Source organism: Microcebus murinus, chromosome 12 (genome assembly GCF_040939455.1).
Source record: "Microcebus murinus isolate Inina chromosome 12, M.murinus_Inina_mat1.0, whole genome shotgun sequence".
Classification (NCBI taxonomy): domain Eukaryota; kingdom Metazoa; phylum Chordata; class Mammalia; order Primates; family Cheirogaleidae; genus Microcebus; species Microcebus murinus.
This window is the reverse complement of record NC_134115.1, coordinates 47,671,001-47,806,748: the sequence shown is the minus strand read 5'-3', so window position 1 is coordinate 47,806,748 and position 135,748 is coordinate 47,671,001. Positions and strand designations below refer to the sequence as shown.

Sequence of the window (135,748 nt, the reverse complement as noted above, 5' to 3'; positions counted from 1 at the left end):
CACAGGAAGAGTGTCCAGGGTCATGAATATACTGTATATTATAGAGGAATATGAATAGAAAAATTACTATCTTGAGTAAGGGCGCAAATGACTCTTAATAACAGCCTGAGAAGTGTTCTGGCCATATTGAACAACTCAGATATATAAAGAAAAGCTGAGAATAGAATTAAGTTATACTGGAGGAAAACATTGCCTTTATGATGAATTTTGCTGTCAGGCCATAACAATAGACTTAGAACCAGAGGGGGAAAAGTTACAGGAGCTGGCAAAAAAGGTTGAAGGAGACAGTTACCATTCCAGCCTTTTCAAGGGGAGAAAAACCTAAAAGCAGCTAGACATAGCAAAAGTTGAATTTTTGAGATATAAATCTGAGAAGTTTCAAAGGAAGCTGATTATAGAATTAAAATCAAAGCTTTTTGCAGTTTCATTAAGATCAAATCAATATTTTAAGAAAACCTTGTGATTTCTAACCAAAACGTTTCTCCTTTAATTGCAGCCAACTCGACCACATACAAAATTTATTCATAAGGCTGGGCAAGGTGGCTCACACCTGTAATCCTTATACTCTGTGAGGCTGAGGCAGGAGGATTGCTTCAGGTCAGGAGTTCAAGACCAGCCTGAGTAAGAGCAAGACCCCATCTCTACTAAATATAAAAAAATAGCCAGGTATGGTGGTGCATGCTTGGAGACCTGGCTACTTGGAGGCTGAGGCAGGAGGATCACTTGAGCTCAGGAGTTTGAAGTTGCTGTGAGCCAGGCTGATGCTACAGCACTCCAGCCTGAGTGACAGAGTGAGATTCTTTCTAAAAAAAATAAAAAATTTTTTATAAACCTCCCACCCATTAACTCATCACAATGTACACAGACCATCTACAACATACTTGGACTTTCTCTTTTTTTTTTGTCCTAATTTTCTCCTTTCCCAAATAACCAGCCATTCCATGCCAGGATAAAAATTTATCACACAAGATCCTTTCCCACACAAAACCATTTCCTCTCTGATAAATGTTTTTTACCAAAAATACATTTTCATGCTCATAACCTTTCTACATCTCTTTCTCCCACCTTACTAGTTACCTTCCAATTCCATACTTTGAATCAACCTCCAAACAACCTCTGAATTAGACGAAATTATATATATATATATTTTTTCAATAAGAACACATTTTACATGTCTTTCACAATACATCCTGTTCCTTGGTAACTCCATATATAGAATCACATGCATCAATCAAAATTCCTATTTTTAGTAACTTTATATTTTAGTGAAAACCTATCAAGCAGAAAATTTTAAATGATCTGTTATAAGCATCTATTTTATTTATATTTCTCCAATTTATTATTTTAGCGGTTTACTTAGATCTTATTAAGTTATTTTCTGTTAACCAATTTTATAGCCTGTGAATATTAGATACTTACCTTAGTAAGACCCTTAAAGTTAAACACATGGGCACCTTTGCTGACAACCCAGAAGATTCAGCTGTTCTCACCAAACCAACAATACCAAACTGGTCCTGCTTATCAAAAATCACACTAACACAGATCACTTCGATTTTGGCTGGTTCATAGTTCTATAACTCCTGTGTTAAATCCTGACACCTTAAAATACCTAACAAAGGTGAGACATTTTTATTTTATCAGTAACAATATAAACTCACTAGTTTGTCAGAGGTGACTGAAATCCTATGCCAGAGAGCTGATGGAACCCCCCTGGGAGTCAGGTGACTGAGAGAGCTCCAGGGTGGGGTGCAGGCCTCCTGTGGGCAGAGCTAAAAGGAGATTATCTAGGATGTCCAGTGCAGTTTCTTGTGGTGCCTGGGAGTAACATGAGCCAGACACATCCCACAGTTGTTCCTTAAATTTGGCTGTTGATAGAGGGCCATAAAAGACAGAGGACCATAAAGCCTGTACATAGGGATTTCTGCCCATTTTCCTTCCTTTTTACAGAATAAATCCAATTGTAAAATTGTGTTATAACTCAAAGAACCATTTTCAGGCCAAATTTCCTGGTCTCCAACTTGGTATTGGGGCCAGGCAATGTTGCAATAGAAAATAAGCTGCTTTATTTTTAGACCTTTTAACTTAAATTTATCCCAGTTGTTGAGGAGGTGTCCTAGCAAGGAATCCTTTGGGATGCTTGTTGTCATCCCCATTTCTGAACAGGATTTCTGTTAGACACAGGGGCTTACCTAAGCCTGGCAAGGAACTAATTATCTTGCCTCTCAGATTCCCACCTCCCCTTTTCAATTAAGAAAATGAACAAGGCAATATTGACCAAACATTGCAAAGTCAAGGTTGGCTCAGTTGAGAAAGCATGAAGGCTAGAGCATGAAAGATAGATCTGTGCAGAAGAATGGGGGCTGTGTCCTTCAGTATAAGGAACATGGCAAAACAAATGTTGCAACATACAAATTACAGAACTAGGGATAAAAGTAGGGTAGCCACAACAGGCTTCAGTTTGAAAACAAATGTAACATTGAGGTCCAAAAGGACAATTATAATCTGACTTGAAAAATCTGCTTAACATTTGGGTAAAACAAAGAAAGTTGACAGCAGGAGTAGCTGCCTGAATGCCAGCAAGATGAGACTTCAAACAAATAGGATTTTGAGATCTCAAGTGGCCTAGACGAACTATAAATGTGACTCGTTTAAGACACCAAAGATGAAGCTGGAACTTACAAGTCTTAGAAGTATACCATTGACCTATGTAATGATAGCAATATAGTAAAAGTAAATCCTTTTGCTGTCATTCTTCCCAATGGTGTCCTTCAAAATGGCAAAGCAACAGTCAGCCAACTGCTGGGAAAATGATGTGTCTTAGTTTTAGAGCAAGCAAAGACAGGTTATCAGAACTAAGAAGTGTGACAAAGACAGTAGGAAAAAATGGCAGAGGGCACAAGGTGGTTCAGTTTTCAGGAAAAATAAAACAAACTTGGGGCCAGTGGCTAATGCAATTACCTGCCCAGAATCCAGGATTTATGGTCTATTTCAGCCTATCAATGTCCCCAAGGGGCCCACTTCAGCCCTTTAATTTGGGAATATCTGAAACAAAGAGAATGCCTTTCTCAATTGCAAAAAACCCCCAGAGCACCCTGGCCTACTTCAGTTGATGTATGGCAACTTCAGCCTTTTAACCTGGTATCACGGAAACAATGTGGCCCTGGAATCCCAGAGTCACCACATAAGAGATCTCTATTTAACAAAAGAAAAAAAATTGAAATAGACAGGGAAAATGGTCTATTTTACAAAGGATGGAAACAACCACCCAAATAGCTAAAGCAAAATGTAGATATGCAGCTGTGAAATAACGACAGGCATTCGTTTATGCACCAAGACCAAAACAGGTCAGTGAGTGACATCCAAAACACAGAAGAGATTGAAGAAGAAAGGCAAAAGAAGACAATGAATTGTTGGACTCCTTGGTATCCGAACAAGTCCCCACCAACTCCCAAGGCCAGGGTCACCCAATGTCTACCAACTACTTAAATCTACCTGACACAGAGATTAAAACTCCTGTTATCCCACTACTGGGGCAGCCGTAGTTAGATGGATGGAGTGAGTTTATATCCTTTAATTCAGAAAGAAAATCTTGAGAACAGGGTTGGAAAGAGATGGAACAGAAAGAGAAGATGGAAGTTAGAAGACAAGAAAACTGAAAAGAAAGCAAACTAGATAAAGGGAGACTTAGCCATCCTTCAGGTTTTCAATAGTGCCAGGTGGTCTCAATTTGGGGTCCAGGTGGGGGTCTCCCTTTGTCCCATCTGGATTGCCATGAACATGACACAGGAAAGTAATTCCCAACGCTGGGGATCACTTGAAGTCCAAGTGGGTCCTTGGCTTCATGCAAGTGAGAATTCAGTAGCGAGGCAACAGTGTAAAGTGAAAGTGACATTTATTCAGGAAATATAGAAAATCTATTCCACAGACAGAGTGGAGGCTAGCTCTCCCTGCAGAGTAGAACCAGTTTGCATGGTTCCTTGGGCCCTTCTATTTAAGCAACAGCTTAATTATAGGCTAAACGAGGGGAGAAATATTCATATTATTTCTTGGAAATGGGTAGTGTTTTCCTGGAATTAGGGTGACACCCTCCCTTTGACTAAATGTGGTTAATCAGGAAGTGTCATGGCATCAGGTGCATGATGGGAATGGGAGGTTCCCTTAGAAACTTTTATGGTAATAAGGTGTAAAATGAAGCCACAAGGCCAAGAAGTGCTCAATTCCTCCACTTTCTTGGTTCTAATTGTTTGGAAATTGTCTTGTTCCCATCTTGTTTTGATCAGGGTAGTTCAAAACCATGTTTTGAGACTTCCTGACTCAGTTAATGGATTCCTGCACAATTAAGCAATGCTTGAAGCAGTGCCTGCCAGTTCCCTGTCTCAAAAATATGAGATTTTTCTTAAATTTTCACAGCGAGAACTTTGTAGGGCTCTCAGAAGTAAAACTCACAAAAGTGTGGGTCCCCCATGACTAGACCCCCTTGAAAATTTTAATTCTCATGATAGTGTACACTGAGTCCCCAGCAATTCTTCAACTGTAGTTTAAAGTGTTTCTGCTTATGATTGCTTGAGCTGAGGGTTTCTGCTCCTGATTGTGATTGTGATAAGTTGTGATTATCTGTATCTGCCTATTTGTCCCTCCAGCTTTAAAGGAAGAAGTTTTCCCTGTGATCTCAGTCCCTGGTGGATTGAAGAAGCATTTTTGATATTCAGTTTTTTCAGTTTTTTTCTTGTTGTGAGTATGGAACTAATGACTTCCAAGCCTTTTTCATATCAGACTGGAAACTGGAAGCCAATACTTTCTACTGTATACTTTAGATATATTTTGTATATATACAAGTACATTCTAATACGTATTTTTAATTCTTCCTTTTCTCACAAATGTATATATGTACATATATAAAACTATATGCAGCATTCTGAACTTTTTGGTAATTTTGCTAGGAAAACTTTCCATGCCATTCTTTTATATAGTTGCATAGAATTCCATTTTTCAATTTATTATAAAATACCCTGTTGATGAACATTTTGTCTCCAGTCTAATAGAAATGTGAAATGGAAAAAATTATAGATATATCTTTTAGCATGTATGTAATTTATCCATAGGATAAAGTCCTAGAAGTGGAATTATTACATCAACTGTATATATTTTTGTAATTTTCATAGATATTATCAAATTACCCTGCATTATAGTTTTCTAGTATTCTTTATCTTAGCTGTATTTCCCAAAGATTGTACCAACTCTCTTTTTAGACTTGATAATTTAATAGAGCTATTTTAATCTTTTAATCCATGTTTCCAACTCCTTTTCTTACCCAAGGCTAGATTCTTCCATTTACTTTGAAAATGTGTTCCACTAATTGTCTCCCCTCTCTCCTGTATCTTCAACCTCTTTTCTTAAAAATAAAAGCATAGATGTGAGGCACTGAAAGCACATAGATACAAAGTATCTGGCATTTGGAGTACTAAGACATGGGTTTAGTTTCTTATTTTCCCACCTAACCAGCTATGTGAACATCTCTCAATCTGTTTAAGGCTGTTTCTTCCTCTGAAAATTGGGGATAATGGTAGAGTCAACATTATGTTTGTAATGAGATGACAAAATTATTTAATGCTTTTTGTTTCTGGCCTTTAGTAAGAACTGGATGAAAGTTATTTTTAACCAGTGACTTTCCTTGGTTTTTTTTTTTTTTTTAGAGATGGATCCTCACTATATTGCCCAGGCTCAAATGCAGTTCAGCAATGAATGAGAGTTCCTGTTCTTCCACATCTTCATTATCATTTGTGTTGTAATTGTTTTGGATTTTTGCCATTCTATTAGGTGTGTATTGGTATCTCATAGTTTTAATTAGCATCTGATGTTGAGTATCTTTTCATGCGCTTACTTGCCAATCTATATATCTTCTTTGGTGAGATGTCTATTCTGGTCTTTTGTTCATTTTTTAATCAAGTTGTTCATTTCTTATTGTTGAGCTTTAAGTGTTCTTTGACTGCTTTAGAGAATAGTCCTTTATCAGATCTTTTTCCAGTGTTTTCTCCCAGTCTGTGGCTTGTCTTCTTATTCTATTGATAGTGTCTTTCTCAGGGCTTATGTTTTTATTTATTCAAGACCAAGTTGTCAATTATTTCTTTCAATCAATTGTGCCTTTGGTGTTACATCTAAAAATCATTACCTAAGGTCACCTAGGTTTTCTCCTATGTTATTTTCCAGGAGCTTAATAATTTTGTGTTTTACATTTAGGTTTATGATCCATTTTGAATTAATTTTTATGAAGGGTACAAGATCTATGTCTAGATTCAATTTTTTGCACATGAATGTCCAATTGTTCCAGCACCTTTTGTTGAAAAGATTGTCTTTGCTCCATTGTATTATCATTGTTCTTTTGTCAGAGATCAGTTGGTCATGTTTATGTGGGTCTATTTCTGGGCTTTCTATTATATTCCATTGATCTATTTGTTTATTCTTTTGCCAATACCTCATTGTCTTGATTACTGCAGCTTTACAGTAAATCTTAAAGTTGAGTAGTGTCAGTTCTCCAACTTTGTTCTTCTCTTTCAATATTGAGTTGGTTATTCTGTGTCTTTTATCTCTCCACATAAACTTTAGAATCAGTTTGTCAATATCACAAAATAACCCACTAGGATTTTGATTGGGATTACATTGAATCTATAGATCAAGTTGGGAGAAACCAACATCTTGACCATATGGAGACTTCCTATCATGAACATGGAATATCTCTCCATTGAATAGGTTATCCTTTGATATCTTTCATCAGAGTTTTGTAGCTTACCTCATATAGATCTTGTACATATTTTGTTATATTTGTACATAAGTATTTTATTTTTTTTGAGGAGTGCTAATGTAAATGGTAATATATTTTTATTTCAAATTCCACTTGTTAAAAATTGCTGATATATAGGAAAGTAATTACTTTTATATATTAATCTTATATCCTGCAACCTTGCTATATCATTTATTAGTTCCAATAATTATTTTTTGTTCATTCTTTTGGATTTTTTACATAGATGATTATGTTATCTGCAAACAAAAACAGCTTTATTTCTTCCTTTCCAATCTGTATACCTTTTATTTCTTTTTTCTGTCTTATTGCATTAGCTAAGACTTTCAGTTTGATATTGAAAAGGAGTTGTGGGAGTGGACATCTTTGCCATATTCCTGAGACCCCTTCGCTTTTCACTATAAGTTTTCTTCTAAGTATTATCTTCTACTCTTGGCTTCACTTATTATATTAAACAAACAAACAAATATAATGTATTCATTTATCCTACAGGATGATTGCCTAATTTAAATGTAAATATATTTTAATATATGTGTCTGTACATACACACACATATATAACATATAGCTCTAGTTCAGAATAAAATTACAGTGGGTCATTCTGCTCACAATTTACCTAAGACAGCCTTTGGGTCTCTTTCCTAGAATAATTTCAAATAATAACATATCTAGGACAAATATGGTACAAAAATAATCAGGATAATTTTGCTCCTTGTCAATTTTCAGCTAAGAGCTCTTTGGGCACAAATGTAATCTACACTATTATAATATTAATTGTAATAAGAATCATTTTTGGTAATGTTCCAGACTATGACTTAGAATGAAATACATCATTTATTAATTTAGTTTGCTCAAGTTCTAGATACAACTCAGCCATCACCACTATGCTGTATAACTACCACAAATGTAGTAGCTTAAAACAACAACCCATATTTGTTATCTCACAGTGTCTGTTGATCAGGAATCCTGGCTCAGATTTTCTGGGTTTTCTGTTCAGTCTCACAGACTGTAATCAAGGTATTAACTGGGCTGTGACCCAGTGAAATTACTGGTCTGAAGGTTACATGCATTTAAATTTTGATAAGGACTGTTAATTGTCCCCTAAAAATTACTCATTTATTCTCCCATTAAATCACTCTCCAACAGTGGATATCATCAACTTTGTAAATGTGTTGAGCTTGTACATTCAGATAAAGTATTTCCTTTCTTTTGGTACATACTGGTTCTTAGCTTTGGTCATCATGCCTGTACCATGGCAATTTAATTAGACCAAGATTTAAGCTCTCTGGAAGGGAGGCACAATCTCTCATGGAATATCCTAAGGAAGTTCACCCTTCATCTGACCTTTCCTTTGCTGACTTCCTGCTTTTGTGAAATTTGCTGGGACATCTGGGCATAGATTAGGACACTGGGAAAATTTGGCATAATTTTACTAATTCCTTGTAGGGACATGAAAGGGAGACTAGATAATTAATCCTGGAGATAGAGTTAGAGATAGATATGGGGAAAGAGAGAGAGAGAAGGTGGAAGAGGAATACAAATACAATAATGAAAAAATAAAAAAGAAAATTTTCCTGTGGTAATTTGGCTCATAATTGATCACAGAGAGCTGAGGTTGTATTATCATTCTACTTGCTATCTTTCTGGGCAAAGTGAAAGGATCTGTCTCTAACTAGCCATCTTTGGGCAAAATGAAAGCCGTTAAAAGAGGCAGATGTTCACAAGCAGTGCAAACTCAATGACTAATCATATTAAGTATCAACGCAAGTTCCTGGAAGATATTATTTTAGAAAGCACAGTAAACTACATTTAAAATCTCAAATGAGTCACAATTGGGAGTGAAAACATATTTTTCATTTATTTCCCCACTCCCTCTGAACCTACCTGCCAGATTATTTTAATGTAACTCTGAAACATCACCTAATTTCATTCATAAAAATTTAGGCTTCTGTTTTTGAGTATGTTGTGATTTTTTTCCTATAAAAGGAATAAATGAGCAGATGATAATTTAAGGTGAAGTGGGGTTAAGAGGTCTTTGTAAACCACATTTGGGTCTTTGGGTTCAGGTCCACACCTGAATTAGCAAGAGAATTGGATTTAACCAGGGTTTTGGTTTTGCCAAGTATGAAACAGTGTGAGACTCAAGAGTGTATACAAAGGAGTGATTACTATCCTTGGATAGTAATTGTGTGATCATAAACATTTTTGCTGGGTAAGGAGAGGAGTGATGAGGGAGTGATGACATCAGGGTGGTGAAAATGAAAAGGTAGTAGAACCACGGATGAGAGGTCAAGGTTGGGTAAAGAGAGCATGAGCCAATAGAAGAAGTGGTTGTCTGAGAGTATGATGAATGAAATTGAGATCATAGAGGATTTGCAGTTGCATTAAATGGTGATGACAAGATATGGGTATGACCATGGGGCTGAGGTAGGGTGAAGGGCAAGTTAATCAGAAGAGAGAGCCTCAAGGAAGTGAGAAACCAGAAAATGTGCATCCACTTGTATACTGAGGAATGAAACAGGAGTTGATTATAGAGAGTGAGACTGAACTCAAGAGACAAAATCATTGAGAAATGGAGGTGAGTTACAGAATGGAGGTGGCCAGTGGATTTTAGAAAGGACAGAATATATTCTGAACATAGCAATGAGGAGCAAAAAGAAACTAGCCCATGTCCAGATAGAGAGAGTTGTGGGAGTATTAAAAAATGAACAAACAACAACAGAAACAGCTACCCCTTGAGAGGGCTGCAAGAGAAGAAGGGAGAGCTGAAATTCCATTAGAGGAAAGAAAACAGGTATTTTCCTTCACCCCTATGTAATGCTTTTTTACCAACATGTTTTTTTTTCTCTCTGCAATAAACAACTGCAAGACACACTTGTGAGCATGGGAAAATCCAGATTTTGTGGGACCCAAAACTTATTTAGTTTGGGAGACTTTCTTCAAAGAAAGAATACAAAAATCTTGCTTTTCCAAATTTTACCCCAAAAAGTATGATTCTGTGACTCCATTCCCACATTCAGACCTTGGAAGGGGCTGTTGGGAAATAATCCCCTATGGATCTTTTCAGTTTTCTGCATCGTCCAGACTTTCTGAGCAAAGAGCATCAGCAAACTTGATTAAATAATTATTACGTAGTAAACATATCTTAGAAGCCAGAGATTGTATATTACTTCAGGAATATTTAGAGACTCATCTCTCCTGGAATCATCTGTTTATAGTCAGGAGAGTGAAGCTAGAGACCTTCCCATCTCCTCTTCTCCACCCCTGAAGATTTGTTTATATTCCTGAATAAAGATCTAAAAGAAACGAGAGATAGATTTGCCAATAGCTCTATATAAGCTATGAATCTCATGATTTCAAGCTTCCTCCCCTGTGATGCAATTGTCTGCAAACACAAGTGACCATCTGGCTCGCATTGCATTATCTCATGGGGAACCGGGGGAGGAAACTCAACACTATGATGTTATGAGTAATAAACAGCCTGATCCAGAGATCTTGTGTTCCCTATAAATACACACACACACGCGCACACACTGTATGTAACAGAAGCCTGAGCAAATGAAGGGCCTAAGGCTTCAGATTCATAAGCCTTATCATAAATCCACCTATGTTCATTGAACTTGGAGTATTAAATTGTACTGTGCCAATTTTATGACAGGTTCTTTCTTGAGACATAGGGTTTCATTTTTGTTAATCTCTCTGTTTTTACATATGTCATAATTTTAATAAGAATTCTTACTTTTAAAAAGTATCTATAATTGCTGCTTCCAATTCCTCTTCTCCCTTTCAGCTCTAAACCTGCTCTGATCAGGCGTTTGCATTCAACACTCTGCTGAAACTGTTGTTCATCCTAATCACAACGATCTTCACATTACTCAATTCAGTGATCAATTCTTAGTCCTCACCTATTCCTATCAGCAGCATTTGAACAATCACCATTCCTATGTCACAACTTCTGGTCACTCTGTGTTTCCCTTTCTTCAAGTGGATTCTAGGGCAGGCATCGCAGTCTCTTCATCTTCCTTCTAACTTACCAGTGCTTTCTAGTCTTCTTTGCTGATTTGTTCTCTCTGCTTTGATCTCTTAATGTCGGAGTACTCAGGGTAGGCCCTGCTCTCTTCTCTGCATTGCATTCCTTGGTGATCTCCTTCAGTCTCATGACATCTTATGGCTGAAAATGCCTTCTTTATGTGGACCACTCACAAATTTATATCTGTAGACAAGATCTCTCTCCAGAATTCAAGACTTTTATATCCAACTGCCTACTTGACATCTCCACTTGGATATTAAACAGGCATCTAAAACTTAACAAAACTGGACTCCTTGTCTTTCCCCTGAAACCTATCCCACTCAAAGCCTTCCTCATGGCCGGGCGTGGTGGCTCACGCCTGTAAATCCTAGCACTCTGGGAGGCTGAGGTGGGTGGATTGCTTGAGGTCGGGAGTTCTAAACAAGCTTGAGCAAGAGTGAGACCCCGTCTCTACTATAAGTAGAAAGAAATTAATTGGCCAACTAATATATATAGAAAAAAATTTAGCTGGGCACGGTGGCACATGCCTGTAGTCCCAGCTACTTGGGAGGCTGAGGCAGAAGGATCGCTTGAGCCCAGGAGTTTGAAACCAGCCTGAGCAAGAGCGAGACCCCGTCTCTACTATAAATAGAAAAAAATTAATTGGCCAATTAATATATATAGAAAAAAAATTAGCCAGGCATGGTGGCATATGCCTGTAGTTCCAGCTATTCAGTAGGCTGAGGCAGAAGAATCGCTTGAGCACAGGAGTTTGAGGTTGCTGTGAGCTAGGCTGACACCACGACACTCACTTTAGCCTGGGCAACAAAGTGAGACTCTGTCTCAAACAAACAAACAAACAAACAAAAAAAGCCTTCCTCATTCAGTTAATAGTAACATCTTTCCAGTTGTTTAGATTAAAAGTCTTGTTTTCTCTTCCCTGTCCCCTCCAAAATAACCTGCACTTCATCCTTTGGTAAATCCTATTTATTGGTCTACTTCAAAAATATTTCTAGAATCTGATCTTTTCTCATAGCACCTTGACTTCTATCATCCTAGTCTGGGTCAACTCTTTTTCTCACCTAGAAGCCTAAAATACCTTCTGTATTTGTTTCCATGGACTGTGATAACAAAGTACCACAAACCGGGTGACCTAAAACAACAGAATGTTTTTCCTCATTGTTCTGGAGGCTAGAAGTCCAAACTCAAGGTGTTGACAGGGCTATACTCTTTCCGAAGGATCTAGAGGAGATGTAGAATTCTTCTTTTCAAGATTCTGGTGCTTCTAGTGCCAGCAACACTGGGGATTTCTTGGCTTACAGATGTATCTTTCCAAACTCTGTGGCCATCTTCATATGGATTTTTCTCTTTTCTCCTATGTCTGTGTCCAAATTTCACACTTCCTATAATGAAACAAATCCCTGGATTAGGATGCACCCTAATCCAATACGGCCTCATTTTGACTTGATTACACCTGTAAAGAACCTATTTCCAAGTGAGGTCACATTCATGAGGTCCAGGTGGATATGAATTTTGTAAGGAAGCTATTCGACCTAGTATAACCTCCTAACTAGGTTCTCTACTTCTTTTATTATTCTCTTGCAGTATATTCTCAACACATATTCTGAGCAGGTGGGAAAGTCTCTATCTTTAATGCAAATCAGATCATGTCATTCCTCTATATGCCCATTTCAACTCAGAGTAAAGTCCCCAAACAATATGATCTAATAATTCTATTCATAGGTACTCACCCAAGAGTACTGAACAATATATCCACTCAAATATTTGTACATGAATGTTCATAACAGCCTTACTTATAATAGCCAAAGAGTATAAACAACCCAAATGACAAATGAATAAACAAAATGTGGTATAGCCATAAAATAGACTATCATTCAGTCCCTAAAAGTAACAAAGTACTGATACATGCTACACCATGAACGGACCTTGAAAACATTATGTCAAATGGAAGAAACCAGACACAAAAGGCCACATATAATATGATTATCTTTATATAAACGTCCAGAATAGGCAATTTAATAGAGATAGTAAGTAAATTAGTAGTTTCCAGGGCCTGGGGCAGGGGCTGGAATTTAGGAGCAGTTGCTAATAGATATGGAGATGGGGGGGGTGATGAAAATACTCTGGAGTTAGATTGTGATGATGGTAGCATCACTCTATAAATATACTATTAATATAAATGACTGAATTGTACTCTTTATAAGTGTGAACTTCATGGTGTGTAAATTATATTACTGTTAGTAAAAATACAAACAGGGACTCCCTGCCTCTAGTGTCAGCAACACTGGGGATTTCTTGGCTTATAGATGTATTATTCCAATCTTTGTGTCCGTCTTCACATGGAATTTTTTCTCCTATGTCTGTGTCCAAATTTCACACTTCTTAAAAGGAAACCAATCACTAGATTAGGACCCACTCTAATCCAATACGACTCAGTTTGACTTGATTACATCTATAAAGAACCTAGTTCCAAGTGAGGTCACATTCATGGGTTCCAGGTGGATATGAATTTTGTAAGGAAGCTATTCAACCTAGTATAGCTACAAAAAATCCTCAAACCTTTTACAAACTCTCATGGTTATACACGTCTCTTTTACTTTATTTGCTACTACTCTTTTCACTGGTCATTTACTCCAGCTACAATAGCCTCCTTCTCATTCTCCAAACATACCAGGTACTTTCCCAACTTAGGGCTATAGAATTGTTCTCTCTACCTGGGGTCTTTTCCCCAAAGACTAATTCTCTCATCATCATACATCACCTTCTTATGCTGACCACCTATTTAACGTTGCTTGCCACCTTCACACTGCCCTGCTGATCCCCCTTACCTACACTAGTTTTGTTTTTCTGTCTCCACTTTCAAGCATACTATATAATTCACTTATTATTCTTATAGCAATTGTTTATTTTCTGCTTCTTTCATGCTAAAATATAAACTCCTTAATGGCATCATTGTCTGTTTTACCAGTGCCTCACACATACATAGTAGGCATTTCATACATATTTTTGAATAAACAAATGATGGATTTCCTTTCAGATATTTCAAGTATATTTTCTTTCAAATAGTGTCTTCTTATGGAGAGAATACAATGGTGCTTGCTATGTAGCAAATGACTAAATGAAACAAATACTATTTTTGAATACTTAAGAGTTGTCCATTATGTCACTTTTCTGACTCAGGCAAGAAGGTTTAGAGTTCTCTGGTACAATTTAATGCTGCAGAAGCTATCACTATCATGTAGAGGGTAGACAGCTTGGAAAGCATGGGATCTAGAGACAGATTGTATGGGTTTAAATTCTGGTTATGCCACTGTTACCATGTGACACTTGGGCAAGTTACATAACACTCCTGAGCTTTAGTTTCCTCATCTGTAAAATGGGAAAATTAGTACTATCTGCCTAAGAGATGTGTTATAAGAATTAAAATCATTAATCCCTCTTAAATGAATAGCATATTACCTGGCACATGGAAAGTAATAGAAATGTTAGCTATTTTAATACTTATCACAGATTATTTGTGTGGCTTATCATAGATCTTTTCCCCCTCATAAGGGTGATGGTAGGGCTAGTCAATTATTTACAAATATTGAAGAAGCCATTTATATTGCTGATGTTGAGGAATAAGGGAAATGCCCTATGTTGAGACAGTGCAAGAGAATGAATATATTTCATAGTAGAATGAAATCTGTGTAATAATGAGGTACTTTGTAATGGTTTTACTGTTCAGTATAGAACTTGGTCATTCTCAAATTTAATTTCCATGATTTTAGCTATTCAAAACCAATTGTAAAGATGCTTGATATGTAGTAATGTGTTATATTTCCAAAGCATAAATTTATCTTGTAGTGCTATGAATTTGTTGTGTAGGAGGCACACTAAGTGAATGAGCCTAGATGCCCATTTAGGAGACAGTCTATGTGGTCTTGTTGTCTCCATAGTAATCCTCACAAAGTAAAAATAATAATAATTTTCAAAAGCAATTTCTTTCTTTGTTCCTTCTCTACTTCCACTGCTGCATTTGACTACCCTTAATTTTTTTTAAGTAATTCCTATATGAAAAACTGCCAGAGGTGATGGTAAAAGTAGAGAATTAATGAAAGGAAATTATAAGACTTATGAATATAAAATGGTAAAAAATATCCCAGAAGATATAGCTCCAAAATGATAAAATTCTACTCTCCTTAAAAGACAACTTCAGATATTTAGAATATATTTTTAAATCAGAAATGTTAATATTACACCAATTTAGTAGAAAATAATAAACTAAACTAAAAGAAAAGAAAATAGCACTTTTGCTTCCAGGAAGTTGGAGTAGTACTTTTTCTCTATTTCTTTTGCTAAGTGCAACTAAAGACCTTATTCTATATAAAACAAACATAAGAAGACTTTGAAAGGTGAAGAGAAGAAAGAAGACCATCTCTGAACCTCAGGACCCAAGGAAAGACACAGTGTGGGTTCCTTAGGTTTTCTTTTTTCCTCCTATATCCTAGACCTGGAGCTGAAAAAGCCAACAACCAAGAAATACTAATGGACACAGATTTTTTTTAAAGCCCCACCAAAAGCTTGCTTTTATTAGCCATAGGACCAGGTAAAGGACAGCCTAATAAGAGAGAAAACTTCTAGATAATAACTGCTCTCTCTACTCCTACCAAACACCATTGAAAAAATGTCATCCCCACTCCCATCCTCACCAGCAGAGGCTCAGTGGGGAGCCTAGATCTTCACCGTTGCTAGGCTGCAGTGAGGTTGTGTGGGAAGACAGCACAGTTATCCCACCTGCTATTAATAAGCCTCCCTCTGAAATGTGTATGAAGAGGGGCAAGATGGCGGATGAGAAAAACCACCAGCCAGAGTGTTCTCTGCAAGAAAGATAGATATTAGAAGAAAGTGGGGGGGAAAAAAAATAGGCAGACAAACATAGATCAGATGAGGGTCAGAAGGAAGTGTGCCTGAAACTACAGGAGACTCCATGGGAAGAAGTTGCAGAGGAGAACTGGAAGGAGAAAGGCCCCCAAGAGGCTTGGAGACCAGCAACAAGGGTAGGTCAAGCAGTTAAATTACCCCTCCCTTACATCTTGGACTGCTGGTGGACTCCTGAGCAGTTGGAGAGACTTGCTAACACCAGCCAAGAGATGGCTACCACCAGTGAGCAGTGAGCCTCTTGCAGACAGGGCACCAGGCTCCCAGCTCCCTCGGGGCACCTCCCAGCCCACAGACCTGAGCCTATCAGCAGGCACCATATTGCTTCATTCTCCCCTTCCCATTCTCTACCCATGGCTATAAGGAGAGACAGTTTAGCTACCACCCAGAGGCATCTACAGGGAACAGGACCTTTCCTTTTGAGGCTCTATAGTGGACTGAAAGGTACTAAACTGTGAGCTTCCTACCCATCAGCCCTCCCAGGTGCTGCTTTCCTGGTGAATTCAGGAGAGTGGGGAAAATCCTGAGGCAGAGAAACATTGATCCAGCTTGAGCACCCCATGGGTGACTTGAGACCAGCACTCTTCTCTCTGGCAGGGTCAGGGATTGATCTCTGGGGCCCAGGGGACAGGCCTGCAGACCAGATTCCATACACCTAGGTCTCCATCGCATTGCCTGGGGGCACAGAAGGGATATTTGTGAATGAGCCTACTGAAGTGTGTGTGCCTTCAGGGGCAGATCAGCATGCTTGAGGGGCAACTCTCCTCCCATGGGAAGGCTGTGCTTCTAGCTTAGGCTGCAATGCTGGGCAGGAAATCTCCCAGCCCACATCACAGATCATAGCCAAGGGAGATCCACTGGCTTGAGGTCCTGCCTACTGTCAGAGGCCCAGGAGAAACCATGGACTAGGGGAGGGTGGAAAGGAGTGAGACCTGCTCCAGACTGCAGGTCTCAGGCTTCCCCACCCACACACACATACTTTTCAGCTGAATGGGGCCATTTCAGCCCCTCCCTGGCAGCTTTATCCAGAAGCACAGATCTTTGACCCCTGCTAATAGCATTTGTGGTGCTTGAGGGCAGGCTCACCCAAGCAAGCTCCACCCAGCCTCACTCCCCTACCTGCTCCCACTGAAGAGGAGAATAGGACACACCTAGAAGTGCTAGGGCCCCACTCACCACCTGAGGCAGTAGAGTGGCACAGAAGAACAAGAGCTGGTTACAGGACCCCCAAACAACACTGCAGCTTGCTGCTGCCAACATGTGCCACCTACTGACAGGGAGGTCATTCTGCATGCCCTTTTACTGCATCTACTGACTCATCATACAGGGTGTGGTCGAATCTTACCCACAAATACTACCTACTGGCTCAGAGACTAAACAGGATTTCAAAATGAAAATCTAAAGGTAAAAAGCAACAGCTAATCCAGATGGGAAGGAATCAGCAAAGGAACTCTGTAAGAATGAAGAATCAAATGAAAGGAACACCCCCAAAGGGGAACATTAGCTCTCTAGCAATGGACATCAAACAAATACAGAACACTAAAATGATAGAAGAAGAATTTTGGACATGGATTGTAAGAAAACTCAATGATATACAAGAGAAAATGGATACCCAACACCAAGAAACTACACACCAAAAAATCCAGGACTTGGAAGAAAAATTCACTAAAGAAATTGAAATATTAAAGAAAAATCAAACAGAATTTCTGGAAATGAAGAATATATTCAAGCAAATTAAAAAACACAGTGGAAAGCCTCAAGAACATGGTAGATCAAACAGAAGAAAGAATCTCAGGGATTGAAGATAATACCTTTCAATTAAATAAGTCAGTCACAGAGATAGAGGAGAGAAATAAAAGAACAAAGCCTACAAGAAATGTGGGATTATGTGAAGAGACCTAACATGAGAATCATAGGCATCCCTGAGAGTGAAGAAGAAAATACACAAGAGTCAGGTAAGCTATTTGAGGATATAATAGAGGAAAATTTCCCAGGCCTTGCTAAAAATCTAGATATCCGGGTACAAGAAGCTCAAAGGAACATTTATTGCAAACAGGAAGACACCATGATACACAGTTATCAGATTGACCAAAATAACCACCAAAGAGGCCCTCCTACAAGCTGTAAGGTGAAAGAAGCAGGTAACCTACAAAGGAAAAATCCATAACAATAATGGCAGATTTCTCAACTGAGACTTTACAAGCAAGAAGAGACTAGGGTGACATTCTCACTCTTCTCCAACAGAATAATTCCCAGCCCAGAATCTTATACCCTGCAAAACTAAGTTTTGTATATGAAGAAGAAATAAATACCTTCTCAGACAAGCAAAGACTGAGGGAATTCATCAAGATAAGACCTGCCCTCCAGAAGTACTCAAAACAGTGTTACACAAAGATCAGCACGATAAACACTCACCAATGTAAAATCATCCATAAGCTAAAGGTCATCCATAAGCAGAGGAAAATAGAATGAAAAAAAGTAGGGAGCAGAGTTTTGGGAATTTGTGGGAATATAACAAGTGCTCTAAGATTTTTCTGTCATCAGAGTTCCTGGAGAAGGAGAGAAAGAGTGCAGAACTGAAAAAATATTTGAAATAATAATTAAAAACTCACTAAATTTGGCAGGATTTAAGTTTAGAGATTTAAGAAGCTCACCAAATTCCAAACAGAATAAATCCAAAGAAATTCATGTCAAGATACACCATAACTAAACTCCTGAAAACTAAAGACAAAGAAGAAAATCTCAAAAAGAGCTATTAAAAAATGACATCTTACCCATAGGGGAAAAATTACAATAATAGCAGATTTCTCATCAGAAACCATTTCAGGAAAGAAGTGGCAAGAATATTATTTAAATGCTGAATGAAAAGAACTGTCAACCCAGAATTGTATACCCAGCGAAAATATCCTTCAGGAATGAAGGGAAAATTAAGAATTCTCAGTTGAAAGAAAATCTGTCACCAGTAGTTCTATCCCTTTTAGGCTAAAGAAATTTTTCTAAACAGAAAGAAAATAGTAAAAGGAGACTTGCAACCACAGAAAGGAAGAAAGAACAAGTAAGCAAAAATATGGATAAATATAATAACATTTCCTTTTCTTCTTGAGTTTTGTAAATTATGTTTGAGAGATGAAGAAAAACTTATAATACTGATTGATGTGGTCCTAAGTATATGTACAGAAAATAGTTACAATAATAATATCATAAAGGAGAAGGGTAAAGGGATGTAAAGGGAAGTAAGTTTTCTAAACTTCACACAAAATAATGACACTGATAGACGTATAAATTATGTACACATAATGTAATACCATGAAGAACCATGAAAAAGAAAACTATACGAAGAGACATAATCAAAAATGCTATAGCTAAATTAAAGTGGGGGTTAAAAATGTTCAAGTAACCCATAGGAAAGCAAGAAAAAGAAAACAGAGAAACATAAACTAGAAAGAACAAATACAAAACAACAACAAGAAAAATGGCAGAAGTAAGTCCTAACAATAGTTTAAATATACCAATTAAAGGAGATTGGCAAGGGTGGATTTAAAAATATCATCTACCATAAACTATCTTAAAGAAATTTGCTTCAAATATAATACTATAGAGTTGTAGTTTCTTAAAAAAGCTAAACACGCAACTACCATATGACCCAGTAATTTCACTGCTAGACATTTATCCCATAGAAATTAAGACTTACATCACACAAAAACCTGTACTTGAATGTTAATAGCAACTTTACTTGCAGTCATCAGCAAATGGAAACAAACCAACTGTTCTCCAACAAGTGAATAGTTATGTAAACTGTGCTGTAGCCATACTATGCAATATTACTCAGCAATAAAAAGGAACAAAGGTATTGATATAGGCAACAACCTGGGTAAATTTGCAGATAATTATGCTAAATGAAAAAGTCAATCCCAAAAGGTTACATATTGTATGATTCCATTTACATAACATTATTGAAATGGTGAAATTATAGAAATGGGGAACAGATTAGTGGTTTTCAGGGATTAAAGAAGGAATCAGGGCAGTAGGATAGTGAGTATGAGTCTGAAGGAACAACTTGAAGAATCCTTACAGTGAGTAAAATGTTCTGTATCTTCAATGTATCAATGTTAATATCCTGGCTGTGATATCGTACACAATACAAGAGGTTACCATTGGGAGAAACTGTGAAGGGTAGCCAAGATCAGTCTGTATTATTTCTTAGATTTGTATATAAATCTACAATTATCTCAAAATAAAAAGTTCAATTAAAAAAATTAAAATAAATTTGAATATCCTAAAAGGCTGATTAATATTTTCTCTAGGTGGTGAGATTAAAGGAAATTCAATTTTTTTCTTGTTATATGTATAATTCAAATTTTCTGTGACAAACAGGAATTACTTTTATGTTAAAAAAATATAAAAGTATCACTTATGAGAAAGAATAGCCCTGAAATCTAAGCAAACTATGCTAAATACATTGATAGCTCCATTTTATTATGTATAAACGATTAAGCATTAAGAACATTATGTGACAGCCTTTACAGTGCATTAGAACTTGATATAAAGTAAACACTGAAGATCAATCACCATTGTGTCTCTGTTGTCTAAAAAGCCAAACTCCAGATTAATTGACCCAAATACCTGGCATTGTGCTTTCCCATCACATGCTATTAGTATTTCTTCAAGAAGCATATCCAACTCCTCACCTCACCCTTAACCCAACCACATTCCTTCATAGAATCACCTACCCTCAGTTGCTGGAAAATAACCATGATTTCACATTAGTTTAAATTGCTAGGTCCAGTTGCCAGGCTGTTCTGCTAACTCACTGAATTACTGCCAAGTATTCTTTGACAGGAAAAGAGATGATTAAAATTTTTTCTGTTCTCAAAAAGGATTAGTTTTAAAATCAGAGGGCATGGTTTACCATATATTCTGGTCATTCTTTCCATTGATTTATGACTTTATTGCTGATTAGTCATAACTGTTGTTATACTACTGAGTGTTCTTTGATCTTTTCATCATCAGTTGCTCTTAAGAATTGTGCCTTTGGAATTCTGCTGTTTAACTTTTTATATGTCTAAGTGTAGATTTAATTTAATTCCTTCAGCTTGGAACTTATTTTGGTTTCTGAATCTATGTATTTAAGTTTTTCTATAATTTTGGTAAACATTTTGGCCATTATATTTCCTTCAAACATTGTCTATCAATCCTCCATTTTCTCTGTTATTTTTGTCTGGCATTCTTATTAGATTTTATGTCAGCCCTTCAGGGTTCTTAATTTCCCTTGCATATTCTTTCTTCCCTTCCCTACCTTCCCTTCTACTTCCCTCTCCTCTCTCTCAACCAATTATGTCTTCAGTTGTGTTTAACCTGATGTTTAACTCCTCCAATGATTTTTATTTTTAATGACTGTATTTTTTACTTCTACAATTTTACCTTGTTTTCTAAAGTACATTTAAAAACACACATATATTTTCTTTTTAAAATCATGCTTTCATTTTCTTCTTTGACATCTTATTTGGACAATTTGAGCTGCTATCTCTATCTCTGAAACAACTGACATTTGCTTCTGGAAGATTGTTACTTTTTGAGTTTTGGAAGATGAGTTCATTGTAAGTGATGCTTTATCCATAAAACTCCTGTTAATCTGGGTTTTATGTGAATCCCTTCAGAGCATTTTGCTTCTGTTTGTTTCAGGCCTCACAAGAATATTACCAGTTTGTAACCAGTTAATTAATTAAATAGTTAATTTCTTCGCTTGGTGGTACTCACACCATGTAACTAAAATAAATACAAAACCCAATTGAAGCAGACTTTTTCACAATATTTCTTCCACCCAAAGCCACTTACCGTAAGTGTTGTCATCTCCCTTTGCAATATTTTCTGGGACGCCCTAGCCATCAGATTATAGCTCTTCAAACGTTTTGACTCTGTGTAGGGGTTTCAATTCTAATTTCTTGCTTCTTAATCTCCAGATGTCGGCTCCATAGTGAGCAGCTATTATTCATACAACCCAACTCTTGATTACTGTTTACCAGAAGCTCCTTCTTCCTGCCCTCTTACTGCTTTGTTTTTCAGTTCCTCTTTTTGAGGGCTCTTGAAAATGCTTCATTTTATTGAAATCTCACTTACATATTTAACAAGACATTTTGTCACATTTCTAACGTTCTGTAGTGGAAGATTTTCATACTTTCCAGTGTTTTATATTCTTGAAAAAGGCAGTGATTTTGTGCATATGTGTATGTGTTTTTAAAATTTGGAAGGGACATCATGAACTTCAACTTTTTTTCAAGGTATATTGATTTTAATTTATTGACTTATATTTAAAATGCAGCCTAGTCACCAAGGAATAATGGGTAGGTAAAAAAAAAACAACCTTATGATAATAGCTCTAAGCAATTTTATATTTTCCACCATAAAATGACAATCTCTGCACAAATTATGTTGATTTGAATGATGTTCTAAATGAATTGAGACAATTATATGCTAAAAATCTGGTGTTAAAAAAATCCTTATTAATCAGCAGCAACAACAACTGAAATACCCTCATGAATCAGATGACTATCTTTCTGCCCTGAATTTTTTCTATGCCTCATCCTGGCTAATGTATATTTTTCTTTTTAGTGATCCAGGATCATTTGTTCGTGCTGTTTAACAATTACTGAGGCCTGTCTGTATTGATGGTAGAAAGTGACTTACATACAGTGACTGGGTTCATGGAGCAAGACCAGCAGAGAAGGAGTTTTGATGAAAGTATGGAGGGAAGCCGAGAGTACCCCGGGGACAGGCGAACGCAACATGAACATCTGAAAAGGACTTTCTTTTTCCAGTGACTTTGCTCAGTATTTTCCATCTCTCCCCTATCCAGGAGCATTTCTTTCTAATTCCACACATTATATTATCAGCAAAGGACATTTGAGATACTGCTTCCGAGTTAAACCTGAAGACTTTTTTGGTATCTTGGGTCATATGTTTCAGGCTAATTTGTATATAAAAGCCAGGAACGTCATTCTGCAGCAAGCCTGAACATGCCTCGCCTATGCTCACTGGCAGCTGTATGCTAAATATACAGTACACACATGAACCTTTTGAAACAGCTTGCAATTGAAGTCATCTAACAAAGCAGGCTTCACTGAAAGCCACAGAAAGCAGCAGACAAACCTTGAATTCTCCTTCCTCATTGATAACCACTGTACTCAGGAAGAAGACAACAAAGACCCATTTTGAGATAGTTGTGCATCTAGTTGAATTAGTCTTCTCCACAATAGCTTTTTCTCATTTTATTTTATTATTATTATTTTTTTTTACATTTTTTAAAATTTCAGCATATCATGGGGGTACAAATGTTAAGGTTACATATATTGCCTATTTCCCCCCTCTCCCCTCGAGTCAGAGCTTCAAGCATGGACCATCCCCCAAACGTTGCACATCTCACTCATTATGTTTGTATATACCCATTCCCTCCTCCTCCCTCCCACCTGCCCAACGCCAAATAAATGTTATTACTATGTGTCTACTGAGGTGTTGATCCGTTAATACCAATTTGCTGGTGAGTACATGTGGTGCTTGTTTTTCCATTCTTGAGATACTTCACTTAGTAGAATGGGTTCCAGCTCTATCCAGGAAAATACAAGAGGTGCCATATCACCATTGTTTCTTAAAGCTGAATAGTACTCCATGCTATACATATACCACATTTTATTAATCCACTCATGTATGGATGGGCATCTGGTTGTTTCTAGACCTTTGTAATTGCTTTTTATAATGTTTACAATTTACCTTTTTAATTCTTCACATTTTGGTGGGGATTTGTTTTTATTTATATAATAGCTAATTTCATTGGAAAGTAAACAAGTAGAATGTGTTGATATTTCTGTTCTTACCCTAATCATTTGCTTTTTACACTAGTAAATTCAATTTTTATTTAGACTCCTTAGAGGTAATCGAAAGAATTTTCTATTGTATTCACTCCTCCATTTTGGATTCTATTCTTGGATCAAGTGAAATTGATCAACAAACACTACATATATGGCTTTATTACAAGCCCCTACTGAAAACAGTAAATAAATGAAGGGCTATAAATACATTTTTAGATTGAGAATAGTTAGGTCAGAAAGTCAATATGGCACAAATAACAATCTCTTACGCCAAGTCCCTCCCAGGATTGACTTCCTTGATTATACAGCAAACTCAGAAATGGATGATGTATGGTTATTGTCAGGGTATTTTTCCTATGTTTTGGCTGGCCAGAAATATAATCACTTTTTATGTCTGGTGAATTCCTAATCTTACAGATATTTGGTTTGTATGGTAGTGTAGGGGCTGGGCTTAGAAGAAAGGATGGATGGATGGAAAGAACGTGAGCAGGGTGAATGGAAGGGTCAGGTGAAAACACCTGCCCGAAGCTGGTTATTTGCTGTGTGCAAAGGTCAGCTGAAAACAGCTGACCTGTATGGAAGTTGTTAAAGAAATTAGCAAGTGGTCCTGACCTTTTGCACGTGTCCTTGGAAATAAATACGGGGAGGAGCCTAACTGAGGAGGCCATTTTCTCCTTTTGATTTTGGTTTCTCTCCAAACACTGTGTGTTTCGAGTAATCATTCATTCCTTTGCTAGGGAGCTCAAGAGCGAAAAGCAGCTGCAACATGGTAAGCGTGGATGATGCACTGTGGGAGGTAAAGAATGCCAGACAATTCCTTTCCCTTCCTCTTTTGCTGATAGAGCACAGGCATGTGATCTAGGCCCTACCAATCAGAAGCTGCCACATGGAATTTGATGCCTGAACTACAGAAAATAAATGTTTGAGGGGACAGTCACTCTGCCAGTGGAAATGGCAGTATCTGGGACACTAGAGGGAACAGTTTTATCTCCAGGATAATTCTGAAAAATGCTTCAGTGTATGTTCCTTAGGGGCTTAACCTTGAGCCTGTATCTCCATCCCTCCTGGTGGATTTTGTGAGCTACCTCAATATCTGTTTAGTGAATTACTTTTTTGCTTTATCAGCTAAAGATGGCATCTGTTTCTTGTATATAAGAACCCAGGCTGACAGCTTTTTCTTATACATTTCTTTTTAGGGATTTAATGTGAACTTAACATGTTGCTTCATTTCTAGTAATGAGCTCTATAACATTTGTCATATTTGCCTTTTTATATTTTCTAGCAGCTAGATAGCTCAGAAAACAAATTTGGAACTTGATCATAGCATAGAGAGTAACTCTTACAATTAGTAAAATTAGCTTACCTTTGTCCGGCCCCCCCCCCACTATTTTTTATTTACTTTATTGGTATTGTGATGTCATTGGTTGCAAACAGCCTATAGGAAAACTCCACAGGTCTTTTTAGGCCTATGTGGGTTCCCTATAAACTCATTCCTTCCTTGTGGCAAGGATTCGGTCTTTTCCTTTTGCCTTTGTAACTACTATCACCCTTTTTTCTCAACATGCCTGGCAAAGGAGCGTGATGTAGTTTCCTAGCCCCTTATTTCCTTTCTTTGACTCCTAACAAAAGCTTGTTTTAAGGGTTATATTGTTAATAACCATAGGAAAATTGTAGCAAAATACAAGCAGCCAAGATTCTAAGAAGTGACAATTTTGTGTGTCTTATTATTTATGAGATAGTGTTTTTAGGATTTTGTTTTTAAATTTTCAAGCTTCACTTAAAGACTCCCTCCTACTCTATTAAACTTAACATTGTTTTTGTTATGAAATGGTACAAAAGTTTGTGAGTGGTATTGCATTTTTTTATTTTAATTTTTTTTTTTTTACTTCAGGGTATTATGAGGGTACAAATATTTTGGTTACATTTTGTGTCTTTGTCTCACCCAAGTGAGGGTTACAGGCATGCCCTTCCCCCCCACAATGCTTACCTTGTCCTTTAGTTGTGAGTTTACTTCCCCAAACCCCCTAATCCCTGGAGAATATTACTACCATGTGAGCACCATAGTGTTAATCAGTACCAATTTGATGGTGAGTACAAGTGGAGCCTATTCTTCCTATCTTGTGATACCTCACTTCGGACAATGGGCTCACACTCAATCCAGGAAAATATAAGAGGTTATAGATCACTGTCATTTCTTATAATTGAGTAATATTCCATTGTATACATATACCAAATTTTAATAATCCACTCATGAATTGACAAGCACTTGGGTTATTTCCACATCTTTGCAATAGTTAATTGTATTACCACAAACATTTTGTACAAAAGTTTTTTTAAAAGCTAAACTCTTCTAATTTTTTTAATTGGAATTGCTTTTTTTGAGGGGGGGAGGGAGTCAGAGTCTTAACTGTGTCTACCCAGGTAGAGTGTAATGGCATCATCCCAGCTCACTGCAACCTCAAACTCCTGGGCTCAAGTAATCCTCCTACCTCAGCCTCCCAAGTAGCTGGGACTATAGGCGCATGCCACCACACCCGGCTAATTTTTCTATCATTTGTAGAGATGGGGTCTTGCTCTTGCTCAGTCTGGTCTTGAACGTCTGAGCTCAAGCAATCCTCCCTGCCTCAGCCCCTCAGAGTGCTAAGATTACAGGCATGAGCCACTGTGCCCATCCCAGAATTCTTTTGTTTACTGTGAGTTTTTCTGTCCATGAAGACCTGTTATTTAGGTTTTCTTTAGTGTCTTTCAATTAACTTTTATATTTTCTCCATAAGTATATTATACATTTTTTCTTAGGGCCCTTATTTTTGTTGTTGTTAGAAATATGATTTTTAAAGTATATTTCTAAATGTCTTTTGTGTATAGGGATACAATGTATTGTTTAAAATATTAATCTTGTACTCTAATAAACTTGCTGAACTCATAATAGTTCTAATAATTAGTCTTAGATCTTCTTGGACTTTCTATTTATACAGTCATTTCATCTGTTAATAGTTTCGATTCTTCTTTTCAATCCTTACACCATTGATTGATTGATTGTACTTGCTAAGTTCTCTAGACCAATGATGCATAAAAGTTCTGCTAGCAACTACATTGTTTCATTTTCTACTTTTATTTATTTATTTTTTGAGACACAGTCTCACTCTGTTCCCAGGGCTAGAGTGCCATGGCATCAGCCTAGCTCACAGCAACCTCAAACTCCTGGGCTCAAGCGATCCTTCTGCCTCAGCCTCCCGAGTAGCTGGCACTACAGGCATGCGCCACTATGCCCGGCTAATATTTTTTTAATATATTTTTAGTTGGCCAATTAATTTCTATTTTTAGTAGAGATGGGGTCTGGCTCTTGCTCAGGCTGGTTTCCAACTCCTGACCTTGAGCGATCCGCCGGCCTCGGCCTCCCAGAGTGCTAGGATTACAGGCGTGAGCCATCGCACACGGCCCATTTTCTACTTTTAAGTGTCTTAATCTAGTATTTATCATAGGTATAATGTTTGCTATTAATGCAAAATAATTTTTATCAAAATAAGGAATTTTCCTTCTGTTTTACCAATAGTTGTTAAATTTTATCAAATACTTCCCCACATCTATTTAGATGATTATATAACATTTCCTTTTAATCTTTCAACATAATTAATAGATTTCCCAGTGTTTATTCTACCATTTGCCTAATTTGCCTATAAAATTTCTGGGTAGGCCTGGTTGGATTTTTTTCCTTTAAAAAATATATAGCTCACTCTCTTGGTTATGTGCATATAAAGTGAGAAGTCTACAAGCCAAGAAGCAGGTCTTCAGCAGACACTGTATCTGCTGGTGCTTCATCTTGTACTTCATGTTTGCTTTATAAATATTTATGATCCATACTTCACACATAAATTTTCTGTGCTTTTCTTCCAGAACTGAGAGAGATATTTGTTGTTTAAGCCATTATTCAATCTATAGGTTTTCATTATAGTTGCCTGAACTAAAACATGCACTATGTAGTATTATTGTGTCTTGCTTTTTTTTCACTTAACATTATATTGTAAGGTTTAGCCATATTATTGCATATAGCTCTAGTTTAATTTTGATTGCTGCTTATTAATATTATTTCATTATATAAATTACCACAATCAACCATTCTGAGTGTTGTTTTGCATCCATTTGGGGGCAATTATGAACAAGGCTTCTATGAACATTATGATACAAGTATTCTGGCATACCTAACACAAATTCATACATTTCAAATTGCAGTCTTAGGGTAATTATGTCAATTATGAATTGATTGCCTCTCAACTCTGCCCATCAGTATAGGGTCTACAATTAACAAAGGAATTTCTTCAAGTGCTATTTATTGATTGGTTGACAGAGTCTTGCTCTGTTACCCAGCCTAGAGTGCCGTGGCATCAGCTTAGCTCACAACAACCTCAAACTCCTGGGCTCAAGGTAGCCTCCTGAGTAGCTAGGACTAAAGGCATGCACCAGAATGCCCCGCTAATTTTTCTATTTTTAGTAGAGACGGGGTCACACTCTTGCTCAGGCTGGTTTCCAACTCCTGAGCTGAAGTGATCCTCCCACCTTGGCTTCACAGAGTGCTAGGATTACAGGTGTGAGCCACCGCACCTGGCCAAGTGCTTCTCTTTTAAAGTCAGCACTGTATGTTAACTTTTTTCAATAGAGGGTGTTGAAGGGACATTGCAGGATGAAGAAACTTCCTGTGATTTCTTCAGAGGCATGAGTGTGAGAGCATTTACTAGGATCCACTAGAGAGCCTGCCCCAGCTGAGATCACTCTGCAGTACTGCAGCCTCAGCTTGGTGATAACCTTTCCACAGCCCTCTGGATGTAAAAACCGCAGGTCTCACATGACCTACATACACACAGTCACCTGTGGCATGGAGGCTCAAACACTGAGCTGCCACTTCCTCTGTAAGCCCCTGTGTGTGGTTACATTCTGGTCTTCTGCCCTTGCCCCCAGACTTCTCCTGCATGGCCCCACCACTTGTTGCAGATTGCCTCTTTCCATTGCCTATTGGCTGCCCAGCAACTCCACGCCAGCTCTGGTTTGGCTAAGTCAGCAGATTTCTCTGCTCTCTAGTGTCCAAAACACACCACCTTCAATGTCTGAAACCCTTTCAGGTTTGTCTTTCCTTGGTTACTCTTTCCTTATGTCTTATAGTTACTATTTTATCCTAGGTACTAAATCTTATATTAAATTTCCCTGTTTAACCTACTCTGGGGTTTCTATCTCCTGACTGGATCCAGACAGCTACAGTAAGATTATTTTCAGTTTTGTTGGATAATCCCACATTATTTTCCTGAAGTGTTGTATCAATTTACACTCTTACTATCACTAAATAAGAACTTTTCATCTTTGCCAAAACTGGAGTTGTCAGAACTTTAAAAAAGAAAAACAAAATTTAATTAATGAAGTAGAAAACAAGGAGGATGAGTTAAAAAATAAGCTACAGAGCAGAAGAAGATACATGTAACAGAATAATATACTGGCTAATATTGGCATCATAGCATGAGGTGATACCATGAGCATGTTCCCTCCCTTTCTGTTTTTTGGAAGAATTTAACAAAAGTGTTAATTCTTTTCTGAATGTTCCATATTTTTGGTAGAACTCAGTGGTAAAGTCATCCAAACTTGGGGTTTTTTTTGTGGGTAGTATTTTGATTACTAATTTAATCGCTTCGCTTGTCATAGATCTACTGAGATTGTCTCTTCTTGAGTCAGTTTGGTAGTTTGTGTTTCTACAAATCTATACATTTCATCTAGGCTACCTAATTTGTTGGCATACAATTGTTTGTAGTATTCTTTACAATCTTTTTTATTTCTGTAATATCAGTAGTAGTGTCCTCTCTTTCATTTCTAATATTTTGAGTTTCTTTTCTTTTGGCTAATCTAGCTAAAGTTTTGTCAATTTTGTTCATCTTTTGTAAAAAAAAATCTTTTGGTTTCATTGATTTTTCTCTTTGGTCTTTATATTCTCTATTTCATTAATTTCTGCTCTAATCTATTTACTTTCTTTTGCTTGCTTTGGGTTTATTTTGCTCTTTTTTTCCCCCCCAGTATATTAAAGTGAAAGTTTAGGTCATTGGCTTGAACTCTTTCTTCTTTATTAACAGGTATAAATTTGTAGATTTTATATGTGTGTGTGTGTGTGTGTGTGTGTGTATATATATATATATATATATATATATATATATATATATATATAATTTGCACATGTAAATGTTTCTCTGAACACTGTTTTTGCTGCATCCCGTAAGTTTTGGTATGTGTCTTTATTTTCATACCTTGCAAGGTATTTTCTAATTTCCTTTTCTATTTCTTCCTTGACCTTTCAGTTATTTAGGAATGTGTTGCTTAATTTATACATATTTGTGCATTTTCCAATTTTCCCTGTTACTGATTTCTAGTTTTTTCCACATAATTGCAAAACATATTTCATATTATTTCTATCCTTTTAATCTTTTATTTCTATCCTCCATACTTTAAATTTATTGAAGTTTATTTTATGGTCTCTGGTCTATCCTGGAGAATGTTCCATGTATATTTGATGAGAGTATATATTCTTTTATTCCATGAAATGGTCTATAAATATGTTAGGTCTAGTTGGTTTATAGTGTTATTCAGGTCTTCTATTTCCTTGTTGATATTTTGGCTAGTTGTTCTATCCTATCCATTATTGAAAGTGGGTTATTGAAATCTCTATTATTGTTGACATATATATTTCTCCCTTCATTTTTCTCAGTTTTGCTTCATGTATTTTCATGGCTTCTTATTAGGTGCATATATTTATAATTGTTATATCTTCTTCATGGACTGATTTATTATTATTATAATATGCCCTTCTTTGTATATAGCAACATTTTTAAAATGTTTTCCCCCCAGTATTAGTATAGCCACTCTAACTTTCTTGTGGTTGCTGTTTGCATAATATATTTTTTATATCCATTTAAATTTGTATATTGAATCTAAAGTATGTCTCCTGTAGACAGAATATAGTTGGAACTTGTAGTTTTCTTTTATCCGGTCTGATTGTCTATGTCTTCTGATTGAATTGTTTAATCTGGTCATATTTAATGTTACTACTGATGTAGTTGGCTTTATGTCTGTCATTTTATGTTTTCTATGTGTCTCATGTCATTTTGATTCCTTTATTCCTCCTTTATTCCTTGTTTTGCAGTAAATGTTATCTAAGTAGCATTCTGATTTATTTAATAATTTTTTACTATGTCTTTTTAGTAACTTCTTTAGTGTTTGCTTTATTACTATATACATCATAACTTATCAGAATCAGCTTCAGGTTTATATTATTTAATAACTTAATTCTTGTGAGATTTAGAAACATTCTTACATAGCTCTATTTTGTTTGTCTTGTTTTGTATATTATACTTATACATAATAATCTATAAATGTTACAAATACAAAAATACATTAGTAGTTTATATAATTTTATATCTTAAACTAGCTGAGAGAACAAGTATATATTTATAGCTTTTGTTATATTAACCTTATTTTTCATTTCTGTTTCTCTTTAGTTATTCTTATAGATACCAGTTATAGTCTGAAGTATTTTTCTTAGCTCAATACAACTTTATTCCCACCCACCTCCTTTGTGCTGTTATCATCAAATAGATCACATTTCTATGTTATAGGCCCCCAAATATATCACATACATCTTGCTTTATACAGTTGCTTCTTAAATTGGTGAAGAGATAGAGAAAAAATACATTTAAACTGTCTTTTATAATTACATAGTGACCATTATCAGTGTTCTTTGTTTTTTTTAATTGAATTATCATCTAGGTCACTTACTTTCAACTTGAACTTTTAGAATTTCTTGTAAGGAGGGACTGTTAGTAACAAATTCTCTATTTATCTGTTTATTTCTGTTTATCTAAGAATATCTTTAATTTTCTTTCATTTTTGAAAGATATATTTGCTGAATACAGGATTCTTGGTTAGCAGTTTCTTCCTCTGAGCACTTGGAGCAAATTATCTCACTGCTTTCTGACCTTCCTTGTTTCTGCAGGGAAGTCAGCTTTTAACAGTGGTTTTGGCAGAGCTCTCTTTGGCTATTTTTTTCCCTGGCCATACCCAGCTGTTAAGCTCCTCTAATTGCTGGATGGCTATTTTAACACTTTCAACAATAAAATACTGTCTTTGGGAGTAGTTTTAGACTTGAACATCTCCACACTGTGTTGCAAATGAAGTCAGTTCCAATGGGAAAAGATTAAGGGCTCTCTGGTTTATGGCCTTTATCTCCTGCCAGGCAAAATCTCTGAGCTATGGCTATGGAGCTGGGAATGGGGGCAATAGCATGCTTCACTCTGAGTGACAGTCCCAGTTTAGGAGCTAAGTGCTCAGTGGGGAGAAGAGAGAAAGGAAATGTTTTGTTTTTTGTTTTTTGTTTTTTTTTTTATTTTAGCGTATTATGGGGGTACAAGTGTTAAGGTTATATATATTGCCCATATCCCCCTCCACCCTCGAGTAAGAGCTTCAAGCGTGTCCATCCCCCAAACGTTGCACATCTTACTCGTTGTGGTTGTATATACCCATTCCTTCCTCCCCCCTCCCAACACCTGATAAATGTTACTCCTATATGTCCACTTTGGTGTTGATCCGTTAATACCAATTTGCTGGTGAGTACACGTGGTGCTGGTTTTTCCATTCTTGAGATGCTTCACCTAGTAGAATGGGTTCCAGCTCTATCCAGGAATATATAAGAGGTGCTATATCACCATTGTTTCTTAAAGCTGAGTAGTATTCCATGGTATACATATATCACATTTTATTAATCCACTCATGAATTGATGGGACTTGGGTTGTTTCCACAGCTTTGCAATTGTGAATTGTGCTGCTATCAACATTTGAGTGCAGGTGTCTTTTTCATAAAGTGACTTTTGATCTTTTGGGTAGATGCCCAGTAGTGGAATTGCTGGATCAAATGGTAGATCTACTTGTATCGCTTTGAGGTATCTCCATATTGCTTTCCACAGAGGTTGAACTTGTTTGCAGTCCCACCAGCAAACTAGTTCCCACCAGTCCCAACCAGGAGTGTTCCTCTCTCTCCGCATCCATGCCAGCATTAGTTGTTTTGGGGACTTTTTGATAAAGGCCATTCTCACTAAAGTTAAGTGATATCTCATTGTGGTTTTGATTTGCATTTCCCTGATGATTAGAGATGTTGAACATTTTTTCATATATTTCTTGGCCATTATTCTGTCTTCTTTTGAGAAGTTTCTATTCATGTCCTTAGCCCATTTTTTAATAGGGTTGTTTGATTTTTTTTTTTTTTTTTTGCTGATTTTCCTGAGTTCTAAATAGATTCTAATTATCAGCCCTTTATCAGATGTGTAGCTTGCAAAAATGTTCTCCCATTCTGTGGGTTGTCTGTTTGCTCTCTTGACAGTTTTTTGGCTGTCCAGAAGCTTTTTAATTTGATCAGGTCCCATTTGTTTATTTTTGTTGCTGTTGTGATTCCCTTTGGGGCCTCCTTCATAAATTCTTTGCCTAGGCCAATGTCTAGAAGAATATTTCCAACATTTTCCTCTAGAATTCTAATAGTTTCACACCTAAGGTTCAAGTCTATTACCCAGCGTGAGTTGATTTTTGTGAGAGGTGAAAGGTGTGGGTCTTGTTACAGTCTTCTACATGTGGCTACCCAGTTTTCCCAGCACCATTTATTGAATAAGGATTTTTTTCCCCAGTGTATGTTTTTATCTGCTTTGTCAAAGATTAGTTGGCTATTTGAGGATGGTTTTATATCTGGGTTCTCTGTTCTGTTCCACTGGTCAATGTCCCTGTTCTTGTGCCAGTAAAAATCTGTTTTAATGACTATAGCCTTGTAGTATAGTTTGAAGTCTGATAAATTGACACCTCCTATTTTGTTTTTATTGCCTAGGATTGATTTTGCTATATAGGGTCTTCTCTGGTTCCATACCTGTGAAAAATGATGATGGTATTTTGATAGGGATTGCATTGACTCTAGGTCACTTTGGGTAGTATAGACATTTTAACAATGTTGATCATGCTGACCCACAAGCATAGTATATTCTTCCATCTGTTTACGCCCTCTCCTATTTCCTTCTTCAGTGTTTAATAGTTCTCCTTGTAGAGGTCTTTTACCTCCTTAGTTAAATATATTCCAAGGTACTTTATTTTCTTTGTTGCTATTTTTAAGGGAATTGAGTCTTTGATTTGGTTCTCACTTTACTGTTGTTGGTGTATATGAAAGCCTCTGATTTCTGTGTATTGATTTTGTATTTTGAGGCTTTACCAAATTCATTTATCAGATCAAGGAGTCTCTTGGTCAAATCCTTGGGGTTTTCTAGGTATAATATCATGTCATCAGCAAAGAGTGAGAGTTTGATCTCTTCTGCTCCCATTTGGATGCCCTTAATTCCACTCTCTTGTCTGACTGCTGTAGCGAGGACTTCAGCACTATGTTGAACAGAAGTGGAGATAGTGGGCAACCTTGTCTTGTTCCAGTTCTAAGTGGGAATGCTTTCAATTTTTCCCCATTCAGTATGATATTGGCTGTGGGTTTGTCATATATGGCTTCATCATTTTTAAGTAAGCCCCATCTATGCCTATTTTGTTGAGCATTCTTATCATAAAAGGGTGTTGAATTTTGTCAAATGCTTTCTCTGCATCTATTGAGAGGATCATATGGTCTTTGTTTTTACTTCTGTTTATATGGTGAATTACATTTATAGATTTGCATATGTTGAACCATCCCTGGGATGAAGCCTACTTGGTTGTGATGAATTATTTTCTTGACAAGCACCTGAATTCGATTGGCTAGGATTTTGTTGAGAATTTTTGCATCTATATTCATAAAGGATATTGGTCTGTAGTTTTCTTTTTTTGTTGCATCCTTTCCTGGTTTTGGTATCAGGGTTATGTTTGCTTCATAAAATGTGTTGGGGAGGATTCCATCCTTCTCAATGTTGTCGAATAATTTCTGCAGGATAGGCACTAGTTCTTTGTAGGTGTGGTAAAATTCGGGTGTGAAACCATCTGGTCCAGGACTTTTCTTTTTAGGAAGGTTTTTTATTGCTGTTTCAATTTCAGTACTTGATATTGGTCTGTTCAGGGAAAGGAAATGTTTAGTTTGTTTAGCTTTTATGTTTGTATGTTTAGTTCCTCTTCACTGCCTTATAAGCTCGGACAAATGCATCTGGGGCTCCAATATTCTCAGTGGCATTACATCCAAAGTAGAGCCTCCTTCCTACAAAAATGGGAGCTGGGCAGAAGAAAAGAGCCCCTTGGTCTCACTTGGACTTGCCTGTAACTTAGCTTCAGTGACATACAGTTGGAGGCAGGATGAGAAATACTGACATCCTCTCCCTCCTGGGATGATGATCCTCCCAACTGGGAGCTAGGGCAGATGGAGCCTGGTTCTTGGCTGCACTAGTCTGGTGTGAAGCTTCCATCTTGCTGAGTTAGGGGGAAGAAGGAGGAAGCAGATCTCAGTTCAAACACCACAAATTCTCACTGTTCTTACAAAATTTTAGTAAATGTGTTTGAATGATTCTTAACTTGCTGTATGTCACTGGGCTATTTCCAGAGATTTTACATGGCTTCTTTTAAATAATTTTCACTAGTTTTGCTGGGAAGCAAATCCACAGAGTTCCTCACACTGTCATGCTGGAAGTCAGGATCAAATCCATTTTCTTTTTTTCCCCTCTTTTTGGGACATGTATTCCCTTTAATAAAATTTAAGTTGGAACTTCTGCTATATTTTGTTTTGAGTGCCTTATATTTTCCATCTTTTTATTTCTCTGTTCTTCCCAGGTTATTTCTTTAGTCCATTATTCAACTCACCAATTTTTTCTTCAACTCTAATGTTCAGATCAATTTTCTTTTGAGTTTCTCATTTTCATTGTATGTTAAATTTCCTTCAGTACTATTTAGTTCTTTTTAAAAATCTGTCTGGTATTTAGGATAGTCTTGCTATGTTTTCTCTTCCTATGACTTTCTTCTTAATCACTTATCACATATGTATTTCATAGTGTGTATATGTCAAATATATTCTTAAATTCTAAGGAATTTTGATTCCTCATTTACTTAGCTTGTTTGCCATGGATGTCTGTTAAATTTTATAACATGCTCTTTCTGAGTATATTTAGATGTTTTTAATCTCAATTAAAATATGGAAACTTTCATTTTATTTTTCATGTGTTTAAGTGGAGGTAACTTTGAAGTAGAATATCATTTCGAGAGCTCATATTAAAATAGATAGAGGCATTGAAAGTTCATGGCAACTAACATCAAAAAAAGGAGACATTATGTGCTTTTTTATGGAGTAACACATCACCTCTGAAGTAGCCTTAAAAAAAAATAACAATTTGTCTAGATGCAATTTATAAACAGAGGAAATACAGAAGAATATTTTAAGCCACACTTTGGGATGCAGTTAGAAAAACCTAGACTCTTTGAAACTCTCTAGGATAAACAACTGTTCCTTCAAAAAATGAATTTTGAGAAGAGAGTGAAAAACAAGATTGCAATCCTCTAGAATGAAACACAAAATACATACTAACCAATTGCAATGTGTGGACTTGAATTGGATCCTGATTCAAATAAACATGTAAAGATGACATTTATTAGGCATTTGAACTTTTGAATATTCACCAAATATTTGATGACATTAAGGAATTTCTATTCTTTTTTAAACATGTGCTAATGGTACTGTGGCTATTTTAAAAATATCGTTTAGAAGTAGCATTGAAATAATCATGGATGAAATTATATATGAGAAATGCTTCAAAATAATGTGGGAAGAAGACAATAGGTGGGATTGTAGACAAAACAGGTTGTCTATGAAATAATTCTTGAAGCTGGGTGGCGGATAGTTCATTATACTATTTGTATTTTTGTATATATTTGAAATTGACTTTCCTATTATTGCTTTGGCCTTGTAATCTTACAGGGAAGGAATTTGTAAACTAAAGTGAGGTCAAAAAGAGAGCAGCTAATGAACACATCATCACATTCCAATGTGAAGACTTTTTAAGATTGAATCATGTTTAAAAGTGAGGACATAGTTTGAAAACACTAACCATTTCCTGTTAATCGTCCTTAAATGAAATCATCAAATGTTTTTATTTTTATTCTGAAAAAAATCTGCTCTGCAACAAAATACTTGTGAAACCAGGCACATGACCCTTCTTCAGTTATATGCTGAATTCTGAAACACTTATGTATATTGATATTTGTACTTTTCCAAAAATTCTTTCCTTAGGATCTTATATGATTGGTGTTCCATTTCCAGGGTGTTGTTCATTTTAAATTACTAATTGAGGTAAAATAACTTTTTAATTGGTTGCTATCTTAGTCCATTTGGGCTGCTATAACAAAATACCTGAGACTAGGTAACTTGTAAGCAATGTGATAAGCCCTTGGGAGTGGCATCTAAATCAGTCCACAATTTATAGATGCCTACGGTCTCAAGAAAACAAATTACATGGCAAAATGAAAAACTGAAAGATATAAATAGCTGCCAAAACAGAAAAAATATATATACACATACACACACATATGTATATTTTCTAACACAGAATATTCAGAATCCCTAATTCTGTCCATTCTAGGTACTTTTTCAATCCTATTACATCCTGATTAAGCCCCACCTCTGCTGAAGTAACATGGGGGCATGAGTTGAAAAAATAGGAAAAAATGGGAAGAGGGCTCTGGTAACATTAAGGCATCAATGTAGTATTTGTAAACATTTTTTCCCTCCTTGGAAAATGTGGGCTTTTGGTGTGTGCCATGCCAGGACATCAAATTCCTTATCATGAATTGAATTGTTACAGAAAGCCAGACACTGGGCTCACACCTGCCCATGAGGCAGGCCCCACATTGTATCTGGGGCTATCACTGGGACTATGGCCTGTCTACAGTAATCGTTCCCACTCATCTCGTTTCCTTCAAGCTAGTATATGAGAAAGGTTAATAAGACTTGCTCTATACTACACAGGTGTCAGTAGCAGTTTCATAATTCAATTTGCTTCTTTCCTTTTTGAGTCATTCAGGAAGTTTCTTTTTAAATTGATTTTTAAAATCCAATCAAAAGATTGAGAGCAGATGGTTTTTAACATCATAGTTAAAGCAGGAAAAAGTGTTTCACTAGATTATTTTGGGAAAAGCCTTCACCAGATGCAACTCAAATCAGGCAATACATTAAATAGTTCATTTGGCTTTTCCTTTTCCAGAATCCCTGCTCTTCTAGTTTTCATTATCGACTTAGGGAGGTAGAATTTGTGCATAGTAAAATCACGTATAACAAATGGCTTGTGAGTAATATGGACTCCAGGTGGATTAAAAGTACAAAGAAGGGAATATTGACTGTGAGCTGGTCTGACAAGGTTCCTAGGAAGAAGTGATTGAGCTGGAGAAATGGCAGGATGGTTAAAATTTCAATAGGCAGAAATTTCATAGATTTACACATTTAACAAATACACAGCACTTATGTGAGAGTTACTATGCTGAGCCTGGCAACACAAAAGTAAACTAAATATAATCCCTGCACCAACAATGAATCAGACAACTATAGAACAGGGTGTTTGGGGAGTGCAGAGAAAGGGCTAACTCAGACAGTGAGTCAGACAGAGATGGGTAGAGTGAAGCAGGACAATCTTCCAGGTGGAGGGACAAGAGTTATAAAAGGCCAGGAGTGAGGGATTATGCTTGGGGCTGGAGTCTAAGAGTCATGCTGTCCAGTACAGTAGTCATTAGCCACATGTTGTAGTTGAACACTTAAAACGTAAGTGTTCAATGTAGCAACTGAGAAAATGAATTTATAATCTTAGTTTTAATTAACTTGTATTTAAAAATTGACATCCACTTCAATATACTTGGAACTTCGGTATGCAAATCTACTCTTTCAAAGTAAATTTCATGAAATTTGGATACAAATATTTATTGACATTTAGCATCTGAATTGAGAGGTACTGTTGGTGTAAAATACACACCTGACTCCAATACACACCTTTACTTCCAAAGGAAGGTAAAATTCATAATTTTTTATATTGATTACATGTTTCCATAATATTTTGACTACATTAAGCATATTACAATTAATTTTACTTGTTTCATTTTACTTTGTAAATGTGGCTCCTAGAAAACATATTGGCTCACATTGTATTTCTATCAGACAGCACTGGTCTGGAGTGCCATGAAGTGTGGAGGTGAGAAAGAGGTGGAATGCCAGAACATGCAGGGTTGGGAAGCTGTACATTCTGAATAGTATTGGCTCAGCTGGGTGCGGTGGCTCACGCTTGTAATCCTAGCACTCTGGGAGGCCGAGGCGGGTGGATTGTTTGAGCTCAGGAGTTAAAGACCAGCCTGAGCAATAGCGAGACCCTGTCTCTACAAAAAAACCCAAAAACTAGCTGGACAACTAAAAATATATATAGAAAAAATTAGCTGGGCATGGTGGCACATGCCTGTAGTCCCAGCTACTCAGGAGCTTGCGGTAGAAAGATTGCTAAAGCCCAGGTGTGAGGTAGGCTGACACCAAGGCACTCTAGCCTGGGCAACAGAGGGAGACTATGTCTGAATGAATAAATAATAAAAATAGTTGGCTGGAAGCCTACATGGCAGGCACTATTCTGGTCATTTGAGATATCAGTGAATGACAAGATTCCTGTCCTCAGTTTACATTTTGGTGGGAGTATGTGTGTGTGGGGTCAACAAACAATAAGCAAATAAGTACAAATACTAAAGTATGTTGGGAGAACTTAAGAGCTGTGGGAAAAATAATTGACTCCTAAGTCCTCAGGAGCACTTGGAAGTGTAGGTGAGGGGGCATCACCATCTGTTAAAATGTGATGGTTGGGTTGGACCCACTAAGGCGATTTTTGAGCAAAGATTTGAAGGAGGTGCTGTGGTGAGCCACATTATCTGGGGGAAGAGTTTTCAAGGTAGAAGGAACACAAACCAAATGTGCTAACGTTAAGGGCAAGGGAGGGCCTGGCAGGTTCCAGGAAAAGCAAGGTCTGTGAGGCTGCAGCAGGGTGAGTGAGGTCAGAGGGTAAGTGCAGATCACGTGGGGATTCATAGGGTATCGAGAGGGTCTGGGATTTTAACCTGAGCAAAACAGCATTTTGAGCAGTGGAATGACGTTTTAAAAAGGTCATTCTGGCTCCTGGATTGCTTGCTGTAGGAAGCAGGAAGTGGAAGAAGGAAGACCTGTTAGGTTAGTACAGTATCCACATGAGATGAGCATGGTTTAGAGCAGGGTGGAGGCAGCAGCAGTGAGGAATATCAGTTCTCAGTATATTGGAGGGAATAAAAAATTTCTGGGTTGAATTTTTTAAGAGATGGGGTCTCACTGTATTAACCAGGCTGGTCTCAAACTCCTGGGCTCAAGTAATCCTCCTGCCTCCACCTCCTGAGTAACTGGGATTACAGGCATGAACCACTGCACCCAGCTCTGAATATGGGTTTTGAAGAGAAGAGTCAAGGATGACTCCAAGTTTTTGGTCTTAGGAATTGGAAGGAACTGCCAACAACCGAGATGGGAAAGCAGGTCTAGTGGGAAGTTAAAGAGTGATAACCAAGGACTGAGTCTTGAGGTAGGCAAGATCAGGGAGCAGACAAGGAACCATCAAAGATTGAGAAGCAGCAAACATTGATAAAAAAAAGGAAAATCAAGAGCGCAGGCTCCTTGGAAGCCAAGTAAAGAAAGCTGCTCAAGGAGAGAGAGATCAAGTGTATCAAATGCTCCTGCCTGAGCAAGAGTGAGACCCTGTCTCCACTAAAAATTAGAAAAAAAATTAGCCAGGCATGGCATGCGCCTGTAGTCCCAACTACTTGGGAGGCTGAGGTAGGAAGATAGCTTGAGCCCATCAATTTCAGGTTGTTGTGAGCTAGGCTACCACCACGGCAATGTAGCCCAGGTGACAGACTGTCTAAAAAAATCAAACACAGCTGATACAAAAAGGGTGAAGTCTGAAAATTGACCATTAGATTTAGTAAAGAGGTGACTTTGAGAAGTTTTGGTGGTGTGGGAGACTGACTCAGAGTGGGCTGAAGAAAGACTGGAAAAGAGGAACTGGAGGCAGTGAGAATAAATAACTCTTCAAGGGGTTTTATTCCAGTGAAAGGTAAAGAAATGAGACAGCACAAAGAATTGGGGCAAGAATTGTAATGGGAGAAATACAGCATGTTTGTGTGCTGAAATGATACAATAACGAGGGGAAAAATGGATTATGAAAGGGGCAATTGCTAAAGTGATGGGAGAAACAACTATGCTAGCATTTCCCAACGTGTGCCAGCAGCATCTCCTGGAACTTGTTGGAAATGCAAATTATCAGGCCCTTCCCCAGACCACCTAAGTCAGAAACTCAGGTGAGGCCAGGTTATCTGTTTTAAGAAACCCTCCAGACTCAAGCTTGGTAAGCACTGTCAGCTAACAAGAGGGAAAACTGGGGGAGTGTGTGTGTGTTGGGGGTGGTCTTTGCAAATTCTCTGGTGATGCTTGTTTTGTCAGTGAAGAAAGAACTAAGTTTACCTGCTGAAAGTGAAAATGGGAGAGCTGATAAGGGGTTTTAAGTAGGAAAGAGATACCAGATTTTCACTTACACAATTATCTGAACTTTTGCTAAGTACAAGGAACAGAGGATCCTACACTGATAAGTTAAAGTTCTTTTATGGAGGCTTACCGAGTAGTGAGGGAGATGTATAACTGAATGACCTTTATCTGAAGTTCTCACTCAAGGTTTTCTTTTAAATGGCTAGATATACTCAATTCCTTTAACTATTACTTATGTGGCATGGTTTTCCCAGACCCCTCATCCTTCTACTGGTGTTTTTAAATGGTCAGTGTTCCAAATACAACCTATCACAGAATTTAATTCAACACTCAGATATTTAACCTCATGTTACATGAACTGCTATGAAGCCAGGTCTCCTCTAGTCTCCACTCCTTAAACTGTACAAATTAAAGGAGCAGATGCCTAAGGAAAAAGCTTGGTAAGTACAGGTAGGTATAGACAGTAAGTCTCTTGATTCATGCCTTAGAAGTTATCACTAAGTTTCTTTCCAGAAACTTTCCATGAACATAAAACATAAATATGCTACCCAAACAGATACAAACTGCACACTTATTTTACTTTACATATTTTTCTCATCTACGTTTATCATGAACATTGTTCCATACTGGTACATAAAGATATATCTTTGTTCTTTTAAACCATTGTACATTATTTATATTTGAATTGATTCACCTTGGTTTATTTAGACAATCCCATGCCCCTGAGAATTTTAGCTATTACCAAGCTTTTGCTTATTACAGAAAATTCCAGGATGCATGTTAGGTTAATCTGCAAAATATTTTTAGGTATCCCATGTATCCCTGCTGTTCCAACCTTTTTCAATTTTTGTGGTTAACACTCTGCATATAAAAGATTCAGGCTGTCATTCTGACCCATGATAACTGATGTCAAACACAACAGCAGATAATGCCAACACAGACTCCTTAGATGCAATTCATTAATTAAAGGGGCTAAGTCACTGAGGTAGAGCTTTCCCATTACGCCTACCATCCATGGGGGCAATTTAAAAATGCTCAAAACTGACCATGATGTTCACTTAATTTAGTAGCTTAAAAAAAAAAAAAAGTAGTGCAGTATCACAGAAATGGGAAGCGTTCCAGGAAGTGATCATCTTCAAGCACAGAGTATAAGGAAAAGTGTATTGGTTTTGTCCAAGGAGTGGATGACTAGTAACAAAGAAAACAGGAGTATATTCCATTCATTTGAGAAGTCTGAAAATGAGGTTGCCGGAAAAGGCTGCTGGGTCAAGAAAAGTCCTTCTGCAAGTAGAACTGTACTTCCTGAAGACAGCAAGAAAAACACCCACGTTTTTGGCTTGATATTCTCAGATACCTACTAAGAATGAGAGAAAGTGAGATACTGTCTATATCATACTGTAGTGAAAACACAGGTTACACAGCTGGAGAACGCTGGGTTCAAGTTCGTTAGATTCTCCATGGACCTCTAACAGATAACCAGCCTTGAAATCAGAATGCATCAGGAACTCCAAGAGTCATATCACAGGTGATCCCAATGGCTCAAGACTAACATTGGAGGGTAACAGGTTTATTTTATTGTCTACAATTAGCAGCTTAGTATCTTGAAGTCAATCTCATAGACACAAACATACTGACTTTACAAATCCTTTAAACAAAAGATACTGTATACTGATCTTAAAAGTATCCTGTAATAAATAGACTACAGTGAGAAGAAAATAATTCCGAGGGGAAAAAAGATCTCCCTGTGACAGAAAACTTAAGAAAACAAAACGCATTCCTATAAAGTGAACAATAAAAACCCGAGTGTAAAAAAGCACCCTTCCATTTTCTTATTAAAAAAGAACAATCACCAACTCATGTAAAATAATTCAACTAATAAAAAGCATAAATGAAGTCAAACATTAATTTTTAAAATATCTTACAGAATGTTTTTTAAATATTTTAACTTTTGGACTACAGTATTAAACACCTAACTTTTCTCAGAAAGCTGTTGCAAAACCCAAGTTGTTTTGACTGTATAGAAATCAATAATTCATTTTTAACAGAATAAAGATGTAATACCCTTAACACTCACCATCTTATTACCACCTTAAATTTCACTGCAATACCAAAAACAATGTTTTCAAGAACTAATCTAAGTCCATTTTTATTTTTATAACAACTTTACTATTTGATTATATTCATTGTAGAAAATGTGAAGATACACAAACATTCAAAGAAAATAAAAATTATCCAGTATCCCTCCCCCAAATACAATAGCAAGATTATATATCTTTCTAGTTTTTGTACATTTTCACAGCATTTTAAAACAAAACCATTACTGTAAAATGCTTACATATCCCTTTTTTAAATTTCATATGTAGAGCAACCATTTCTCTAAGACATTGAAATATGTGAAAAGGATTTTCAGTTGGCTGATTCACAATCTAATTATAACCAAAATCACCTTCAATTGTTGAGTATTCAGATTATTTTAAATATTTGCTACTATAATACCATTATCCATTTTTATACAAAATTCTTTGCATCTGATAATTTTTTAAAGAGAAATTCCTAGGAGTACCCAGCACAAAGTACATAAATGCATTTTACCACACTGCCCTCCAGACATATTATGCCAATTTACAGTCACATCAATAAATAACCACAGTCCCATTTCTTTCTCATATTCCTTGGCAACACAGGAAACCGTATATTACCCATAACCCTTTATTGTTGCAAATTTAATAAAGGGAGAGAAGAATGGTATCTTCTTGGTTTTTTTCTAAAATGTAAATTTTTCCCCCGCATGTTTGCTGGTCATTTGCTTTTCTTCTGTGTTCTGAAGCAGTTCAAGTCTTTTAGAAGTGTGTCTCATACACACAACGTCTTGTCTTACCACAGGCATGGGCAGAACAGCTGCATGTTTTTTTCAAGTTAAGCAAGAATTCTCAAAGCAACTGGAGTTAGAAAGTCGTCTTTTCTTCTGCGCAGCCATGCTATTTTAATGTCTTGGTAATAAAACAGAAAACTGGGCCATATTCTGAAAGGAAGAAAGTAGGCACAGATGACAAAGACCTGTAGTAGTGATGTTCACGGGTAGGTGAGTATTCTAGTTATGAGGATATCTGTTAAAAACCAGATTTTGATTGTATAAAGTGAGAATTCACTTTAAACTCTCCAGATAATATTCATGTTCACTAACCAAATGTGGAATTTACGTACAATTCTAAAGTCATGGTTCCTCATTTAGCTTTCCTGTAAAGTGAGGTTAAAGACGCCGATCTCAGAGGTTTGTTCTGATAATCACATATTTACATCTACCTTTATATCCACTACGACACAGTTTATATACCAACACCGACTCACGATTATTCTTTATGCAACCTCCATCCCTTATCCTTATCTTACTGTAAAAAAAAAAAAAAATTTTAAAGTGTCCCTTATCTCCAAAGAGAATAGGATCATCTTCAAGTCTTTTAAGTATCTTTGTAAACCAGAGCTTAACATACAATGCACGCTTAGTGTTTCTGAAATGAATTAGTGAGCGAATAAATGATATACATCTCAATGCTTTAGAGGACTGAAAATACTACCCCAGAATAAGGGATTATTGGTATGGTGTTCCTTAATGCTACAGAATGGAGGCCACAATTCTTAATTTTGTCTAGAGCAGCAAATTTTCATTTTCTTCTCTTTGGGTCATATATCTTCCGTTTGAAAATCAGATGAGAGCTACACATTGTAAGACTCTATAAAAATGCATGCATTCAAAAACATATCCTTTTACCCACAATTTCAGAAGCTTCAGGAAAGGAGAACACTGATTTCTATCCTCCAAGCACGTTTACAAAAAATGAAGCTAAAATAATACATTATTGCTTGAGAAATTATCTTGAAGTTCAAGAGACTATATTCAAAGTGAGGCCAGTTGGAAAACCTAAAAAAATGAACCTCTTAAAGTCCTTTAAAAAACAAACCTCTATGACAGGAGTTCCCAACCTATGGTGAGTTGTATGATTATTTCATCATATATTACAACGTAAGAATGATAGAAATAAAGTGCACAATAAATGTAATGCGCTTGAATCATCCCAAATCCATCTTCAGCCTCTCTGGTCCATGAAAAAAAGTGTCTTCCATGAAAACAGTCCCTGGTGTCAAAAAGGTTGGGGGCATCCGCTTTATGACACTTGCCTTAACACCGGCTCAGCAGCAGCACAAGTGTGAGTCACATTTCCAGCAAACCCACGTTTGTTACACAAGATAAAGCTGTGCTGCCCCACTGTATTATATCCATTATATGCAGCTGAATGTAACTGCTTTTATGATAAAACCCAAAAAGCCACCTGTTTCTAGGTTAAACTAACATTCCCCAATTCTCAGAATTGTTTCCCTTTCTTGCATAATTACAGGGGCTTTCTGTACTTTAATTATGCTAAAATAATTCTTGGGGAAAAGGGGCTGTCACTTATCTCCCAAGTATATAGTTTTGAAACAAACAGGTATGTTTCCTAGTAGGGAAGACAAGACTACAAATTCCAATATTCCTGACTTTGCCAGTCCTAACGGCTGAGAGACAGTTTAGGGATAGTGGTGTGCTTGTGTGTGTTTATCACTTCCAGTCTTATCAGTGCTTCATGTTGTTGGTAGCTTGAAATTGGCCATGCTGGAGCATTTATACCACACAAATCAGCAAGCACTGCAAATCATGGCTCCACCATGGCCAGCAGTTATTGTCATCACATTAAAACTGTGGTTGTCTCATTCCATATCTTCTTGGTGGTAATTCAGGTAGGGAGGGCTTCTATCAACCTTTAGAATCCTCTCTCAACTACTGCCCTATGATCCAAGATAATAGGTGTGTTCTAGGAGACCTCAAGATATGCTTATCTTTGGATAGTAGGGGAATGCAATATCTGATCAATTTGAGGCAACTCCTTATCCATGTGGTTAAGAGTCACAAAATGTCTAAATAAAAATCATGCACCTTTGAGTTTAGCAGTTAGTTTAAATTATATCCTGTGAATTAATACTAGAGTTGATCTCATATTTACTATTGATTACTATCTTAGTTTGATGCAACATTGACCTTAAGCAGATAATCCCTGGCACCATTCTGGTATTGCTATGCCACAGTGTTGGCTTTAAAGGCCTGCTACCACTTTGCATGGATCTGCCAAAGAAAAAAATAGCTTTGTCAACAATAAGCCATACACAGAGAAAGCATTATCAATCTTCTGATGTAAGACTTAGGGATTCACTACAGAGCAGCACAATGTGAAGAACCTGGTACACCAGATAATCAAACTCTCTCTACCTCAACTTCCAATGGTCTTGCATTACCGGCCAGAAAATATGACTTGTCAATTTCGCAAGTGGTTGGTATGGTAGTAGATGGCATGAAAACTTGCTGAAAACATATAGGCTACCATAAAATACATGACGAGATAGACCAAGGGTAAAATGCAAATAACAGAAGGTGGCAGCTGGGGATCTCTGGAAGTATCTTCTTGTAGATGGCTGAGGACACTTACCTTCATGTTATGGAGGGTTTCTGACCATTCCATTGACCCTATCTGAGGTATGGTAGTCAGAAGTAAACTTTTGGCTTTATTGGCATTTTCTTTCAGGGTCTTTAAGACCCGGTCCACAGAAACCTAGAGAAGCAACAGCACAGGATGTTACTAGAATTTAAAATTCCACTGTTCTTTGCAAAACATTTCCTGCATTCCAACCTTGCGATGGTCTAAATGTTTGTGTCTTCTTCAAATTCATCTGCTGAAACCTGCTCCCCAATGTAGGGTATTTGGGAGGTGATTAGGTCATAAAGGCAGAACTCTCATGAATGGCATTATAGCCCTTATAAAGGAAGCCCCAGAGAGATTCCTCACCCCTTCCACTGTGTGAGGTTCCAGTGAGAAGATGGCGTCTATGAGGAAGTGGGCCCTCACCAGACCCTGAGTCTGCCAGTGCCTTGATCTTAGACTTCCAGAACAGTGAGAAATAAATTTCTGTTGTTTAGAAGCTACCCAGTCTATGGTATTCTGTTATAGCAGCACAGACAGACTAAGAAACCTGCCTGTGACATCTGTTTACTCCATGCAATCCCTTGAGCTCAAGCTCTGCATTTATCAAGATAGTCTTGGAGAAACCCAATGACATCTCTAAAAAGCACTGTCAGATTTCAATATGGTATCTGAGAAAATATTTCAGATGCATGATGGGTTACCATGGTCTGGAAAGATGTGGCTGTTTTTCCCACATCCATAGAACGGATTCCAGTCTTAAAACTGTTGCCACATTGGATAATCAAACAGAAGATAAGTACATTTCTTTTTAGAAAAGTATTCCAGCTTTTAAATAAAGAAAAAAAAAATACAGAATTAAAGCGTCACCATTTTTATGGCTTCCAATGAATTAATGGATTGGCTGCTAACATCACAAACCAAATTTAAAAACCCCAAACCAATAAACCACTCATATGTGTTTCTTCTTCTTCTTCTTCTTCTTTTTTTTTTTTGAGATAGAGATTTGTTCTGTGGGCCAGGCCAGAGTGCAGTGGTTGTCGTCATAGCTCACTGCAACCTCAAACTCTTGGCCTCAAGTGATGCTCCTGCCTCAGGCTCTACAGTAGCTGGGACTACAGGCACATGCCACCACACCTGGCTAATTTATTTTTTTGGTAGAGCTGGATATTGGATTAATGGAAAATCATACTATTGTCTACTTTTGTATATGACTGAAATTCTTTCACCAGGAAAAGTTGAAAAAAATATGTGAATACAAACTGACTAGAGACATAGTACTTCTGCTTTACTATGCTCAGAAGAAATCCAACATTCAGGGATGCAAAGATTACACTTTCCTATTTCCTTCCAGATCCCTTCCACAATCACCAAGGTGTGTTTAGAAAAAAGTTATGAGCACTGTAGCAGAGGGGAGTTTCCACAACTATGAGGACACATAGCAGGGACCAGCTGGGTATCTGCCAGGTACATGTAAAAGACAGGTTTTAAGCTGAGTCTCTGAATGCAAAGACATGAAGCATCCAAGAGATTTACCTTATGTTTACTCATTCCTTCACTTTTCCTGTGACTGATGCATCTACATAGACTCCGACCTTCCTCTTCATTGTTTCTGTTGGGCTCCACCCCTCCTACTGACATTCTCACAATGAACCCTCTATTCAAGGTCCAGCTCAAATCTCAAGTTACCACCTTTGATACCTTTACCTGCTACTGCCCACCCCTCACGCCTCCATCATAGCTATTATCTCATGGCCACCCTCCTCTGAGTCAGCACTACACTAGCTTTCCTATTATACATATACCATTTGGTTTAATTCTCCCAGCAATACTACAAGGTCAGAATAATAACTATACAATCTCCAACCCCTGGCTTCATTCTATAGAAGAGCAAAAAGGTCCAATAACTTGCCTAGTGCCACAAGTAAATAGAGCAACTACAATTTGAAGGTGGCTCTAGGCAATTCCAAACCCTTCTTGCCATGCCGGGCTGCACATCTGGCTTAAGTACAGTGACACACATGGTTGGTTGAGACAATGATGCTATCTTTATCTGTGCCTTCCTTGTGGCGTTTAACATTATTGTCTTCAAGCTGTACCACTTATACAGAGCTTAGTTTCTCTGTTTTTAAACAAAATAGGTCTGATTGCTTTCCGAACCTCATCTGGCTTACTAAAGGAAATCACTGCTGGTTCTGTAAAGGAGGAGACACATGTTATTAGACTGAGCAGAAAGCCACAAGCAGGAAGAAACAATCTGCTTTCAGGGAGTGGCAGGGGCTGGAGTTTTCAATTAATTAGAAGTGGCCTGTTGACATCATGAGGTTGGGTTGTCCCTTAGATTGCCAAAGCTGCCAAACCAGATATTATATTGTGGCTTAAAGTCAGAATTTACAAAATCTCTCACATAAAACGTACCCTGTTTATTAGCAAACTTATTACACTGAGGAGTCAGAAAAAGGCATTCATGAAAAACAAATAACCTGTGTTCATCTATGGCCAAGTACCATATACATGGATGGACAACAGGGGCAAGAATATCTAGCCCTGTTTCATGTGAGATTGGAAAGTGAAACAAGCAACTCTCTGAGATGACGTTAAGGGCTTCTTTGTAGACGTGCTCAGAACAGTCACCCCTATATCCCTCCTTCAAAATTCTTCGACTATAGTTTTGTCCTTTTCTCTATTTTAAAATGAGAATGAATGACAGAACAAATGATCTAGTTTCTTTAAGTAAAACACAAGGAATGAAGAGAGAGGCATGGGAACATTAGATTAAAAGAGACTTAAGAGGCTTACCATTAAAATACAATGTGTGAATTGCAAGGGATCCTGACTTAACCAGATTGCTAAAAATTATGAGATCAGAGGGAAAATGTGAACAGTCTGGATATTTGATTATATCAAGAAATGTATATCAGTATTTTTTGTATAATGATGGTGTTGTAGTTTTTTTAATTTTAAAAAAGAGGCCTTTTAGAAAAATATTAACTTCAAAATGAGGACAAGGGAGAGATTGAAGTGGGTAGGGGCACATACATGACATAAGACTGTCCATGGTTGGTAATTGTGGAAGCTGGGAGATGGGTACACCTGGGATTCATTATACTATACTCTCTACTTTTGCAGATGTTTAGTTTTCCACAAAGTATTTGTTTTGGAAAGGTGACCTCATTGTTCCAGTGCCCTCAAATTCCAGCTGGACCTTGCTGTCTTCCCTGCCTAAAACCCCTCCCGACCTCCCGTCTGAAACCCCTATCATGGGGTATATGTGGCCCTGCCACACTGCCTCTCCCCGCCACCTCCTCTCCACTCTATTCAATCCTGACGTTCTTCCCCATCACACTTAATCCAGGAAGCCTTCTTAGACTTTAAATATTTGGCTCAGGCAACTGGATAGATACTTCTGTACCTCACCACACTATTTCCTTATAACCATTAGCTTTCTTACACTGGTTTGCTTAACCTCTATCTTCCCAAACAGAATGTTGGCTCTTTTAGGGCTTTTCTGTTTGCCGTCACTTTTCTATGCCAGAGCACAGAATCCAGCCATGGCAGGTTAAACAGATGGATACGAACATAGGATTCCCAACACATCTATATGCCTACAGTGTACTAGTCACTGTTGATCCTGGAATAAAAGGGTCTCTTTCTTTCCCTAGGAAGACCTTTGTTCTTACATTCCAATGGCAATTATAGAACATATCTCGTAATGCCTAATGATAACTTCAAAACCTTACTGAAAGGTTTTTCTAAAACTAGCATAATAGAAACGAACAGTTAAGACACTCATATTAGCTTAGGGCACCCAGAAACCCATGCCATACGTGCTCAGAAGAGAATTCCACGTACTTCTTCCTCGTGCTCCTTCCAGCAATCATAATCTGTTGCTATGGCAATACTCGCATAGCAGATTCCTGCCTCCTTGGCAAGAACCACCTCTGGAACTGTGGTCATGTTGATGACATCTGCCCCCCAGGCGCGGAACATGAAGCTTTCTGCCCGGGAGCTAAAACGAGGTCCTTCGATTGTGACCATTGTCCCCTTTGAGTGGCACCGGAGCCCCAGCTTCTTAGCAGTCTCTATGAGAACCTAGAAAAGAAAGAACCAGAAACTCAAAACATCCAAGCATACACACAACTCAAAATTTTATTGTTCCTTGATGTTTCACAATTACTCAATTAGAGAAGATTTTTCACTACAAATACCAAGTACCTGCCAGGCTCTCAGAACCCAGAGGGCCACACACCAGTGTTTCTTAGACTCTCGCTCATTTACATAATCCTGTTCACCAGCGCTTTGCACAAAGAAGCTCACAGCTACAAGAGCAAACCCTGAGCTTTTTCTATGCACCAAGCATTTGCTTAGATGCTTTAATTTCCCTTACTTCTGAACAACTCTAAGAGACTACCTGGTTTGTGAATAGACTTGAGCCTTATATCACTCAGATCTCCTCAAAGAAATTTGCTGAGTTCTATTTCCAAGCTCCTGAGAAGTTAATTTTCATTGCTTTTTTATATAGAATCTGAAGACTTTTGTAAAGCCTTTTTTGGTTAAAAAGTGATTTCTACTGCCTGTTGTCTCTCTAAGCACTTATGGTGAAAGCAGAATGGGGTTATGTTTTTTTTTTTCTGTTCAATGATAAATTTATCTTGTCATTCCTTTAGAGACAAGGCCAAGCACAGATTTTTAGATACATGATTAAAACATTTGATCACTTTTTCCAGTGTTCTAACTAATAATACACATCTAATCTTCAGGTCCTTAATTTCATTTTTTTCTTAGCTTATGCTTCAATATTCCCTTTTAATTAAAAAAATGAGTCTTTTCAACCAGCTTTGCTATTAACTTGTGTAAGTACTATTAAAAATTCACTCAACCTCTGTGTGCCTGTTTTCTCAATTGTAAATTAGGAATAATAATATTGCATAACTCAAGATATAGTGAGGATTAAATGAACTAAGATATATACAAGCACAGAATCATGCCAGGTACACTGTAAACACCATATGTATAAATGCTAAGCTGGTCTAACGATTATTAATACTGGCAGCTTCTACAAGTTTGGCAAAAGTTCCTGGGATAGCACATAAAGTGGAGTCACTCAAAGCCAATAGAAGGCTCCAATCTAGGCCAAAGTCTTATCTGCACTTGTCTTAATCACATAAGCAAATTAACATATTTCCTTAAAAAGTGACTTGTACTATGCTACAGCAATGGGAAAAGAATTTTAACAAGAGCCTCAGCAACCCCAAATTTAGAACCATGACAAGCATACAGACTATGAACAGCTGATGCTACATAATGTTTTATCTCATAAATACTGAAAATAAGATTATGGTCATCAACACTTTCTCCTAAAATGTACAAGTTTTAAATGTAAGGTCCTAAATCTCTACCTCCCCTTTCCCTGTCTTTTCTCCCCCCAGTTAAGACATAACTAGCCCAATCCTGCTGGTTCATTAACTGTCTTTAAGGATCTTGAATAACCAAACTGTGTTGGCTAAACTTCAGAGTGCTTCTAGAGATGAATAAAGGAAGGTCACAAGTACTGTGCACCACTAGCCTATGACATTAAGTCATCACCACCACCCTGAGAGATAGGTACCATGATTGTGAGGAGGAAACCGAGGCTATGGATATGGGTCAGCCACCTGAACCAGCACTTTGCACCCTTACAGTAACAGATTATACCACCATAAGGTAGCAGAAAATACAAACTACACGCGACCTCTGGGTCTGAGGCTGAGATCATTTCATTTTCTTGTCTGGAGTCATCACAATGGAACTTCTGAAGCCACCACAATCTATACCAAAAACCCCCTAGCAATGTTAGATCACCAGGCTAAATATACTTAATGTGTCAGAACTTTCAGGGGTTTCAGATTAAAAATGAAAAACTGAATAGGAGTCATGTCATTTTTGGAATAGGTAGTACCTGTACATGGTATAAAACTTAAATAGTGCAAAAGGAAATTATTCTGGAGGAGTATTTCCCCCACCCTGTGTCCTAGGGACCCACTTCACCTCCCCAAGGGAAACCACTGGATTACTAGGTTGTTTTTTGTTAACCTTCCAAAAATACTCTATTTGCATATGAACATTTACACATATATATGCACACACACACACGTATTTTAACATAAATGGAAGGCTATGCCAGCCATCGTGCACTTGACAATCATGGCAGCAATCCTTCCACAGTAGTACGTGAAAGATCATGTGGATGTTCTAAGTGCTTAATTACCAAGTGGCAGCACATTCATTCTCATTTTTGGATGTTTAAAAAAATCTCTTTTAAAGTAATTAAGAACAAAGTAATATTCTGAAGGCTTATTTCTGTGATATTCTGAAACTGCCTTCCCCCACATTCTCAGTCTTTATGTGGGGTCCAATAGCTAGATTCATGTGGTTTCATGGGAGGCTACGTTGTGTTATTGGAAACCATCACCCCAGTACCACATTTACATGTGCGCTATATAGCTCATTCATGCTTCCCCCACCCACCTCCACTCCTAGTTCCCCAAGTCTCTGTATTCTGCCTGGCACCAGGGCTCAGATTCATACTAACCTGGATTCTCTTCTTAGTCTATTTTTTCCCAAGCTGCCCCCATTTTGAAATGGACAAGAACCTCATCCACACTTTATTTCCCCTGGATAGCAACAGCAGCTCTATTATGTGGGAAGATCTGTGTTTCAGAGGTCAGACTAGTACCTTTCTGATACATTCTGTCGAGAACTATCCAGAAACATGTCCTATATAGACACATACAAACTTCACCTGCCTTTTTTTTTTTTTTTTTAAACAACATACTTTCATGGAAGTCAGAGAGAATCAATGTGCAGTGGTACCTCTCTTTTGTTTGAGCCCAGAGTGAGGTCACAGTGCCCTTGCTCTTAACAACAAGGAAACAGGTTTTCCAGGATTATGTAGCGCTGAATGTAAATGCTAAAAGAAATCATCTATTCTCTACGTGCAGGTGTTAAAATTATCTGAATGACTAACATGTTTAGGTATTTACAGTGGCTAAGCTAATTCACAAGGCAGATTTTATGAGGCAGTTCACCTCTGATGATACTTCTGATCTTTCAAACCTGGGATTGTAAAAGCAGCGCATGTAGACCAAATGATGGACTTCTGAGTTGTGGTCACCATTTCTGTTCCTGGGGAGCTATGGCTGTGCCTCCTCACCTCATGCCACTGTTGGCCCTTGGGGGCTGCCCCACATTCTGATATTTTGCTGTAATATTGAAGGAGGTCGGGCAGTAATGGCCAAGCTCAGCTCAAAGGCAAAAGATGCTAATCTGACTATTTCTAGATATTCAATGATAATAATATCTAATTCATTAAGGCAGTTACCAGTCATTAGATGTTCTATAACTAACAGGGATGGTTCAAAGCACTTCATAAATATTAACTTTCATCCCTTGCACAGTCCTATGAAGTATAAGTTACCATTATTTTCATTTTACAAATGAGATAATTAATGCCCAGAAACATTAAATAATCTGTCTAGTAACCCACAGCTATTAAGCTGAAGAGCAGAGATTGGATCCCAAGTAATCTGGTTCCTGACTGTATACTTCTGAGTAACATGCTATCCAATAGTAAATTATTTAAAAGATATCCTGACAGCAAAATCAAAACTTATTAAAAGGTAGGTTGCAACTTTGAGTGGTTTAACTCACAAATGACTGAGAGTAGTGAAGGCATTATTAGCACAGGGAAACGATTCTTCATAAAACCTTGCATATGAAGCAAACTTATGGGGTTAGAGGGACCATCTGCTCAGCTGACACTGATGCTACCCCAAGTCCTTATGACTTACTCTGGGGCACCTTCCAGAAAGATTACGTACCTCTCTCGTTTTGGGGCAAAACGGCTCAGCCATGGGAATATGGCACACTCCTCTGGCACAAGCATGAGTTCCATCATAGAAGGACTGAGGCCTCATGGCAGTCCTACAAAATAAAGTGGGGGGGAAAATTTTTTTTTGTTTTTTTTGTTAAAGCCATCTCTCCATCCTCTGAAGACTGGCAAAGCAAATGCATCTAGGTCAACATCTTGGTCTTCACTCCAGAATCAATAGCTCTGGATAAGCTGAAGGCAGTTGTTAAAACAGCAGCTTCAGGCTGGTATTTGATTTTTCTGGCTCTAGGCTGGTGGCAATACACTACTCAACAGGAGTTAAAGTGTTGTGGTCTGGCAGCGGTGACAAGGTAACCACATGGATTATAGGTACAACTCAACTGTGGGCTCAGGAAGGCCAGGTAAAAGACTTAAGAAGCCAATATGATAATGTTTCATCATCAATGATGGAGAAAATTATATAGTGAACCCCACATACCCGCTTCATCTGTTGGCTCTTTTATGGTTGCAAATTCCAGGCTTTGACTCAGACCATATGCAAATTTCCCTGATGCCTTCCAAGAAATTATTTAGAGTAGGTCCTGCCCTTAGCTCCAGCTGTATTTTTTCATGCCACCGACCCAATGAAGAAACAGCTATCATCCCGCCACACATTCGGGAATCTGTCTTGTTTGCTGCCTCATTAGTTTACTCCTCTCCTGGCCATAATTAGTTCTAAAGTCTCTTAGGTCAAGTTACTGGTAAAACAGTTTTGAATCCACAAAAGAGACTAAAATTAACCCAGTGACAAGTCACCCAGAAATTTCTCACCAGAATTTTTCCAAACAAGCCACTTTCTCTGCCCATGAAATTGTTCTAAACTTGAACTCACGAGTAACCCAGGAAAGAGAGTCCTCAATCTTTCCTACGGAGGGAGAACAGGGAAGGCATGGGCAAAGGAAGCCAACAGGGGAAGGAAGATGATGTGATGTCCTTTTCCAGGGGTGGAAGAGTGAGGGACAGCTCAGAGAACCAGTCTCACTGGTCCCATTTACACAGCTGCATGTCCACCGACCAAAATTCACCTGTTACTCTCACGATATCACATGCTAAACAGTGACACTAGTTGGCATGGAAGCCACTCCCTCAGAGACGAGGCCTTAGGGCTCTGAAGGAATGAAAACCCTGTGTTCCTCCCAACCCTTTGCCACAAGTCCCTTAAGGGAAATGCTAAGTTAACCCCAAGCACTTCCAAATCGGGTTGAAGAAGAGGCCAAATGACGGTTCCAGTCGGTATAAATAGAGGCTTTTCTCTTTTTGAAAGACTGACCAATAAAATGATGCCACGTACTTAATTCCAGCTCTGGCTTGGTTTCAGCCTTCGATGAGTCAAGCATTAGCAATATCCCTGCTCACAACTGTAATTATTGAAAACAGGATCACAAAACCCTCCAGGGGCTAGACCCCAACAGATGTCCACACCAAACATCCCCTTATCTATCTCTGCCCTCTCTCCTGTCTGTGCCCACCCTTTGCCTTGGCACTCCTCCCTTTGCTTTGAACTTTTTAACCTTAAGACATATCATGTGTTTAAAAACAACCTTTATGCTACATCACATACATGTGATACTTATTGACTACAGTCTTAATTCCCTCTCTCAGATGGAATATTTTACATTTTTCTCTTTCAACAAAACTCCCTAGCTACTAACTATGTGGCTTATAGCAAATTACCATATCTTTTTGATTCTCCATTTCCTAATCATAAAACACAGTATTAATCTACCTACTTGGAAGGGCATTAGGATTAAGTCAACCAAGATGTCCAGATAACCTGCAGCTGCACAGAAGTGTGGGCTTGGCTAGAGACAGAACTGGGAGTGAGCACATAGGGCCTCAGAGCACATGACCTTGAAAGGGGCCAAGTGGCCCCAGAGAAAAAACAGGGCTTAGAAACCAGTTTCCAATAGTTTTGGGGCTATGGTACTAAGATACTGGAAGGGAAGGTACAAATGAGAAACGCCTATTTACAGTTTACCCACCTACTTGAGTTGTTCCGCATCACTAACTTAAGTATGAACACATTCGGTGAAACATTTAAATCTAAACCTCAATCTCTACAAATAGCAGCATACCAGTACAGCACAAAATGAAGAGGCACTGTTAATGCTGACCAAGAGCAATGATGTTTTATAACCACAGCGGAGCAGAGTGGATGACACCACCCAAAAGAAATTCTAGAATGAAATGTAATTTTAATAGCACCTGTCCTCATTTTGAGGGTCTTCTGAGAAATCCAAGATTTTACAATTCAGCAAGAAACCTGGAATAAACCTGCCAGTCATGTACCACAAAGTAGGGACTGTTACCCACTTAAGCCCACCAGTTCACTGCCAATTTCCAGCCAAAACAGCTCTTCTATATTCAGAATCATAGTTCACCCTCATGCTAAGTTTTCTGAGTAACATGGAGAAAACACAGGAAATGTAATTTTGTCCCTGGATTTGAATCTTATCACTGAATGTTTGCGGGGTCTTGGGCAAATTACTTCACAAGTTCTTTCTTCACAAGGTATTAGCAACATCCCCCACTGCTATGGTCTGAAGGTTTGTCCCTCCAAAATGCCTATGTTGAAATCTTAATCCCTAATCCTACCTACTTTGAAGGTAGAACCTTTTGAAGGTGATTAGGCAAAGCCCTCATAAGTGGGATTAACATCCTTATAAAAGAGACCTCAGAAAGCTAGCTCATCTATTCTAGCTAGCTAGTGTGTTCCACGTGAGCACACAGCAAGAAGGTGCCATCTATGAGAAAGCAAGCCCTCACCAAATACTGGAATCTGCCGGCAACTTTTCTTGGACTTCCCAGCCTCCAGAACTGTAAGAAATACATTTCTGTTGTTCAGAAGCTACCTAGTCTATGGTACTCTGTTAAATCAGCCTGAACAGACTCAGACACACACTTACACCTTTGTTTAAATATAAAAACAAGGCTGCAAAATCCTCCAGTGGCTACATCGCAACAGACTGTAACGCAATGACATCTCCATTTTATTGTCAAATCATGCCCACCCCACCCTGGAAAGATGTACACATGCTACTCCTAGAACCTGTGACTATGTCACACGTGGCAAAGGGGAATTAAGGATGCTAACAAGCTGACCTTAAACTAGAAAGGTAACAACAACAACAAAAAGCATATTCTGGATTAACGAGGTGGGTGCAATGTCATCAGAAGAGTCCATCCATGTGGAAGGAGGCAGCAAAAGAGTCAACAGCACAGTGATGAGAGGTGAGAAGGACTCAATCTGCCAGCGCTGGCTTTGAAGATGGATGGGGGCTCTGAGCCAAGGAATGCAAGTGACAAAGGACAAGGAAACGGGATTATCCCCTGGGCCTCCAGGAAAGGACACGGCCCTGCCTATACCCTTTTTTAAAAAAACACAGCGAGACCCATGTTAAACTCCTAACCTACAGAACTAAAAGATGATACATTTGTCTTGTTCAAGCCACTAAGTTTGTGATAATTTCTTACAGCAGCAGTAGGAAGCTAATACACACACTGATAGGGTCTGAGATATGGTTTCTACAGTAATAAAGAACTGATGCTGAAGGTCTGCCCCCTACTCTCGCTTCAACTAGCAAACCCCTCTACCTAGGCAGGGAGACTAATCAGCATGGGATCCCACTGAAAAACATAAACTTCAGGGACGGACTGATCTGGCTCTACCACTCACTAGCGGTATGCTCTTGGCAGAGTCACTCTCATTTCTCTGCACCTCATTGATATCAGTGTCCTCAATATTTAAAGTGGGAGTAACATCGTTTGCCTTCTATGGTGCATGTGAGCACTGAACAAGACAAGTTGAAGCAAGTGCTTGGCACTAGTAACTGCTGTTTATGGAAAATCTGCTTCTGTACGTCTCTCCTGCCCACCTCAAAGTATGACATTTTGATGTCATAGCACCCAACAAATTGGTCAGGACAGTCAAGCAGGGATGAGTGCTAAGAAAAGTGAGTGCACAAACAAATAAATAAAAACTGACTGTGGAAGAGTGGGGGAGACAAAATGATGTTATGTTCTGGCAAGAGACATGAGTTCAAGACAGTCAAGGAAAGAACACGGGGAACTCTCAGACACAGAGGGGGAGAAAAGCCCAGAGAAGTATTGACTGACAGGTTGTTTCTTGCATCTAGATGTTAAATCAGCCTAAAGATAGCCATTTGTTAGTGTTTCCTTTGAGGAAATGCAGAGTGGCAAACAAGTTGAGAGCAAACACCTGTCTGTGCCCACAAGCCCCAACATGCAGGAACGTGAGTCAATTACTTTACTGGCAGACCAGAACAGCTTCTCCTAAGAAAGATGGTTTCAGAGAAGTGGTTCCACTCTCATCACTTAAAAGGTTATTCAAACAGTCCAACACTAATGTTCAGGGACAGCGATGAGACAGAGGAAATCTTGACATCAGCAGAAGGCAACAGGTTAAGAAGTGGGGTGAGTCTGTCCTATGAACCAGAAGGAACCGCAAAGTTATGGATTTGAAACAACATTAAGCTCTTCCCACTCCTGTCTCATGAGTGCCCCTCATTGCTTATGGTGCCAGAGGAAGGAGAAACAACCATGGTTGTTTATACCCCAATGAGGAAAAACAGCTCCATGAACAGGTTACACACTTTCCCTTCTGTTCTATTATTTTTCATGAAGTCTTGCTAAACAGCATGCTGAGCAGGAGCACAAGAAAACAAGTCCTTGCTCTGACACAGGTGGTGACGATAATCTCTTTGGGCCTCAGTTTCCTCACCTGTAAATGGGAATAAGGTACAGCTCTAGATATCTCCCAGAGCTGTGATAATTAGCAATGTCTGAAATATAGTAAGGACCTATTTGCTCAACTCTAAAATGGGGAAATTACTGTTGTATGCAATAAATGGGATTAACTGACTGTGGCACCTGGTAGGAACTAAGAAACTGGTAGTTGGCATTTTTAATTACAGGATATATGGCCAGAAGGTAAGAAGAACAGAACTAGGTTATGGAACAGAACATAAGAATGAACATCTCATACAGGGGTAGCTGACCCCGATTCAAGGCAAGAAGATGACAAAGGGGGATGCAAGTAACTGGTGAAAGGGAAGGCAAAGGGAAAAGGTGAGTTAATGCCTAATAGCTTCTGTTTTCTCTACAAAGGTGGGGGTGACAGTCTCAGCTGAGAAAGAGGGAGATCGGCAGGAAGCCGTGAGAACAGGAGTTAAAAACAGCTGCTAACAGGGATGAGGGGAAGGGCTAAGCAAAGGCTTCCTGTGCAATTCTTTACCATAGAACACTATTTTTAGTCCAGATGAGGTGCAAAGACACTGACAACATACTTGACTTCAGAGCACGGCCCTAGCCCAAGGGCCCACTGCTGTGCACTGTGACATCATGGGGGAAGCCCAAGGCAGGGCCTCTCTATGGGAGAAGGAAATAAGCTGACAGAACTGATCAGCAAGCACTGTGTGTTTAGAGTGGGACTTTCCTGATGAGTAAGAACGCCACACAAAAGCTCACCCAAGCCTCTCCCAGTTCTTCTAGCAAGAGAATAAGTTAATGAAGAAATAATCTGGAGGAGGAGGACACCTTAGGAATCAATCCAACACGCTCACTTAGCACATGAGGACACTAAGTGACAAAGGAATTTGAGGACAGAGCCAGGAAATGTTTTAGATGTCCTGACTTCCAAGGCTTGTTTCACTGCTTTCTTGAAGCAGAGGCATTAACCACCGGCCTCAGGCACAACAGTTTCACCTTGAGATATCTCTGAGAGCGATCCATGCAGTTTAGTAGGTCCTACAGCTCTGATCCTTTTTTTTTAAACTTAATATAACGTGAGCACCCTTCTCAACAGTTTACAGATCTATTAATAGTTGTTCCTTTTTATACTTGCATAATAAATAATCTGAAGGAATAAAGAGGAAGAAGGTCAGTGTACAAATTGCTGGAAACCTCTGCCATGTACCTTGCATGGCATGGAAATTTAGCAGTTTGGGGCGAAAGAAAGGCCCTATCATCAGTTTGCACATACAGACACGAATCTATAGACATTTCTAACAATGACTGGGTTAGAAAATGGAGGGATCATGTACCACAAGGAAAAGAAGACGACACAACAAAATGCCTTTCTGAAAAAAGCAGCTATGGGAAAACAGTCTTGCTTTGCTCCAATGGCAAAAATCTCCTTAGAAACCACTCCTGTGCACCACTTTAGGGCTCAAAACGGGAAACTGTATCCTTAAAGTCCTTTGTATTAGGTTGGTGCAAAGGAAATTGAGGTTTTGGACAGTGAATTTTAAATCAGTACAACTGGCTCAATTGAACACATCTCTGTTCATCAAAATAGGAGCCATTGCAATCAACACATTTTTGCCAATGAGAAATAAGTTTGTTTATTCCTGTAGTGTAAAAATCCATGCTTTGGGAGTCCATGAACTCTTGGAAAGCATTTTCCCTGCAAAAGTTGTCAAGAGGTCAGGTGAATATATGGTGGATGAGGCAAAACTTTGTAGCCCAATTCATTCAACTTTTGAAGTGTTGGTTGTGCAACATGTGGTTGGGCACTGTCGTGGAGAAGAATCGGGCCCTTTCTGTTGACCAAAGCCAACTGCAGGTGTTGCAGTTTTTGGTGCATCTCTTTAGTTTGCTGAGCATACTCCTCAGATGGGATGGTCTTGCCAGGATTCAGAAAGTTGTAGTGGATGAGACTGGCAGCAGTCCACCAAACAGTGATGGTGACCTTCTTTTGGTATACGTTTGGCTTTGGTAAGTGCTTTGGAGTTTCTCAGATCAATGAGTTGGTCATCCCTGGTCGTCCGTTGTCATAGAGAATCCACTTTTCTTCGCACCTCATAATCCAATCAAGAGATAGTTCATTGTTGTGTACAGTAAGAGAAGATGACGAATGATGATTTTTGGTCAGCTCATGAGGCATCCACTTATCAATTGAACTTTTCACCCTTCCAATTTGCTTCGAATGTTGAACAACTGTAGAATGATTGACGTTGAGTTCTTTGGCAACCTCTCATGTAGTTCTAAGAGGATCAGCTTTGATGACTGCTCTCAATTGGTTGTTGTCAACTTCCGATGGCCAGCCACTGTGCTCCTTATCTTCAAGGCTCTCATCTCCTTTGAAAACTTCTTGAACCACTGCACTGTACGCTCATTAGCAGTTCCTGGGCCAAATGCATTGTGGATGTTGTGAGTTGCACCCGCTGCTTCACAACCCATTTTGAACTCGAATAAGAAAATCGTTAGAATTTGCTTTCTGTCTAACATCATTTCCATAGTCTAAAATAAATATCAAATAAACAGCAAAAAAGTCATTAGCAAAAAAAATAAAGCGAGAAATATGCATTAAAGTAATATATAACATAACCACATTTATTTAAGAATATATTCCAATATCAAACGGCTAATTTCAACAATGCTAAACCGCAATTACTTTTGCATCAGCTTAACAGAATAGTTTCCACTAGAGGAAGTGGTATCCGTAGAACCAATCAGCAAGTAAGGGGACAAAAGTCTCTCCCAGCTGCTCCCTAAACAGTGACAAATAGACACAGAAGACAAGAAGATGCCAGGATACAAACATGCAAAGACCAATGGAGAAACAATCTAAAAAGCCTAACTGGAACCGTCAGAGAAGATGAGCTTTCAGAATGCTGACCCTACCGCACATAGCGAAACTAGATTCTGGGGAGAGAAAATTACTTTGACTTCCTTATGAAGTCTTTTTTTTTTCTCCTCCACTTACAGAACATCTAGCTTCAGTTCCCCATAGGTCACACAGCGAGAGCCAGGTGTCCCCAGCACTTACAAACGAGAGAACCCCCAAAATTATGAATCTTGGAATACATACCTTGATAGATTCTTTTTAAGTATACATAGCCTGACCACGTTCTTTAAGGACAAAATGTCAATTCTTTCTCCAGTTCAAATGAACTGTTTAATGACTGTGAAGAAGTGGAACAAATCCCAGTCTTAACCATGTTTTATCCTCAATGCCAAATGACTTGTGGCTGTGACAATGGGGACCTTCTATAAGGTAAAAGAAATGGATTAATCAGACCCAGTACAGCAGGAGGCACAAGGCACTGAAGAAGCCTGCTGTGGACAAGCCACCTACATGTCCTTGGTATGAATTCCTATTTTCTGATTTTTCTTGTTTGGTTTGTGAAGAAGAACGTTGTACACAGAGTCCAGGGCAAGGGAAGAACCAGGAAACCTGTCACTGTGCAAAAATGGGAAAATGAAAAAGATAACAGATTCTTTTGGTATTTAAGTTTCTAGACCAACATATACTTTGCTTTCTACAGATGCCCTAGTCACAAACGAAAAATGGTGATTTTAACTTCAAATGCTTCAGCATTTCCTTGCGTGTCTGAGAAACAGACACAAGGACTGACTGCACACACTTAAACACACCCGGACCCTCTGCACTCTCCACCTGCTTTCTCTAGGACAGTCACACCCAGGACTCCTCTTTTCTCAAGCCTAGGTCTTTTAACTTCACTGGCTGGAATGTGGCATGAGGGAAAAAACATGATTTTCAGAAACGAATAACCCCATTTTCTTAAAAGAGCTTCCAGTCATGTCAGATTCTCTCAAGGATGTATTTCGTTACTGGAGCAGAAATATAATGTTTCTAAAAACAGCCTTAAAAATCGGAGCCACCTGTCACTCTTAAATCTAAACGCGCTCTAAGGTGTGCATCACATGGTACAGACGGGGTTGGTTCCCTCCCACCCCCTTACGCTGAGTACTGGGAAAACAACATGCTTTAAGTTCTGCTACCTATAAGATAAAAATAGCCATATTGTTAAACAATCTCTCCAGCCTCTGAAGACCACTTCAGGATGAGGATGTTTTCTGAGACAATACGCTGGCAAAGTTACGGCAATAGGTCAAGTGTATGTTTCTAGATCAGGCCCTAAAGAGGACATGTAGGCAGTGCTGGGGAAAGTTCAATCCTCTATTTTGAAGAAGGAACCGACATGCAGGTGGGTGAAGTGATTTGCCCAAAGCCAAACAGAGCCAAGATGAAACCTCCTGATCAAGTGCTCCTGCCTCTGCCCTGGAGTTCTATAATATACTGGCCAGCTTCACAGAATGTTACAGTTCTATCAACCAAGTTGAGGCAGTGGGTATGGGTATGGGAATCTCAGACTAAAAATAGCACAGCCCTTAGCTGACCATTTGTGCCTGGTGACACCATCAAGTGAAAGGAGGTATCAGGTGCCTGCCTCAACATACCAAGATTCACTCTATTAAGAAATGTGCCATCAGGACATGTATAGGGTAGTGGCCACAAAGTAAAAAAGTTCTGATTCTCTTGCCCTCTGAGACATTCAAACACATGGTAAATCATTTACATGATACCCAAGGCTGGTTAACTGGAAGCCATTCAGCTCAACCAGGGACAGATGCATCTGACAACAATATGATGTGAACCACATATGTAATTTTAAAATTTCTAGTAGTCACATTAAAAAAGTAAAAAAGAAACAGATAAAATTGGCTTTAAAATCTTATCTAACCTCATATATCCAAAAATCACTGTAATATGTAATCAAATTGATATTTTATGCTAAATGATATTTCCTTGGGGATCCTTTTAACAGTTCCTTCCTCCTGTTAACCAGTGGAGCCTCCAGCCCACACTCTCAATAATGGCACCCAGCTATTCAGCATGTTAACACATGCTCGACCGCATAAAAGGTACTTGGTTAGAGACTTTTAACTTTTCCAAGGAAACATTATGAAGGCAAGTTAGCTGGGCATAGTGGCTCACGCCTATAATCCTGGCACTTCGGGAGGCCAAGATGGGAGGATCGCTTGAGGGCAGGAGTATGAGGTTGCAGTGAGCTATGATCAGCCCACTGCACTCTAGCCTAGACAACAGAGTGTGAATCTTTCTCAAAAATTAAAAAAAAAAGGAAGGCAGGTTATCCACTTGGCTTATAAAAACAAAACAGATACTGGAAGATTTTATGGTTGCATGGCTAAGAACCAATACAGAATGAAACCTGATCTAATAGCAATACCTATTGTCTTACTAGTTACCATCTTTCTGGCCAAACTGCTTTCTTGCAAGAGCCAGTATGTGAAACATCTACATTTACAACATGTTGAGTTTTTTTTTTTTTTTGAGACAGAGTCTCACTTTGTTGCCCAGGCTAGAGTGAGTGCCATGGTGTCAGCCTAGCTCACAGCAACCTCAAACTCCTGGGCTCAAGCAATCCTGCTGCCTCAGCCTTCCGAGTAGCTGGGACTACAGGCATGCGCCACTATGCCCAGCTAATTTTTTCTATATATATTAGTTGGCCAATTACTTTCTTTCTATTTATAGTAGAGACGGGGTCTCCTTCTTGCTCAGGCTGATTTTGAACTCCTGACCTCCAGCAATCTGCCCGCCTCGGCCTCCCAGAGTGCTAGGATTACAGGCGTGAGCCACCACGCCTGGCCAACATGTTGAGTTTTGATCTGGGAAAAGTAATGTACTGTTATACCATGTAAGTAACAAAGTAATCCTAGGTTGACTGCCCAATTCCGACTTTTCTTTCCAGTATCATCTATACCACTTTATAAATGTGGATCATTCTGAATACAGAGTTTTTATATTCTGCTTTATTAAACAATATTATAATCACTTCCTTAAGTCATGACCTCCAAAAACACATGGACTTTGACAGCCCTAGAGATTTTGATCAAGATGTTTCCTAAACACAAACCAATAGCCTACCCTTTGCTTTGAATGCCTATTAAATCATTCAAAAAAAATACTGACTGAGCAAATATGGGTTGGGCACTGTTGTGATAAGGTACAAAGAGGACAGAGAGGGTCTCTGTCCTCACATGGCTTGTACTCTAGAGCTGTGGTCCCCAACCCCCAGGCCAAGGACAGTACTGGCCCCTGGTGGTCTGTTAGGAACTGGGCTGCACAGGAGGTGAGTGCTGGGTGAGTGAGCAGAGCTGCATCTGTATTTACAGCCACTCCCCATCACTGGCATCACTGCCTGAGCTCTGCTTCCTGTGAGGTCAGCAGCAGCATTAGATTCTCGTAGGAGCAGGAACCCCACTGTGAACTGCACATGCGAGAGAGCTAGGTTGTGTGCCTAGGTGGTCTGAGGTGGAGCTGAGGCGGTGATGCTAGCGCCGGGGAGCGGCTGCACATACAGATCATCAACAGCAGAGAGGTTGCATTATGGTGAGTTGTATAATTATTTCATTACACATTACAGTTACAGTGTAAAAATGCACAAGGTTGGGGACTGCTGCTCTAGAAGAAAGATATTAATAATAAATATATAGTGTACAAATAAATTGTAGGGGATAAAGGCAGGCTGAGGGGCATGTAACAATTTTAGTTCAATCCCCACTATTTATTAGGTTGAACCCCATGAAACTGCTGATATTCAGCCATTTCTGACCTATGGAACGAACAATTTCATAATAGTTTCATTCCATCAGGAAATAGTCAAAAATGTTTGTGACGGACCAGAAACTGTATGAGTCTCTGAAAGACAGAATACACACAGAACTGGCCTGGATAACCCTCTCTCCCTCAGCAGAGGCAGAAGCAGCCTTTGGAAGTAGTAAGATCAGAGGGAGGAGCAGGATGGACTGAGGTGCTAGTTAGGGTGACTGGATGGGGGACTGAGAGAGGAGCCACCAAATGGTTTAACTACAGTACTTACTCCTCCCGCCCTCTTACCCAGTAGGCTCTTGTCTCCATCCAGAGCAACTGAGAGGCAGTTATTTCTACCAAGAGCAGGACAAGGGAGAGATTCTAGAGACCATCACTTTCCCCTGTGAGTTCTTCAACTACTTCTAAACACAGGAGAGGCCCAAGAAATTGGCAGTCTGTTACTGTTTGGCTTTTTTGGTAAGGGAACATTACTTGTGCCATTAAATGACAAAAACCCCAGCACCTGAGCCACCTAATCAATCACACCGTGAAGAGAAAACCAGACATTACATGACCCTGATATGATGCAGCAGGAAGGATTCCTGCCAAGAATTCAAACTTGGTTTCTGTGCAGGTCTCCGGGGCTAGGGGGATGGGACGACACTAAATGACACCTAAGGATGCAATCAGTAAGACTCAGGATGTGGGGAGGTGCTATAAGCCAAAACAAAAAAGGCCAAAGAGGGTAGAATCCTCCAGACTAGACGGCTTATTAAAGTGCATGTGTGTAATGAGAGATCTTCTCTGAACCCTTATTTGAATAAATTGATTGTAAAAACAAAAAAAAGTTCATGAGGCAATAGAGAAAATTATATATGCCTAGATATATAATACTAAACTAAGAAAACATTAGTTTATCCTTTTATTAAAAATAAAAATGTCCTCATCTTTTAAGTTACATATTGCAGTGAACTGATACATGTTAAAGCAGAGAATTAGGAACTTCAGAGTTCATGATTATTCTATTGTGCATATGTTTAAAAACTCCCACGATACAAAGAGACAATCTATAGGTTGGGAAAAAAATATCTACAAAGTATACATCTGATAAGGGGTTAATATCCAAAATATATAAGGAACATAACTAAATAGCAAGAAAACAAATAATCCGATTAAAAAATGGGCAAAGGACTTGGACAGACATTTCTCAAAAGACACACAAATGGCCAACAGTTATATGAAGACTGCTCAGCACCATCAATCATCAGGGAAATGAAAATTAAAGCCACAGTGAGATAGCACGCCTGTCGGAATCGGCTATTATCAAAAAGATGAAGAACAAGTGTAGGTGAAGATGCGGACAAAAGGGAACACTTACACACCGTTTGTGGGAATATAAATTAGTATAGCCATTTTGGAAGACAGTATGGAGTTTCCTCAAAAAAAAAAAAAAAAATTAAAACTGAATCACTCTACGACTCAGCAATCTCACTTCTGCATATACATCCAAAGGAGAGGAAATGAGCATGTCAAAGAGATATCCGCACTCCCATGTTCACTGCAGCATTACTCATAACAGCCAATATGTGGACGCAACCTAAATGTTCACCAACAGATGAGTGGATAAAGAAAATGTGGAATATTTATACAATGGAATACTATTTAGCCTTAAAGAAGGAAGTTCTGTCAATTGTGACAACATGAACAAACCTGGAGGATATGTTCAGAGAAATAAGCCAGTCAGAGAAAGACAAATACTGCAAGAGCTCTCCTCTTTGTGGAATTAAAGAAGTCGAACTTATAGAGGTAGAGAGAGTAGAATGGTGGTTACCAGGGGAAGGTGAGGAGATAGTGATCAAACGACACAAAATTGCAGTTAGGAGGAGTAAGTTTTTGAGATCTATTGTACAGCACGGTGATTACAGTTAGTAACAATGTATTATATATTTCGAAGTTGCTAGGAAAGTAATAATCAAATGTTCTCACCATCAAAGATGGTAAGAACCCAAGATGATATATTAATTAGCCTGACAAATCACACAATGTATACATATATAAAAATACACAATTATTATTTGTCAATTAAAAAATAAAAACAAAAACATTCACAATAAAAAGCTTAAAGGAAGTCTGTGGCCCTGCCCTCCCCTTCTTCCCCTGGTTCCCATATATCATCCATTTGAGCTGGGAGCGACCAGCTCCAAGGGCCTAAAGCATTTTAGATGCTGCTCACCTGTCGATGAACTGATCGATGATAACCATATCACCGGGCTGAATCTCCTCCCTCAGGGAGCCGCACGCTGTGGTCACTATGACATGTGTACAGCCCTCTTCCTTCAAAGCCCAGATGTTCGCCTGGTAGTTGACTTTGGAAGGCACAATGGTGTGCTGCCTCCCGTGCCTAAGAGAAGGAGAGGAGAAATGGCAGACAAGTGCGTACCACACCACCGTTTCCTCCTAGGGCCTAGAAAAAAATTAAGTGACTTTGTAGCAATGATCACAGACCAACAAAGGAGGTCTCCTGAAACCCACCCCATTGACCATCTTTAGATTTGGTGGATTCTAAGAAGCCACTTCCATTTTTAAAATATAGGGTGACAGATCCTAGCATGGTCCCTGTTTTTATGCCCTGTATAAAAAGTGTGGGCGAACCCAAGACTTGCTTCTAACCGTTAGAATATGGCAAAGGCGCTGGAAGTCACTCCCTCCAGTAGGCCCTACCTTGCTAGCAGGCACACGAGTCTCCTACCAGCTTTGCAGAAGCGAGCTGCTACTGCGTGCACTGCCTGTGAAAACGCCCATGTGGCAGGGAATGGGGACCTCCTCTAAGAGCTGAAGGCCTCAGTCCTGCAACCGTGAGGGTCCTGCCACCATGATGACTGAATTCTGCCACAACCACATAAGCTTGAGCAAGGTGAGAACACAGCCCTTGAGTATACACTGTGTGACCCCGAGCAGAGGACCCAACTAAGCTGTGCCAGACTCCTGGCCCACAGAAACTGTGACATATGTGTGCTATCTTAAGCTGCAAAGTTTGCAGTAATTTGTTACTCAGCAATAGAAAACTAACACATATAGTTTGACTGATTTGTAACTGTGATAAAAAATGCTTTTGCCTCCTCTATTATAATGGAGCAGCACTAGCCTCGTCAAGAAAACAATGGTGTAGACAGTACGAGTAACCCACTTTCCACAAATACACAACTACTACTAACAGGGGGTCATGAATGAAGCACTGTTTTTCTTTATCTTGATCATTAGAAAGGAAAAAAGGAAACATTTCCTCTTGCAGCTGGGACTAAAACCAGAGTTTCAACCTTAGATACCTGATCTAGTTTTCCAGTCCAAGGTGGAGGCATGAAGATCTTTGATCTCTTAAGTCAATAACTTACCCAAAACCACACATGGTAAATAAAGGTGACTAAGATGGTCTAACTACACCAACACATAAAAACTCACACCTGTATGATTCCTCTTTCCAAAATTAAAGTTAAATGCTCCTCTAGTAGTAACAATCAGAAAGCTCAAACAAACAAACAAGAAAACATACCTTGCAAGGAGGACGCAATCAACATTTTTTATCTTCCCCAAAATTAAGGCATCAGATGGCTGCGTACAATGAAAAATGGTTATATTTTAACTCAGGAATTTGAAAACATGTATGTAAGCAATTAAAACTGTTCAGCTACAACTGGATTCAAGGAAACGTGGAGTTCATGGATACAACTTACAGAAAAGGCTATTATTTGATATCGACATGATCATCTGATCAATATTTACCAAGCTCTCTACAGGCATGGAGATTCACAGGACTCAGAAGCTTGCCTTGGGTGCCCATGTGGGTACCATCCAGTAAGATTTGTTTGTAGCAAGTACCCCAGGGGACTCTGATGGTAGACTGGTCAAATTTAGATGTATCAAGGGTATTTGGCAGGTTTAAGAACAGGTGTGAGTATGAAAGGCAGAAAGGATAAGAGGCCACTGTGGTGCACTTAAGAACTCAGCATGGGACCTGTCTGCTTGTGTTAACCAGGTCTGAGATGGCCACGGAATGATGTGAGGCAAAGGAGGCTTAAAAGGCCCTCAGAATCAAGGAGGTCAGGAAAGTGGGCCGACAAGATCATAGCAGGACTTAGAGGACACGAGGTCAACCTAAGAACTTGGCTGAAAAGGAGGGTTTGGTTGGAAAGGCCAGATGCAGAGATCTCACAGGAAGATCAGAAGAGCTACATCAGGAAGTAGCAATATGGAATTAGGAGAAGGTAGACATCCTCACCCTGGCCTAGGCTGGGTGGCGCAGGGGCTTGGAGAACTAGCAGCCTCTCCTAGAAAAGGAAGACTGTCTTACTTCCAGTTCAGTTATGCATTTAAGTAATGTCAACTGTATTCTGGATTCCCCAGATAATCCTCCTTTGAGCCAGGGCTCACTCAGAATGCTCACTCAAATGCCACTTTGTGATGATACTTCATCTTATTAGTCATCAGACTGTCCTCTAAATCTGCGGTCCCCAACCCCCGGGCAGCTGCCCAGTACCAGTCCGTAGCTTGTTGGGAAATGGGCCATGCATCACCACCTGAGATCTGCACGCCCCACCACACCCCTGGGTCCGTGGAAGAACTGTCTTCTGTGAAACCGGTCCCTGGTGCCAAAAAGGTTGGGGACCACTGCAATTCTGTGGTGTGACCTACTGGCCCCAAATTAGAAGCTGATTTGAATACGAAAGTTGCTATGTGTGAAATGAGTGTCTGGCTTCTAGCAACAGAATTTGAGAGTGATTGTTCAAGCCATGTTCTCAGAATGGTGAAGTCCGAGGCGTCCTACGGACGCCTTCCCAGCTGACGGAGCCCAACGTCAGGAGCAGGACTCCCGGCTCTCTCTGTCTGCAGCAGATGGCCCTGAGCTAAAAGAAATACACAAACAAGCAATTTGTTTTTGACTTAAAAACCAAGCCAGCAAGGAGAAACAGGAAAGCAAACATGTCCCCACTAATTGGTTATTAACCTTGCCAAATGGAGTATCCACATATTTTTCAGTTCTTGCTTCTAGAATTTCTGGATCATCCAGGCCTGTTCCACCTATTATTCCAATCTATAGGAGAAAAAGATGGAGAAAAAAGATTTTTATCATTTTTGGTCATGTTTTATTAGAAACAAAATTATTTTAAGCAAATTCATTTTTTCTTCATACTCATATGCTCATCTGTATTTCTGCTAAGCCCTAGTTGTTTTTTTAAAAATCCGAAAATTACTAAACAACAATCAGAAAACATTTGAAACTTGCCTTTTTTTCAAAAAAAAAAAAATCAAAACGTAGGCCACCTTTTTGGACTATATCACATTTATTTCAAACTGTTCGAATTACAAATAAGCACAGAAGAGTACTTTAGCTTGAGTTAGAAAATGAAACCTGAAAGTCAGCAAATGTGGTTGTGGAAAGTACTTTCTAACAGATTTTATTTTCTCCACCAAATCTACGGGACTATGAAATAAAGAATGTTCAAAAGATACTGGGATATAAAATATTAGGTACATCCATTTGGTAATGACTTCTCACTACCCCTTTTAATAAAGAAACGAGAAATCCTCTTTCTTATGCCACTGGAATTACAGACCTGGAAGGGAATGCATGAGAACTCACTCTCACATATATTTATGAAATCAAATCATGATTCAGATATGTATGCAAATTCATGTTTACATACAGTAAACATATATAGTATATTTATGTATACTGCAAATACAGTAAATTCAGAGATCTACATAAGTATAAACAAGTAATTCAAAAGTAGTCATAATTTTTTAAGCTCAAGTGTTATATTGCATTTTTCATAGATTATCTTGAAAGTCTTTGTCTTCAGGGGTTAATCTGCATTAAAGAAACCCAGTACTACCCTCTAACAGTTAATCTAAACTAAACAATGACCAAGAAACACAAACAAGAACAATTACAAAGATACATAAATATTAACTAAACTGTTAACACTAAAAGTTGAATCACTGAAATCACTGGGAAACTTTCTCTGGCCTGATATTTCTTAAAGGAGAAAGCATTTCATCAGTCACAGGCCAGAGACATGACACTTTACCAGAAACTTAATGGACAGTCACCCGAGTGTCTTTTTCTTTTTTTGTATTAAACTCTGAATGAAGGCCACACACAGTGGCTCACACCCGTAATCTTAGCACTCTGGGAGGCCTAAGTGGGGAGATGGCTTGAGTTCAGGAGTTTGGAGACCCTTCTCTACTAAAAATAGAAAAATTAGCCAGGCATCCTGGTGCAGGCCTGTAGTCCCAGCTACTTAGGATGCTGAGGCAGGAAGATCATTTGAGCCCAGGAGTTTGAGGTTGCTGTGAGCTAGCCTGAGTGATGCCACTGCACTCTACCTGGGGCAACAGGTAGAGGTTTGAGACTGTCTCAAAGAAAAAAAAAAAAAAAAAAAAAGCCCCTCTCAATGAAAACCTTTAAATCTCCCATCACTTACGTAAAATTTCTACTAAATAAAAGAAAGTAACTTCTTGAGAAAAAATTCCAGAGTTAAGAATTAACTGAACTGAACATATAAATTAAATAATTTCCATGTCAGGTTACACAAGTTGAGTTCTACCAAAGCGTGCAAAAATGGTCACCTTTCTGGCCCTCAGTTTCCTAAAAAACCAGCAAAATAAGAAAATACGGGCAATTTAGTGAGATTTTACTGAAGAACTCTGCCAGTTTCCCATCACATGGTTATATAATTTGGGACTTTAAAAGTGTCCCCATAATTTGCTTAAGTGGATAAGCCAGTTTTTGACACTGGCGCCACCTCGTGGTACATTATCGGAACCACAGGAGGTTACGTATTTCACGTCAAGTAACATAGGCAAAAGACTAACCCGCATTTTTTAAATCAACAGACGTATTCACTTAAGTCAATACATTTAAATCATGCCAGTTCAATAGAATTTTTTTTTTAATTCACACTTTTATGCATCCTAACCCTTCCTCTAACCTGGCTTCTCCATTTTATCCTTCATTTCATGTACCTCTGAAGCACTGCAGGTCGGGGGAGGCTAATGCATGGTCCAGCACCTGTCCCCACCCTGGGCCACAGACATGAATTGCTGACTCTGAAATTGCTCTCAGCCCACTCTTTAGGGATTCAGCTACTCAACAACATGTTCACTTTTGTGCTATTACCACTTTGACTTGGCTGTTTCTGGATGTTCACTGGGCCATGGCCTCTCAGACTCTGGATGCAACACTGGACCTGTAGGTTCTTATACAGAAGCCAAACAACACGACTTTGTTCGGAGCCACCCTCTCAGTTTAGGTGAGCTAGCCCAGCAATGCAGTAGTAGTTAAGAAATGCTAACCAGAGTCCTTGAGCTCACCCCCAGCTTCAGTCCACACCACCCTGGCTGCATGGCGAGCCTGCATCAGGCAGGTGGCAACTGAGCCCTCAGCAAGGAATGTGCAGCACTGGACATGAAAGCCAAGAGTGGCTACTGCTCTCCAGAAAGGTCAGGAGGGAATCTCTGGCACTGGAATAATCTGCAGGCAAGCGCATCCAGTCACTCAACTGGCTCTGGTTGTTTATGGAAACCCATCTCTTGCAAGGGACAACACAAGTGTAGCAACTGAGCACTGCCACTCCAGGGGGCTGGACCGCTAAGATGGAGGCCAGCAGTGCCAAGATGCGGTCAATGTCGCCACCTGCTGGCTACACAGTAAAGTACAACTGGGATGAAGTACCCAAGTACTGAGGGCCCAAGTCTGTTCACACCCCCTTTGAGCCTCTAATTTCACCAGTCAACTCAGTACCTGCCTTGGTAATGAAATAACTGAGTATTTATATGTCACAGACACTGTGCTAAGTGCTTTGGTAGCCTTATCTCATTTGATCACAACCATCCTCTAAGTAGGCCCTATAGAACTGTACCCATTTTACAAATGAACACAAAAATGAAAACAAACAAAAAAACTTATCTAAACAAATCATAAAGAGCAAATCTAGGCTAGGATCCAGGTCTTTTGTGCTTAACCACCATGATGTGCACCTCCCAATATCCCCTGGATTCCTCCATAATGCTACCCTTATTAGAAAAGTATTATTGTCTCCATGTTTCGTGGTAACATTGCTCACAGAGGTCAAACTCTTGACCAAGGTCACACAGCAAGCACAGAAACAGTGACTGGGTATCTGAGTGAATCAGCTCAGAGTGGAGAAGGACTCTTCCTCGATGATGACCTCATCCATACTCAACAAACAATGACAGGCCGTGCGCCAGCCCTTCTGGCCCAGAAACATCAGCCCTCAGTACAGAGACTCTAGACTGCCTAGGAAACGTGTTCAAGACCTGAAATGGAATTTTGCCCAGCTGGGACTTCTTCAATACACAAGTTCTAAAATAGGCCCCCACCCTGGTCAATCAAGGTGATTGCCAGATTTTAACAGCTAGGGGTTCCACCCACACTTTTCCACAGATGGACAACCAAACAAATCTCAAAAAGACTATGACAGCATTTTACCCCAATGCTAGCTCAGCTGCCAGAACGGTTATTTCCAGCAAGGCGGACAGGGTGCACACTGACACTAACCTGTGTCTATGTCCCCTGGTACCTGGCTGCAAGTGACTTCACCAACCCTACTTAGACTCAGAAACCATTCACCACCATGTTGAGACCTGGACACACTGCCTCAAGGAACCCAGCACTGATGGCATCCTCAAAACACCATAACCCCAAACAGCGGAGACTAGCTCATTACTGGGCTGGCCTGGCTTGGAAGCTTGGTGGAGGACGGGGCCTTGCAAAATCCCAGAAGCCCAGCCATGTGGGGAGGGAGCAGCCAAACGTCTCAGCCTGGGAGGATGGTTAAAAACCTGCAATATGGTCCACAGGAACAGCTGAGGCTCCATCTCAAACAAGACAACCCCCTCTGCAAGCCACCCCTGTAGGTAATGGTTATGGGATGAATTGTCTCCCCCTAAATGCATTTGTTGAAGTTCTAACTCCCAGTACCTCAGAATGTGACTGTGTTTGTAGAAATGAGTTTTTTTTTAAAGAGGTAATTAAGGTTCAATGAGGTCACTGAATGGTCCCTACTGCCATATAGCTGGTTCTATGGTTTGACTATAGTTTGTCTCCACCAAAACTCATGTTGAGCCTTGGTCCCCAAACGTGGCAGCACTGGGAGATGGTACTTTTACCAGGCATCTGGGTCGTGAGGGATCCACCTGCATGAAGGGATTAATGCAGTCTTACGAGAGGGGATTCTTGATCTCCTTGGGCTGGATTAGTGCCCACAAGAGTGGATTGTTATAAAGTGAGGTTGCCTCTGTTTTTCCCTTTTCACGGGCTCCTGGCCCTCATGCCGTTTCTCTACCACGTTTTGACACAGCATGAGACCCTCACCAGAAGCCACCAGGTGCAGCTGCCCAATCTTGAACTTCCCAGCACTGCAGAACCATGAGCTAAATAAACCTCTTTTCATTATAAATTACCCAGTCTCAGGTATTCTGTTATAGCAATAGAAAAAATAATGAAAAAACCAGTGTCCTTATAAGACATTGGGAAACAGACACATACAGAGGGAAGAGCATGTGAAGACATGTGGAGAACACGGGTATCTATAAGCCAAGGAGAGTGACCTCAGAAGAAACAAACCCTGTTGACACCTTGATCTTGCACTTCTAGCCTCCAGAACTATGAGGAAATGTTTCTGTTGCTTAAGCCACCCAGTCTGCAGTGCTTTGTTAAGACAGCCCTAGCAAACGAATACGGTGACTCTATATTTTAGTCAGAGTAGCCTGGATGACCTAAGGGCTCAGAACATCCATGGCTTTTATTTGAGCAACCTCCTCTCACAAAGTCAAGGTATTAGTCTAATGGGTAGACACCCTCTTGAAGACACACTTCACCCCCTGAAATGGTCAATTATTTTTTGAGGAGAATGTTCCTCAAAGCTCTCTTTGTGAGAGCTCTCCTACGCTTATGGAACAATGACAGGCTGCATCCAAGTTCTCCCCAAGTCCACTGCTGGATACTAGAACTCCCCAGGGAACTTTCAATACCAAAGCCCAGGCCCCAGAGATTATGATTAGTTGGACAAGGCATAGTTTGTTCTTCAAGCTCCTTAGATGGTTCTAAAGTGCACCCAGAGTCGAGCACCCCACTCTAGAGCCTAAAACAGGAGTCCTCAAACTACAGCCCGAGGGCCACATGCGGGTATTTTTGCCCATTTGTTTTTTTTACTTCAAAATAAGATATGTGCAGTGTGCACAGGAATTTGTTCATAGTTTTTTTTAAACTATAGTCCGGCCCTCCAACAGTCTGAGGGACAGTGAACTGGCCCCCTGTTTAAAAAGTCTGAGGACCCCTGGCCTAAACCATAAACTTCTGAAGTGAGGACTAGCTGAGTGTGGTAAACTGAATGAACAATGGCCCCCAAAGACATGCTATCTATACCCTAATCCCCAGCATCTGGGAATGGCACCTTTGTGTGATTAAATCAAGGATCTTGGGATGGGGCTGTTATGCTGGATTATCTGGGTGGGCCCTCAATATAATCACTAGGGTCCTTATAAAGGTGAGGCAAGGAGGCCAAATGAGGAAGAAGGTGCAGTGATGGTGGAACAGAGAAGAGGAAAGGGGATGTGATGTGGGAACGGGAGCCAAGGAAGGCTGGTGCCTTCAGAAGATGAAAAAAGGCAAGAAAATGGATTCTCCCTTAGATCCTCCAAGAGGAACTAGTCTTAGAGACACCTTGATTTTAGCCTGTAGACTCACTTTGGAATTTTAAGCCACTCAGTTTGTGGTAATTGTTACAGCAGCAATAGGAGACTAATATACAAAGTAGGAATCCCTGAAGAGCTACTTAAAAATGCAGATGCCCATCCTTGTCAAAGCTCCCTAGGGCAGTGGCTATCATACTTTGTGGGCATCTGAATATCCTGAGGCTAAAACCCGGATCACTGTGCCCCACCCCACAGTTTCTGATTCAGTAGGACTGGGGTGAGAACTTGCATTTCTAATAAATTACCAGGTGATGCAAGTGCATCACACCTTTGAGAACCACTGCTTGGGACACTTCTGAGACACAGACTGGAACACCATGAGTGCAATCACAGTTGAGGATCCAGGGTCCACTGCTCATAAAAATTTACATTACCTGCTTCTTCGTCTGTACCGGTAAGAGTAAGATTTTCACTTAATCCACAGAATGATGAGAATCAAGTGAAATAATGCATTAATATCAGTTACTGTTTTGGTATATTTCACCACCCCTGCAAAAAGCAAACAAAATCAAAATAAACTTTCTCAAAGCAACAACAGAAGCCCTTATTCCTGGTCAGTACACAAGCCTGGCTGCCCCTCTGCCCCTCCCTCCTCAGCAGGCAGTCTCTCAGGGATGAAGCCCAGGGGATCTCATCCAAGTGTCAAAGTCTCTCCTTGGGATACAACATGGGGTCACAACGATTGGGGGGATTGCCATAGGTATTCATGAGGAGGGGCTAAGGATGCACTCTATGTCCTGCAATGCTCAAGATAGTCCCACAAAAGGAAATGTCCTGCCTAAAAAGCCGTTGTGTCCCCAGGCAAAAAAATAATAAAAATAAAAAAGATAGCTCATAGGTCATCTGATTTGCAATTGGGGCCTGTGGGTTGTCCCGTTCCGGCTGGCCATACAAGGATTTTCAGTCTGAAGGCCTTTGCTGTCCACACTCAAGACAGCCAAAAGGGGAGCTTTAGTGGCCCATCCTCCAGTCTAGACACGTGACTCACCCACACCCCTCAATACCACCATGTTTCTAGCCCCCTACCCAGCAACAAAGGGACCATATCCCCTTCATATCATAGCAACCATGATTAACAAGGTAAGGCAGTATTTTTAATCTCCTGGAGTGAAAGCTGGGAAGCTGCCTGTGGGAGCCAGAGTACGCTGCAGGAACCCTCCAGAATGCCCTCTGTCTGGGTGCAAAGGCTTGTTGGCCTCCTTGTGGTCAAGCACACCACCTTCCCACGGCTGACACTGGAGGACGATGTCTCCTTGAGGTCCACCCAGACAATGGCAGGTGCCACTCCTCCGGACTCTGGCTCTCACTGCCTCTCTCCATGGCTGCCCACCTCCCATGTGGCAGGTATCCTCACCCCCTGCCTGGACCACCTCTCACTGCAGTGAACCACAAAAAAAAACCTTTCTCCATCACTTTTACTTGAGGTGGCTTCCTCCCTCCCCAAACCCGCTATCCACCTTGCACCTGGAGCAAAGGAACTCTCAGCATCTCTTGCCCTGGGCCCCCTAACCAGTGGGATCTCAGAGGAAGGACTCCAACACTTACCCTCCTTGGCTCCAAAGACTCACTCATGGTCCCCTATCTTCCAGTTTGAAATGACTCACCAGCACTACCATCTTCTGGGCTTTTCAGGTAAAAAAAAATAGGAATTATCCTGTTCTTCTGGCACTCCCCACATCTTACCCATCTCTCTGCCCCACCCACAAAGCCTACCCCTAGTCCAGTATTTCTCGCTACTTCCATGGCTCCCACCCTACACTTCAGCAACAGCGCTGTGACTTCTGGCCTGATCTAGCTCTTCCCCTGCCCAACAGGTTATTCTACACACAGCAGCCAAAGAAATCATTCTAAAGTATAAACCAGATGCTATCTCTCTGCTCATAACCCTTTAACGGCTTCTAACACACTTAAGATAAAATTCAAATTCTTTAAGATGGCCTACACGGCAGGCCCTACCAGCTGCACCCACTCAATTTTCACTGTGCACCAGCACTGAGATTTCTATTCCTACACCAACGAGCTTGCTTCTTCTGTGGCAACCTCTGTTCTAGCTGTCCAATTCTCTCCTCAGGTCTTCACGTGGCTCTGTATCCTCATTTCAGCTATAACTTGTTTCAGTCCATGTGGGCTGCTGTAACAAAACGCCTTAGACCAGATGGCTTACCAACAACAGAAATTTATTTCTCATGGTTTGAAAGCCAGCAAATCCAAGATCACGGCTAGTTCAGTGTCTGCTGAGGGCCCACTTTTTGGTTCATAGGTGGTACCTTCTCACTTGGTAGAAGAGGAAAGGCAGCTCTCTGGGGCCTCTTTTATAAGGGCATTAATTTCATCCATGAGGGCTCCATTCTCTAGACCTATTCATCCCCCAAAGCCTCACTTCCTAAAACCAATGCACTGGTGATTAGTTTTGAACATACAATTTTCGGGGGGAGATTTTTTGCATATGATTTTCTGCACAGCTTAAAATCCACCTGCCTAGAAGCCTTTTCTGACTCCCCTTCCCCAAGTGACTCACTGTTGTTTCACTCTCATGTCAGTTGGGTTTTCATTCCTACTAGTACACAAGTAAAATAGAGGCCTTGTCTTACTCAAAGATGTATCCCAGTGTCCGGCAGATACTCGATTAATACTTTGACAGGATTCTGCCTGTCGACAGCTAGTTTTGAACAATATACCAAATATTATACTGCCAATCCGAAACCCAGTGGGATTTTTCACCAGAACGAGCACCTCTTAAATTGGGAATGAATTTGAAGTCCAACCTCTGGTAATATCTGCATTTTAAAAAGGGAGGTAGTGGTGGTGACGTTAACGGAGTGCCTAGAACCAGGCTAGGTGTGTTACATGTTACGGTATTCAAATCCAACAACCTCCCAAAGCAGGTGTTACTAGTGTTCCCCTTACAGTTGAGGACTAAGGCCAAGGGGCTTAATTTTCTAGCAAAGAAATGGTGGTTAAGGCATATGAGGCTGGGTCTCCTGGCTCCACAGCCCCCCACCCACAGTGACATAAATGGGGCTCAGACACACAAATGTGCCTCCTACAGCCATACCTGGGGAGCACAGTGGGCGTGGGGAGGTGGTCTACTTCATGCATGCACTCTGCACTCCCTCAAGGATGGATGGCCCGGCCCATAAAGTGGGCCTTTTATTGTGAGTAAAGTCATACAATAAAACAGGGCATAGACACCATATTTCAGATTTCAGAAATGCCTCACATCTATCTAGTTGGCGGAAGGCCAGGCTCTAGGCCCAAGTCTACCATTACCTAGGCCCAGCTGTGTAATTCTGGCCATATCAGCTGACCTTTCTGGGTCTCAGCTTTACATGCAGGGGTTTGTGTAGCTATATGGTCTCGAAGGAACATTCCAGTTCCACCATTTTATAATTTGGGAAGAGGACATGGTTACTCTTAACCCATTTTGCTCTGGACACCAGGAAGTCACGCTTGCTACATAGAATGTTGCCTTACAGTCTGGGGGGTACAGTGCCAGCATCATGGATTCTTAACAGCAAAGCTGTCATCTGTTATAACCTAAAAGAGAAATCAGCAGGCAGTCACAGCACCACATGTGCCTCTTAATTTTATATCCAGCAGCTTGCCAAGACCCAAAATACACATTATTCAATATTTACATCAGGCCTCTGAGAATCACGTTGCCCATTCTGCACTTAAATGCACTGCATTAATTTTACAGGGAAACTGCGTGGCAGGGAGAATGCTAACCAGATTAAAGCGTGACTGTTGTAAATACCATACCTCTCTGTTGTTAATGGCACTTTAGGTACATTCCTATAAGAGAAAGGTGAAAAGCTGCGGCCTAATGATACCTAACAATAATTTAAATTGTTGGAAAAAAGATAATTCAAAATTAATCTCAGTTCCCCCACTTATACGCATTACCACTTAATGTGCTTCAACCATGTGCAACACAGACAATGTAATTCTAGTCCTCCTAGCAAATTTTGCAGTAAAAATCCCCACTTTATAGATTTAGCACCTCAAGTAAGTCACATACTCTGCACATGAGTTTCATGAAAACCCTTTCTGTCTTGTCCCCACCGACTGGTGTGTGTGAAGACCTCTATAAACATTTGCTAAATGCAAGATTCTTTTCAAAACGGCAAAAGAAGTTTCATGTCTAAGTCAGACTGCAACATGCCCTTCCCCCTTATCATAATGGCTCATTAAAACCTGCAAGGGCCTAATATACTAAATACACTGACTGCACGGATTTGCCTTCTTCCATGAGAACTGCAGACAAGTGTATGCAATCAAAAGACGCTTGAAGACCGACCCCGGACCTTCCTATCCCATCGGCCCAAAATGTCTAAAACTCAAACAAGTTAACTGCGTTCTTAGCCAATAATAAACTAACAGCCTCGAAAAGGTCTTAAGTTCTAGCATCAATTTTTCCTTCGGTTCTGTAATTCTGCACTCTCAGCAGACACTAGGAAAGAGGTGTTTAAAAGCCCCAGGGTAGCTAGCTGCAACTCTCAGAACCCGTGCTCTACGGACAAAGATCCCTTGTGCTCAGGGCTGAGGGCCTACGGCACAAGGAAACTGAGGTCAAACTTTCAAGGTTACAAATAAAGCAGAATTCTAAGCCAGAGGCCTCCAAACAGGGTGCGGCCCTATGGAAGGGAAGCCCGGGCTCCTTTTCCGCGTTTCAACAATAGTCTTACAAGCCCCACAGCATTTCGCTGCAGGGGAAAACTTCAGCACAGAGAAGGCCTAAGTTTGGAGGAAGAAGCCGGAAGCACAGAAAGAGCAAAGTACGCAGCGCTCCCACGTGGGCCGCGGGCAGAGCGCGCAGTCAGCGGAAGCGGGAGTCCCGCCAGGCACGAGGAGACGGTCTCAGCAGCAGCAGCAGCAGGCGCCCGGCCACTTGGGACACCTGCTGGCTGCTACCAGGCGCAGTGCCCGGGAGAAGAGCGGTGCTGGGGCGTGGTGGCTGCCTGGGTGAAGCCCCAGCCCACCCACTGCCCCTCTCTCCAAAGAGCTTGCCTGCGCCCTGCGGAGCGCGAACGCAGCTGAGCCCAAAGGCGGAGGGAGAGTAAGCGTATTCTCCCCCCCGCGGGGCAAGTGCGCCCCGAGTGCCGCGCCCCACTCCCGCCCCGCCTGGGCGGGGGCGCACGGGCAGGGCGCGTGGCCCGGAGGCGCGCTCCCCCGGGGCGAGGGCCAGAGGGCACCGGGCAGGGCGGACGGCCGCAGCGGGACGGCGCATCTCACCTTCACGGCGGCGGCGCTCGAGGCCATGTCTGCGCGGGGGAGACTGCAGTGGGCGAGCGCGCGGGGCCGCAGGGACCGAGCGGACCACGGAGCTGCAGCGGGGACGGCCACACGGCGCGGGAGTGAGCAGTGCAGCGTCCCGGGGCGGGCCCTGGCTCCTCCTCTTCCTCCCCGGGACAGCTGGATTGGCTGCTTTGGTGGGCTCTCCCCCGCCTCCCCCTGCCTCAAATCCAGGTTCCCGCGTTCCGCCCCTTTTGCAGACCTTTCCGGTTCTCTGGTTTTTTTTTTTTTTTTCTTTCAGCCCCAGTTGTAACTAACGGGTTGATGATAATGATAATAACGGAGACCGCTGTATTGTTCCAGACTCTGTGCTTTGCACTTTCATTAGCTGACTTAACTTTCACAAAAGCTCTACAAGGGAGAGCAGTGTTCCCTGCTCGGCCCAGTATTAACCGGCCTCAGCTGCAAAAATCAGGCCCGGGTGCGTTCCAGAAGTTACAGCCGGAGGGAGAAGCCCACAAGAAGGAAAGTGCCCTTTGCTGCGAGTCCCTTAGGCGGACAACACTGGCGGGGTCCGGGGCGGGGGCGTAGCTGATTATTCCTTCCGCTGTGAACCGCCCAGGGGATTGCGCATTTTCCTTAAGTCCTAGAACAGCTGGCCTGGCTTGGGGGACCCAAGACTCAGGGATGACAAAAGGGAAATAAACAGTAACGCGCTATTGGATAATCTTTCCGATTTACAAACTATGGTTTAGTCATCTTCCATATGAGGGCAGGTTTTAAGGGGTTGCTATCTTGCCTGACTCCCAGCCTGGCTCTACCAGGCAAAGGCCATCTTTAACCCCTTCCTACCTGGAGCAGCATCCAATATACCTAGATTCAGAATCCAGAATTAGGACTCCATCACTCAACACTGGCAGGGGACACACACACACACACACACACACACACACACACAGACACACACACACACCCCAACCCTTTATGGGAATAATCCCTCATTCTCAAAGCTGTCATCGTTTCCCTTCAGGGATAATCCAATTTAACCTTCCCTGATGGATTAAGCTCTCTGCAACAAAGCGATGCGCGGCAATGGGTGTTCTATAGAAATGCTGCCATTTAGTCTGGGGATGGGAAAGAAGGCTGAATAAGGAGATACTTCTTCTTTCTCTACAGCAGCAAAACTCAGAAATAAAATGCAAGTGCAATTTCATTACAAATATAACTCTTATGTTAGCCTGGACGTAATCTGTTTACTGAAACAGTATAGACTTTTGCTCTCTCATTATTTTTTGCTCTAGGTCCACATGTTCTCACAATGTAAACTTTTCTTTCTTCTGTCACAAGCATTTATTTCTTTTAAGTTATAAAATGAAATGGCAAAAGAGGAATAAAAGCAGAGCAAGGTGGGTGCTTGGAGTCCTTCATGGGTGAAGAGAATTTAGTTTTCTAGGGGACTCTCTTCTGATCGCTCTGATGGGGAGCAGGAAGCCCACCAGAAGTGGATTGTTGAATGCCACACGGATGCCCTGGGTCTTATGGTTGCTACATAAGTAAGGGATCTGGTAGCCAACATATGCCCATTGACGTGATCAGCAAGTCCAGTTTCTACTCAGCGTTACCTTTCTGCCAAAAATTAGAAACTGTAAGCAAATTAGATCCTGTAAGCATCAAAGACCCCTACACAGAGGAGTTGGAAACTTGGAGGGGACTAGACTACACTTCTGGGCTTTTCTACTATAACCTGCAGTTCAGAGCGGAAGCATTTGTTCTTAAACATGTGATGTCTGTGAAGAGAAAATTGTCTCAAATTTGGTCTGGTTTTCTGAATGATGTAATTCTCAAGCCACTTCTGGGGAGAAATGAGCATTTCTAGACCAAATGTAAGCAATTTTCTGGGCTCTTCTAAGAAACCAAGCACCCATCCGCCAGCTGATTGTCAGGTGCTATTTTGTTCTTTCCGTGTGGGCACATGTAATTCAGGAAAATGTGGTCCACCTCCCAAGAGGACTCCAGCAGTTTTCACCATTATGTATTATGAGAAAAGATCATGTAAACACTTAGAAGCATGGAACTGGTCAACTATAGGTGATTTGAAATCACAATGGCTGCCACAGAATTCTTTTAATAAAATAATCCATTTTAGAATAATATGTCAAAATAAATTTTCAGAAAGTTAAAAACATAATATTCAGATAAATATGTAGTCAGCCTGTCAGATTTATTTAAGTCATTAATAAAAGGAACAGCAGGATGGCAAAGCTGATTCAAAGGAAGATGTAATGACTTGAAACAGTAAACAAAAAAGAAATGCTAGAATAAGAGTGATAAATTAGATACAAAACTGGTTCATGTTTTACAAGGCAATAAAACTGTAGCCTTTATTTTCTATGAACAGATACCATTTGCATCTCTTAAGCAAAAAAAAAAAAAAACATTTGTAACTTTTCAACCTTCCATGAGATAACATCTAACCCACCAGAGTCTGAATCCTTATCAATAAGAAGCAATAAAACAAAGTTACTTCCCTTAGGAAAGGGCTTGGCAAATCTTGCTTAGCCAAGGTTTGCTCATCCAATCTTGCTTATCTTGCTTGGCAAAAATTGAGGAGCTCCTGAACATCACAAGCACAGACAATACCTCATGGAATGAACGTGGCTGTATTCCAATACAGCTTTCTTTATGTACACTAAAATTTGAATTTCATATAAATTTCACATGTGACAAAATATTTTTCTACTACTATTTTTCCAACCACTTAATATATTAAATAGTAAAAACCTCCTAGCTTTCAGTTATACAAAAACAGTTGGAGAGCTGGGTTTGGCTGCAGTTTTGGGGCCATTGTTTGCCACTCAGGGGAGTATGTGAATCAAACGACCCTTGGGCAAGCTTGTTGGACAGTGCTTTACTGTTGCATCTTCGAAAAAGGTAGACTGTATTAGTTTTGCCTTATTTTCAAGTTTTGGATTTTTTTTAAGCCCTAAAATAAAATGGAGGACAAAATTTCAAATAGGCAGTGGTCTCCCTTTTTGATTCGCATGTCAAGGAGACAAGGAGAGTTACAAGTGTCTGTCCCCAAAAGTAGTATCTTGCCCTACCCTTCTGTTCCTGTCCTGTAAATTCTCCTCTGTTAACCTGTACACTTATTTTTCTGAAGATAATGCTAAAGAACTATCCAGGTCACCTTACAACAATTCTGATTATAAAACCATACAAATATTTCAATAGCATTTCCTTTTTTTGATAGTCACTCATAGATGCCCTCCCAACTTCCCACTCCTAACCAAGAAAGTACTGAGATGGTGTTACCAGTAGCTGTCTGTTTTAGGTCTTGAGCAATGGTCCTTCAGTGTCCCACAATCCCCTTGTTAAGGGAGAACCTACAGTAACTTCTTTAGACATGGCTAAATTACATGCTATTTTTGAAGACTTCTCCAAGCCATTCTGTGATCATCAAGTTTTCAAGAGGCAGTATTCACACAAATACATGAAATGTATGGCCTCAGCCTGTTGTATCAGCTTTCTCATTGAATTGTTACAACTCTGCCATGACCAGTGTGTCTGTCTGTCAGTGCTAGATGGGTACTGCAAAACGGGCCCAACCTGCCTGGTAACCCCTCCTCATCTGGAGGTATTAAGCTGGCACGTGGTCATGGCTTAAACAACTGACATAACTCCCCATTACCTTGCAGATATTTGGGCCAAAATAAAAATTCTGAGCAACCTGGGAGTGTCCTTGCAGAATCCCTAATTCTGTGTGACTCAATCTTTTTGCCATACTCTTATATCACAGATACAATGGATAGGGACATTTTTGCCACTACTTTTGTCAGTGGATTAGTGTCTGTCATTGGAAGCTTAGTGAAAAAGCTAATGGTCTATTAGCAAGCAGTCAATTTGGATGTAGCAGAACATTGTCAACAACATGTCTTAAGAAGACAATAAAACTAAGAGTAATAATTACAATAATAAATTTTGAGAATTATATTGCATCTTTAAATTCCCAGCCAGGCAAGGACCCCAAAGATGTCTGAATTGGCGTAAAATTCAGACAGATTAAAAAATCCCAGTGCCATCATTGCACACAGTGTGGCCATTGGAAAAGAATCCCCAAGAGACACAATGCCCTTAATAAAATTTTGTTCAGAGAAATTTTTTCACAGGCAATTCCCCCAAATAATTAACCTCTCTTTATCCTATCTAGGAAGGGAAAACAATGTACTAAAAAAAATGGTGGCAGTTATTAATATATTAAGATAAGATGCAAAATATATGCAAATATGTACCAAGCCAGCCCTAAGTAACATTATGAAAAAAAATTAATGTATAAGAGATCTTTCTGCAATCTAAGTTTTTAAAAAATATTCTTGATTGTGGTAAATAACTGAATAAATTAAATTATTTTATTAATTAAAAATGCACAGCAATGTGTCTTTACTCTGATGCCATACAGTATAGATCATAATGTCATTTAAACATTAACATTTTAGTAACTAGAGACTTGGATTTTTTTTTCATAGAATGACTAATTAATTGGGACTTTCTAAATTTCTTATACTTGTCTTGTGTGTCACTGAGGGACTATTACTTACATTACAATTTTTAGAAAAGAGAAAAAAAACAAAGAAAAATGCTCCATTCTCCTATTATCAGAGTGAGGAAACGTAATAGAATGTCACAGGTGAATAAAATATTACTTAAATCCAATTCTTAAAATACATTTGTTGCATAGTACTGTATAGAGGGAATTATAAGTGATAGAATAACTTCTTCAAAAAATATTTACAACACATTTTAGGTGGCAATTCCTTATAATGACATTTAATGAAAGTGGAGAGTCCAACAGTGAAGCATAACTTGGCACCTGTATTTCTGGTTGAGGGAAGAACCATATGTTTTGAAATGAGATAAGCAGGTCAATGTTGACAGTCTGTTTTAAAGTTAGTGTGCTCCAGATTGTGGGAGTTTCCCCTATTAGTCTTGTTACAATCCATTCCTATTCCACTCCTATAGTTTCCTTCATTCCTTCCTTCTATTCTAAGTCCGTGTGACCCTAGAAATAGCTAGAAATTGCTTCCATTACAAGACACCTTTTCTTTTCTTCAAATTGTATCTATTCCATCATTTCTAGAGCCCTACTGAAGATGATTTACATTGTATGTAATTTGGATTTATCAAAGTAAAATCTTGCCAGTTTCCTATTTTTCCTAGAATATTGTTGCACATTAAGAACACATTCTTGTTGACAGAATGACCATCTGTCCTGGAACCCTCACATCCTATGAACTAGGTATTACTATTTCTATTATAGGATAAGCAAAGTGCAAGATGAAGCCCTAAATCCCATACCTCCTTTGGTTAAGGAGAGAATATGTTCAATCTTGCTCTAAAGAGACATGATTTTCACTTTTTGTACTTTTTATAGAAAAGGACCAAAAAGTTATAGGCCCTCAGATATATTTTAATATTGCACACACAACATAATCTATTCTCCTTATCAGGAGAATTCTCCTGATTCTCCTTATTCTCCATGTCAGGATCTGGGCTATGATGAGAGACCTACCTATTCATATCAGGATCTCTTGTGTGGCACTTGCTCTTCATTCCACTTTTAGAACTCAAGGCACACCTTGTATGCAGTGAAGAAAAATTAAAATATAGGAAATTAAGAGTGTTGCTTTCCTTACCTGCCAAATGCATGTGCTGTATGGAAATAAAATCCTAAAAATAAACTGGGAAAGGGGTCATGGTTATCTTCCAAGCATCTTCAAGAGCAACAACAAAAAAACTAATATTTATTCAGAGCCAAGTATTCTTCATTTATTCCTCACAGCTATTGATGTGAATGTTATTATAACCCCCATTTTACAGGTGAGAAGATGGAAAGACATTGAATCCCCCTCACCCCATCTTTTCTGCTTATTTGCCTCCTCCAAAAGCTTCCTTATCTCTTTGGGACCTCTGGCCCTTCCTTCTCTCTTTCCTATCACAATGTCAAGCTATCAATGTTGTTAAGCTGTAAATGTTTAAAAGCAGCATAAAATGTGTTACCTTACACAAGGGGCTGTGACTTCTACAAGGATTAAAGCTTTAACTAAGATAACCAAACTCTAGGTAGAATATGATGTGTGAGAAAGCACAAGGGTGGGCATTGTCATCACTGTCATCATATGAGGAAATTGGGGCTCAGCACATGTAAGAATTCTCCTTAAATTTCTGTACCTAATTTAATTGGGATTAGTCCTAAATTAGTTTTAAGTGCAAAGTTTGAACTCTAAATTACTATATTATTCTTCCTACCATGTGCTGGGCCTTAAGCTAAGTGCAGAAGAGAGACAGTTGTATGACCTATACTCTCTCTGGCCCTTAAGAAACTCCTGATCTAGTGAGAGGAGTCAAAAAGAAAAGTCAAATATTATAAAACAACGTGGCAAGGGTGAGGTTAGATACTGTGAAAGCACAGAGCAGGGCACCTTTTGAGGTCTTCTTGGAGAAAGTGAAACCTAAGCTGAATCTTGAGAGATGAGCCAAGAAATTAGGAGTTGGGGTGGAGGGCAGGAAAAATGGGTATGAAGAGAATTGAAGTGCTGGAGAGTATACCCTGATGCTCTTACCTAATTCTTTCTTCCTCTCTTTTATTGCTTCATTTGGGTAGATAGAATTCATTACCACCACCATGGTGGATTCCTTTTAATGTCTCCAACTGGCCACAAGTCTGAAGTCATTTTAATGTCATCTCATTGGCTTTGGTATTTCCTTCATACTTTTTTTCTGGCTCTGAAACAACAAACTTTTGTTTATGCTAAGGATAAAGGTCACCAACAACTTCTTAATAATCAAACGTGTATATATATACACCATGGAGGCTGGGCGTGGTGGCTCACGCCTGTAATCCTAGCACTTTGGGAGGCCGAGGCAGGAGGATTGCTCAAGGTCAGGAGTTCGAAAGCAGCCTGAGCGAGACCCCGTCTCTACCAAAAATAAAAAAAAAAAAATTAATTGACCAACTAAAAATATATATACAAAAAATTAGCCGGGCATGGTGGCGCATGCCTGTAGTCCCAGCTACTGGGGAGGCTGAGGCAGTAGGATCGCTGAGCCCCGGAGATTGAGGTTGCTGTGAGCCAGGCTGACGCCACAGCACTCACTCTAGCCTGGGCAACAAAGTGAGACTCTGTCTCAAAAAAATAAATAAATAAATAAAAATAAAAAAAATATATACACCATGGAACACTACTCAGTCATAAAAAAGAATGAAGTCCTGTCATTTGTGGCAACATGGATGGAACTGGAGGACATTATGATAAGTGAAATAAGCCAGGAACAGGAAGTTAAGCACCACATGTTCTCACTTGTATGTGGAAGCTAAAAAAAGTTGACCTCATAGAAGTAGAATGGAGGATACTAGAGGCTGGGAAGGGGGAGACAGGGAGAGATTTGTCAAAAGATACAAAATTACATCTAGATGAGAGAAATAAGTTCTAGTGTTCTATGGCACCTGCAGGGTAACTATAGTTACAAATAATGCATTATAGTTTCAAATAGCTAGAAGGAGGATATTGAATGTTCCCAATGCAAAGAAATGATGACTATTTGAAATGATACAGAGACTAATTACCCTGAGATGATCACCATACATTATATGTATCAAAATATTACTCTGTACCCTATGAATATGTACTATTATTAGTTATCAATTTTAAAAAAATAAAATCAATTTTAAATAAAGCTAAAAAAAGAGTATACTTTGAAGTTGGGAGTTATAAATCACAAAATCACTGTGAAGGGAGGTAAATTTCAAGTCCCTGCTTGATGGGGAAGTTATAGAAAGACCTCAGAGGTCCACCTGTGACACAGGTAAATCAGTAAGGAAACAGGTGGGTCTAGGAAGGTAGGGAAATTTGCAAGCTGGAATAAACTGCTGCTAGGGAACCAACTGCTGCTGCTAGATAGAGAACTATTTCAGGTAGAAACAGCAAACATACAGGAAGGAGCAATTCCCTTCTTCCTCCTTCAGCCTTCCCATCTCCCTTTTGGGCTTCCTGTTGACAGAGCTGGGGAAGGAGAATTGTGGTTTGCAGAGACCCAGTCCCAGCATTACAAGCAGAGTAATGAAGGGTGAGAGATTCTAACCACCACAACCATGCTGTCTCTAATGATGTAGCTCAGTGTACTCCTTTCCAATACATTACATTTACCCAACATTAAGTCTAACAATGTGACATCCAATGATACATCATTTTACCTGTATTAAAAAAAAAAACACATCTTTCTAATGACCACAGCAACCAATAAGTAATTGTAAACAAAACTTCACATGCTCCCTGGAAGCTTTTGGGCTTGGGTCAGACAAAAAACATTGAAATGAGTCTATTGCCAAGGAAGGATAAGAGCCTTCAATTTATTATTTTCTGTGCTTTTATTTTGTTCTGCTAAAAAATTATTTTAAAGATCTGCAAAGTAATCTTAGTAAATTGAACTTCAGTGGGATCCCATCAGTTTATATTGAGGATTGTCATAATAAAGAGCCTTTGATTCTAACGTTGCTGTTGAAAATATATTTTCCATATCACACATCATCCTCTTTATGAGGACTCCTAAAAGAAATTCCTGCCTGATGTCACTACCCAGAACAGATGTAATTCTGAGTAGTCAGGTTGTTTTTATCTCAAGACCTCTGAAGCATATAACTGACCACATTTTCTTTACCTAGCTGCTGGCAAGCCAAATTGCCTCCCTAAGTTTTTCCCTATTCCCATATACGTGTGGCTCACAGTGATAGGAACTTTTTGTTCTATTTCTGTCTCTTCTTTGTCCCTGATTTTACTTTTTTATTCCATCTCTAACTTATGGTACTTAATTACATTTTATATGCCTATTGTAAATCTCCTGCTATGCATTAGAGAAAAAGCAGAATATAATTAAATACACATAAAAAAACAAACAAACAAATAGAGTTTACAGGTGTTCTTGTGAAAAGCTATCTGACAAGATCAAGTGATGCAATTTCAAGTGTAGGCTAAGCAAACTATTGAAAAATACACATAAAAGTTTAAAACATTGAGGTGTTTTGAGTCTGGTTAAATTTTTATATCTTTATTGCTACCACTATGAAAAATGCAATATGAAATAGGAACTAAAAAATAGGAAAATTTCATAGTTTAAATGTCATTGAGGCCGGGCGCTGTGGCTCACGCCTGTAATCCTAGCTCTTGGGAGGCCGAGGCGGGCGGATTGCTCAAAGTCAGGAGTTCAAAACCAGCCTGAGCAAGAGCGAGACCCCGTCTCTACTACAAATAGAAAGAAATTCATTGGCCAACTGATATATATATATAAAAAATTAGCCGGGCATGGTGGCACATTCCTGTAGTCCCAGCTACCTGGGAGGCTGAGGCAGAAGGATCACTCGAGCCCAGGAGTTTGAGGTTGCTGTGAGCTAGGCTGACGCCACGGCACTCACTCTAGCCTGGGCAACAAAGCGAGACTCTGTCTCAAAAAAAAAAAAATGTCATTGATTTTACTTTTGTAGCTTTTTGTACATCCTTCTGGGTATATATATATATATATATATATATATATATATATCAATTATTGTAGTTTATTTTAAACAAGAAATTATTTTTTAAGAAGGGTCTTCAAAAGTATAATATACTCTGAAGTATCATTTGACTATGTCCAGAATCCAACCCTTTTTCTCTCTATCTGAATATATTTCCATTTTTAACATTGACAAGCAATGGGAAAACACATCTGAAAGCCACCATGCCTGGAATGTTGGCTCTTAGTTGAGGGTATTCTTAGGTGAAGGACGTGATTCACAGATAAGTATGAACAGTAACAAAGGTAAGATTAACAACATGCATGAAAAATTTACAGAGATTTTCCTGCATTGTCAAAGAATCCTACCTGGCCTGTGTCTGTCTCTGACTCCAGCTCCAGGATAGCTGGATTCCAGAGGACTCCTCTCCAGAGGAAACAGAAGGTCTTTGGCTGATAAACTTGTATTCCCAGCTCACATTTCCAGAAATATCACCCTATGACACCTAAACACTCCACCAGCATTTAGGATGAGTCCTAGCTAGATAAATATTTTAATATCTTACTACCATATTCTTGCTATTAGGTCAGTTAATGTCTCTGAGCTTAGTCTTCAAGGAAAATAGTACCTGCTATTGCAGATAATCAAGAAAATTAAATTAGCGAATGTCCGTGAAAGAGACTGACTCAGAATAGGACTCTAAAATTGGTAGTTATCGTTATTATTACTAAATGTCTTTTACTTGGGAGGAGACAGGCTATAATACATCCTCCTGGGTTCTAATATTCTGCCCGGAATAGGGGAAACAACTTCTTGAAAAGAAAAATCATCTTTCAAGTAATCCATTGTTTTTAACCATTGGAGACCAAAGTCCATGGCCATAGAAGAGACTGGTGGTTATGAGAAGGGTTTTAGCTTTCTGGAGTGTAAGAGACAACATCCCTGTCAATTTTAAATGGCATTCCTGTAGTGCTTGAAGGAATCTGGGCTCTTTGAAGAATACGACATATGAACTGTTTGCTAGTTCTGACTGTATTGTTTTTAAATCTATGCTCTGCCTTGGTTTGTCACTCATCTGAGAGATGCTGGTGGCTGAAAATAGCATTAAGTCTGCCCTAATCCTATCTAGTGGGAGTGGAGAGGAATTGAGTCCTGTACAGACAAGGTGGAGTGGCAGTGGGAGGTTTGTCCTGCTGTTCACAAAATTTTATAAATATGGTCCTACATGAATTGCCTGGAGTCAGCTCTAAGCTATTTACCACATAGCAACCATCCAAAGGGTTGCCTTATCATCAAAGGGGCCATTTCACACAGATTCATATAAGACCAACTGAGAGAGACAGCAAGTTCATTTATTTATGAATTTTATTGATTGTGTAATGGCCTAAATGCTTAACATTCATTCTTCAAATTTCACTCAGGGAACTACCCAGAATCTTCTCTGTTCCTGACCACACCAACACACCCAGCAACATTTTTTGCTGTGTTTAATTCCACAGCGTTGTAAGTTGTCTAAACTACTATCTCTTCTGCAGAATAGGAGTTCCTGGAGAAGGCAGTCTCTCTTTGTGTCTTTATATCTACATTGCCCAGCTCATAGTAGGTGTTTAATAAATGTGAGTTAAATGTGACTTAATGAAAGTAAATAGCCTGCTCAACATGAAGCCCAGCATATGCAGTGTCAGAAATGCTTTAGTCACTCATTGCCCCCTACATTTACTTACTGGAATCTTAAATTTAGAGGAGCTTAAAATGGAGATTGAAAATACCAAGTTAGACTGACAAACGTTACACATGATGGTCCTGAGAGGTGGAGAGGTTAAACAAATTATCTAAGTTCATGGCTCTGACCAATAGCTGAGGAAGAGCTGGAATTAACTCTCTGACTCTTTATTTAGTATTTTCAGATGATATGTAATAAGTCATTTTAAAACTTGAAAATAAAATAGGAATATATTTAACTAAGGAGGTGAAAGAGCTGTACAGGGAGACCCATGAAACACTGAGGAAAGAAATAGCAGAGGTTGTAAACAGATAGAAAACCATACCATGCTCATGGGTTGGCAGAATCAACATTGTTAAAGTGTCTGTACTATCCCAAGTTATCTACAGATTCAATGCAATACCTATTAAAATGCCAATATCATTTTTCATAGATTCAGAAAAAATAATCCTATGCTTCATATGGAACGAGAGAAGATCCCATATAGCAAAAGCAATCATAAGCAAAAAGAACAAATTGGGAGGCATCAATTTACCAGACTCAAACTATACTACAAGGCTATAGTAATCAAAACAGCATAGCATTGGGAAATGAAGAGAGACATAGACCAATGGAACAGAACAGAGAACCCAGATATACAACCATCCTAATACAGCCATCTGAAGTATGACAACGCAGACAAAAACATACACTGGGGAAAAGAATCCCTATTCAACAATCGGTGTTGGGAAAATTGGATATCCACATGTAGAAAACTGAAACAGGTTCTGCACCTCTCACCACTCACAAAAATTAACTCGCAATGGATAATAGACTTAAACCTAAGAGATGAAACCATAAGAAATCTAGAAGAAAATGTTGGAAAACTTTTATACACATTGGCCTAGGCAAAGAATTATGAAGGAGACGCCAAAATCAATCACAGCAACAACAAAATAAATAAATGGGACCTGATCAAATTAAAAAGCTTCTGTATTAAGTTTCTTCTATGAAAAATTCTATCAATGTTTGGTAGCTTTTAGTATATAAATCTCCTTGGCTAAATTTTCTCAGAAGTATTTTTTTTTGATGCTATTGTAAATGGAATTGTTTTTTAAAATTTCTTTTTCACATAGTTTGTTGTTAGTGTGTATAAAAATGCTATTGATTTTTGTACGTTGATTTTGCATCCTGCAACTTTACTGAATTTATTAGTTCTAACAGGTTTTTTTTTGGTGGAATATTTAGCACACTTTCACTTTTTTCTTCTGTTGGGGCTCAGAAAGCAGTACTCAGGATGAGGGCCTCAGAAGCAAAAGTTTTTCTCTGATCTTCTCCTCTCCTCCTATCTCTCAGTCCTTTTCTTCCCTTAGGCTAGCCATAGAAACTGGAATCCTTTTTTCCCTGAGGCAGATAATAAAAGCCAGAACTTTCTTCCCTCTTCCCCCTCAAAACAATAAAACCTAAAATCATTTTGTTTAAAAACTAGCCATAAAGAAATTATCTGACATACCTCGTTTGACTGTAGGTCATAAGACCCCCATTCCAGTGAGGGTCCTGCCCCATACCCAGAAAGAAGCAATGGGTGCTCAGAGAGGCCAAAAAGAATCTGTACAGACAGTCCTTGCTGAGTTTCTCCAGTGAGTCCATTAGCATTAGACCATACCCTTTTTGTCCAATTATATTTCTACATGGCTGTCCCTACTTTATTGAACGTAAGCATAAAAATGGACAGTTTTCCCTGTATCTTTGGGTCTTCACTCTGAAGGCTCCTGTGTACACGCGTTAAATAAATTTGTATGCCTTTTCTGTTATTAATCAATCTGCTTCATGTCAGTGAGTTTTCAGCAAACCTTTAGGAGGCAAGAACCTTGGTCCCTACACTTTCCTATTTTGTTGCATTTTATTTTTAATTGTTCTTGCTAGGACTTCCAGTACTATGTTGAATAGAAGTGATGAGAGTAGAGGCTGGGTGTGATGGCTCACACCTGTAATCCTAGCACTCTGGGAGGCCGAGATGGGAGGATTGCTTAAGCTCAGGAGTTCAAGACCAGCCTGAGCAAGAGTGAGACCCCCCTCCCCCCTGCCCTGTCTCTAAAAAAATAAAAAAAATTAAAAAAAAAAGAAGTGATGAGAGTGGGCATTCTTATCTTGTTCCTGATATTAGAGGAAAACATTTCAACTTTTTACAATTGAATTTGTTGTATATGGCCTTTATTGTATTGAGGAACATTTCTTCTGTACCTAATTTGTTGAGGTTTTTTTTATCATTAAGGGATGTTATATTTTGTCAAATGTTTTTATTGCATCAACTGAGATGATCTGATGGCTTTTGTCCTTCATTCTATTAATATTATAAATCACATGCTGACAAACTGACTTCAACAGCACATTTAAAAGGACTTATTCCCCATAACCAAGTGGGTTTTATCCTTGGGATGCAAGGATAGTTTAAAATATGCACCAGTAAAAGTGATTCACCATATCAACAGAAAGAAGAGTCTTAATCATTCATATCAGTAGCTTGGAAAGATTCTGGGAAAACTTCCCAGAGGAGGTGGTATGTGATGGTGGTCTTTAAGTAACTTGTAAAGGGGAAAGGAGGAGGGGAGGAGAGGTACATACCCAAGTTTCAAGCCAAGAAATAGTATTGCAGGAAGACACGGCACTTCTGTGGTACTGCCAGTCATTCCAAGTGGCTAGATTGAAGACTAGGTATGGAGTATTGGCGACCACTGGAGAAGTGTCTGATTCAACTGCAAAAATATCTCTTGCTAGCCAGTGGAGCAGAGATGAGAGAAGGGAAACAAGGTGTAGCTGAGAGCTTCATAGAGCTCCCCAAAGATCTTGTACCAAACACAAAATTTTATTCTAGACCCTCTGACAATAGGGTTAATTGCCTTAATTGCCACAATTAAGTTAAAACATTAGACATAAATCTTGCTCCTAAAGTAATATTGTTCATTAACTTTATCTAGCCCTATCTATCGTTTTATTTTCAAAGTTTTGTGTTTATAATATACTTAAAGAGGAAGCAACAGGTTGTCTTCTCTGTACCATATTGAGTGGATTAAGTGCTGCTAACTTTCCTGGCCTGCCCTTTCCTTCAGCCCCTCCCTCCCCTCGTCTGTCCTCCCTTCCCTCACCTTTCCCTTCCCCTACCCTCCTTCCCTCTCTTACAAATGTTATCACTGAGGCCAGCCATGGGAGATTTGGCACAACTGAACTGAGGGGCTCTAGGGACACTTTAAAACAGATTTTCATGTAAATTTGTCTTGAGATTCTTCATTTTTCTTTCTTTGTCACATTGGCTACCATTTTGTATCTGGTCAACTCAAATACAGCATAATTCATGGGCTCGTGGTATGGCTTATATTTATTTGTTGAATGAATAAATGAGTGATTGACTAAATGAATGAATGAATGAAGAACACATTAGTTAATTTATTATGTTTTTAATTTTAGCAAAAGGAAATGAAAGCTTAGAGATGCTAAGGAACCTGAACAGCAGGGGGCAGCCAAAGTTTGCTTTTTTTTCTCTTTCTTTCTTTCTTTCTTTCTTTCTTTCTTTCTTTCTTTCTTTCTTTCTTTCTTTCTTTCTTTCTTTCTTTCTTTCTTTCTTTCTTTCTTTCTTTCTTTCTTTCTTTCTTTCTTTCTTTCTTTCTTTCTTTCTTTCTTCTCTTCTCTCCTCTTTTTCTTTCTTTCTTCTCTTCTTTCTTTCTTTCTTTCTTTCTTTCTTTCTTTCTTCTTTCTTTCTTCATATTATGGGGGTATAAATGTTAAGGTTATGTATATTGCCCATGCCCCCCCTCCCACCCTCTGGCACCTAATAAATGTTATTCCTATATGTCCACTTAAGTGTTGATCCGTTAATACCAATTTGCTGGTGAGTACATTTGGTGCTTGTTTTTCCATTCTTGAGACACATCACTTAGCAGAATGGGTTCCAGCTCTATCCAGGAATATAAAGAGGTGCTACATCACCATTGTTTCTTTTTTTTAAATCTGCAGGTCTACATGGTCTATGCTTGAGTCATATTGGCGCCATAAGAGAAAGAAAAAGAAAGAGAGAAAGGGGGAGAGGGGGAGGGAGAGAAATTATAACTTAAAGGTCAGTTCTAAAGTGGTAACTGTACTGTAATTTACTTTTGTTGCTTCTAGAACAATGCATGTGGTTTTTCATGGTTCTTTCCTGAAGGACCCCACGCTGCTCCTACAGTTATATACCAATGGCCAGCAGATGGCAGCACTTCTCATGGATCAGGAATACAGTCATAAGACCAAATTTGGGGGCTTAATAAAGTATATCTAGAGAATGAAATCTTTCACAGTCTTTCTGTAGAAAAACTACAGAAACAAAATAAATATTAAGTAAAGGATTAAAGCTCCTAAGTCTCAAATATCTTAATGAAAGGAAGGTAGAATTGTAACCACAGGTACATTATTCATTTTGAAGCAAGGTGATAACTAAAATGTTTTTAAATGTCAAGTTTAAGCCTTACAAAAGGTGAACTTTAATTGATAGAAATCATTTGGATTTTAGTGTATACTTTTAGAATATTCCTTTATCAGATTTTTCAATGATCAATTAATTCACAGATGTTAGTCAAGAGAAAGATAATTGTCCACAGACACAATGCTTTTAGATTACTGATTAATAGCACTAAACGATTTCTCCCATTGTCCTTGGTTACATTATGTTAGTGTCAACAGAGTATCTCAGATTCTCTTATGTATTATCAGTTCTTCACCTTTTTTAAACATTTAACTACTTTAGTTGGATATTTATAATCAGATAAAAACAGGAACAATGTCTGTAGTTAGAGTCCTTGCAGTATAAAGGAAAATGCAGACCCACTGGTTTTTGAGAGTGACAGCACTTGACCCGAAACTTCAAACACCCTTGTGAAACTTCCATCTGGGTGAAGGAGCAGAGGCCAGTTTAGCACTTAGTTTCTTTTTAGATCTTCCATTCCTTAGTCACACAGATAAGTAATAATGGCTTGAATGAGAATAAAAAGCACACTGTTGCACTTCTGTGTATGATGAAAAGTCCCCTGTCTTTGGCTCTTTGATTTCCCACATGAAGCCCAACTCAGATTTTACTACAATAACAAAGAGCACTAGAAAAAACAAAAGGGCATATTTGCTTAAATTGCTGTTTGCATCAAAAGAAACTGCCTAATGGGGTTATCACTGGGTCAGGCTGCACTCTATTTTTCACCAAAGCTGAATCTAGGGCAGATGAATTCAGGAAGGATTGGTGGGTTTAGAGTCTTTCAACACTACTCTTTTAATAAAATCCTTCTTGGCAAAACTATCTCTGAGCCCTTCTGTTTGATTAGCAACTGAAAGATACATAGGAAAGGGACTGGAACTATGGAGTGGTCAACTACTAGGAAATGATCCTTAGATTAAATTTTTTTAAAAAAGTAACATTGCTCCATTGAGGAGGAAATGTGGTAGAGAAGCATGGTCTAGAACATGGTCTGACTCTGGACTCCTTGGTGTTGAATCTTGTCACACTCTGCTTCAGTGTCTTCATCTGTAAAATTAGGATGATTATACTGGGTTGGTATGAGATTCAAGTTAATACTTGTAAAACACTTAGAACATGGTAAGTAGTATATATGTGAATTATGATGATGATGATGATGGTGTACCAGGTACTGCATTAGAGGCTAAGAATGCAGTGATTGATAAGATACTATCCCTGCCTTTAGGGAACTTAGAGTCTTTTAATAGGAGTCAGAAAAATAAATAAGAATAAAATATTATCAGCATAATAAGGAGGTTATATAGATTTTGGAGGTGGGGGTGACAAGGGATAATATGATGAGTTTGGTTTGGGGGGGTGTGGGATGCCTTGAAGAAAGGCCCTTGAGCTGAACTGTGTAATATGTGTTTGCAGGTAAAAAAAAAAAATGGGGGACAGAAGGGGCTTTCGAACATGTGACTGAAGGTGGGGGTTGGGGACACATGATCGAAGGCGCCAATGTGAGAACCAGTGTGCTACATGTCCAGAGCTGCCAGTATCGGAATATGATCAGAGCATGGGTTATGTGTGTAAGGGGACAGAGTGAGAGATGAAGGTCAGAGTCCAGCATTGCTACCAGGGACCCATGGGCTGAATTTAGATTGGTTTCATTTGGTTCATTCAATTTGTTTTTAAAAATAAGGTGCCCATATTTAAAATTTAGCATCTTATACATGAAAAATCTGGATTTCTAGGCTTTTTAGAAAATTTGGAGTGTTTAGACAGATGATTCTCTAATTCCAATGTTGTGTCAATGAATGACATGTGCCCAGCCCAGTCTGTCCCAGACCTCTCCCCCTCCTTACCTCCAATCCTGTGAAAGTTGGACTTTCTGATCTTTATATAATATGCTAAGGAGTTCTGGTTTTATTCTATAGGGCATGCAGAACATTGAGTGTTTTAAGTGGGAGATTAATCTCATTTAAATTTTTGTGTAGAGGAAGGATTGAAGGACAAGATGCTAAATTGTTTTCAGCTTTTAACAAAAGTTTTTTTCATCATAAACAGTGATAGGACACATGCAAGGGCAATTGAGCATCACTGGATTCTTCTATTAGATTACATTAGAAAATAGAGTGCATTCTCTGGAAATTATAACCTTCAATCTTGTTATGGAGCAATGACCAATCTTCCAGTCAACTCCACATTATTTTTATTTTTAAAGGTATGAGAGTGGTCTAGATTTTTAAGAAGAAAACCCATCCTACTTTGGCAGCTCCTATAAAGATAAACAGATGGTGACCTGGGAATTGATAATGAAGAAATAAAATCAGATCTTAACACATCTGGAAAAGAGCTAAAGGGAATGCATACATTTTAATAGAGGAGGGGCTAGTATGAAACAACAGTTACTGAGAGACAGTGAAGTATTTATGGAAGAGTGAATTTTGCTATCGTAAACCTGCTCTTACTAGGAGAGACAGTCTTTTATTTCCAGATAATCCATGATTTTCTGGAGGAAAGTCACACAAACCAAGTCTTACTCCCAAGCAAATCATTCATCCTTAGAGAAACCAGGGCAATGAGACTGGAGATGACCAGGTCATGATCAGAAAACAATTACGAAGGAACAAGATTTTATATGAACATATATATGTATATATATTTGGCTTAGCTGTTCATAACTGTGGGTGCAGATCACAGATGAATACATGGCTGATTGAACCAGTATCCCAATCTCTCTGGAGCTGTGTCCATCAGGGGCCATTTTCAAACACCGTCATAAGAATTCAGCTCAAGGAAGTCAAGGCTGTATAAATAGCAGTCTAGCATACATGAAAAATACAAACTTCAAATGAGGCACTCAGAAAAGACATTGGAAAAACCAGAAAAAGATACAGACAGAGGGACAGTAAGGGAGAAAGTAAAAAGAAAGGCTTCTCAGCATTCATCAATTACTGCCTTAAGCACACAAGAAGTCCTCCGAAAATGCTCATTGAGTGAATGAGTTGAAATCTATCTCCACCCACCCGCCACCCCCACAAAAACCAAAAGAATACACAAAGACAAAACATACAAATTCCTGAATGCAATTCCAGAGGAAAATAGAAAAAAAGAGAAGCCACCTGAAGATTAGCTAGGAGGAGAAATGAGTTGAAAGCAAAAGTATTGAATACAAAATTGGAAGAAAGGCAAGAGATTTAGATTTGATTCAATTGAAGGAATCAACATACTTTTGATTTTTCAATGCTTACGACCTATAATGGCATGACATGGAGCTAAGCATTTCTTATAAATTCTCTCATTTAATTCTCAAAGTAGTATGAGATGTCTACTCATATTATACCCATTGTACAGATGAGAAAACTATGGTTTAGAAAGAATAAGCAGCATGTTCAAGATCAAATAGGTGGCTGGTGTCAGAATCAGGTCTGGACCAAGTCTGTCCGAGGCCAAAGGTTTACACTTGTACCTACACCATGCCTTCTGCTTCTGTTACACCTATTGCTCTGGAGTATTTATTACTCTTTGGCTTTTTACTTTCAAAGTTGTCTAAGATTGGACAATAAAATTTATGGCACCCTAATTGTAGGGTATACTTGAATGAATAAGATGCAGATTTTGGCCTTTGAGGAGTTTACAGGCCAGTGGAGGAAATCAACCTGCAAACAAATAGTTGTAATTCAAAGCAGATTGACATGAGAGTGTACTTAAGGGGCAGTGTACTTAAGGGGAGTTTATGGCTCAGAAGAAGAAGTAAGTAATTCTGATCTGTGGGTGGATTCAAACAACCAGTGTTTGGAAAGAAGGAAATAAGTGTAGTTTTTCCCCAAAATATTTTTGAATGCTCCTTAGAAATAACTCCTGAAAATGGATCTACAGCAGGACAGAGACAATTAGAGTCAACTATATTCTTAATCTTCCACCTTACATAGACATTAAATCCTAGCAAAACTTCCATAGTGTTAAAGAAGTAAACTCTCATTCCCATGTGAGGCAGGCCAGGCACGGTGGCTCATGCTTGTAATCCTTGTGCTCTGGGAAGCTGAGGTGGGAGAATCGCTTGAGGTCAGGAGTTTGAGACCAGCCTGCTGAGCAAGAGTGAGACCTCCATCTCTACCAAAAATAGAAAAGTTAGCTGGGCATGGTGGTATGTGCCTATAATCTCAGCTACTCAAGAGGCTGAGGCAGGAGGATCATATGAGTTAGGCTGATTCCACGGCACTGTAGCCCAAGTGACAGTTAAGATTCTGTCTCAGTAAATAAATAAAATGAAAAAAATTTATTAGAAAAAACCCAAAAAACTCCACAAGACCATTCCCATGTGAGGTGGCAGATATTTCTGTCATTTCACTTCATGGTCACTTTAAAAAGAAACAATGATGATATAGCACATCTTATATTTTTCTGGTTAGAGCTGGAACCCATACTTCTAAGTGAAGTATCCTAAGAATGGAAAAACAAGCACCACATATACTCACCAGCAAACTGGTATTAACTGAGTAGCACCGAAGTGGACACATAGGTACTATAGTAATAGGGTATTGGGGAGGGGGGAGGGGAGAGGGGGCGGGTATATACATACATACATAATGAGTGACTTGTGCACCATCTGGGGGATGGTCATGCTGGAAACTCAGACTTGTGGGGGGAGGGGGGAAAGGGCATTTATTGAAACCTTAAAATCTGTACCCCCATAATATGCTGAAATAAAAAAAACAAAAAAAATACCAAGAACACTGGCAGAAAAAAACCCACTTTAAGCTTTTAAAACTGAGGTCTGTGAAATCTTTTCTAAACTCTTGTTCAAATTTAGTGTTATCGATTTTGTGCTGCATTATATTTTATTTACAAAATATTCTGTGTCTCAATGAAATCTTCCTTAATGCCCTTTCCAAGTAGACCCACTTTCTTAAAAACAAATTTAAGATACTATGGGTTTTTTTTTTTTATGAGCAGTCTCAACTGGCAGGTGTATAATTTATATATATTATTAGATAATATATCATATATAAATTTTCTCCTTCAACATAGCAATGCCTTTTTAATATTTATTCCTTTATAAATTATATATATATATATATAAATTTTCCTTAGCATAGCATTAAAGGTAGTTAATGTAATTTAGTGTTTTGCACTTTTGTGGGGAAAAAAATCTCATTAGGAGAATTCTAAAAGTTTTACAGATGTGCCATGGGATTGGTTTTAATCATCGCCCTTCTCTTCATCTGGCCACTAAGAGAAAGCAGGACTGATAATGGAGATGACTTATGCAAAGTTGAGAAGTGTTAGCAAAGTTTGGACCCGACTCTGGCTGCTGACACCTTCATACTGTCCCAGAAGCCATAACTTCTAACAGCTGGTTGGTCATGAGAAAGGCATTTCTGAAGCCTCACCTCTAAGTGAATTTGCCTGGTAGTAGGTGGAGAGGATCAATCAATGACTTCCTCCTACCTGTTGAACAACTCGCTGAACATCTTGTACACTATCCAGGTCACTGAGATAAAATCTGAGAAGAAAAATCAGTGAAGTCCAAACAGTTGCAGCTACTCCCAGACAATAAAAGTAGTTTCTAATCCAAAGGTAAATCAATAAAGTTGTCTTAGGTGGAAATTAGCTTTTGTGTATTTGTTATTTCCTTCTTCTGTTTCAGGTCTCTTGCATTATTGCTGAAGGCTTGTAGGAAAAGTTCCTAAAATATTTCAATATTAATATATTGAAAAAAATTTTAAAACTTGTATTGATTCTTAGGAATGAGCTAGAGAAGAGGACTAGTTTGGAGTGATGAATCAGTATTTGGGGTCTACTGAAAATATCACCCCAATCCTGTGGCCCCATGCTATGCAAGAGAAACCAGTGTGTTATTTCCTTGAAAGGAATCTAAGCTGAGTGTATGTGCAGACTGATACTCAGGTTTACCTTTGCTCTTGAGTGAAAGCAAAATATATTGGTACGTCATATGGTAAAAATGTTCAAGACAGAATTTCTTGCAGGCTTTTAGTTATGAAAAGAAAAAAGATCCCAACTTTTATAATATATATTTTTTTCTAACTTGTGCCTCTGCAATCCAGGAAAGCATGATTTTCTATAATTTGATTGTAGTTGTTTCTCCAGCATGAAAGTGATCACCTATAGTAGAGTGCAGCGTGTTCACCAGGTGAATGAGAACACATGATCATAATCTTTATTCCAGCATGCATGGTAGATCTGATTGTTCCTGAGAGCCGGCTGCATTAACTCTCCCTTAATCAAGTTTTAGCTGAGGCTGGTTTATTAGAATTGAGCCTAGGAGTGGAGTGCAGATCCTTTTGTCCAGGTGCTTTTATAACTAAATAATCCTCAAAGAGTTAGAGAAATCACCACATAATTTGGCAAAGCACTACAGAGGTATGTTTTCTGCCCTTAGCTTTTTCTGCGTGTAAAAGATTACACAAATTCCTTCTTTTTAAAATAATTTAAGCAATATCTCAACCATAATATAGGACAGTTTGAAAAAGACAAATAATCGATACTTCTCTTACTATGAGGCCAGATTGTCTGAGTTTGAATTCTGCCTGTTCCCATTTGTAGCTGGGTGACCTTGAAAAGACTTATTAAACCTCTTTGTGCTTCAATTTTCTCACCTATAAAATGGAGATATTAGTAGTACCTACTTAATAAGATTGTTTGAGGACTATATTAGATTAAATATACAAAGGACTTAGAAGAGTGCTTAACACATAGGGTAAGTACTTAGTAAATAGTAGCTACTACTATGAATTTTGAAATAATCATATTAAAATGTAGTTCCTTTTAATCTTAGTCCAAATTCTATATATTTTTATTGGGTGTAATTTCAGTGTGCATACAATTTTAAACTTATTTTTTCATTTATCTGCATAAACATCTGTTCCATGTGGCTATACAGACTTAATAAGTATTATTTATAATAGGTCCATGAAGTTGTTGCATAATTTACTACAGTTGTCTAAGAATGCCACTTACTTTTACTTTTCTTTGAGACAGAGTCTCACTTTTTTTTTTTTTTTTTTTTTGAGACAGAGTCTCGCTTTGTTGCCCAGGCTAGAGTGAGTGCCGTGGCATCAGCCTAGCTCACAGCAACCTCAAACTCCTGGGCTCAAGCGATCCTTCTGCCTCAGCCTCCCAAGTAGCTGGGACTACAGGCATGAGCCACCATGCCCGGCTAATTTTTTCTATATATATTAGTTGGCCAATTAATTTCTTTCTATTTATAGTAGAGACGGGGTCTCGCTCTTGCTCAGGCTGGTTTCGAACTCCTGACCTCGAGCAATCCGCCCGCCTCGGCCTCCCAGAGAGCTAGGATTACAGGCGTGAGCCACCGCGCCCGGCCCAGAGTCTCACTTTGTTGCCCAGGCTACAGTGAGTGCCGTGGTGTCAGCCTAATGGCGTCAGCCTAGCTCACAGCAACCTCAAACTCCTAGGTTCAAGCAATCCGCCTGCCTCAGCCTCCCAAGTAGCTGGGACTACAGGCATGCGCCACCATGCCGGCTAATTTTTTTTCTATATATATTAGTTGGCCAATTAATTTTTTTCTATTTATAGTAGAGAAGGGGTCTCGCTCTTGCTCAGGCTGTTTTTGAACTCCTGATCTTGAGCAATCTGCCCGCCTCAGCCTCCCAGAGTGCTAGGATTGCAGGCATGAGCCACTGCGCCTGGCTGCCATTTACTTTTCATAGTACTATAGCAATACCTTTGTTGTAATTTGTACATGTTGTTCCTGTTATTATTTTATAATTATAAATAATACCACAATGAACATCTTGGAAAATGTGTATTCACTCTACTGATTTTTTGCTTAGGAAAGAGAATTGCTAAGGACAAAATATAAACTTTAAAAAATGACATTTCAATATAACTTTCTAAAATGGTAGCTCCAAGTTACAATATCACAAGTATTGTGTGAATATTTTATAGCACATCCTCATTAGTATTTGTATTATTATTTAATAAGTATAAAGAAATATTTTGATTTTTTGGTTGTTTTGTGTTTACTTATAATTTGTATCTCTTCTGTGTGAAGTCACTGTTCATTCATTTGACCACTACTGGAGTTACTTTCTTACACACTTGAATGTAAATATCAATCCTTTTTTATATTTAATGAAAGCGGGTTTTCTCTTTAATTGAAGAGAAATTTTGTGATTTACACATTTGTGATTTTTATACATTTTTGCATATTTGAATAGTTTTTTTGAGTCTTTTTTATTGTCTCTGGGTAGTATCCAGATAAAATTATCTTGTTCTTCTACTTTTTTCTCATAAATAAATTCTTAACTTTGGGGTTTATTTTAATATACCATATAAGAAAGACTTTTTAAAATAACATTGTTGCACACCATATTAGATTAAACATCTGGTATTTGTTTTTTTTAAATAATAATTATAAGTAAGGGAGAAATACAACAGGAGTCTACTTAATATATAACAAGAAGCTGGAAGCAAGGGGCAGATTCTTTAAGGAGAGACTCTCTTTACTTTCCACTTTCTGTTGGATTGGCCTGATCCAGACAATAAACTCCAAGAAAGGAAAAACCTATGCCCCGAATAGAGCAAAAATTTCAGAACTAAAGACATTGTCTCCTTTGGTTATCTAATCTAATTTATCTTTTCTTTTCATGAAATTAATCTTAAGCATACACACTGTTCACGCTTTTAAATTAAGGGATGCTTAATGTGCTTGGTGCAACCTAGAAATATTGATTTCTTAATGTAACACTTAAACACATATATTATTGCAATTCCTGGCAGAAACAATTTTAATTTAATTCTTTTAACCAGTAAAAAAACTAAAGTGCTGTTTGTGGTTAGAAATGTGAGTGTACTTAGCAATAGCTCCAGCCTAGTAAGGTTACAGTCCAGCAAAATTTTGGCTCATTTAGTTACTTTGCTCTAGCACAACAAAATCTTGTCTTTGGCTCTTTAAGCAGTTAATTTCAGTAATCAAACATTTATTAATCACCTACTCTATACCAGGCACTGCATTAGGAGCTGAGAATAAAAAGATAAGTAAGAAAGGTTTCTGCTGGGGCATCTTAAAACCTAGACACACAAATAGATGATTGTAACATAATTGGATAAGTCTTGAGATTCAGACCTTTTAACTGCTTGATTCAAAGATTTTTAAGGGAGTCTCACAGTTTATAATAAACAGTAGTAAGGCTGTTAACCACCCCCAACCCCACCCTTTGACACTGCCCTCAGCTCAACCTAGAAGGACTTTAGGGCCTCACAGTCTCCCTTCCCACCACCCTACCCACCTAGTTCCTCCACCTGTTTCATCACCACAGACTCCCTAGCACCCTATTCTAAGAAGGGAGCTATACTGAGAATTGATTTTTCCACCTTTCCTTTAGGGGCCCTGGTACTAATCATCATGTTTCATACACTTATTGGCCTCAGTCAGCACTGAAGTCCAAGCCTCCCATTTCATCACAGGCACTCCTATCCATATATTTCTGTACATCCTTTCATCTAACCCAATCTTCCATTCCATCCAAAACTGCAAACCCTTTCAATGTGGCTGTTGGAACTCAGGACTGGAGCAGCATACTCTCTTTTACTTGCACACTCTTCTCTGAACAATGCCTTCACCTTCTTGCTCTAAGCCCCAGCTCCCTGCCCACCCCACCACATATCCTGCTGACTTTCAGCTCTTTCAGGTGGTAGCTGATTTTTCTCCCACATCCACATTTCCAGATCTTGGAGGTGGGAATAGAAATTCTCCTTGTTTCTCATTGTTCCTCTTTCACACATTCACCACCTCCTATCCTCCCAGTCATTCCACTTCGTGATGGAAGATTTTAGCAACTGGCTTCCTGCCTCTCCCTCCACCACTACTCCTGTCATCATTTTTGGTGACTTCATCATTTATGTAAATCATTGGTTCTCAAATCTGGCTGCACATTTGTATCGTCTGGTGATGTTTTAAAAAATTGCCTGTGCTCAGCCCCTCCCCCAACCTCAGAGGTACTGCTTTAATTAGTCAAGGTAGGTTTTAGGCATTAGGTTTTTGTTTTGCTTTGTTTTTAATATTTTTTTCAACTCCTATGATCTGAATGTGCAGGCAGGGTTCAGAGCCACTTACTTAGAGATCAGTTCTACAGTGAGTCTTCTCAGTTCCTTGATGTCCTCACTCCAACATCTTTTTCTCATCCCTCCCCACACCACATTCGCCTACTCCTTCAGTCATACCCTAGGTTGTGTAATTTATCAGTGACCTCCAATATCATGTTTTCCATCATCCTTCCTTCTGATATTCACAGCAGCTCTTTCTACCTCCTCCCTCAAGTGCAATTCCAATAATTCATGGACCCACCCCCTGACCTTGCCCTTAGCCATTTTTCCCCTCTCATCTTTACTTTTTCCCTTACTCAGCTTAGACTCCATGGTTTGTCACCATAACTCCCTCACTTGCACCCTCAACTTTTTTGGCCTTCTCTCTCTCCATTGTATTTTCTCATCAAAACCCAAACCCTGGTATATTCAACTGTGTCTAACCCACATCTGCATTCATGTAGCTAAATGGGAGAAAAAAAAACTCGTATTTACTTTACATTTGTGGCCACAAATCTCTAGTGGGCTCCCAGCACTGTGGGAAGATTTTGCTAGAATTCTCTGGTTAGTTCCCTCTCTAGATGACTGTTTTGTATCTTCTCTATTTTCAAACCTCCAACACTCCCTGCCAGTCTTCACTCTCAGCTTGATAATCTGTCTTTTTATTTCACCAAGAAAATAGAAACAGAAGAGAACTACTTCATTTTCCCTTTACCAAATCTACAAATCTCCTTGATGCACCAAAGTGTTCTGTCTTCCCTTTGGTCACAATAGATGAGCAGCTCCTGCTCCTTCCTAAGGACAATCCCTCCATCTGTCCTCACCCCTTTCACCGGTGCAAGGGCTTTGGTCCTGCAATCTTTTCTCCCCTTGCATATGACTCTTTCCTCTTACTATAGATCCTTCAGCTTATAAATAGACCTCCCATCTCAACACAACAAAAATGAACCTTTCCTAGACTTACTGTCGCACTCTAGCTCCAGCTGCATTCCTTGGCACCTCTTTATAGCCAGGTTCTTGAGAATTTTATGTACTCACTTTCACACTTTCTCACTTCTAATCTCTTTAGCTCCCTTCAGCTAGGATTTTGTCCTCACCACTCTCCTGAAATTGCTCTGTCAAAATCACCAGCAATCTTCATGTTGCCAAAAGCGGCGGTCAATTTTCAATCTTCATTTTATGCAACCTCCTAGCAAATTTGGCACAGACATCACCCACCCTGAAGCACTTTGTTCTTGAGTCCTCCTGGATACGATGCTGCTGGTTGTCTTCCCATCTCGCTGCTGTTGCTCCCTGGTTTCCTCTGCACTCTCCACCTTCTCTCTGCAGCTCGATGTTAGAGTGCTCCAGCTGACACTCTTAATCCTGTCCTCTTCACCCTCTACTCGCTCTCTAGGCCATCTTATCCAGGCATGTGGCTTCAAATAGCATCTTCATGCTCCTGATAAGCCCCCTCCATCCTCTTCCCTAAGCTCCAGGTTTGAATATCCAACTTCCTACTAGATACTTCCACATGTATATCTAAAAAGCATAACATATTAAAACCAAAATCATTACTTTTCCTTCTCAAATCTGCTCTCTGTATGGATTACTCTTGGCATCACCATTCCCTAAGCTGCACAATCAAATATCTAGACACCATTCTTTTTTCTTTATTTTCTCAAACTTGACATTTCTTCCATGCACAAGTTTCGTCAGCTCTGCCTTCAGAACATGCCTTGAATCTGACAATTCTCACTCTCTCTCCATCTATATCATTTTGGTCCAAGCTTTTATTATACCTGGCTGTGGCATTCATCTCCTAACTTGCCTTCCTATTCCTGTTCCTGTATTCTTTCAATCAGTTCTCCACACCACAGCAGATTATGTTTTCAAAATATAAATTTGTTCAATAAACCTGGCTTAAAACCCTCCCATAGCTCCATGTTACGCTGAGAAAAAGGTAAGTCCTTATTAATGCTAACAAGGTTCTCTGTGATCTGCCTCTGAACCATCTTCCAGACCTCCTCTTTACCAGCTCTCCCTTACTTGGTCTACTTAAGCCAAGCTGGATAGTTTTGCTTCCTGGAGTGCACCAAGTTTTCTCTCTCTTTTGAGTCTTTGTACTTGTCATTCATTCTGCTAAGAATGTTGCCCTAGAGTTTCCCAAGGCTCATTCCCTTATTTCATAGGGGATACCTTCTTTGAAAAGAAATTCCCAGAACTCCCTAAAATGAAGTCAAGGCTGCCAAGTCATTTAAGTCATTTTCTATTTTTCTTATTTTCTGATATTTACTCTATATTACTCATTGCTACATGAACTTGAATATTTATTTGTTTACTTTATTATGTGTTTCTCTTTTTAGAATGTAAGCTTCCTGAAGGTAGAAATTTTATTTGTCTTATTTATGGTAGCATTCCCAATGTTTACCTAGGAGATTCTTAATAAATATTTGTTCAATGAAATGAATGAAATGTCATCACTAAAACTGATGTTAGTATTCATGCAAAGAGATTACATTATTGATATTACTTTATTGCTCATTAAAAGCAAACATGAAACTATCCATGTGTTCATGTACAACCTAAAAACATCTTGCCTACCTTTGAATGCCGTTGCAGGTACAACACCTTGATTAGCACTATTTTCTACCCTGTGAACATTATGGTCTTTGCTGACCCTGACTGCTTTAATCAGACATGGGCACCTGGCCAAAGAACAACCCATTTGTAGTTTGACTACTGACCAACCAGTTGGCCTGGTTTGAAAATCTGGCCACAACAAGCATTGCTACTTAGGCTGAAGCTTGCTTTTGTGTAGGATAAAGTAGCTAGCAGCAGATCATCACTGCTGTCTTATTTACAATATTAGAAAATTTAAAACACCTTTAATATTCAACAATAGAGGATTGGGTTAATACATAGTATGGGATATTGTGTAGCCATCAAAATGATGCAAATAAATATTTTTGAAAGATATGCTTACTATATAGTGTGATTATTGAGTGAAAGAGTCAGAGAACAAAATTATTTATACAGTATGACTTGGGTTCTCTCTCTCTCTCCTTCTCTCTCTAGCTCTCTATACATATATAAACTCTTCACAAGGAAAAAAAAAGAAACACACAAAAAACTTAATAGGGTTTTGGCTGGGCACAGTGGCTCATGCCTGTAATTCTAGCATTCTGGGAGGCTGAGGTGGGTGGACTGTTCAAGGTCAGGAGTTTGAAACTAGCCTGAGCAAGAGTGAGACCCTGCCTCTACTAAAAAATAGAAAGAAATTAATTGGCCAACTAAAAATATATAGAAAAATTATCCGGGCATGGTGTTGCATGCCTGTAGTCCCAGCTACTCAGGAGGTTGAGGCAGAAGGATCACTTGACCCCAGGAGTTTGAGGTTGCTGTGAGCTAGGCTGACACCACGGCACTCTAGCCTGGGCAACAGAGTGAGACTCTGTCTCAGAAAAAAAAGAAGAAAAATTTAATAGGGTTTCTTTTTTCCCCAAGAATATTATGAGGGTACAAACGTTTTGATTACGTAAATTGCTTTTGTACCATTTGAGTCAAAGTTATGTGTGTCCACTTATATAGATAGGTGTGAAGTTACCCATCTGCTCCGCCCCCTCCCACTTGCTTGATTTCTGATGAAGTTATTTTCATATGTGCATATAAGTGTTTATCAATTACTCCCAATTTAATGGTTAGTACATGTGGTGTTTGTTTTTCCATTTTTGTAATACTTCACTTTGAAGAATGGGCTCCAGTTCCATCCAGGCTAATACAAGAGGTATTAGTTCACCATATTTTTATGTCTGAGTAGTACTCCATGGTATACATATGCCAATCCACTCATGTATTGATGAGCACTTGATTGTTTCCACATCTTTGCAATTTTGAATTGTGCTGCTATAATCATTTGAGTGCAGGTGGTTTTTTAATAGAATGCCTTTTTTTACTTTGGGTAAATATCCAATGTGGTATTGCTGGATCAAATGGTAGTTCTACTTTTAGTCCTCTGAGGTATCTTTTTTTCCCAGATGTTGCCAAGGAGGATTGTAGGAATACCTCCATTATAGGTGGTTTTATTTCTTCCATATATTTTTATAAGTATTTTCAAATTAATTAATTTGATTAGAATAGATATCATGTTATTTAGAAATCTTTCCACAAAAATAACATGCCAAAATTTTATGCATTATTTAAAATTAACATATATTCTTGCATTATATGTGCATTGTATATAAAACTATGTATAAAAACATTATATGTGATTGTATATTATCTATATTTATATCAAGTAAAATGTTAGACTATATTGTATATATTATGGCTACACACATGCGCACACATAACCTCACAGTTTAGTGAATTCCTTGGCAGCCCTTGAACTACTACTTCAGTTCAAATTCTGAAGTATAATTTTACAGTAATCCCTTTAAATGATTGTCAAACATTTTCTTTTTATTCTAAAGAAAGTACAATAAAAATAAATAAGTCTAAGTGCAATTATATCATTTTATGATAATTAAAAAGTTAAAGTCCAGTTTTTAAAAGTTCAAACTGTCAAATAATGAAAGCTTCATTTTAACATTATCATTCATTTTATAAATTCAAATATATTCCTGGTTAGATTATAATAACCTCTTCTTTAACCCTTGCATGCTGTAGGCATACAAAGTAGAAAATTCATCTATTATACAATAAGTCTTTAAGAGTAGCTTTATTATAATTCAAATATGAAGGCCTAATACTGACAATCATCTGAAAAAACAGCTTAAAGGTGATATTTAAAAACATAATAAAAATGCACTTTGAGTTAAAAAATAAATGTAATGGTCTCAGTTTGTATTTAATTAGGAAGTCTTTCAGTTTATTTCAAATTCAGGTTTTGCTCTAATTCTTTTATTCATTTATTTGACAAATATTTATAGAGCACGCTATACTAAGTACTAAGAATACAGTGGTAGAAAAGAGAGATGCACCCTACTTGAAATAGATTATATGTTAATTAATTAATTGCACAATTTATCAGTAAATTATTGTGATGATACATATTAGGAAATTGAAGTGGGGTCAACATCAAGTCTGAGGTGAGGTTTAGGGTCTCAAAGGATCCTTTCTTGTAGAGGAATATTTAAAGCTTCTACACCCTATTGACTTAAAGCATCCTAGCAGGGGGTGGAATCTCTTTCTTTATAATCTAGTTGTATACTGATTGTACAATTGCACATTGACGTGCTTGAAATTCCATACTTACATTTCTCTCAAAGTCTAACACAGAATATTGTTGAGTTGTATAAGAGGAATGAGGGCAAGGCCAGGGACTTGCCAACCTGTGAGAAAGTCCACCAAATGGTGTGTGTTCCTGATATTCCTAATGTATGGCTCCAAGTTGTCACTGATGTCCATATGTCATTCTGCATAAACAAACAAAAACATTTCTGGGGTGGGATGCTGGGTGAAAGGACACAGAGAAGGGGAGAGACTAAGGGCTTATAAAAAATCAGTTCTCATTTTTTGGAGCCCCTACTATGTGCCAGTAGTATTATATGTATAATTTTTAATATTGGCAAGAACTCTGAAGCACAGATATTATCACAATTTAATGATGAGAAAACAGGCCAAGAAACACCAAAGGACTTGCTCAGGGTTTACTTACGAAGTACATGATAGATCTGTCATTAAAATCTAGGTCTGTCAAACTCTATACCTAGCACAGTTTTTATATACTTCAGTGCTAGTAGCAGAATATCTACACAGGTGGGAAATGGGGAGAGTAACTATAGTAGGAGGTATGTATGTGTTATAATTATGCTAAAAATGCAAGATTTACAGATGCTAGCAAATAAAACTATCTAATTTCTAAATTTGGAACTGCCTAATTTCATTTTTTGCTGGGAACTTATAGCTATTCCAACTGACGTTCACTTTTCTTCACCCTCCTCTACATCACTCCCACCAGGAATTGGTTCACAAGAAGCTCAACATATTCTGTGGATACGAATTGTAGATTCAAAATTTTTGGCCTCAATTCTTCATTGTCCCATGGCAGACTTATATTACTCGCTCCCTTACCTTGTTTTCATGTTAGTGAAGTGTATTTTTCCTACTCTTTGACTTTGGGCTTGGACAGATAGCTTGTTTATATCCTGTATCCTATATACTAATGGGATGCTGGTGACACAAACAGAGACCAGAAATGTGCCTGAGTGGTTCTGCTTGTCCTCTTGTGGTCTTCACCATGAGAAGAACATGCCTTGGTTACCTGTTTCCCATCAGCCTAGCCCCAGAACAAAACAATTGGAACAGACTTAAAATCAACCTGTAGGCAGGAGCCATGGCTAGCCAATCCACAGCCTGAAAGAGAGCCTAGATTAGCCAAACCATATTGCCTATATATCCACAAATATAAAAATAAATGCTTGCTTTTGTAAGATGCTAAGTTTTGGGAATCATTTGTTTTGCAGCAATATTGTGGCTTTAGGTGACTGATACAGCTGTGATGTGCACATAAAATTACTGGAGATGCATAAGAAGAAATAAATTGTTCCTCTTCTTTATTCTTTCTGAGTCATCTGTGACAGGAAGTCAGAAATGAAGGGCCATGACTGAAGGATTTGAGTACATAGCCTGAGCACATGTGAGAGAACTGTTCCTGAGTGCTTATTTGCTGGACCAGGGGAGCTTCAGGGTGAGGAGTGAAGGAGAACCCTCCTCAGTGTGACAGCTCCTCCCCAGCCAGACTCTTAAACTTAGCCCTACAAGCCAACCAAATGCTGCCTGTCAGTAGAAACAGGATGAGGAACAAAGGATTAAGACAATGGTTGTCTTGGCTCTCTGTTTTGCAGCCTTACAAATGAAAATAAATTGCTAAATGTAGTTTTTATGTTATTCGTTGACTTCATTTCATGTTCCTACAGAATGGCATTTTCAGCCAAGATAGGGATTAGGCCTCATTAAATATATTGGTGTATACTTTGCTTGTGAAGTAAACTAGAGATTAGAGTCACTGGAACAAAGCATTAAAAATGAAGGTGCTTGGGGCAATTTTAGTCTCAGTCTAGAACATTGCCTAGTGAAGGATTTACCACAGAAATGTATTATTTAGAGTTATGCAGGTGAGGATTTACTGTAATATTTAATAAAAACACATACGGGGCTTATCATGAAATATGCTCATATGATATGTCTGACACTCCTAAGGAATTTGGCAGCAACACTAAAGCTCTGCTATGTGATGCCAAAGACACTAATATGAAGTAGTTTACTTCAAGAGGTACAACTACCTGATTTATATAGTAGACAGCAGAAAATGGCACCTCTTGAAATAACTTGAAAATATCCATACATTATTACCAGTTTTAAGTCATTTTATGATAGATTTAAACCATTTTCTGATAGATTTCTTCACTTGGTGAACTCTCTTTCATTGACATTTTTAGTTGTTGGACTTCTTACATGGAAAATTGTACTAGAACTGGGGAAGTTTTTCTTTGCCATCTGAACTATGAAATCATCATTCTATGATTGTGAGATGAGAAAGATTTCTCAGATAAATTCCTTTTTTTATGAGCAGGTCAATTTTCTGGTTTTAAAAGTCATATGCTAAATGACCATAAATGCAGTCAACCAGTGTTATACATATATTTGGGCAGGTGGGAGGTGGAAAAAATAATGTCATTCAAAAGAAAGCATACAGAGACTTCATCTTATTGCCTTCTTCCTAGTACAAAAAAATAACAAAGTATTTTTTTTCATGAAGGGTGGGGTACTGAGGAGGGGTGTTTTTGTTTTTGTTTTTGTTGTTGTTGTGGTTGAGACAGAGTCTTGCTCTGTCACCCTGGGTAGAGTGCAGTAGTATCATCACAGCTCACTGCAACCTCCAACTCCTGGGCTCAAGTGTGACCTTCCTGCCTCAGCCCCCCGAGTAGCTGGGACTACAGGCACATGCCACAGTGCCTCGCTAATTTTTCTATTTTTAGTAGAGACAGGTCTTGCTCTTGCTTGGGCTGGTCTTGAACTCCTGAGCTCAAGCAATCCTCCCACCTTGGCCTCCAAAGTATTTGTTTATTGAAATAATTAACTCCTCTTAGTTGGGACTAAAATTTCTCATCTAAAATTCAGGGGTAGAATAGTGCCTGCTTGTATCAGTTTCCTAACTGCTGCTGTAACAAATTATTGTAAACCAAGTGCCTTAAAACAACATACATTTATCCTTCAGTTTTGTAGGTCAGAAGCCTGATGTGTGTCTAAGTGAACTAAATCAGTATTAGCAGGACTGTGTTCCTTCTGGAGAACTTAGGGGAGAATTCCTTTGCTTGTCTTTTCCACTTTTCAGAGGCTGCCCAATTCTTTGGCTTGTGGCCTCCTTCTATCTTCACAGCCAGCAGTGGCCAGCTGAGTCTTTCTCACATTGCATTGCTCTTACACTGACTGTTCTGCCTCTCTCTTTCACATTTAAGAACTCTTGTGGTTATACTGGGTCCACTCAAACAATCCAGGATAATCTTCCTATTTTAAGAACAGATGACTTTACTGAATTCATTTATAAACACAAGTCTTTTGGAGGAGTCTTAAAGGCTTCCTAGATATAAGATCCTATCATCAGCAAAGAGAGATAATTTAACTTCCTCTTTTCCAATTTGGATGCCCTTTATTTCTTTGTCTTGTCTTATTGCTGTGGCTAAGACTTCCAGTATTACGTTGAATAGAGGTGACGAAAGTGGGTATCCTTATCTTTTTCTAGTTCTTAGAGAGAAACCTCCAAAATCTTAAGAAGACTCTGCTGCTAGGCATTTGGGACCTCGATATCTGGTGCATAAAGGATGGAATAAGGTCATTGGGAAATTGCACATTGACATGTTTGAAATTCCACACTTACATTTCTCTCAAGGTATAACACAGAATATTGTTGAGTTGTAGAAGAGGAATGAGGGCAAAGCGAGGGACTTGCCAGCCTCTTCTGAATCTCCCTGGATTCACTGGAAAAAGAGAAGCTTTTTGACATACCACAATTATTATTTGTTTTAAATGTATCTAAAGAAGGTTAAAAACTTGGGGAAAGTTTGCTGAGGAATTTAGAATATGTACACTATTTTCCTCACTGAACAGTTAATTGGCATTGTCCAAAAATGTCCATTAAGGATTATGAGCTAATTAAAAAGCCAAGTCATGGCTAAGTTGTAATTCACACCAACAATATGTGTGTAGTGAAAATCAGAATTAATCCCATCTAAAATTCAACACTGAGGGTAACTTTGAGGGCAGCAGTTGAATGAGAGCAGGGTTTATTCATTCTGAAAGCCACGATGGGAGCCCAACACTTCCACTCATGGTGATTCAGGTGAGAAGCCAAGGGAATTTGACATTAGTCACATAAAAGTGTCATGACACTTCTGCTTCTTATAATAGGGGCATACAGAAGAGCAATTTAGAACAGAAACACAAATAGCAAGAGCAATAGAAATATAGCTGATGAAGTGTATGTGGCTGAGATGGAAAGCCTACATTTGCAGCTCTGAATTTAGAATAGTTGCAAAATACACAATAACTCTCTCCACCTTTGGATCATCCTGTGACCAGGTGTTAAATAGTCTGGTATAGAACAGTGTGGAGTGTAGCAAATATTAACAAGGGTTAGAAATATAAATTCAGGGCACAAGTTAGAGGCAAACCCAGACTAGTACTGACACAGATCTCTACTCTGAGCACAGCTGCTTAAGAACATCAGCTATACCCTAATGAAAAAGGATTGATAATTAATGCCAAAGCCTACTGCAGTTATATTTTTATAAGCTATTTTAATTCGTTATATATTCACATTCTTGAGAGAATCTTAAAACAACTCAAAGACTCTTATTGAAAGATTTTCAATAGTGTGGAAGAAAATTAGAAACTCCAGTTAATCATCAATTTATTGCATTCAGGGAATCTAGATATTCCTGGAATTTTCTGAAATTGATGAGCTGTATCAGTTTTCTTTCAGATGTTTATACTTAAATTTATAGTTTTTCAAGTATTTCATATAGATGGATATACTTACCATCTGCGCTCTGAACCAGTTGCCAATAAAATGTGAAAATGAGAACAGATCTTGAAATGAAATTTCTAAAGCAATAGCCATTGTTCCCAAATTCCTTCAACCTCCCCCCCCCCTAGCTACCACTGCTATTCCCTCATCCCTGTACCATCTCTCTGATAGGTGGTGGTAAATGGAATCAAAAGTAAACATTTAGGAAAATTTCAGAATATTTCTGTTTTATTCACAACCCTCCCACTACTCAAGAAAGTGAAACCACAAAATAAGGCAATTTTTCCAACTGATGGATGAAATTAATTCTTTATGGAGGAATAAGAACTATGCAATATTTTGGGGAAGTGCTCCATAAGCTATTGAAAAAAATTGTTTGTTAATGAGATCCTACCTCTAAAACCTTGTTTCATCAATACATGGACATAATACTGCTCTGTACAACAAAATGCTAGTACTGTATATGTATAGTACTTTGTTGAAAATCCTTTAAGGTGCTGAAAGAGTTGGTGATCTGCTTTTTGAAAATGTAAGAATGTAACAGATCCTTGCCTTGGTAACTTTTGTCATGGTCACAGTAATGATGATGGCTGACAGACAGCTTGAATGGACACAATTATCCTTCTGAACATATCTGGTGGTGATATCCAGCCTCACTTTCCTAGAGTACAAACAAGTTATTTTCAGAGTTGGAGACTAGTGTAGAAGGGAGTTCTATAGCTAGAAATGAATGCACTGTCAGTTCATTAATATAGGGAGTGATTATTCCACCTTCTTGTTTTCAGCAGATTTGTTTTTGCCAGGGAGACTATCTTGATAGGAAATAACTGAAAGCATGTGACTTAATGGGAGAAGAACTGTTTACCTTGATGTTCAAGTGAGCTTTTCTAAGAAGAGCTTTCTATCACTCAATATTAATCCACTCAAATCTGATTTAAAATAGTTTCGTAAACATTGTTCTAGACTTTTTTTTTAAGTTGTCATGTTTTATGTAGCTTTCATGTCTGTTTTTAGTAGTTCTCTTGAAGAAAGGTATAAAATGTAGAGATTAATTCAAAGGTAAGGCTATTACTTTAGCATAGGAAAAAAATAGAAGGATATAAATATTTATGCTTCATTTACTGATGCCTAGCCATGTGTCTGATGAGCAGAAGTCTGAGATTCCTAATATTTGGCTTACAACCCTTGGGTTTCCCAATGGAATTCCAATAGAGCAATTTTTCTAAAACTTATGTTTGGATCATGGACCCATTCTGAGAAGTTGATAAATGTGATAATCCTCTTCTCAGAAAAATATACACATATGCAATTCTAATACAACTCAGAGTGATCCCTTAAAATTCATTGGTGGACCCCAAATTAGAAATCTATGCCATCAATCATAAAGGAAGTAAAATAACATATTTAAATCTTGGTAGCATAGCTATTCTTCTGTTTGGATGGCCAAGGGCTATAATTTAGGCTGAACTTCAGCAAATACGAGCTTTTATATTAATCTGCTTGGGCTGCTATAACAAAATACCCTAGACTGAGTGGCTTAAACAATAGAAATTTATTTTCTCACAATTGTGGAGACTGGAAGTTTGAGACCAGGGTGCCACTATGAACAGTTTCTGGTTAGTGATCTCTTCCTGGCTTATAGATGGCACCTTCTTGCTATGTCCTCACATGGAGAGAGAGAGAGAGAGAGAGAGAGAGAGAGAGAGAGAGAGAGAGAGAGAGAGAGAGAGAGAGAGAGAGAGAGAGAGAGAGAGAGAAGAAGAAGAAGAAGAAGAAGAAGAAGAAGAAGAAGAAGAGGAGGAGGAGGAGGAGGAGGAGGAGGAGGAGGAGGAGGAGGAGGAGGAGGAGGAGGAGGAGGTGGAGGAGGAGGAGGAGGAGAGGAGAGGGGAGGGAGGAGAGGAGAGAAAGAGAGAAGAGAGAGAGAATATAAATGAGAGAGACTCTCCAGTCAGAAAATCAGAGCACTGCAGCATCACACAGCCATTAAATTCCCAATAAAGGCAAGCAGCCATTTCTAGAGCAAGTTGAAGTGATTTTTTTTACCTCCTGTAGAAATACATTTTGAGAACTTGGTTCTTTAGATTCAAGCTTTGAAAAAGTTTATAAGCAAAATCCAAGAACTATCTGTGATTTTTGATAAGGTCCCCAAGTTAAGAAAAGAATAGCCTAGCGCAGATTAGACTGTGTAGGACTAGAAAAAGGTAAGTTACACAAGAGTGGAAACAGACAAGCCTGGAACTATTTTCTTAGCCTCAGTGGGTCAAAACTTATTAGCTCTGTCTTAGTGAGGCAGGTATAGGCATATCTTTTTTAGTTCACTGAGTATAAGAATAAATGGTAAATCGTTTTGCGGTTTTACTTATAATCTAATTGTCTTTTCAATTTTTAACCAATCTTTTTTGTTGCCATCAAAAAGTTTCAAGTTAATGAACTGTTTTATTACTCATTTAAGCATGCCAAGTTTAGGCAGGCCAGAATTGTGAGAATTAGAACTCAGGTGTCCTTACTGGAAAAAAAATTGTTAGGAGAACCTCTAAAGGTATAGAAGGCAGTGCTGTAGAAGGCAGTGCTGACATCTGTGACTGCTGTAACAAGGGTAACTGTGGCATTTCGGGCTACTCCAGGAGACAGCCCCATGTGATGAGCCCGTGGCCCAAGTCTACTTCTCGCAAACGCAGACGTCACCGTGGGGCCATTGATCTTCCTGAGAAAGGCTAGTGACCATGACACAGAAAGATGGGCTTCTCCTCCCTCCTCCATGGCGCTAGGTGGAAGCCTGGCTGCACTGGCGTCCCTGACGCTGGCCGCTATCATCCTGGCTGTCACCAAGCAGGGTTCTGTTTCCCATGCTGTGTCTGCTCCTCAATAAAAGAAGAAAGCACACACACACAAAAAAGTCTTTAAAGTCTAATTTCTGCCTGAATGTGTTATAGGCTGCACTTTGAGGACTGGGGCTCAAATTCTGGGTTCTCTCCCTTGCTCTCTCTCCACCCTCCCCACCCCTCCAGTGCTCAAATCTTGACACCACAGGAACTCTCATATAATGCTGAGACAAATCCAAATATACACAGGCTCCTCAGGTTAACACAAGAATGAGCACTCCTGACAGTGAATATGAATCCAATATGTTTTAGCAATGTTTCCATAATAAACTGTAAACCTTTTGCAGAAGGTGGGTCCTAAGACAATGCTCTTTGAGGATTAGGTAGACTTTAGTCATCAAGCTTGATTCCAGGTAGGGCTTTGATACATTTTCTTTACATCAGATATTCTATATCATTTAAGAAGTATGACTTCTCTAGGTCAGGTATTTGCTGGAAATTTATGAGCAAATTATATTCACTGAACTCATTCATTCTCTTCATCTTCAAAATTTAAACCTTGATTGTGGCAGTCGCTCCATCAAAGAGTTTATAGGCTAGTGATTGAGACACACAGCAAATTACTGTAATATAATATGAAAAATGCTATGATAAGAGCCATGGGAACCCATAAGAGGGTGCCTCCTTAAGATATTGGTGAGTTAGGAACAGGAAGACTTTCCAACTCAGGTGGCACCTAGGTTTTCCTGGTAGAGGAAAATTATTAGCAGGTGAAGGACTTTAAGGGCGAAGCTAACACAGCCTTGCAGTTGGGGTAAAGGGTACACACAAGTAATACCTAATGGAATGGGATAAAGGGTTCAGTGAGAAGTGTGGATTAGACTAGATACCTGAAAGTATAGGAAAATCCTAGAAAATCACTGCTGAACTACTGATTAAAAGATAATTATTGATGTTTTCAAGGAGATAAGTGCATTTCAGCTGCCTTCCTTTTCCTACCCTGAGACTTTCATCTGGGTAGGCCATAATTAGACTCAACCATTCAAGACCTGAGCCTCATTTCTTAAGACCAGCACTGTCCAAGAGAAATATAATGCACACCACAAATGTCAGCTATATATATAATTTAAGTTTTTTTTTTCTTTAACCAACCACAAAAAGAAACAGGTAAAGTTAATTTTACAAATATACTTTAACTCAATGTATCAAAATATAATTTTAACATGTAATCAAAATAAAAATTGAGACATTTTGCATTTTTTCTACCAAGTCTTCTAATTCGAGTGTGGAGTGTTATACTTATAGCACACCTCCATTCAGATTACTCACATTTCAGGTGCTCAATAGCTGCACATGGCTGGTGGTTACTGACGGATTAGAACTGTCCAGAGCATTCCCTGTGTGATAATGAAACAATGCTTTGGGTTATTTCTTCACCAAATATGTATGATAACTCTTATGGTGTCCCAGAAATCATTCCTTTATTCAGCCATTTACTCATTCATTCACTCATCTGTTCTTGAAACTAACATTTATTGAGCACCTCCTGTGTATGAAAGACAGCACTGAGGAGAAAGAGCACAATGACTGCAAGGATGAATAATACCATCTAGTGTAAGAGACAGAGGTGGAAACAAACATTCACAAGATGTCATGACAAGAATAACAACTGGAGCAGTGATTGGACATGGAATCGTAGGTAGATATGTCAGAATTGGTGATGGGTGGGAGTGGGACAGAGGAGCTGTGGGTGTTTCAAATTACACTCATACCCTGGACAGTTCACCTCCACAGGAGAGACCCATTGTCTTGCCCCACCCCACACTGCTTCTTATATAGAACCCCACTGAACCAGAGTTACTGGTAGGATTATGCCAGATCCCAGGGGTACTAATGTGCAAAGAAGGTTGAGGGACATTGAATTAAGAGGGTATACGAATTGTTATGAAACACTGAGAATATTCTGGAGGACTTCACAGAAGAGTGGAGATTGTCTTGCTGCATTTTGAAAGATGAGAAGTTTGTCAGCTCAGTGGAGTTTGTCAGTTCTAGAAGTGGAAGCAGGAAAGAGAAAATGTGATACATTTAGGTGTCAACCCAAAGTAAGCGACTGAAACAAAAGATCTCAATCAATGGAATTTTATTAAGCTAAAGTTGGGGATGCACCTGGGAAAGACACAAAACACAGATAAATCTGTGGCTGTTTTTCTGAAGGGGAATTTGGAATTTTCAGTATTTAAAAGGGAGGAGGGCATATAGGAAGAAAAAAAAGAGGCAGGGGTGGGGTGTATAGTGAGACAAAATGGTTACATTCATGTGAAACCCAGGAAAAATCTACATTTTACATAAGATAAGGTGAATATTAGAAGAGAAAAAAATGAGTGAAGAAGCACCAGTTATGTAGATATCCCTGAGTGGGTGGAAGAATGTCTGATCCTGTCTTGCCTCTGTTCTGTGCCTGGGAAGATAAACTTGTAGGTCATTATTAGTGTGGAATCAAACAGACTTTAGTTGTAGGAGCTGAATGTAGCCTGCAGGCCTAAAGTTACAATTTGCATGTCGCTGCTTATGAGAGGCCAGCAAAGAGTTTCCTTGATGGATGATCTGTGGGGCCAGCCCTTCACAGGTGTCTGGGGGTTTTGCCTTCCCTTTTGCATAAGGAATTGGGGAGGTGGTCCTGAGATTTATATTTTCTTTTTACATAGGAAACATCAAAGATTCATATAACTGCAGCATAGGTATGTGTGAGTGTGTGTGTGTGTGTGTGTGTGTGTGTGTGTGTGTGTGTGTATGAAGTGGGCTGGATATGTTTGATAACATAGTTTGAGGCTTATTTTGATGAGAGTGTGTACTCCACTGACAAATTTTTACCTTGTTTTTTAGAGAATTAACAGTAAGTGCTCCCACAACCAATACTTTCTCCATAGTCCAATTCAGGTAGCCTGGATTAGACTTACATCTCTCTGGCTTCTCTTCTACCCCTATCTCTTATTTTCTAGACAACCGAATTTTCAGACATTAATATGAACCAATGGCTGAAAAATTTCCCTCTGTCAACTAGTTTATCTTGTTACTGACATGAATAATCAAATTCAATTGGATTAAATAAGCTATAACACACTGTCAAAAGCCATTAGCACTATAAGAGCCTCAAGCCATAAAAAACTCTTTTTGTATATCTTAGAGTTTTCCTCATGAAGGGAAAAACTCAAACCAAAGGGAACAATGTGTTTCATTTACAAACTCTGAGTCCTTTAGGGTCTTCTCATCAGCTCTGTGGTTTAATTTTTTTTTTCCTTTTCTTTTATTCTGGAAATCACAAGCAGTGCTGTCTGCTTGATAATCTCAGTAATACAGTATTTTCTTGGCAGGACTAAAAACCTGGATATATCAAAGCTTGTATGTTACCCAAATTTTGAAAAGGAAAAAAAAAATCAGGGTGTGTAATAAAAACCAAGAGGAGGAACTTGACATCCACTTCTGCCTTTTGAGAGATTATTCTACCTACTTCCTGGAGCTGCTGTTGTATTTTCCCTGACAAAATGGTACCATACAACTCCTAAATTCATACTCCTGCCAACTTCCTGCAGATACACAGGTAGAGAGGTTGGCTATTATAATTGTCAAGATGCCAGTGACTCATGGGACTGTCAGGAATAGAAAACATTGGCAGAACTACATAAAAACTGCAAATGAGCTGAATTTAAATAATCCCAGTACCACTTTCAACTGATCATTTTCCTTGAAAGAAAATACTATTGGCAGCTAAAGCGATATATGATGACTTCCATTTAATAACTTCACTTAAATACCAAGAGAATAGTGATTACTTATGACTGCCTTTCCATTTTCCAATATACATATTATCCCTGCTGAAATGATCAGTTGAGCCAGATACACAAAATGAAACATGAACCCACAATACCGTTTTCCCTTCTTTTTTGAACCTAATTGTCTTAGTCACATGATGATCCTGAGTTGAAGTAAATAAAATGAAAACAGAAAAAAAATGGAGGGAATTTTAATGCTTCCTAAGGCTTCATTTTTACATAGTGCTTGAGGGCAATATTATAAATAACACATGTATATCACAAACCCTGTTCTCCAGTGCCTCTGAAAGATTTTCTTGTGAAGTTTAGGCAGGAGGAGATGAGCTCTAGTCTTAACTGATCCTCTTGTTATTAGAGATTTAGCTAAATCCTTCAAGTTTAATCTTGACTTTTGTTTAGAAAATAAATGGTGGCTCTCCAATGGTAAGCCCTGAAAGTTTGGTTTGCAAGGAGGTCTGCCAAGGATCCTTAAACACTACTCATGTATTTCTTGTGAGAAAATGCCTTAACACATTATTTGAAGTACAGGGGAAATAGGTTGCTGGTAGGCTTTCTTTTCCCAAGCTGTGTTATAGGAGCAACCCCAGACAGGACTAAGGCTTGCTTAAATGACTCTCTCTCTGCTTATTCTCCCTTCCCTTCTGTGCACTGAAATCTTAACTGCAATGTTCAATTGGGATTTTCCTGACCTGGCTTCCCATCTCCGATACCTAGAGGGGTCTCTTATCTCTAGATTTAATGAACAAAATCAGGAATTAGTTGAAGTAATTAAAACTGCACTTTGGAATGGAAACTATATAGAATGCACAGTACTTTAACCAAGCACAATTACTTATAAACTATAAGTAAAAAATGTGTAGGTTTCTGCTGAAATCTCTAATCCTTCCTTTTGAGTGGTTAGCCAAGTACAGGTTAGTGAATTGTCTCCAGTTTTGTTAATTTGGATTTCTTTTTCTTTATCTCAATCCTGCTTATTCTCATCTGTGTGACCTTCACTAAGTTGGTCATTTCCTTGTATGCTGGTGTTTGTTAGTAATAGCAAAATAATTCCTGGTCATTGAATTATTTCATTTGCGGTCTTTATCAAGTGTATTGGGGGAAGGCGATTGTGCCTTACACTGTCGGCCTCAGGACCCCTTCCAGAATACCTTCTCTTTCTATTTGCCTGGATCTAGTAGAACTGGGGGAATTGTTAAATGCTGCTCCCTTTGGAAGGAAGAAGAACTTCCACACTGAGATTGAGTTGAAAAATGGATCCTCTCCTTGGTAGAAAGATGGATACCAAGAAACTTTCTATGTAAACACTATTGAATTTCCTCCTTGGCTGCTCAGGTTCAGAAATATTATTTTTAAAAATTCATATGTGATATCTACAGTGTCACAAGTTGTTTTAAAGAACATCCTGAAATAATCCCTAAATGTTTGTAAAACATAAAAAATAATTTAGTAGACATCTTCTGATACTTTAGCAAGAAATGAACGGGCCATGAAGTCAAACCAACTTCAGTAATCAACCAATAAATATTGAAATGTTTGTTTCATATAATACTTTTGCTGGTTTGCCTATATCCTATTAGCAATGTACAAAGAATATTATTTTTGCTGTCTGTTTTATTATAATTTGTGATATAAGGTAATTTTCATGCAATTATAACACACTTTAAAAATGCTTGTTGTGCAGGTTCTATCAGATAACTATGACATACTAAAGAAGGAGCGTTATAAACAGTGATAGCTTAGCTGACATTTTGAAGATAAATTATAAGCAAGCGTGTGTGGGTGTATACCTAAGAAGGCCTTAATGTTTTCCCAGGCTTCTTCCTGACTCTGGACCCCAGAATTCCTTTTTCTTACAACATTTACATAAGAAAACTTGTAATTGTAAAATCTTTCCCTGCCCCTTTGAGATGTAAATCTTTTTAAAAACCTCTTGTCAGTTTTACTACTCAGGGAAGTCGCTTTAGGGAACCTGGGAAACAACCCTTTGAAATGTAATCATCCAAGTAGATAGCACCCCAGTTCTGTGTGGGAGGGTAGTAGTCTAACTTGGATGGGTGCCAATTAGCAAACACAGATGACTTAATCACAGAGAAAGTATTTGCAAACTCAGTGTGCTTCACGCATCACTTTGATCAATCTGTTCCCAACCCCCAGCATTCTCTGATTCTTTTCTACTAGCTCATCCTAGCCCCTAGGGTCCTTTCTACCCTTTGTTTCAGCGGAGTTGAGTTCAGCCTGAGCTCTGGCCTCTCTCCCCTATTATACCGTGTTTCCCTGAAAATAAGACAGGGTCTTATATTTATTTTTCCTCAGGAAGACATCCTAGGGCTTATTTTCAGAGGATGTGTTATTTTTTTTAAGTATGGTACAACAATCTACATTTATTCAAATATAGTTAAGTAGTCTTCTTCTGGAACATCATCATAACTCTCCAAATCCCAAATTCCATCCTAAATTTCTTGCGACTCTACTTCCTTTAGAACCATTGGCTGGGACCTGACAGGGGAGCTGACCTTGTTGGTGGGGCTGCCCGCAGCTTTCCAGTCACCTCTGGTATAATAGCTGTCACGATGGGGGAGATGAGAAGGCCTGCTCATCTTCTTTACTGCTCCCTGACGAAATGCATGGGTTGTGCAGATACTCTGCATAGCCACGCCCATCGCTAGGTCTTATGTTCAGGGTAAGGGTTATATTGCCCAAATGCTTAGCAATCCTGCTAGGCTTATTTTATGGGTAGGTCTTATTTTCTGGGAAACACGGTAATTGCCTGAAATGAAGTTTTCCTCGCCTGTTTAACTTTGTCTGATGGAATTTTTTCTTTGACAATATGTATGTATGCTCAGCTTTATATAGTTTACATATACCTACTGATTGATCACACACAAACACACAAATAAAGAAAACTAATGCCTCCTAATATTATAGTCTCTAAAGGGTTCAGGTTTATGAATGCCTTCTAGAGCATATATTGTATGAGATTACACACTGCTACTTTAATAGTTTTTAATTCTTGTACTGTCTTCCTATCCCACTTTTCTGTTTTATTTTTCTCCATAGCATTTATCATTCCCAGACATATTATATATTTAACCTATTTAGTTAATGTCTTCTTTGCCTAGAATGAAACTCCATGGGCGCTGTAATGTTTATGTGTTTTGTTCACTGCTATGTCTTCAGTTCCTGGCTCTGGAGTATTTGCTCAATAACCATTGAATAAATGAACAAATTAGCTATTAATATTATTGCCATTGTTGTTATTAGCATTAAGTTCTGTTTTATCTATTTATCTGGGAATTCTAAGAGCTAACCCAGGATTGAGCCAGAATGCCACAGACTGCTTCAAAGTGGGCTCTTCCCAGTGTTATTTTATACAATCACACTCTGGTGTGTTATCAGCCTATGCTGAGGGAAAATATATGTACTGCTAGAATATTGTTGAAGATATTATTCATTACTTTTGTAATATCCTCTTGTGCAGACCAATAGAGAAATTTCTTTATGCTATCAGTTTCAGGATTATTTGGACAATTGGTGGACTTTCAATTTGTGGACACTATGAATCCAGTAGCTGATGGTGTTTCCTTCCTCATGTTAGCTGCCAGAAAGCATAAAACAAAATCTATGTTCTACCACCAGCAAGGGTAGCATTTATATCGTACACTGATCTTTGTTCCTAGAAAGTTTACTTTTTGTTTTTGTTGGTCTTTATTTTGTTTTTTAAATTGCTTTATTAAATTGTTTTTTAAATTGCTTTATTTTTGTTGGTCATTTTAAATTTATGTTATAGTAGTGTCTTCAAAACTCTTAAGTCCTTTTTTTGAGATGTAAAAATTGATATAAATTTTAATAATATTAAAGTTAGCAAGCTCATTGTTAATAAAATTACTCTTATTGCAATAGTAATAATAGCTTACTTAGTATTTAGAAATATTTTCCTAGATATGGTTTACCCAGTTCTTACACAAGTCATTTGAGGTAGGCAGTTTAGGAATTATAGATTCATATTATAGTGGGAAACTTAGACATAGAATAGTCATCCGATTTAGACACATTTAAACTAACTGCATTGAGGAAGCCAGAGAGAATCGAGACCATCTAATTATTCTTCCAAAGCTTTAACTTTTGATTGATCTTCCTTCACTTGGTTCAAGTTTTCTAATTATCTAAATGCTTCTCATATTATGTCTGGATGAGCAGAATTTCCCTTGGATAACATATGGTAGCTTTTTTGCCAATGGACTTGCATCATATAAAAGCATTTAACTTAGGTACAGACTTGAGAATCAAACTCAACAGCAGAAACAGAATAGGGCCTGAGCTCTGGAGTCACGCTGTTTTCAAATCCTACGTCTATCAATTACTGGCTGTAGAACCTTGTGAAAGATGCTGAACATTTCTGTCCCCCAATTCCTTACCTATAAAACAGAAATGACGATAATAAGAATACTTATGTCATTGGGTTGTTTTGAGAATCCAATGAGAGAATACATTTAAAGCTCCTAGAAAAGCACTGGGCACATAATAAGCACTGAATAATTGTTGACTATTTTCTTAGCCCAGATTCCAGGAAAATGAACTTGAAGCTAGGCTTATGTACTAAAATAGAACACAGTTATTTGGAACTGTGATTCTAGGGCAACAAGATAGAACAAAAGGCAAATAAGGTAGGGATAGATGGAAAGCAAGTGTAAGGTAGTATGTTTCTGAGCTGGCCATAGTATCATAGGAAAACAGGACTTCATACAGATAGGCTACATGGAAACACTGTATCCAGGGACAGTGCATTGAGGAGAAGGTAATAGGAGAGATTTCTTTGTTTGATCCTCTTTATCTTATGTTTCTCACTGATTGAAGTTCAGTTTGTGAAGAACTAACCCTCCTGCACTTCCAACAGGTTGGGTTACATGGCTAGATCCCATGCCCTTGTGGCATTGGGCCTCATCTGAGTTCAGAAGCATGGGGAGCCAGAACTCCCCGGGTCTGGTTGGCTGGGATGAGCAACAGAGCTGCTGCAATTCCTGCCACAGTGGGCGAAATGGAGGCTAAATGTGAACCTGGCCCTTATCTCGGGGCAGATGAAGCAGCTGCTGGTGTTAGGAGATGCAGGGAGATGACTGAGTTCTTCATCAAGAAAGTGGCTGAAGTCCAGGGACAGGGGAGGCTGAGGAAGTACACAAACTGAGTCCATCACAGCTGTTATTATCTCCTCAAATCTTCCTGCAGCAGACACAGACATGCACTGTTCAGCTGTCCCTTCAAGAAGGAACTCACTGTTTTGATGAACTCCATTAGCTAAAGGTATAACCTTCTTGGAGCATTGTGAAAAATAATTAAGCAAGGTGGTGGTAGCCAAGGTTATGTGCGTCTCAGGATAGCTCAGGCCAATACTTGAGCAATGTGGGGGAAGAATGACCCAGACCTTTCTACCAAAGTCTTGATGACACTAATAAGCAATCTTGCTCTAGAGCTTCCCCTAGCCCTTGGCCTAGCAGAGACCTTGTCACTCTACAACAGGGTGCAGGCTATCCCTGGCCAATCCTGCCTTCTTTCCTGTCATTTTACTCCCCAGTAAATAAATCTTTCACATTTCTCACTACATCGGAGGTCTGCTTCCCAGGGAATCCAATCCCAACACTTCCCTAAGACAAGTACATATATTATTAGATACTAAATATGTAAGACTAAATATCCTGATCTGATTACTATATATTACATGTATCACAACATCACTATGTATCCCATAAACACATATAATTATTATGTACATATACTTAAAAATTATAAATTAATATTTATAATTTAAGTGCTACAGGCAAGCAGAAACTCCTTATGACATATAGAATATAAATAGTCGTTAAAGAATTTTTTACTGTACAAAGGGCCAATTATAGGCTCTTATTAAGTATCAAGAGTGTATTCAAAATTACTTTACCCCCAAAGTTAATTTTAAAAAGCTTAGCAAATATGACTACTGAGAAAACTTAAATTTCTTTTTAGTATGAATTATATTAACAAGAGCTGTCTTTTTGAATACTTACTATGTGCCAGGTATTATAGTAATCACATTACATACACTTTCTTATTTAATCTTCATAATAGCTCCATGCTGTTGTTTGTTGTAGACAGATGAGAAAACCAATGCTTAGAAACTAAGAAAACTACCAAAGATCCAACAACGGCAGCAAGTGAATCTGTGCAAGATGGAAGGAAGCTTGGATTCTTCACTACTCCACAATTAATAGCTCATAAATGCTAATACTGAACAGGTGCCAGGCTGAACACTTTTACATGTACCATTGTATCTGGTCCTCACTGCGGCCCCCTTAAGGCAAGTACAATTGTTATCCACATATAATTGAGGCTAAGTGAGTTTGTGTAACTCAGAAAGGTCAAACCAAATAGGTGGAAGAGTTGGGATTTAGAACGAAAGCAATCTGATTTCAGGGTTCATCACTATACTATGCTGCCTCTCTCAGGTTCAAATGATTTTCCCTTGACCTGTAGTAATTCAGCTCATACAGACCCACTGTAAGAGCACTGCCAGGCATATTCACCTGAAAGTCATCCACAGTAAATTGGAGGACTACCTGTTGATTTTGGTAAAGGACATATTGTGTTTCTTGAACTTTAGTCTCTACTTAGTGTTGACATGGTGAGAGTCTATCAATCAACATTGTTTGCCTATTAAGCCTGTCCTCTGCTTTTATAGAAATTCAAGTTCAACATGTGGTAACCCTAGAAAGTGGTGCATGCTTTGATGTGCTTAGAGACCTTCCAGGTGTTCAAATGAGAAATGACAGACTGGTCTTAACTTTACACTGAAATGTTTAACCAGAACAGTCTTTGGATCTGAGTCTTCCCTCTTTGGAATGTGACAGAGAAAAGAGTAGACAGATTGTCTGCCTGATTGCCATACCTCCAAACACCACTTTCACGCCTCTGGGCCATTCCTCAAGCTGTTTCCTACAACTAGGATTTCCTTCACTCCCTTCACTATCTGCTCAAATCCTTTTAATCCTTAACGATCTGGCTCAGCCTTCACATTTTCTGTGAAAACTTCCCAACCCTTTTGCTCTGTACAACCGCCACCCATACTCTTTGTGAGAATGAGTGACTTCTGTGCTCCCAATTTTTTTTGAACCTCTATTCCAGAATTTTCCATTACATGTATAGTATATGCACATCCTATGGTATGTGGCATATACTCATGTATATGCACATCCTAGATTATTAGTTCTAAGGCAAGAACCATATATTTTAATCATTTTTGAACTTGCTGTGCTTAGTATATTATCTGGTACATACAGGTGCGCAGGTTGTTACATTGTTAAGAATCTAAGAATATTCAATGGAATGAGAGGAATATTACTTATCTAACCAGATTCTACAGGATTGGAATATCCACTAGATGTGTCAGGAACAATCCACTCACCACAAGTCAGTGAATAACTTTGTCTGGGACAGTGTAAGGGTGGGGACCATGTCTATCTTATTTTACAACAGCATCTTCCCTATCTGTCATGATATCTGGCACATGGTAAGTTGCTGAACCAAGACTGAGAGACCATTCTCACAGGGCTGCCATAGAGACATAATGTACACTTTCCCCTGTATACTATTACTATGAAAATGTTCTTATTCTAAAAATTGCATTCCCTTGCCAAAAAACTGGAAGTAACCCTTACTCCAAATGGGGACTTGGTGACAGCTCCATCAGGGTACCCATAAATTCCTTCCTTCAGGCTCTCCATGATATAATTTAGAAAAAATCAAGATTTCTGTGACTTTCCCACTATCCCATCCTTTACTGGCTCATATTTCAACTAATTATAAAAATAGGATTCTTGTAAATCATGTCTTTGTGTGAGCACCAAAGAACAGCCTGATGAGCTAATGGGCCAGGTGTACCGTATCTAACACCTCACCTTTCTGGCAGCACCTCTACCACTATATTCGAATCTAACATGATTTGGACAGCTCTTCCATACCTGGGGAGTCCTTTCATGCTTCTGAATACACAGGCATCCCTTAACACCCACACCCACCCACTCACTCTGTCCCCAAATGTCTTTTCCCAGCCCGAGCTTCATAATGGACTATATTTACAATGACACTTTCCTTCTCCCCTGACGGTCCTCATATATCCTTCAGTGCCCCGAAATCAGTGCTGTGCAATTGTTAAACAAATAGGCCATAAATCAGCCTTTGAGAGGGGATGATAGTTTGTTTAAAATGAGAATGATGGAAAGGGCTGAGAGAAATAAGAAAGATATAAATTTGCCAGGAATCAACTCAAGGAAATAGTGAGGAGTTTTCATCACAACGTTCATTTAGAACAGGTTTTAGCCCCGACAAAACATAAGGTTTTTCCCTCTGTAAAGAAACTTTCTACACAAATATTTATAGCAGCATTATTCATACTAGCTCAAAGGTGGAAATGACACAATTGTCCATTAGCTGATTAGTGGATAAACAAAATGTGGTGTATCCATATAATGGAGTAGCAATTGGCCATAAAAAGAAATATGCATTACTGACACATGATACAATAGTGATGAATCTTGAAACCATGTTAACTGAAAGAAGCCAGTTACATAACACCAGGCATTATATGATTCTATTTATATGAGATATTCAGAATATGTAAATCGATGGAGACAAGACACTAGATTAGTGCTGGGGAGGATGGGGTGATAGGATGCCGATAGCTAAAGGATACAGGGTTTCTTTTTGAGGTGATGAAAATGTTCTAAAATTGATCGTGATGGTAGTTGCACATATTTGTGAGTATACTAAAAACTATTGAATTGAATGTTTTAAATGAGTAAATTATCTGGTGTATTAGTTTTCTAGGGCTGCCATAACAAAGTGCACCATGGACTGGGTGGATTAAACAACTGACATTTATTCTCTCACAGATCTGGAGGTTTGAATGCTGACGTTAAGGTATTGGCAGGGTTGGTTCCTTCTGAGGGCTATGAGGGAAGAATCTGTTCCAGGACATTTTTTTTTTCTGGTTTGTAAATGGCCATCTTCTCCTTGTGTCTTCACATCATCTTCCCTCTGTACATGTCTGTGTGCAAATTTCCTCTTCTTATAAGTACGCTGGTCATATTGGATTAGGACATTCTAATGGTCCCATTTTAACTCCATTATCTCTGTAAAGATACTATTTCCAAATATGGTCACATTCCGAGTTACTGGGGTTTGGGACTTCAACATATGAATTTGATGTTGGGGGAGGGACACAATTAAACTTGTAACTATAGTATGTAAATTATGTCTGAATGAGAATAAAGAAGGAAACTCTCCCTAGACTTTGAGCCTACTTCTTAGATAGTACTCACCTGCGTGAGAGGAAGCACAGTGAGAAACACACCTGTTTTCTATAGAGCAGTCTTTGCTGCTTCTGTGACTGGGCTGGGCTCACTCTCCCCTTAAAGCCAAAAGTGCACACCTACAAGAATGCAATAGAAATAAAACAGGCTCATAAAATAGAGCCCACAATTTGAATCCAATACTTGACATTTTATTCAGTCTGCACAGTGTTTTCACGGTTTTTGAATGTGAATCTGTGAATTGAAGGCATGCAGGCATACTCCAGTACGTCCATAGTCCACCAGGCGTCCTCAAACTACGGCCCGTGGGCCACCTGCGGGTGTTTTTGTCCATTTGTTTCTTTATTTCAAAATAAGATATGTGCAGTGTGCATAGGAATTTGTTCATAGTTTTTTTAAAACTATAGTCTGGCCCTCCATTGGTCTGAGGGACAGTGAACTGGCCCCCTATTTTAAAAGTTTGAGGACCCCTGGTCCACACCATTGCCTACTGTGTCACACTTAGCATGTTCCACTCACTTGCTAGCTGCCTATTTGAGCTTGAGGTCTCAGGAATAAACACATTGACAGCTACAACATCTCTTGGTACATTGAACACATAGCACTATTATAAAATGTTATAAAATAATATTTTATGACTCTGATTAAAAGTCACAGTGTAGAGGGATACTTACATGAGAGTTTAGATTTGAACTCAGTGCATAGGCTATGTTTTGTTCGATTCCTTGAAGCAGTTATAAATATAAGCAAGATCTAAGTCTGTGACAAATTTCATTAAAAAGGGAGAATTGGGTAGGTGGATGTTTCAGAAATAAGCAAATACTTGTCATTAAACTACAAATCTAAAGGTCCTTAAAATGAGAAATAAATAAACCTTCAAAGAATTTTCCTACTTAGTTTAAATAAATCATATTTATAAACAAGTACTCTCTAGAATTCTATTATGGTATAGCTACAAATAGATGGTTACACGGCAGGTTCCATTATTTTCCTCCAGGAGAGAATTTCTCTCCCACTCTGCAAAATGTTGAGGTCAGCTTACACAAGTGCTTTTCAAGGCTAACTACACCGGCATCACCTGAAAGACTTTAACAGATTCCTGGACTCTGTCTGCAGAATTTCTGATCCAGTAGGTTTGGGGTGAGGCCGAGAAATTTGCCTTTTTAACAAGTTTCCTGGTGATGCTGCTGCTGCTGGTCCAGGGACCACACTTCGAGTATCACTAGTCTATACGATGAACGTGAGCCCTGTCCCTCGATTTCAGCTTAAACATAGCCTCAAATTAATTTTTAAAACTTTTGATAAACTCCGGGGAAAGAGTCTGACCAGTTTGTAAATGCCCAACCCTTCAGTCAGTGAGGCAGGTGAGTCTATTTGTAGAAGTACAGAGGGAAGGCGTACTTCGCAGGCTAAGACAACATCCCTCACACTCTTTCTTTAATGAGGGCAGAATGGAGTTTTTAAAGAAACTATTTTTCTTGAGTGCTATAGAATCATCTGCTTATTTTCTTTGTGATATTGTGTTTTGAGATTGTCAAATTCAAGGGCTTGAAGAAATGATTAGTGATCTCTAGACTGTTGTACGTGGAATTATGATCTAGCAAATAAAGTATGGACAGATCATGTTTGTAAAACATGCAATGCCCTGCATAGATCACAAAACTGAGGGGGAAAACCCCAGGAGAAATGGAATACTGCTCACTCATTTATTCTCGGAAGCCGGGCCTTTTTTTGAAATATCTTTTTCTAAACTTGGGTACATTTCAAAATTATATTTTTTTAAAAATTTGGAAATGTCCACTGGGTTTTTTTTTCTGTATCTACTGAAAATACTGATAGCAATAATTATTCCTGTTAGGTCCATATTTTTTACATGGGTATTTTATCCATGTTAATTAATTTGAACCTTACAATAACCCTATCAAGTATTATTATCCATCATTATTCAATAATATATCCATTACTATCCTTTACAGAAATTGAGGCTTGGAGTATTTCACTTCCCCATGGT

At 38.9% G+C, this 135,748-nt stretch overlaps 1 protein-coding gene across 1 annotated transcript; it reads right to left on the bottom strand.

Annotated features, from left to right (window-relative positions):
- Positions 1-42,688: 42,688 nt before the first annotated feature.
- MTAP (methylthioadenosine phosphorylase) lies at positions 42,689-82,128 on the bottom strand. The gene is made up of 8 exons (XM_012769781.3): positions 81,945-82,128; positions 70,936-71,022; positions 69,484-69,542; positions 68,167-68,334; positions 54,504-54,606; positions 50,497-50,736; positions 46,654-46,776; positions 42,689-44,159 (listed from the first exon to the last, which is right to left on the bottom strand). Exons 1-8 carry the CDS (start codon positions 81,969-81,971, stop codon positions 44,121-44,123), a joined length of 846 nt encoding a protein of 281 aa, XP_012625235.1. The 5' UTR covers positions 81,972-82,128; the 3' UTR covers positions 42,689-44,120.
- Between the last annotated feature and the right edge of the window lie 53,620 nt (positions 82,129-135,748).

Excerpts from the sequence above, each read along its gene's own strand:
- MTAP (XM_012769781.3), bottom strand. The coding sequence starts at position 81,971 with ATGGCCTCGAGCGCCGCCGCCGTGAAG. Across the intron at positions 69,543-70,935 it reads TGGATACTCCATTTGGCAAG|CCATCTGATGCCTTAATTTT; the intron begins GTTAATAACCAA and ends CATTGTACGCAG. Across the intron at positions 44,160-46,653 it reads AAACCCTCCATAACATGAAG|AATATGGCCCAGTTTTCTGT; the intron begins GTAAGTGTCCTC and ends TCTTCCTTTCAG.